Source organism: Pantherophis guttatus, chromosome 1 (genome assembly GCF_059756535.1).
Source record: "Pantherophis guttatus breed Tessera chromosome 1, ASM5975653v1, whole genome shotgun sequence".
In the NCBI taxonomy this organism is placed as follows: Eukaryota; Metazoa; Chordata; class Lepidosauria; order Squamata; family Colubridae; genus Pantherophis; species Pantherophis guttatus.
This window is the reverse complement of record NC_142063.1, coordinates 16,203,774-16,304,891: the sequence shown is the minus strand read 5'-3', so window position 1 is coordinate 16,304,891 and position 101,118 is coordinate 16,203,774. Positions and strand designations below refer to the sequence as shown.

Below are 101,118 nucleotides of genomic sequence, written 5' to 3'. Positions count from 1 at the left end.
TTCCAAAAAGCAACTTGACTTGTTTTTTTTCCCTTAAATTGAACTGGAGAAACTTCTTGGATGAAAAGTGAAATGTTTTCAAGAAAAAAACCCCAAGAAAGTCCAGTTGTCTTTTGGAAAAGCATCTTCGGGACAACCATGACCTGGATGATTAAGTATCTCTATAGACACCTGGTGCATCTTTAAAAGGAAACCCCTCCCCTCCCTCCCAAGGCCACAGATCTTAACAACTGGATAGGTCTGCGATAGAATAGAATAGAATAACAGAGTTGGAAGGGACCTTGGAGGTCTTCTAGTCCAAACCCCTGCGCAGGCAGAAAACCCTACACCACTTCAGACAAATGGTTATCCAACATCTTAAAAATTTCCAGTGTTGGAGCATTCACAACTTCTGGAGGCAAGTTATTCCACTGATTAATTGTTCTAACTGTCAGGAAATTTCTCCTTAATTCTAGGTTGCTTCTCTCCTTGATGAGTTTGCATCCATTGCTTCTTATCCTGCCTTCAGGTGCTTTGGAGAATAGCTTGACTCCCTCTTCTTTGTGGCAGGTGGAACACTGCTATCATGTATCCCCTAGTCCTTCTTTTCATTAAACTAGGAGAGGAAAATAGAAGAGGAAGTTTTCAATTTTGCACAGGGAAATTTTATAATCAGCATCGATGTTTTTCTTCAAGACTTGGTGAGGATAACTGGCAAGAAAACATCCATTCAATTTAGATACGGACAGTTAATCCTGTATTTATAGTTGGGGTTTCCGATTATTCAGGCGGTAATGAAATGGGAAATATTCGGCTTAACAAATCAAGCACTGGGAATTCCTACGTTCAGTCCCTGGGAAGGAATTCAAAAGCAGGCACAGAGCTGATTCAGAAACTCTTTTTCCCACTGGAGTGAGATTACCATCCTGCATTTCCACTTTAATTATATTACCCTATTCCTAAATTTGCAACAATTCAGCCTGGCCAAAATACACCAGTCTGCATCCTCTTTTCGAATGTGGATATCCTCAGGCCTGAGTATTCCACTATCCAGCTGATCCCAGCTTTGCCCTTTCCAATAACCTTCTTCCACCCCAGCACAGGAAGAAACCCAGACCCTTCAGTCAACACAAAAGCGCCCCTGGATGCCCATTCTGTCTCTTGCGTTGGTGGTAGAAGCTGGGTTTCTTCCACCCCAGGGAAATTGAGAAGCTAATTCTGAAAAAAAAATCATGTGCCCAAGTTGTCTTTGGCACATGATTCTGTCTGGGCTCTTCATACCAATCTGTCTCCTGGGGTTTGTACATCCTACAGTACCAGTCAGGGGAGTAATTGGCAGGTTTTTTTTACTATATGTTGTGCCACATGCCGTTCACCACTAGATGAAGCCAATTCAGGATACTAGCTGGAACTGGGTAATCATGAAGCTATAGTTCAGATCAGGAGCGAAATCTAGCAGGTTCTGACAGGTTCTGGAGAACTGGTAGCGGAAATTTTGAGTAGTTCGGAGAGCCGGCAAATACCACCTCTGGCTGGCCCCAGAGTGGGGTGGGAATGGTGATTTTGCAGTATCGTTCCCCCAGGAGTGGGGTGGGAATGGAGATTTTGCAGTATCCTTCCCTTGCCACACCCACCAAGCCACACCATGCCCACCAAGCCACGCCCACAGAACCGGTAGTAAAAAAAATTTGAATTCCGTGGTTCAGATCAGTGTTGAGAAACACTTAGCAACTTTTGAGAAACAACTTTTGAGAAACACTAAATTGAGAAAGACTTATCAACTTTAAGACATGTGTACTTCAACTCCCAGAATTCCTCATCCAGCCATACTGGCTGGAGAGTTCTGGGAGTTGAAGTACACACGTACGTTTTAAAGTTGCCAAGAGTGAGAAACACTGGCTTAGATAATTTGGACATACAATTTACCCTAGAACAGGTCGCCCTCGATTTACAACCAGGGGTCCCCAATCCCCGGTCTGTGGACCGGCACCGATCCACAACATACCAGCAACTGGGCCACGGCAAGCAAGTGAAACCTCATCCGCAGGATGCAGGCAGCATGCAAAACCACACCATCTCCAGACCACAAAAAAAACCACCCCAATCTCCACAGAACTGGTCTTTGGTGGCCAAAAGGACCCATTGCCTTAAGGCACGGGTGTCAAACTCAATTTCATTGAGGGCTGCATCAGGTTGTGTTTAACCTCGGGTGCCTGTGGCAGCCCAAGCATTCAGCCAATGAAAACGGGCTCCCGAGCTCAGTTTTCGGCCGCGAAGCCTCCTACAACCCTCTGCCAGGGAAAACGGAGCTCAGGAGGGTCACGTGCAGCCCTCCCGAGCTCTGTTTTGCCTTGCAGAGGGTTGCAGGAGGCCGTTCCGGCTGAAAATGAAGCTCAGGACCAGAAGGTCGAAAAAGGTGATCACATGACCCTGGGATAATGCGACCTTTTGATCACATGATCATGGAGATGCTGCAATGGTCATAAGGATGAAAAACGGTCATATGTCACTTTCAGTGCCCCAGCAAGAGGACGGGAAAAATGAGGGTTGTATTTTTATATTTGAGGTCACCCATAAAAACAACTCGTTTCCATAATCAGAACTAATCTCTTGGCTTTTAATCCTACGGCAGGAAATCTCATCCTGGATTTTGCTGAACGTAGGAACAGGAGAAGCAGCCTAAGACCTCTTAGCCTACCTGGGGGGCTCAAGAGAGGGGAGGGGGCCTGACCTCTGCTAGACTCTCATAGCCCTTCTGGTGCTTTGCCATCAACTCACATGTAACCTGAGGCTGGTGGTTGCATCAGTTTCCTTTCCAGCTCTTGTAAACACACATTTTTCTCCAGGGAATCTGGCTCTCTTGTTCTCCAAGGATAGTGGATCCGTCAGCCACCCAGGAATCTATCAGGGAGAGCAGGCGGCTGTGCGTAGCTGTGATCAAATTTGGAAAGGAGAGAAAACACCTCCACGGTGTTATTCATTCTGACAAGCTGCAAAAACTTAACAATTTGTAAGAGGAAACTTTGAAGAAGTCTGCTTATCAACTTGGAAACGTACACACACACACAGAGACACACTCGTTCTGCTTTATATACAAATAGTCCTTGACTTACCAACCAGGCGCTTAGCAATCATTCAAACTTATGACAGATTCCCCCCCAAAAGCTACTCATGATCCAGTTCCAAAGTTCCAATGGCCAGGCCCCTCTGCACAGTCATCTGACTGTATTTGGAAGGGGGGGGCTCAGCAACCATTTTCAGCATCCTGGGGTCATGTGAATGCGATTTATGATGTTTTTCATAGAAACCGGCGTTTATTTCTGGTTTTCAGTCAAAACTGGCTTGTAGTGAACATATGGGCTTCCTTAATGACAGTTGTGTTCGCTTTACGACTGCCACGTTCACTTAACACGTGCCGCCAAAAGGTCATAAAATCAAATCAGTCATATGATGACCTTCTTTACGACCGTCATGACTTACAACTACAATTAAACTCAACTACAGTCATAAGATGAGGACCAAATTTCAGTCTATGGATAAGAGGAAGGGAATTAACAAATATAAGGTTGCAAACGTAAAAAAGAGCTATTTTTACTGCTGTGTATTATACTATTCCTTGTAGATTGCCTAGATCCGTGATGGCGAACCTATGGCATGGGTGCCACAGGTGGCACACGGAGTCATATCAGTGGGCACGCAAGCTTTGCCATAGCTCAGCTCCAGCTTGCATATTTGTGCCGGCCAGCTGATTTTTGGGCCTTTCGGAAGTTGGGAAATGGGCTGTTTCCAGCCGCCGGAGGGCCTCTGCGGGGGTGGGGAAGGCAGTTTTCGCCCTCCCCAGGCTCCTAGAAAGCCTTTGGAGCCTGGGGAGGGTGAAAAACGGGCCTACCAGGCCCACTGTGCCATCACATGCTAAAAGCACATGCACAGGGGCGGGGCGCATTGAATTATGGGTGTGGGCACACATGTCGGCAACCTCCCCGTGCTCCCCCGCTTTTGGCACGCGACAGCAAAAAGTTTAGCCATCACTGGCCTAGATCTAGTGTCACCAACCCTCTGCTTAAGGGCCACCACAAAATCTATGCCACCACCATATCTTGGACACTTGCTGTTCTGGCTTTGCTGAGCTGGCTGGTGAAGCCGTGAGTGAGCCCTCTCTCCTTCTCTCGTGTGAGGTAAATACATTTCTGTTTGGGATTAGAGGCCAGATGATTTCAGGTGGTGGGCCACAACCAGCCCATGGGCCATAGGTTGCCAACCCCTGACTCAGAAACTCTGGATTGAGTCAGTTTATACCGTATATGCTCTGTAGGGCGACCTGGGGTCCATTAACTGAGGCGAGACTAGATTAAGATCAAACAGGAACTCTTTATTGCTAACAACAGCTGTAGAAGCTAATGAGAAACAGAGCAGTAACTTAGGCGTTTGACAGCTATTTATACTGTAGCTGTCAAACTAAGTAACCAATGGGAAGACAGTATTCTCCCGCCAGCAAATGCGTCTTGGCCTATCAGGGACGCGTGTTGTAAGTGTGAGAACTTAGTCGTAAGTGCGAGGACTCAACAGTATATACTCGAGTATAAGCCAAGTTTTTCAGCACATTTTTTTATGCTGAAAAAAGCCCCCCTCATCTTATACTCGAGTGAGGGAAAAATGCCTTTTTTCCTGCAACTGTTTTGGCTCCCAGGGGCTGCAGGGAGGCTTGCAGTATACTTCCCCTGCCACGCCCACCAAGCCACACCCACAGAACTGGTAGTAAAAAAAATTTGGATTTCACACTGGTTTGCATGATATGTGAGCCCAATGGCTTGGCTTAGGCAACATACTGAAGGCAGTCCCAACATACAATTCCTCTATTCTTGTAACAAAACCCAAACTCATGTCACTTGATACAATGGTCCGATTCACACAACCTTCTTAAGCCAGTAGCTGGGTTCCTCAGCACACCTTGATCAGCAAACAACACAACCACATTTTAGTTCGGCTTATATAAATTCAGCCCATTATGTACCACATATATATAAAGGTAAAGGTAAAGATTCCCCTCGCACATATGTGCTAGTCGTTTCCGACTCTAAGGGGTGGTGCTCATTTCCGTTTCAAAGCTGAAGAGCCAGCTCTGTCCGAAGACGTCTCCATGGTTACATGGCTGGCATGACTAAAAGCCGAAGGCGCACAGAACACTGTTACCTTCCCACCAAAGTGGTCCCTATTTTTCTACTTGCATTTTTTACAAGCTTTAGAACTGCTAGGTTGGCAGAAGCTGGGACAAGTAATGAGAGCTCACCCCATTACGCGGCACTAGGGATTCGAACCGCTGAACTGCCGACCTTTCGATCAACAAGCTCAGCATCTCAGCCACTGAGCCACCGCGTCCCCATACCACATATATATATGGAGGCTCAAAGAATATGAGGACTTTGGGGCTGAGTTGAAGAGCGAACCAGGATCAAAGTGCTTTAGTTCACACAGAGTTAAGATTTCCTGCGTTCCGGACTTCGCTTCATGTAATATTAAGGAATTGCCGAAGAATCCCAGTGAAAATTCTGAGATTTAAAAGAGATTCTTGACTTGTCGAAATCCTAATAGGGTATCTGCTTGGAAAGTGGGGGAAATGCAGTGTTCCACTCACACTGATGTGGATATGCGGGACTACATTCACACAACACAATTAGCCAGGTTAGGCAAAGACTGAGCAGATTTATTCCCACAACATATGAAGTTAATATTTACCTTGATTTTATTTTTATGCCACCTGGTGTTTTGAAGCCTCAACTATTTTTTTTAATTCCCAGTTAAACAAATTTTACAAACTCAGAAAATGAGAGAGTTAACTAAGTATTTATTTATTTATTTATTTATTTATTTATTTATTTATTTTATTTTATTTTATTTTATTCAATTTGTATACCGCCCTTCTCCTGGTGGACTCAGGGCGGTGCACAGCCAGAACTAAAAGACATACCAATACAAAATTTACAATTTTTAAAAGAATTACATGACTTTGGCCCAAAATTTAAAACATTCAAACTAAAACCCATTGACAATTTAAAAAGCTAAAAAAAGGGTGGGGGGGGTTTCACGCCAGCCCTGCTTGATGGAAAAGAAAAGATTTTAGGGCACGGCGAAAGGCCCGGAGATCCGATATCCTTCGTATCTCCGGGGGCAAATCATTCCAGAGGGCAGGAGCTGCCACAGAGAAGGCCCTCCCCCTGGGGGTCGCCAGCCAACATTGCCTGGCTGACGGCACCCTGAGGAGTCCCTCTCTGTGGGAGTGTACTGGTCGGTGGGAGGCTATCGACGGCAGAAAGCGGTCCCACAAATACTCAGGTCCCATGTCATGGAGCGCTTTAAAGGTGGTAACCAACACCTTGAAGCGCAACCAGAAGACCACTGGATGTTGTATGTTGTATGTTGTTTAAATGTTCTGTATATATCGATATGCTTTCTATGCTACTCCATTCCTCTAAGAAGGCAGACTGGATATGGATGCGTACATTTGCACATTGCCTAAAACTCTTTCTTATATTCTTCATTAAAGCTATTACTATTTATTATCTACTATGGCTAAAAGGATCCTCTCCAAATAGAAGCTGAACAGAAGGCTATGTCTCCTTTACTTTGATTTCCTAGTTTTGTGGGAAAGAAACAAAATCCTTTTATTTTTAATTAATAAGCACGATTGTGGCACCAGAGGGGAGAAATGCACTGATTATAAATACTATTAACTTTAATGGAACAAATTGTTGAAATTACAAGTAAAAGTAATCCTCGACTTACAACCATTCATTTAGTGACCGTTTGCCATTACAATGCCACTAAAAAAGTGAAATATGACTGTTTTTCACACTTATGACCATTGCAGCATCCCCATGGTCACATGATCAAAATTCAGATGTTTGGCCACAGTCACGTATTTATGACGGTTGCAGTGTCCCAAGATAAGGTGATCACCTTTTGAGACCTTCTGACAAGCAAAGTCAATGGGGAAGCCAGATTCGCTTAACAATCGTGTTATTAACTTTACAACTGCAGCGATCACTTAGCAACTGTGGCAAGAAAAGTCCTAATGTGGGACAAAACTCACTTAGCTACCTTATCAATGAAAATTTTGGGCTCGATTGTGGTTGTAAATCAAGTATGACTTGTAGTTCTTGTTTAACAACTGGTTGTTTAGTGACTGTTCGAAACTATGACGGACCTTCCAAAAGCTACTTACTGTTGTGGCCCCGCCCTCTGAGCCTATCTCATCGGAGGAAGAAAGCTCTGAACATGAGGAAGAGGAGTCAGCCAGGCCTCCCTCTCCAGGCCCCTCCCCTCTGGCACTGTCTCAGGTGCCGGCCGAGGGAGAGGAGATTAGCCAGGAGCCAGGTGTCTCGGATGAGAGCGAAGAAGGAGAGCCGTCATTCCTGGATGCACGCCAACGAAGGCGTGATAAACGGTTGCAGCAGTTAAGGAGGCATGCTAGGGATTAGAACTGAGTCACTGGACCACACCCCAGAGACTATATAAGAGAGGGTGGTGGCTGGTAAAACTCCGTGACGAACAAAAACGAACTTTGGCTAGTCACTTGAACAACGTCTGAAGCTGCCGAAAGGGATATTGTTTTTGCTGGACTATTTGCAATGCGAATGTAATTTATGTTATCTGTTGCAGTAAAAGCTCTTGGCAGACGGTGATTATATTGCTGCCAAGTTTGAGATAACGACCTGTGTGCGTGCCAAGTACTTTCTTAACCCTCGGCTGGCTGTGTTTGTGTGTGTGTGTGGACGGGGACAGATCACTTACAACCTGGTTCCAGATTTCAGACAACTGTACATATCGTACGGTCACATGACTGTATTTTGGGTGCCTGGCAACCAGATAACTTTTAGAGCTGATTGCAGCGTGCTATAGTCACATGACTGAAATTTACAACATTTTTTGCCAATTTCCGGACTTTTGGTGGATTGCCAGCAAAAAACACCCATAGGGATATATGAATTTACTTAAGAGCTGCTATGTTTGCTTAATAACCATCACAAAAAAGTCATAAAATCAAGTCTGGTCAGATGGGTGTCCCAATTTACAACTGTCATGACTTATCGCCGAAATTCTGGGCTGCATTAGAGTTGTAAGTCAAGGATTACTACCTGTATTGCAAATGGAGCAGCTGCAGGGGTGAAATCCAGCAGGTTCTGACAGGTTCTGGAGAACTGGTAGCAGAAATTTTGAGCAGTTCGGAGAACTGGTAGCGGAAATTTCGAGTAGTTCGGAGAACCGGCAAATGCCACCTCTGGCTGGCCCCAGAGTGCGGTGGGAATGAAGATTTTGCAATATCCTTCCCCCAGGAGTAGAGAGAGAATGGGGATTTTGCAGTATCCTTCCCCTGGAGTGGGGTGAGAATGGAGATTTTGCAGTATCCTTCTGCCATGCCCACCAAGCCATGCCCACCAAGCCACACCATGCCCACCAAGCCATACCCATAGAACTGGTAGTAAAAAAATTAGGATTTCACCACTGAGCAGCTGGTATTGTTGGATTAGGGCAGTGTTTCTCAAACATGACAACTTTAAGACATACAGATTTCAATATCCAGTATTTAACTCCCAGAAGTCCACATGTCTTAAAGTTGCCACATTTTAGAAATAGTGGATTAGGATGGTATTTTTTTTTAATCAGAGGGGATCATTAATAATAGAACACTAAATCAAGAGAAAACTCAGCATTTCTGAAACACCGTCTATAATCAAGCAATTTTACCCCCATTGATTTTACCTTGATATATTTAAATACATATTTGTAGTTGTATGTCCTATACTGTAAATTCCAGACTGTATGTTGAACCTTACTTTAACTTTATGGCTGTTTAAAGGGCTCTATAGATGGTGTGACCCTTGAATTTATACCCTGCTTTAATCAGTTATTTCCAATGTAGTTTACAGCAAATAAAGAATGGAATGGAATGGAATGGAATGGAATGGAATGGAATGGAATGGAATGGAATAGAATAGAATAGAATAGAATAGAATAGAATAGAATAGAATAGAATAGAATAGAATAGAATAGAATAGATTTTTTTATTGGCCAAGTATGATTGGACAGACAAGGAATTTGTCTTGGTGCATATGCTCTCAGTGTACATAAAAAAAAAGATACGTTCATCAAGAATCATAAGGTACAACACTTAATAAAGAATGAAAAGATAAATAACTCAAATAACCAATGGCAAACAAAACCACCCATGATTGTTTAAATTAATGTAAAAGACTTTAGCAAGTTTACATTAAAAATGGGATAAAATAAAGCACAATTGGACAGAAAACACCACAATGAGATTGTGGCACTCAGAAACTTGTGCTCTGAACATACTTTTTAAAAATTGATGATGTTAATCAGAATTGGATTTTTTTTTTTTCAGCATGCCTGGCATCAAAAAATCCAGGATATTCTGTTCCTGCCCCATATAAATACCCAACATTTTATGATATCTGTACACGTTCATGTTCTTTAAAATTATTATTACAGGTAATCCTTGATTTATGACCACAATCTGGACTAGAACTTCTATTGCTAAACAAGGCAGTTATTAAGTAAACTGTGCCCAATTTTACAACCTTCTTTGCCATGGTCATTAAACAAATCACTGTGATGATTAAGTGCAGCACGCAGTCATTAAGCGAATCTGGTTTCCCCCATTGATTTTGCTTATTGGAAGTTTGTTACGAAGATCGCAAATGGCATCACGTGACACTGAGACTCTCCAACCATCATATATCTCGGGCCAGGGGCCCAAATTTTGTGACTGCAGGGGTGCTACAATAGTTTTAAATCCAAGGACTGGTCGTAAATCAGTTTTTTTCACTGCCATCGTAACTTTGAAGAGTCAGTAAACCAATGGTTGTAAAATTGAGGACTTTCAAAGTACCTTCAAAGCTGGATTTTTAAAAGTTTATTTTCCTTTTAAACATTTTTCCCAAGATCTATGGTTAAAGAAATGTCTTTCACATTTCTCTGTCTTCCAATGTTTGTTACCACTCCCATCCCCTATGCCCGTGATGGCGAACCTATGACACATGTGCCATAGGTGGCACGCGGAGCCATATCAGTAGGCACGCGAGTATTGACCTAGCTCGGCTCCAGTATGCATGTGCACGCCGGCCAGCTGATATTCGGGCCTTCCGGGCCCACCGGAAGTCAGGAAACAGGCAGTTTCCAGCCTCCGGAGGGCCTCCAGGCGGATGGGGTAGGCAGTTTTCACCCTCCCCAGGCTTCTAGAAAGGCTCTGGAGCCTGGGGAGAGGGGAAAATAGGTCTTCCGGTCCCACCGGAAGTCGGCAAATGGGCCGTTTCTGGCCTCCGGAGGGCCTCTGGTGGGGGGAGGGCGAAAAACAGGCCTACTGGGCCCACCGTGCCACCGCGTGCCAAAAGTAGGGGGACTCGTGCGAGCATGCATGGGGGGGTGGGGCGCATTGAATTATGGGTGTGGGCACATGTGCGCGCGACCCCCCGCGCAACCCCCACTTTTGGCACGCGATGGCAAAAAGGTTAGCCATCACTGCCCTATGCATACAGGATGTCACCCAGCAAAATTCAGGTAGTCCTTGACTTACAACCATTCATTTAGTGACCATTCAAAGTTACAACAGCACTGAAAAAGTGACTGGTGACCATTTTTCACATTTATGACCCTTGCAGCATCCCCACGGTCACATGATCAAAATTCAAACGCTTGGCAACTGGTTCATATTTATGATGGTTGTAGGGTCCCAGGGTCATGTGATCAGCTTTTGGGACCTTCTGACAAGCAAAATCAATGGGGAAAACAGATTCGCTTAACAACCGTGTTACTAACTTAACACATGCAATGATTCACTTAACAACTGTGGCAAGAAAAGCTGTAAAACGGGGCAAACGCACTTAGCAACATAAATTTTGGGCTCAATTGTGGTCGTAACTTGAGGACTACATGCACAGATTAGTGAATTAATCCATTTCCTGCGTTTGTACTGTGTGCTAAAGCAGGTGTTAACCCTGCGGTCCTGATTCAGACAACATAATCAGCCACAAAAAGTAACTTCAAACCACACAAATTTACCACATTGTGCAAATGTAATTCTATTGTATCACTGTTGTGTCATGAAGGCTCCAAGAGTGGCTTTGGGACTCTATGTCCAACCGGGCTATTATGAGGAAAAATACAGCCAGTTTAGTGTAATGGTTAAGATACCAGGCTAGAACTGGGAGACTGTGAGTTCTAGTCCCACCTTGGCCACAAAAGCCAACTCCGTGATTTTGGGCCAATCACCAAGAGACTGAGTTTTAGTTCTGCCTTAGGCGTGAAAGCCAGCTGGGTGACTTTGAACAAGTCACTCTCTCTTAGCCCAAGGTTGTTAGCCCAAGGTTGTCACAGGGTTGTGGGGAAAACAGGAGGACGAAAGGAGTATTAGGCATTTTTGCCGCCTTGAGTTATTTATAAAAATGACAAACAAACAAATAAATAAGAGAAGAAATCTCTTGTTTGACACTTTGAGCTTCTGAATGTGATATAAATCTAACAAATAAATACCTTTATTCTAACAGAAATGTTAATAAAGTGTTTCTGGAAAAAAATGGCTCACCAGAAATTGTTGGAATAAGTTGATGCTCTGAAAGGCCACAGATCATCTCTGGGACAGAGATTCAGAAGACCTTTGGAGAAAACTGGGTTCAGCTGCTCCTCCATTTGGGATAGTTCGTGATGGCTTATTTCGCACGTCCTGCTAGGAGAAGTGGAATTTAGTTCCTTGCACGCACAAAGCCACAACTGGGTTAGAATAGAATAGAATAGAATAGAATAGAATAGAATAGAATAGAATAGAATAGAATAGAATAGAACAGATTTTTTTATTGGCCAAGTGTGATTGGACACACAAGGAATTTGTCTTGGTGCATACGCTCTCAGTGTACATAAAGAAAAGATATGTAAACCATGATCAGAGGTGGGTTTCAGCAGGTTTTGACCAGTTCTGGAGAACTGGTAGCGGAAATTTTGAGTAGTTCGGAGAACCGGTAATAAAAATTCTGACTGGTCCCACCCCTATCTATTCTCTGCCTCCCGAGTCCCAGATGATCGGGAGGAAATGGGAATTTTGCAGCAACCTTCCCCTGGATTGGAGTGGGAATGGAGATTTTACAGTATCCTTCCCCTGCCACGCCCACTAAGCCACACCCACCAAGCCATGCCACGCCCACCAAGCCACACCCACAGAACCGGTCGTAAAAAAATTTGAAACCCACCACTGACCATGATTATTAGTGATGATTATTAGCCAAGCCTACCTCACAGGGCTGTTGTACAGATAACATGTATACACCCACTCGTGACACCTAATTCAATCACTGACCAAATGCTAGAATTCAATTGCTACGGATTTAATAACGCTGCACTCATCTAATGAAATAAACACCATAACTCACAAGGGATTATTGTATTCTTCCATTATAATGAGCAATTTTATCACATTTTTTTCCCATACAGATGCTTTCCACGCAAGATAAAATGTTAACCTTTAGATTGAGCTGTTTTTATCAAAAGAGCTTTTAGAAACACCTCATTCCCGACACGTGCACGTGAGAATGAAACTCCAGGCTAACAAACCGACCACAAATGTCTTTTCCTTTAAAAAAAAGAAACACAAAACACAAAACACTTTGTGGGCGGGGCTAGAAAGCCATCCGGTTCGGGGCGGTCCGTAAAGTCTCTAGCTCACTTCATTTCCCCAATGTCATCCATTAATGCAAATTACCCGTCGTGGCAGAGCCAATGAGGAAGGAGTAGGAGGTGCCGTTTATGCAAAAGAGCATCCTTTCCAATCCGGCCCGTACTGTTTAACGCAAAAGTCCGGCGCTAAATTGCCTAGGCAGGAGCTTTAATGCGCTTTGCAAAAAATAATAATATAGTTTCGTTTCGTTTCTCTTAGCGCTTTGCGATTAACGCAATGCTGTTTGCAAAAAGAGAAGTTTATCCGGCACTGGCGACGGAGTTTCGGCAGAGCCTTTGCTGCTGAAGGAGGGAGTTTTGTGCTGAAACGCGAGCTGTAACTCACCTGAGCGCAGGTGTGCAAAAGGTAAACCATCCGCGAGGCTAATCCGTAAAGAATGAAGAGGGGGGCATGTTAGGGGAATTTGCTTTGGGGAGGGAAGGGGGTTTTGAAAGCTTGAGGTTCCCCTTCCTATCATTGCTTGACCCCCTCCTTAATTTTTGTTAAGTATTGGAGAGGTGGAAAAAAGTAGTGGATTACTCTGTTTTTGGTCAGCGACAAGTTGATCACAGTGGGGGGAAAAAAGGAAGGGATCCAAAAACCGGATAACGGTTTTTGACTTACCCAAGGTAAAAAAAATATCAGCACAGCAGAGAGAGAGAGAGAGAGGAAAAAAAAGGATAAACATGTAAACTTAAAGAATGCTGTCAAATATATATATATATATATATATATAAAAAAAGATAAAAAACCGGTCCAATCAAACGCCTGTCAAATATTATAGATTGTTTCAGCAGCATCTTTACAAATACAGTCTTGTTTAGGATCTGATGCAAACAGGGAAGTTATTGTGGGACGGGGATCCTGCAAATAAATCTTCAGGAGTTGGATCTTTAAAATGGTGCGGGAAAGTTTATTTTTGTTCACTAGCAAAAGGCCAGCTTCTGACCGCAAAGCACTTCTATAGAATATATATATATGATAATCAGTGTCTGCTAAATTTATAGGTCCAGTAAGAAAGGAATATGGGGGGGGGGGAGACAAGAAATCAGGAATGCTAGAAGTTTGTTGTTTATTTATAAAATTTATAAATAAATTCTCACTATCCGAAATGACTCTGTGTGGCTTATAATACAATAAAAGCAGAAATATATAAAAAAATAAAAGGCTGGCATTTTGCTAAACACAGTCAAAAGTTGCATGATTGCCTCTGCAATTTGGTTTTAGTCTTTCCCAGTGTCCCCTAATAATATGATAGTACTTACTCAGTGTGGAGGTGCATATATTTAATAAATAAGCAAATGAACAATGATCACAGCCACTAGTTGCAGTGAGGAATAATGGTATAGTACAAGTTAACTGTACTTGTTCAGTAAAGAAAGTTTATGATATATGAAAATGTTTTATCTTATTTTAATACAAACAATCCATCTTCCATTAAACAGTGTGTCATCTGGGTACAAATGTCTTGTGCCGTAACAATTGATATTTACAGCCGTATTAATTATTTATCTATTCTTAAACTTAATATTGATATACATACTGTCTCATACTGTAACAATCCTCTTCTTAACTTATTTAATTCTATCGTCTACTTTTATTTCTAACTTTCATATTTTCTAGCCATCGGTAGAATAGTTCCCATACATTATAATATTCAGTTTGTTCCTTCTCTTTCATTGCAAGTGTTAACTTATTAATTTCTGCACATTCTAATATTTTCCTAATCACATTCTCATCTTCATTATTCCAGTTTTGTGCATATACAATCCTAGCCGCAGTTTATGATATATGAAGTGATTTTGAGCAAGAGATAGCACCATCTTGTTTTTTGTTTTTTGTTTAGTCTCGCGACAAATTCAGTGAGATTTCTTGGGTGCAAATCACACTGTATATTTAAGAGTCTTGTATTAGTAACATACCTATTGATGATCAACAACAGAAGGCATAATTTTTACAAAAATCTAACCACATTCCCTCAATTATAGGCAATGTAACCTTCATACCCTTGAAATACAATATAGTTGCAATTATACTATTATTATTACCACCATTATTGGTATCTTCTTGAAGGGAATTCTCTGTTCGGGATCTAATTTTCAATAACCATATAAACAGCCTCAATATCCTAGAGGGGGAAATGAGGGCTTAATTGTTAAATTTTATAAGTATCATTCTTACCGTAGTTTCCCAGATTTGGGGCAAATTCTTCCTAGTTAAACAAGCATGGCTTAAATTCTTCGTTCTGGGCAAGACACGTGGAACTCATCAGGCAATGACAGTTTTAGATCACGAAGATCTGTACTGGATTCAACCCAAAAAAACCTATACCGGTACTTACCTATTTTTTTTCCCTTCATTACACAAAACCGCTTATTAGGAAGTCGTAGCGAACTTCGTTAAGTCCCTTTTTTTCAACACGGTTGTAATTTTGAATGGTCGCCGAAGGAATGGTTGTAACTTGAGGACTAATGGCATGATGAAAATAATATCATGGAATTATCTTTAGGTCATTTTAACAGTGACCTAACTAAAATTGATAGTTTAATCAATTTTCACCTTCATAGGAACACTTTTGGATATTTTCGAATGTATATTTAGTTCACGTGGCAATTTTAAAGTCAGTGTAAATATCCCTGCTGTGATGCCTAATTTGTTCATAGGTCGTTACCCCCCCCCAAAAAAAACTTTTCCCCAATTTTGGATAATTTACCCAGCTTTGGGAAGCACTGATCTCTATAGCAGGGGGCTAGGAAGAAAACCTTTTCTGCTGAATAATTTTCCCCCAGAGGTGAGGCAGGCCCCCATTCTCCTAGCCTTCCGAGAGTTAAAACATAGCTCTGTAGCGTTGTGTGGGGTGCCTAAAGAAGCACATGGGGTTGGTTGGTGCCATGCGAGCCCTCTCTTCACCTTCATCATCTAATTTTAACAGTGTTTAATTATTCTTGCCTCTTTAAAAACTGTTATAGTTTTTTTAAAATTTTAATTTAATTTTTTTTTAATTTAAAAAAAAAGATGTTGAGACTCTAGAAAGAATGCAGAGAAGAGCAACAAAGATGATTAGGGGACTGGAGGCTTAAACATATGAAGAACGGTTGTTGGAACTGGGTATGTCTAATTTGATGAAAAGAAGGACTAAGGGAGACATGATAGCAGTGTTCTAACATCTCAGGAGCTGCCACAAAGAAGAGGGAGTCAAGCTATTCTCTAATAATGCACCTGAAGGCAGGACAAGAAGCAGTGGGTGGAAACTAATCAAGGAGAGAAGCAACCTAGAACTAAGGAAAACAATTAAAACAATTAATCAGTGGAACAACTTGCCTCCAGAAGTTGTAAATGCTCCCACGCTGGAAGTTTTAAAAGAAGAGATTAGATAACCATTTGTCTGAAATGGTGTAGGGTTTCCTGCCTCAGCAGGAGGTTGGACTAGAAGACCTCCAAGGTCCCTTCCAACTTTGTTATTCTATTCTATTCTGATTGTAAAATTTGAATTATTAACATTTTAATTTTCATAGACTGTTTTATATTTTGATGTTTTATTCTATACCATCCAGAATCCCTCTTTGAGGCAGATAGGGAATTCAGATATATGAAATATAAAATGAATGAATGAATGAATGAGGGAGGGAGGGAGGGGAAAGAAGGAAAGAAGGAAGGAAGGAAGGAAGGAAGGAAGGAAGGAAGGAAGGAAGGAAGGACTGACTCGCATTCTGGCCCAGGGTGGTAGTTTTGAGAAGCCATAATTCCTTAACTAGGAATTGGGAGCAAAAGTATTCTTGGCCTCCACGTTGATGTAATTTCTAACCACGACGACTTGTAGCCATGATTTTTCTCTAATTTCCTTTTAGAGCTGTTCCGAGTTCGTACATCTTGTGCTGGTGAGTTCCATAGTTTTAGGTATGCACTGCATGGAGAAGTCCTGAGTCTCCCACCATTTAGCTCTCTAAATAATATTCTATCTCTACAAATCCTTTTGCAGTCACTGAAATGATATGGTCGTGTCCAGGTTATCATACTACTGTATTGGCAATTTTGTTTGATGTTCCTTTCGGGAACATGGGAAAGGATGAAGATTCTGTAATTCATCTCCTTTGCAAAGAGTTGGGAAATATTTTAAAATTGATTGGAGTGGGGGATGTTTATGGATAATTAATGTAAATAATAATTGGGTTTAATTTGGTACCATAAGATTTTAAAATTAAGAACTCCTCAAATATTTTTAGGCCCATAGCAAAATGCTTGTGTTCTGGAATACTGTGGTACAAAGTAGAACATTATATTTCATGATATTGATTTCAGCCATTTTAAGATTCGAGAAACTTTTTGCAATGTCTAGACAAATATGAGGCTTTAATTCTGAATTTGAAAACTGGGGTACATGTTTATTATACACATTTTAAAGGTTTTTTTTTATCCTGCTTTAATTATTTTTATAAATAAGGTGAGAAACATATCTAATACTCTTTCCTGATAGTTTTCCCATAAAAAGAACTCTTGGATTGAGAGAGAGAGTGATTGGTCCAAGCTTGTATCTGGAATATAAAGGATTTATATTTACAACAAATATTAGATTGTATAAAGCCACAAAGTATATTGACCTGAAAATAATTATACCAACGATCAAAATACTTGTGCTTGATAGGGAAAATGCAATGAACGTTTGCAGGTTATTTAGAAATGATGAAAAACAAGATCAAATAAATGAATTAAAGTACAGGTAGTCCTCGACTTAACGACAGCAACCAGGACCATATATTCACATCGCCAAGTGGTTTAGTGAGTAGTGCCTGATTTTATGACCTTTTTTGCCATAGATGTTAAGCAAATCAGTGCAGTTGTTGAGCAAATTGCATGGTCACAAAGTGACTCCAGCTTCTCCCATTGACTTTCGATGTCAGAAGCCGGCTGGGAAGGTTGCAAATAGCAATCACATGACTCTGGGACACTGCAACTGTCATAAATACATGCCAAGTTGCCAAGCAAATTTTGATCACATGCCTGTGGGGAAGCTGTGACAGTTATAAGTGCAAGGACTGGTTGTAAATCACTTGTTTCAGTGCTGTTACAACTTTGAACATCTGCTAGACGAATGGTTGTAAGTCGAGTGTCAAGGTTCCCACTGACAAACCCAAACAAGCAAGCACAATCGAGACGATCCAATCTCTGAATGCAAAACTTTATTGAGTACATCATTTCGGCACTGATGAAAGCAAAACCAGCTCTAGCTAATTCCCATGCAATTCACATAATTAAAGTACAGAGTTCCCCCCACCCACCCCCTATTAGTGCAGTCACATTGTCCAATTAAATGTCATGGTATTGTTATGAGAAAATGTCTTTGGGGTTTGGCAAACACCTGCTGGAGTGTCCTTGGTTCTCATGGCTCATCTTCTTGATGACTGGAGTCTACATTCCATTTCCCCCTTCCCTCCCCCCTAATTCGTTGACAAGCCCAGAAGCGATAACGGTTGCAACAGCACAAGCGTGCTTCTAACTTGACATTGAGGACTTTAGGTATCTTAGATTTTTTTTTTTTGTTAAAGATGGGGAAAATGGATGAAAAGAAATTCAGATGTGCAAATTTTGCTAGAAACTATATGGTCCATGGCAAGGAATGTATATTGAAAGAAATCAGAATGGCTGTATAGAAAAGAGAGTGTCTTCTTTCTTTTTTTTTTATGGAAGTAAGAACTGGGCACGATGGGAGAAGTCAAAATTAAATTGAATGCAGTGGCACTGGAATACTTAAGAAGTACGCACAATAAAGCAACAGCAGAGAGACCAAGAATTAATGGGTGCTGAATTTATTTTATTTATGTATCAAATTTATAAATTGTCCATCTAGAGTGACTCTGTGAGGATGTACAATTAAATGAGCATGGATTGGATATAGAGAGTACCAGTATAAATTATGTTTGAGTTGTTATAGAAAGAATGAAGGAGGATTGAAATAATAAAGGGAAAGCAAAAGGGACCAGAGGAAGGGACGGCCTCTGAATATCGTGGTTAGATCCTTAAAAAGAGAGAAGTGAGTATTTTAAACGAAAAGTATAAGGCCTGTAAGTAGAAGCAACGAAATATTGCAACAGAAGGAAGAAGTACATATGGATGGTGTTGGAGTGAACTGGATTTTGCCCTGTGTCTTTTTAATTATTTCGTCTTTAATTTCTTTGGCTTATTCTTTCTTATTCCTTTGGGGCACCAGGCATGCAATTGTTTACTCCAAAAGGGAATTGTGTGATGGGTATGTATATAAATATACGTCTGAGGTGTCACGGCAGACCGTTGGCGTTTGTGTCTTCCAGAAAACAGAGTTTTCAAACACGGATCTCTTTATTTTAAACTCCGTGTTTGCGTAAGTAAAGGGAGAGAAGTAACAATTCAGCGATGAGGAAATAACCTTTGCTCATTCTCCGAGGCAGAGTTCTCTGTTCTGATTTTCGTATCTTTCAGAGTTAAACCTGACACCGAAAAGAAATGCTAATATGCAGATTCAACAAGTTTGGACGGGTAGCAAGCCAGTTCTAAATTGCATTTTCATGGAGCGGGTATGTGCTCTCTGAACCAAGCAAAGAAATTCAGATGTATCTTGATAGGTTCTCTTCCAGGTGTCCTATTTTAAAAAGTAGAACGGGGTTTTTTTTTCCTCTTAGGATCTTTGAAATAGGAAATATAATCAGTGTTCAAGACGACTGTATATTTCAAGACCAACACTATATTGAAAGAGTGCAGAGAAGAGCAACAAAGATGATTAGGGGACTGGAGGCTAAAACATATGAAGAACGGTTACAGGAACTGGGTATGTCTAGTTTGATGAAAAGAAGGACTAGGGGAGACATGATAGTAATGTTCTAACATCTCAGGAGCTGCCACAAAGAAGAGGGAGTCAAGCTATTCTTCAAAGCACCTGAAGGTAGAACAAGAAGCAATGGAGGGAAACTAATCAAGGAGAGAAGCAAATTAGAACTAAGGAGAAATTTCCTGACAGTTAGAACAATTAATCAGTGGAACAATTTGCCTCCAGAAGTTGTGAATGCTCCAACACTGGAAGTTTTTAAGAAGATGTTGGATAACCATTTGTCTGAAGTGGTGTAGGGTTTCCTGCCTAAGCAGTGGGTTGGACTAGAAGAGATCCAAGGTCCCTTCCAACTCTGTTATTCTATTCTATTCTATTCTCAAATTTTTTCATTGAGAGAAGAAAGATTTTTTTGGGGGGAACGAAAGAATCTCACCTATTGGAAAACAACTGGGATAGACTAGGAAAGGAATTACATAGAATAGTGTCTCTCAGCCTTGTCAGGTTTAAGATGAACTACAATTCCCAGAATTCCTCAGTCAGCAAGGAAAATGATAAACTTTAACCAAAGCTTTAGGGCAGTGATGGCAAACCTTTTCCGGACCAAGGGCCCAAAGCGCGCGCCCAAACCCCCAAAATGCAATGTGTGCACAGCACCCGTGCATGTCCGCGTGGCTTCCACATACGCCCTGCCCCCCCACATGCACCCCACATGCACCCTGCCCCGTGCATTCTCATGCCCCCCCCGCACGTCCCCACATATGCGCAAGTGCCCCTGCATGCGTTCTGCCCCGCACATGCATACACATTCCCACACACACCCTGCTCCCCCATGCATGCACACACATCCCCCGCATGCATCCTACCCCCAGGTGGCAGAGAGCCAAAGACCAGCTGGCTAGTGGGAGGCACACGTGCATGCGCAGCGGGGCTGAACTGGGGCAATGGCTCGCATGCCATCAGAGAGGGCACTGTGCCACGCGTGCCATAGGTTCACCATCATGGCTTTAGGTACTTTCTAGTCTGAAGGGGTGATACTTATGTTGGGTGGGTGATAGAGAAGCTTTTATTCGACTTAAAATCACAAGAATTTGCGACCACAATTTCAGGCTCCATTGTGGTCGTAAGTGAATAACTAGCTGTATCTTTTATATAGTAAGTGTTGGAAGAAAAAAAAAATTGGAGCACACTTTAATAAGCACTATTTTAGCCAAATAGGTGCTGATGAGCAGGAAGGCTGGGGGTGGGTGGGTTGTGGAGTCATAATAAGGTTGACTCAGCCTTCCATCCTTCCGAGATCGGTAAAATGAGGACCCAGATTGTTGGGGGCAATATTCTGACTTTGTAAACAGGGCTGTAAAGCACTGTGAAGCAGTATATAAATCTAAGTGCCATTGCTATAATTTCAAGGATAGACTATAAGTAGCTTTTCTGAAGTCCATCATAATTTTGAAGGATTATTAAGTGACTGGTTATAAGTTGAGAACTACCTGTAGTATGGACATGGAGGATCGTGCAACTGCCTTAACATTCACTAGGAATGAATGGATCACCTTGGATTTGTCTAGGCCAGTGGTTCTCAACCTGTGGTCCGTGCACCCCTGGGGGGCTGCAGTGTCACAGGAGGATTACAAAGGTTTGAAAGAAATGTGATGATGTAAATCTTGAGTTATGTCTTGGGGAGGGGAGGGGTCTGTGGCCACGATCCGTGGCTACAAAGGGTATTTAAAGGGGATTCGTGGTGAAGAACCACTGGTCTAGACTATCAGTACAATTATTCAATAGAATTTTCTGTACATTTATTTTGACTTCTTTGAAGTCCTTTAATGTTATTGATTGATCCACTAAAATTGTCAGGACAGTCTTGAACATTATTTTTTGGCCAGTTTGTTTTCCCCAAAAAATCACAAATTCATTTTCTTCAACATCATACAAACCAACACCTTCTCCTAAAATTATTGTGAAATGCCCAAAGTATCAGAAACAATTGTTGTTGTTGTTAGTTGCGAAGTCGTGTCCGACCCATCACAACCCCATGGACAATGTTCCTCTAGGCCTTCCGGTCCTCTACCATCCTCTGGAGTTCATTTAAGCTCAGAAACAATTGTAGCCTTTAATAAATAAAGAGATATGAATATAGATTGAAAGTGATGCATTTTGCATCTGTATCATTTTCAAATTATTTTTTTTTAAATCCGGGCAAGCAAGTATATATATATATATTAAATGCACGCATGTATAAATATAAGTTCCAAAATAAAGAGTTGTAAGTGTTGAATAGACAGAAAGGAAGGGCATAAATTCAATAATAAATAAATTAAAATTAAAAGATTCATGCCAGGCCCTGGAGTAATATTAAAATTAAAGAAACCTCTAGGAGAATTTTTTACAATGAGGCCCACAGCCTTCAATTGTCTCTCCCTCAAAATCATGCTATATCTCAAATTTTGGGGCTGTTTGAAGAGAATTTGATATATGTACCCTGTTTCCCCCAAAATAAGACATCCCCTGATAATAAGCCCAATCGGGCTTTTGAGCGCATGGCAATAAGGCCAAGCGCTTATTTCAGGATTCAAAAAAATATAAGGTAGGGTCTTATTTTTGGGTAGTATTCAATTTACCACCGGTTGCTTAGCAACAGTACAAAGTTATAACGGGACCCCAAAAAGGTACTTATAACCCAGTTATGAAGTTCCGATGGCCAGCTGCTCCCCCCCCATCACATGACTGAACTTTGGGGACTTGGTAATCGGTCCACAATTATGGCCATTTATTATTATTATATGTTAAAGTTATTTGCCACCTATCTTGCCATGGAGCTACTCTTTAGTGGTTTAAAATAATAAAAAGAGAAATGAAAAGAATGTAAACACCGAAGTAAAATAATAGGACAATAAACAACAATGACAAATGAACACAATGAGAATAATACTGTACATTAATATGATAAGCAAAAAGATGGATGGGTGGAGAGCAGAGACCTGGAGGTGGGGAAGCAGAGTCTGCCATCAGTTCAGCAGCCACCTCCACCATGGAATTTCCTCATCTGATCCCCAGGCCATTTGCAATGTCCCATGGTCATATGACCACCATTTTTGATATTTTTACCAAAAAATCGTCATTTACTTCTCATTTTTGTAAAAAATGCCCCATAGCAAACAATGGGTTTGTTTAATGACATCACTAATGAGAGTCACTTTATCACTATGGTGTTCACTTAACGACCCTTCATAAAAATGTCAAAAAGTTAAGTTGGTCACCCAATGGCCTGTTTACAACCATCACAACTTATGACCATAATGGGCAGGCTCCATTATGGTCATAAATCGAAGACTACTTCTATCCTAGATTTTAGAGTCTAGCTAGCTCACACGTGATGTGCCTGGGATTTTTTCTCATTTAGATCTGTTGTTTGAACTGGGTTCAGTTCCTGCCTTTTCCCCCATGGACAGAGTTATGACTCTGAATTCTCCCCTGGCCTTGCTGCCTGAAATTAATTTCCAGAAAAACCTCAATCTCAAGAGAGTGACTTTTTCATTGATGGAAAGTTTCCCAGGGCTGCTAACTTTAGTCCTGGGTGTTTCAGCCATTGTAAGAATTAATTTAAAGATTAACAATTTTATTTTGGGGCTGGAGCCCTGGCTTTTTGGAACCTGAAATGGCATGATTGAATTAGAAAGCAAAGCCATGGCTGGCCCATGGCTTCCAGATTTTGCACCCCCCATATGTTCTTCAAATGTTTTTGTAATCAAATACCTTCCACTACTTTAAGGCATTTAGTTCTCCAAGACAGAAATATCCTATAATTAGGGCTGTCCCATTCATAAGACCAGGAGTAAGCAAGGCTTTAGGGCCGTGATGGCAAATCTATGGCACGCGTGCCCAAAGTGGCACATGAAGCCATGTCGCCTGGCACGCGCAACCTTGCCTGTTTGTCTTTTGGGTTTCTGGCGCACATGCGCACAACGATCAGCTGTCTTCGCCTATGGCAGTGCTGAAAACTGGTGTGCACATGCACGCCGGCCAGCTGATTGTTGGGTGCGCATGTGTGCCAGAACCGGAAAATTCGGCTTTTCCGGAGCGCGATCCCTTCGTGCACGCGGCAGTGCTGAAAACTGGCCTGCGCATGCACGGCAGCCAGCTGATCATCAGGTACGCATGCGCACTAGAACCCGGAAGTTTGGCTTTTTCAGAGCGCAGCCCTAACGAACATGCTTGCACGTGTACGATGTTTCTGCGCAACCTTTTCGGCACTCAGTGCTGAAAAGGTTCGCCATCACTGCTTTAGGGCTAAAAGAATCCTTGAAATGCTACACATATGTGCCAATTGTCCTCCAAAAATGAGCTTTGCTTGAAGCGACCTTACATTTCCCTTTGGTGATCTTATCTATTAACTAAGCTTTATATCTTCTCCAGAGTTTCATGCGATCCAACACTGTTTTATCCCCACAGCAACAACCCTGTAAGGTAGGCGGGATTGGAAGTCAGCCACATTGGCCAAGGACTTTCTGTGGCTGAAATGGGGACTCAAACCTGGGCCTATTTTGCATTTTTGAACTAATATATACAACCATGATTTGTAATTTTTAAAGATTTCCATTTTTGACTGATAAATAGAAACGCAGAGGCAGATACAATATGTACATGGAAAATAATATTAAAAATGTAGTCTTCAAGCATATTTACATTTAAAAATTCTTATGTTCAACAAATTGAATTGAACACATTCAGAAAATCAGAAACTGAGAAAAAAACTGGACGGATTTTCAATAGTGAAAAACTTTCAGAAACGGAACGAAGATATCCTGATCGCTTGTCCGCGCACACATGTGTATAACTCTCCTTGAAATGAATAATTATAGAGTTGTGTCTGCTTCAGCATTTTTCATTCATAATATTTGTACATATTCCTTTATTTATTCTTATGATTTATAGACCGCTCAGTTTTTAAAAAGTTCTAAGTGACTAAATTGGGAAAAATTAGAAGAGAGAGAGAGAGAGAAAAGATCAAATCTCCAAGCACAGTCATGGGATTTCCTGACCATTGACAAAGCAAGGAAAACATATTAATATAAATTTACAAATAGGACTAAGTGAGATATTGAATTATGGGGAAAGAAGTGTGCTCTATGGGTTTTCAAGTTCCAATTTTATATATCTTATTTTGCTACTAGCTACTTGTGAGAATACTGTCCATATTTGACACTTGGAGATAGACTGCCTTTGCAGCTGGAAGCTTCATCTAAATATCTTGACTGAGAGCTGTGGATATTGTACATCGCACTAAATCTGTCTTCTTTTTCAATTCATCTTAGCCATAACTACGTTATGTTTCAGCAAACACGGGGGCAAGATTAATGTTATCAAATCAAGATTATCTCAAGATTAGTGTGTACTTTAAGGGGGATTCCAGTGTTAAGTCTTCTAATAATAGAAACTTTACACCAGTGTTTCTCTTCTCAACATCTTAAGTGTGGACTTCAATTCCCAGAATTCCCCAACCAGCATGCTAGCCAAACATTTTTCAGGCTAACAAATTTATCAAATGGCACAATAAATTTTACATGCTGCCTCTAATGAGATGAATTAAAGCTCTTGATAGCTTTATAATAATATTTGTTAATCTGAAAAGGTACATCTAGATTCCTTCTGATTTTAAATAAATAAGGAAACATGATAAGCTAAAGGCCTTCAAATTTTCTTGGCCAAATTGAAATTTTCTAACTATGATTGTATTTATTTTTACTTTACTATTTATTTATATTTATTGGTCGTCCAACTTTAGTGGGCAGGATGGATGCTAGAATAGAATAGAATAGAATAGAATAGAATAGAATAGAATAGAATAGAATAGAATAGAATAGAATAGAATAGAATAGAATTCTTTTAATTTTTAATCTTTCTCTTAAAACTCTACTTGAGTTTTAAACGATATCATTGGGATTTTGTTTTAATATATTTTAATATTACATTCTTTTGGAAGGAGAGCTTTAATTAATATTCCCCTTTTTGGATCCATTTGGAGACTTAAGTGTGTAACACCTCTGAATTTTTGACAAGTTTTAAGGTCTAGATATATTAAATGTGGAGTCTTTAAATTGCTAGCTACTTTTTGTTCATAAATAGGTAAGTGGTGAGGTTTTGAACCTGAATCACATGAGAAATTTCATTATGGAATAATTCAGATTTAAAAACAGCAAACCAGATATTTTCCTTGAATGCCCGGGACTACAAAAGAAATAAATACATTTATATCAGTTGATTTTTAATGACTTTTGAATATGATTTACCTGCAATATTTGCTTAGCAATATATTACTATTCTAACATATATTAATTTTTAAAAATGCAGGCTGAGACACAGATATTAAGATACTTCGTGCAATTTTAGGATCCTTAAGAGATGTAGCACGTGAACAGAAAGGAACAATGCAATTTTATAAAGAATTGAAAAAGTAAAATGAAAATTAATTGTAATTATATATTTGAATTGTGGAATGAAAAATCGGAATATCCAATTTTAGATAATCAATGGATTTAGATGTTTTACAAACGAAGTAGATGTATGATTTAAAAATGAAATTAATTCATCAGAAAATATTTTTTCAACTTTTGTAGAACCCCTTAAATAATGTTTTAGACAGACATTAGATTTTTTTGTGCTGTCCTTGTATGAAATTTGAAAACTACTTCATGATGAGCTTTGGCATTACCAAACCAAGGGGCAGGGCAGTGAGGATAATTTTACGTAAATGGAAAGAAACTAACCTAATTTAAAGGAACGGATATAAGGTTTGGGTTTGTGAAACTTATTTTTTTGAAAAGTCTCTGTTTTGAAAATGAGGTGGTAAAGCAATATACTTATTCATCATCTAGATTTAATAAAGGTTTGAATACATTTTATATTACTGCCAATGGATGTTATATAGTTCTTTTCTCTTTCCATTAACACGGGGGTGGGTGTGTGGGTGGGTGTTGTGGTTCCTTTTTTTAATCTTTAGTTGTTAGATTGCATCTTGTGTACAAATGTAATCTTAGTCTGGGCAATTCCATGCAGTGGCCCAGCTGGCTTCATACTTAAATTAGATTAAAACTCAGTCCAGTGTCTGAAATTAGTTCTTTTAGTTTACTAGCGAAATTAGTTCTTTTAGTTTATTTTAGTCACGAGAAGAGAAGAGAAGAGAAGAGAAGAGAAGAGAAGAGAAGAGAAGAGAAGAGAAGAGAAGAAAATAACAGAGTTGGAAGGGACCTTGGAGGTCTTCTAGTCCAACCCCCTGCTTAGGCAGGAAACCCTACACTATTTCAGACAAATGGTTATCTAATCTCTTCTTAAAAGCTTCCAGTGTTGGAGCATTCACAACTTCTGGAGGCAACTTGTTCCACTAATTAATTGTTCTAACTGTCAGGAAATGTCTCCTTAGTTCTAAATTGCTTCTCTCTTTGATTAGCTTCCACCCATTGCTTCTTGTTCTATCCTCAGGTGCTTTGGAGAATAGTTTGACTCCCTCTTCTTTGTGGCAACCCCTGAGATATTGGAACACTGCTATCATGTCATCCCTAGTCCTTCTTTTCATAAGACTAGACGTATCCAGTTCCAGCAACCGTTCTTCATATGTTTCGTCGCGCAGTCAGCCAGATGTTCAGACTGGATTTGGCATTTTTGTCCGCCAATCGAGTCCTTCCCAAGGACCTGGGATAGGCAGATGTTGATGTGTGATGATGTTACAGATATCGTGGCAGGATGTAAGCTGTTCTGAGTAAAGCTGCCTTTTACAATTGATAGATGGTGAATTTATCAATGTCGATGGTGTTCAAGTGGTGCTCCAGTTGTTTTGGGATTGCACCTGTTGGTACTACCTTTGCTTTCTTTACTGTAGATTTACAATTTACAACTACACCTTTCCTTCCAGTAGTTCTGCAGCTGCTGGCCTGAGTTGTTCAGCCAACAATCCTGAGTCCTGTAGCCCATTTTTCACCAGATGTCCAGGAAGTCCAACATCTAGCGTAGTCCTTGTTAATCTGAGCGATGACCAAGCCAGTATGGATTTCTGTAATTTACATCTCACCATATTTTTTTGATGGGAGAGACACTCTTTGTCTGACTCCCCTGATGAGACCTGTCCAGTATGGTTGAACATCTGGCCTAGCTCCCATTTTCCTCAGAGCACACAAGCCCCATATTAACCATGTCAAAGTAGTGCCTCACTGGGAGTTGTTATTATGTGTGGAAAATTAGATTTGCAGTCTAAGACTGGTGGAAACTTAGTCATTCAAGCGCTAACAATGGACATAAGAATTATTAAGTCTAATAATATAGGCAGTACCAAGTAGGGTTTTTTTGTTTAAACAACTTTGCAACTACGTATACTTTGCAAAAAATAAAATATACTAGGATTTTAGGAAGGAAAAGGGGAAAAATCAGGGAAGGGGAAGACGGAAAGGAATACGGAAAAAACAAAAGAAGTAGAAAAAAAGGTAGTTTCCAACTTTCTTTGATATAGTTACAAATATAAAATACATCAACTTTTGATCTAAATTCATATTACACAGTATTTCTATAACCATAGAAAAATTAATCATCAGATCTCACAATTAATATAGCATTTGTTTCAGTTTAGTCCAAAAATAGGTTCCACTTAAAAACAAAATTTGACCAAATCTTTCCTTGAATCAGGATAGTTAATTTTGCGATCTCAGCCAGTTCCATTAAACTTCACCATCCATTCTTCCATTGTGAGAATCTGTAAGTCTTGTCTCGGTGCATACAAAAGTCTTGTTGCAGTTATATATAAAAACAAAATTCTTTATTTTTCCCCCCCCAACTATTTCCAAGCAGAGTGCGTTTTTTTAAAAATAAAATTAATCTGTTCAGGTCTAATAAATTCAGTATTTCCAGATATCTAGGGAGTCCTTTAGGTATTGCTTTGAGGACTCAAGTTGTGATTGGTATAACGGTTGGCTGGTAGGTCGTACAATCAGCCTGATGTTCAAAATAGATTTGGCATTTTTAGCCTCCTGTCATGATTATTATTTAGATTTAATACATAACCACCCCCTCTTCAGAGCTAGATAAACGAACAACTGGGGAATAAACTTATTGTTTGCAAACTTATCTAATTGTTAGGATATCAAATAAACAAACAGTTTATTATGGTCTAAGACCAGATCATAAAAAATACAGTAAACTCTCATTAATTAAGTAAATCACATACTGGACTTCTGATGTTGGGTCTTATGGTTGGGCAAGGAATTTACCAGCCCTGTAAGTGATTTCAAGATAGTTAACTTTTAGGAAAAATTCTCGGTACCGTTCATCTAAACAGCCAAAGTGTCCATCTATTACAGAGGTATCAAACTCGATTTCATTGAGGGCCGCATCAGGTTTGTCTTTGATCTTGGGGGGGGGGCAGGGTGGTTATGGCCATCTCGATGTCACTCCTGTCAGGGGCGCCTGTGGTGGCCCATGTGTTCTACCAGTGAAAACAGGCTCTTAAGCTCCATTTTCTGCTGCTATGGCCTCCTGCAACCCTCTGCCAGTGAAAACAGAGTTTGGGCCCTCCCGAGCTCCATTTTCACTGGCAGAGAGTTGCAGGAGACCTAGGCAGCTGAAAACGGAGCTCAGGAGCCCATTTTCGCTGGCCAAAGCACCACAGGCTGGTCCTTCGCTGTTTCCAGTGCAAACTCACAGGCCAGATCTAAGTGCCCTGTGGGCCACATCTGGCCCCCGGGCCTTGAGTTTGACACCCCTGATCTATTAAGTGTTAAATTACAGATAGTCCTCGACTTACAACCATTCATTTAGCCACTTGAAGTTACAAGGGCATTGAGAAAAGATGAGTGGTCCTAGCACTTACAACCATTGCAGCATCCCCATGGTCACGCAGTCAACGTTTGGCCACTTGTCAATTGGCATGTATTTATGGTGGTTGTAGCATCCCAGGATCAGATATCATGTGAGCATGGGGATGCTGCAATGGTCGTAAACCTGTAGTACAGTGGACTAACGCACTCTTATTAACATCAGCTGCCTGCAATTACTGCAAGTTCAAATCTCACCAGGCTCAAGGTTGACTCTGCCTTCCATCCTTTCAAAGGTGGGTAAAATGAGGACCCAGATTGTGGGGGCAATAAGCTGACTTTGTATAAATATACAAAAGTATGAAGGCTATTGCTTAACGCATTGTAAGCCGCCCTGAGTCTCCGGAAAAGGGCGGCATATAAATTAAGGCAAAAAAAAAAAAAGTGTGAAAAAGGGTCATGAGTCACTTTTTTTCAGTGCCATTGAACTGTCACTAAACCAACTGTTGTAAGTTGAGGACTATCTGTTCTTCATTCCTTATTAACCTTTCCCAGCATATCTTGAATTGGACAGTGGTCTCTTACAAAATAGCAGTTGCCCCTTTGTTGATTCTGATTTGGACTATGTAATTTCAGGCCTTACTTTAAAAAAAAAAAAAAAGCCAAAACATTGTTATTAAAAAAACCCTGCGGTCTGATATATTGTTTTGCTGTTTAATAATTGGAGGGTTGTGTTTTAAAATTGCTAGTGAGACAGTCTAAGATTTTATTTTATTTTATTTTATTTTATTTTATTTTATTTTATTTTATTTTATTTTATTTTATTTTATTTATTTTATTTCACTGAAGAGGTGAGATTTTTCAAATATTTTAAGTAAATGAGACTTGCTGGATCAGATCATAGATGCAGCCTGGCATCTTTGGATATTGAGATGGGCAGCGTATAAATTTAATAGATCAATATATTTTTTTCTGGCTCTTAATATTTTCGGGAAGCAAAGTATTTCCCCTTTGACTTTTTTTTTTTTAAAAGACAGACTGCTCCCTTCCAGGGAGGGTCTGTTTATTTATTTATTTATTTATTACTTCAATTTATATGCCGCCCCTCTCCGAAGACTCAGGGCGGCATAGAATTGAGATGAGATTTTGAGAGGTCTTTTGTTCTTTTGTGAAGGCAGAATGCAATTTTTCCCGCCTGTCTAAATTTGTTCCCCTGTCTGCTTTGCACAAAAGGCCTGTGACAGGAACTGCAAATGGGGAACTGTGGCACCCCCTTAAAATAAACTGTGACTTTCACTCTTTGTCACTCCAGAAATTAGCCAGAATTGAGGCAGACAATTCTGTTCTGCTTAATGTATGTTGCTCATTGACAAGGATGAGTGTGTATGTTAACATTTCTCAACTTTAACAGCTTGAAGATGTGTGGACTTCACCTCCCAGAATTCCCCAGCCAGCCTTGTTGGCTAGGGAATTCTGGGAGTTGAAATCCACACATTTTCAAATTACCAAGGTTGAGAAATACTTGTGTATATGAAGGAGTGAACAAACATATAAATATTGGGGCATTTCCTCCACTTCAAAGTACAGGATATTTTATAATATTAAATATTAAAATAATATTAAAATAATACTTTAATTAAAATATTTTAATTTAAAATATTAAAATAATAACCCATTTTTTGAACTATTACCATCTGTCAGACGGTACAATAAAAACAAGGACAAATTGGCTGAAAAACAGCTTCTATCTCAGAGCAGTAACTATATTGAATTCTACTGTATAGTGCAATATTAATGCAGTATCAGGGATTTTCAATTCAATTGTATAGAATAGAATAGAATAGAATAGAATAGAATAGAATAGAATAGAATAGAATAGAATAGAATAGAATAGAATAGAATAGAATTCTTTATTGGCCAAGTGTGATTGGACACACAAGGAATTTGTCTTGGTGCATATGCTCTCGGTGTACATAAAAGATACATTCGTCAAGAATCATAAGGTACAACACTTAATGATAGTCATAGGGAACAAATAAGCAATCAAATTATATTAGGAAACAGTCAATATAAATATTAAGGATACCAACAACAAGGTTACAGTCATAAGTGGGAGGAGGTGGGTGATAGGAACGATGAGAAGATTAATAGTAGTGCAGATTTAGTAAATAGTTTGACAGTGTTGAGGGAATTATTTGTTTAGCAGAGTGATGGCGTTTGGGAAAAAACTGTTCTGTGTCTAGTTGTTCTGGTGTGCAGTGCTCTATAGCATCGTTTTGAGGGTAGGAGTAGAAACAGTTTTTGTTTTATTTTTATAGTTTTCCTATGTATGATGTACACTGACTATGGCATTTAATTTCGTTGTGTGAGGTGCAATGACAGCAAAGTAAACTAAAGTACAGAATAAATTTAGAAAATGCTTGCAGTCTAAATCTTAAACCTGGCTTGAAAATGAGCTTGTGAATACACCGTTAAATGTGTTGCACCGAAAGACCAAGTATTAACTTGGAGTTAATGCAAGTTTAACAAAAATCCTAGTTTATTGAGTAAACCCAGTTGTACAACCAAAAGCTATGAATTGGCCAGCCAGATTTTATCCTATAGCAAGTCAAGTTATAGTCAATAAAACGAAGATAAATTTGAAACTGGATGTCCCTAGCATGGTTCTGAGGCACAAATCTGGAATAGGAAAATGGTGGTTACAGGTAGTCCTCAACTTACGACCACAATTGAGCCCAAAATTGATGTTGCTAAGAGAGAAATTTGTTAAGTGAGTTTTGCTCCATTTTACGACTTTCCTCGCCACATTTGTTAAGTGAATCAATGCAGTGTTTAAATTAGTAACACAGTTGTTAGGTGAATCTGGCTTCCCCATTGACTTAACTTTTCAGAAGGTCGCAAAAGAGGATCACATGACTCGGGGACACTGCAACCGCCATAAATGTGAGTCAGTTGTCAAGCATCCACATGTATATCACATGATCATAGAGATGGTGCAGCGGTCATAAGTGTGAAAAATGGTCATGTCACTTTTTTCAGTGCAGTTGTAACTTTGAGTGGTCACTATATGAACTGTTGTAAGTCAAGGACTACCTGTATTCAGATGTTATTCAGCAGCCCCAGGAAGACAGCTAGTTTATAGGAAGTATGGAAACAATAGCCAAGGAGGCTTTTTTTGAAAGGGGTCTTATATTATCAAATGTTCAATTATAATTCCTGTTGTAAGATACGTTTATCTCCAGCTGATCCTTTCAAAGCCAAAACATATCTCTACATGCAGAAGAGGCTGGGGTACCAGCAGGCTGCATCCTCAAAGTTTGTAGGAGTTGAAAAAATAATTTTAGTGGATGGAAAATTAAACTTTGATGGATAAAATTCCTCTTTAAAATAGCAATTCTGTACCAAGTCTCAGACGCAACAAAATAGAATGGAAAATTTTATTTGCTCTTTTCCTTCGTTGGTAGATCTAAATATCCAGAGAATTTACCCAGAGGGTCATGGCGAATTGATTGTCTTTCCAAAAAGGATTTTTTTTAAATCTGTTTACATTGCAAGACTCCAGTTGTGACACTGTGCCTTGCATCTTGCAATTTGCATAAACATACCCGGTACAATCCCCTTCTTGTCAAGAGGAATACAGGCAGTCCTCACTTAATGACTGCCCTGGTTTAGCAATCGTTCAAAGTTACAACAGCGCTGAAAAAGTAACTTTATGACCGGTCCTCTCACTTATGACCATCGCAGCATCTCACTGTCACATGTTCACCTTTTTCGGCAGTTGAAAACTGGCTTCTGACAAATTGGCAATAAATCCCAATTGTGGTCACAATAGTGGCCATTGTGTGAGGACTACCTGTAGAGCAGGGGTGTCAAACTCAAGGCCCCCAAGCTGGATCTGGTTCCCGAGGTGCTTAGACCTAGCCCACAGGGGCACCATGGAAACAGCGAAGGACTGCCCCACGGTGCCTCTGCCACAGGGGTGAAATCTAAAATATGTTACTACCGGTTCTGTGGGCGTGGCTTGATAGAGGGGTAATGTGACCGGGGTGTGTGGCCAACTTTTTTTTTTTTAACCTTTAAAAGCATTTTTTCTACAACCTTAAGAGGTTGCAGAAAAAAATGCTTTTAGAAGCCTCTGATGATCAGGCAACTCAGCTGGGATTGTCAGAGGCTTTTAAAGGCATTTTTTTCTGCAACCTCTTAAGGTTGTAGAAAAAATGCTTTTAAAAGCCTCTGACGATCTCAGCTGAGCCGCGCGATCATCAGAGGCTTTTTTTTTTTACTTTTAAAAGCATTTTTTTGGCCGAAGAGGTTGTAGAAAAAATGCTTTTAAAAGTTAAAAAAAACAGCCTCTGATGATCACGCGGCTCAGCTGGGTATGGGGGGGGCGCAAGGATTTTTGCTACCGGTTTTCCGAACCACCCGCCGCCATCGCTACCGGATCAGGCAATCCAGTCCGAACCGGGAACATTTCACCCCTGCTCTGCCAGTGAAAACGGAGCTTGGGAGGGCCGTGTGTGGGGCTCCATTTTCGCTGGCAGAGGGTTGCAGGAGGCGGTCGCAGCTGAAAATGGAACTTGGCTCGGGCCACAGGCGCCCCCAACATGAGTGATATCAAGCTGGCCATTCCCATCCTGGCCTCACCGTGGTCAAACACAACCCTGATGTGGCCCTCAATGAAATCGAATTTTGACACCTCTGTTGTAGAGTATTTTGCAATTAACGCCAAGATTAACACTCGACCAACAATCAAGTAAACAATACCCCTATCAAGGAGCTACCAAAGCAGACAAACAGGATGTTGCTGCATTCAGTCGTCTCTGACTCTTGGCGATTCTATGGGTCATGTCTCTCCTTATACTTTGATCTTGCACTATTTCTTTGAGTTTTTCTGTGCTCTAGCTGATGTCAGCTTTGATGTGTCCGGCCACCGTGTTCTTTGACAGCCTGGTTTCCTTTTACCGCTAACTCTTCCAAACATAATTGCTTTCTCCAGCAAATTCCCCCACGTGACAAGACCAAAATAAGTGAGACGCAGTTTCATGATTTTGCCTTCTAGTGGCGTGTCCGTTGTTATGTGTTCCAGTATTTAATTATTAGTCTCGTTTCCTGTTCAAGGAATATGCAGGAGCCTTCTCCAGCATCACAGCTCAAACAAGTCAATTGTCCTTCTGTATTACCTTTTTTAAGGTCCAACTGTCACAACTATAAGAAGCTATGGGGAACACAATAGAGCAGACTAACCTACACAGACAAGCAAGCTAAGAGTAAACAATAGTCTTCTCAAGACCCACCAAGACCGCTCCCACTAACAGTGACAGAGCAAGCCACTAGGACAGTGATGGTTAACCTTTTTGGTGCTGAGTGGCCAAAGTGCGCGCATGTGAATGCACGCACGCATGCCAGAGCCCCAAAAATTCAATGTGAGTGCCCCTCCCCGTGCATGCGCCCTCTGTGCATGCATGCATGTCCCCCCCCACTGCATGCGCCCCAGCACCCCCATGCATGCACCCTGTTGGTGCAGAAGGTTTCCAGGCCTAAAACGGCACCGGGAGCTCCCTGTGCCCTATTTTGGGCCTGGAAAGTCTCCTGCACCAACCTGGAAGCCAAAACGGGGCACAAGGGTTCCGTGCAATGCCCCCCCATGCCCCCTTTTGGGCCTGGAAAGCCTCCTGCACCAACCTGCATCCCCCGCATGCACGTCAGAGACCCGAAGACCAGCTGGCTGGCGGGAGGTGCAGACACATGCGTGGTGGAGCTGGGCTGGGGCGACAGATGGCATGCCCGCAGAGAGGTCTCTGCATGCCTCCTGTGGCACATTTGCCGTAGGTTCGCCATCACAGCACTAGTATATAAAAATAAGAGCAAACCAGGGTGAAATTCAAAAGTTTTCCCTACTGATTCTGTGGACGTGGCTTGGTGGGCGTGGCAGGGGAAGGATATTGCAAAATCTCCATTCCCACCCTACTCCAGGGGAAGGAAACTGCAAAATCCCCATTCCCTCCCCATGCCTGGGGGAAGGATATTGCAAAATCTCCATTCCCACCCCACTCTGGGGCCAGCCAGAGGTGGTATTGGCCGGTTCTCCGAACTACTCAAAATTTCCGCTACCGGTTCTCCAGAACCTGTTAGAACCTGCTGGATTTTTCACCCCTGGAGCAAACGCTATTCCATCCCTAGCACTGATGTTACTAGTTTGGTAATAAACCGTCTGCAAGAAAACCACCAAGCTCAGAAAACACCAAGGACCCCACTGAGGAAATGTTCCTGGGCTGAGCATGGAGAAAGGACTTTCTCTTTGGTGGCTCCCAAATCTTCTTTCCGTGTGTCAGAAGTTCTAAAGTCAGAAGTTGGACCAAGCAACAATCTCAGAGCTAACGCAGCCACAGACTCTCCAAAATGTCCACCCATCCTTGGGAAAAGGAATCCAAGCTTAGCTCCACTGGCTGCATCTTGGCTTCTAAGGGGAGAAAAAGAGAGAAATACCGAAGCTTGTGTGAAAGGAGATTATTATTATTATTATTATTATTATTTTTCTTTGCTCTGTTGTAAAACACAGGGAGCGTCTCTTTCCTGGCTACCTATTCTTGTGGTCACAACAGAGCCGGGGCTGGCAGTTTCCTGCTGTCTGTTCTATTTTGAACTTGGCTTGGTCTGACACTCTTATTTTCGGCTTTTGTTTCCACATTATTCTTCCCAGGATTAAATGTTTAGAAACTCAAACCAAACCAGGGAGAACGGTGGACTACAAGGCTCTGGGCAGTTTTCCAAGGACACATTTGGGGTTTCCAAATAGAGGGGCAGCAGTTTGTGTATGCCTATGTATTTGTGATACCAGCTTGGTTTTTTTATTTGCTTGCGAGTGCAAGGCAGTGGAGTTTGTTTGGGGTTGACGTTGCATTTTAAATACAGAGAAAAATGCCCTTTTTAAAAATCAAGTACTCGATTAACTGTTCAAAACTCAGAACTCTTTATTAGCTAGTTTACACTGATCTCAGTTATGGGTTTTTTTTTTCAGCACAAATCATACACGGTAAAGGAAACGAAATTGCATTCTAGTCCAGCCCAACATTTTTGGAGGAATGTATCAGGGGTGAAATGCTCCCGGTTTGGACCGGATCACCCGATCCGGTAGTGATGGCAGCGAGTGGTTCGGAGAACCGGTAGCAAAAATCCCTGCACCTCCCCACCATGCCCAGCTGAGTTGCATGATCATCAGAGGCTTTTTTTTTAATTTTTAAAAGCATTTTTTTACAATCTCTTCCGACAAAAAAATGCTTTTAAAAGTAAAAAAAAAGCCTCTGATGATCGCGCGGCTCAGCTGGGATCGTCAGAGGCTTTTCAAAGCATTTTTTTCTGCAACCTCTTGGTCGAAGAGGTACTAAAAAAATGCTTTGAAAAGTCTCTGACGATCCCAGCTGAGTTGCCTGATCGGCAGAGGCTTTTCAAAACATTAGAAAAAATGCTTTGAAAAGTTAAAAAAAAAAAAAAAAGTTGGCCACGCCCACCCAGTCACATTACCCCCCTTCCACCAAACCACGCCCACAGAACCGGTAGTAACAAATTTTACATTTCACCCCTGGAATGTATGTAGTGCGAATTCAAATCTTATAAAGAACTACTGATTTTGTTGAATAACAATAAAAGAGTTGAAAGGGAACTTGGAGGTCTTCTAGGGCAAAAATAGTATATATATATATATATATATATTTATGTAAGTTTTCACGGGTATGTATGTGTGTATAGTTAATATTTCGGGTTTCTTCCCGTGTAATTGTGGATATATCCCTAAAAGGGTAAAAGCGACGTTTCGGCAGAATCCCATCTGCCATCATCAGGCTTATGCCAGTAGTCATTTTGCACTAACTGTTAGTGCAAAATGACTACTGGCATAAGCCTGATGATGGCAGATGGGATTCTGCCGAAACGTTGCTTCTACCCTTTTAGGGATATATCCACAATTACACGGGAAGAAACCCGAAATATTAACTATACACACACACACACACACACACACACACACACACACATATATATATTGCATCGGGTAGTTTCAAATGGTGCTTCTGAAAGAAATTAATTTCATGGTCTTAAATGAAAATTACCAATTTGTAACAGCTGTCACATACAAGCAATTAGAACGTTGATTCTGCTTATGCCAGAATTGGAACCAACTTTCTCTTGCTAAGCAAGGTGGTTGTTAAGTGAATCGCACCCGATTTTACAACTTGTTTTGCCGTGCTGTAACAACTGCAGTTATTAACTGAATCGCACAAACTGCAAACTCATTACTATTATCCCCATGCAAATATCTACAGTATTTCTGCCAGTGGTTTTATCCAAATCGTTTCATGCTTTTAAAAATTTCCATTTATTCCGCTGAACCCTTCTTGTTTATCTGCTAAGAATGACTTTCAAAACAAGTTTTTGTTTTCTTCAGAATTTCTCTCCGTTTTCTGAACTTCTTGTAATCGTAACAGTCCTTGCCCTTTTTAAAACTACATTACATTCTTCTGCAATCGTGATTTTTCTTTGTACGCATTGCACGATATTTTTCGTCTCACTTTTTTTTTTTTGCAGTAATTTTTCTCTTCCATGTCTTAAATTTTTCTCTTTTTTTCTTTTCTTCTGTGATCTATTTTTTCTCTAGATTCAGTCCTGGAACCACCAAAAGTGGGTCTCTTCGACTTCTACAATCTCGTATCACTTGTGCAGCATCATAATTCACTCTTTCATAAACGATCTAATTAATTGCATCTTTAGATCAATATTTATTCATTTTTCTCTACAGGTAGTCCTCGACATACGACCACAATTGAGCTCAAAATTTTAATTGCTGAGCAAAACACTTGTTAAGTGACGCTTGCCCCATTTTATGTTCTTTCTTGCCACAGTTGTTAAGTGAATCACTGCAGTTGTTCAGTTAGTAACATGGTTGTTAAGGGAATCTGGCTTCTCCATTGACTTTGCTTGTCAGAAGGTCGCAAATGGGGATCACGTGACCCCGGGACATTGCAACCGTCATAAATACATGCCACTTGCCAAGCCTTCGAATTTTAATCACGTGACCATGGGGATCCTGCAATGGTTGTAAGTGTGGAAAATGGTCATAAGTCATTTTTTACAGTGCCATTGAAACTTTGAACAGTCACTAAATGAATGGTTGCAACTCAAGGACTCCCCGTATGAACATATTACTAGGCCTGGGTCTCTCAATGGTGCCATCTCTTTTTCTGTAGTCCCTCAGCTTGTATGTATCTGGTAGATTAATTTGATTGGGGTTTTTTGCACAAAATTACCACAAAATCCCCCAAAATGTATATCCGGTCCTCCTGTTCACCATTCATTGGAGCATAACATGCCATTAAACACCACCTTGTGGATTCCTACCAGTGGTGGAATTCAAATTTTTTACTACCGGTTTACTACCGGTTCTGTGGGCATAGCTTAATGGGCGTGGTGTGGCTTGGTGGGCGTGGCAGGGGAAGGATACTGCAAAATCTCCATTCCCACCCTACTCCAGGGGAAGGATACTGCAAAATCTCCATTCCCACCCCACTCCAGGGGAAGGATACTGCAAAATCTCCATTCCAGTGGTGGGTTTCAAAAATTTTTACTACCGGTTCTGTGGGTGTGGCTTGGTGGGCATGGCATGGCTTGGTGGGCATGGCAGGGGAAAGATACTGTAAAATCTCCATTCCCACCTCACTCCAGGGGAAGGATATTGTAAAATCCCCATTTCCTCTCGATCAGCTGGGACTTGGGAGGCAGAGAATAGATGGGAGCGGGGCCAGTCAGAATTTTTACTACCGGTTTTTTTTTTGTTTTTTTTTAATTTGATTTATATGCCACCCTTCTCCGGAGACTCAGGGCGGCTTACAATGCGTTAAGCAATAGCCTTCATTCTTTTGTATGTTTTATACAAAGTCAGCTTATTGTCCCCACAAACTGGGTCCTCATTTCACCTACCTTAGAAAGGATGGAAGGCTGAGTCAACCTTGAGCCTTGGAGAGATTCGAACCAGCAGAAATTGCAGGCAGCTGTGTTAATTACAGGATGCACTAAACCCCTGTACTATCAAGGTTCTCCGAACTACTCAAAATTTCTGCTACCGGTTCTCCAGAACTGGTCAGAACCTGTTGAAACCCACCTCTGCTCCATTCCCACCGCACTCTGGGGTCAGCCAGAAGTAGTATTTGCCAGTTTTCCCAACTACTCAAAATTTCCGCTACTGGTTCTCCAGAACCTGTCAAAACCTGCTGAATAGTGCCCCTGATTCCTACATTAATACTTACCCCTAATAACCCAAATGGCATCAATTCCGTTCTCCTGACCTACATTTTAGCCTCTTCATACACAATTAAGCCCACCCTCTGACTTCCTTGCATATCCTCATCCACTCCAGGCCAGCAGATTAGAGCATCTTCATTCAAACTCTAGATCAGGGATCTTTAAACTTGGCAACTTTAAGACAGAGGGATAGAATCAAGATCATGTGACGTGTTTATACCACTCTATCATGCCTTTATAAGGCCACACTTGGAATACGGCATCCAGATGTTGAGACTCTAGAAAGAGTGCAGAGAAGAGCACCAAAGACAAAAACATATGAAGAACGGTTGCAGGAATTGGTTATGTTTAGTTTAATGAAAAGAAGGACTAGGAGTGACATGATAGCAGTGTTACAATATTTGAGGGGCTGCCACAAGGAAAAGGGGGTCAATCTCTTCTCCAAAGCACCTGAAAGCAGAACAAGAAGTAATGGATGGAAATTGATCAAGAAGTGAATCAACCTAGTACTAAGGAGAAATTTCCTTTTCCAATTAATCAGTGGAACAACCTGCCTCCAGAAATTGGGGGCACTCCAACACTGGAGGCTTTTAACAAAAAATTGGACAGCATTTGTCTCAAATGATATAGGGCAGTGATGGCTAACCTTTTTGCCATCACGTGCCAGGAAGGGCAGGGCGGGGGAGGTTCGCGTACGTGTGTGCCCACACCCATAATTCTATGTGCCCTGCCCCACGCATGCGCATGCGACCCCTACTCCTGGCATGCGATGGCCCAGTAGGCCCATTTTTCTTTCTCACCTGGCTCCAGATCCTCTTTGTGCATCTGGGGAGGGCGAAAACAGCCTTCCCCACCCCCTCGGAGGTCCTCCGGAGGCCCGAAAGGGCCCGTTTTCCAACTTTCGGTTAGACAGGAAGTGACTTTTTTGCTGTCCCCAGCCTCCAGAGTCTCCTAGAGAGGCTGAGAGCTGAGCCGGCTTGCCAGGCGACATGGTTCCGCATGCCACCTATGGCACGCGTGCCATAGGTTCGCCATCACGGATATAGGGTTTCCTAGTTGAGCAAAGAGTTGGACTGGAAGACTTCCAAGGTCCATTCCAACTCTGTTATTCTGTTGTACTTATGGACTTCAACTTTATGACCACAGCAACAAGACTGGCTGAGGAATTCTGGGAGTTGAAGTCCACAAGTTTTAAAGTTGCCAAGTTTGGAGATTCCTTTCCCTTTTTCTTAGTGTCATGGTTGTCACCCACAGGTCCCATAGAGAGACTCCGCTACCCATCATCGCTTTTGTCAACTGCGGCTTTCACATCCTTTTTAGGAAGTCAGAAAAGGTGTCAACTAAATCAGGGGTTTTCAAACTTTTTCAAAAGGCCACCAATTCTGTTGTTTTAAAAAAATAAAATTCCCAGAACTGATCAAGAGGCAATTCTTTAGTGAAAGTACATTGGTTATGTTTGAGTAAACATGGCTGCCATTGTTGTCTTTAGTCTTTCCCAGAACTGATCAGGTCCATGATGTGGGGTGGGAATCCAGCCTCTGATTGACTGTCTCCAAAGCAGGAGTCTACCAATGACATATTATTCCACAACAAGTCGCCATTGACTTATGACGACAGTTGAGACTGGAACTTCCATCGCTAAGCACCAATTTTCCGATCTTGTTACTGCAGTCATTAAGTGAAGGTTAATCGCTTGAGCAAATCTAACTTCCCCCGTTGTCTCAAGAAGTTGTGAATGGTCCAACACTGGGTTTTTAAGGAGAGATTGGACAACCAGTCTGAAATGGTATAGGGCAGGGGTCTGCAACATTAAACACTCAAAGAGCCATTTGGGCCCGTTTCCCACAGAAAAGAAAACACCGGGAGCCACAAAACCTGGGTGGACATGGCCAACTCGACGTCACTTACTTCCACCAGTCACATGACTCCCTCTGTATCTGTATCTGTCTTTGTCTTTCTCTCTCTCTCTCTCTCTCCCCCTCTCTCTGTATTTCTCTGTCTCTGCCCCAGCCACTTCTCCATCACCTGCTGTCGCCTTTACCTTTTCAGGCCAGGCAAGGAGTGACTGGGAGGGGAGGGCAAGGGGCGGGCCCAGCCAGTGGTGGGATCACCCAACAGGGAGCCACAGCAGAGGGCCCAAAGAGCCGCATGCGGCTCTGGAGCCACAGATTGCTGGTATAGGGTTTCCTGCTTGAGCAGGGGGTTGGACTAGAAGACCTCCAAGGCCCCTTCTATCCCTGTTGTTTTGTTATTGACTTTGCTTGTTGGAATTCTTTGGGGAGTTTGTATGTGGTGATCACTTGACCCCTGGACACTGCAATCTTCTCATATAAGTGCTGGTTCCCAAACGCCTGAATTTTGATCACATGACCACAGGGGCACTGTGACATTCACTATCAGGTGCAAGAAATCAGGAAGTGCAGCTGTTCACATGAGTACAAGTTTATTCCATGCTAGTTCTCTAGAAGAATCTGAACTACTAACAGTCAAGCAAATGGGCGGTAGAAAGAGTCAATGGAATTCAAGGTGGACTTAGATCTCTTGCGGACCTGAAGGGACTCAAGACTGATGACATGCCTGACCCCTCCCTCGGGCTCAGCCCGGTCATCTCCTATAGTCATAAATGCAAGGACCAGTCACAAGCCACTTTTTTCAATGCTGTTGTAACTTTGAATGGTCTTTAAACGAATGGTCATAAATTGAAGACTACCTGTACTTCACAGCTCTAACCAACAGGAAGCTTCAATAAATGAGAATATTGGTAGCTCAGGATTGACATGAGGGGTACTTGGTGGTCTCTGAGCTTGCTTGTTTTCTTGCAGACATTTCATTACCCAGGTAGGTACCCTGTTTCCCCGAAAATAAGACATCCCCTGATAATAAGCCCAATCGGGCTTTTGAGCGCATGCGCTACAATAAGCCTCCCCCTGAAAATAAGCCCCCCCCCAAAAATATTTAAACACAGAGCTAGAAATCAGGTAAGATGGCAAGAGGAGTCCCATCTTGCTCCACGCGCCCCAAAATAATAAGACCTCCCCGAAAATAAGGCCAAGCGCTTATTTTGGAGTTCAAAAAAATATAAGACAGGGTCTTATTTTTGGGGAAACACGATAACATCATCAGTGCTACCTTGTTTTCCCGAAAATAAGACCTGACTGGAAAATACACCCTAGCATGATTTCTCAGTATGCTTGTAATATAAGCCCTACCCCCCAAAATAATCCCCAGTTAAGATCGCCAGCCATACGGACGCATATTTCCCCGAAAATAAGACCTAACCAGAAAATAAGACCTAATGCGTCTTTTGGAGCAAAAATTAATATAAGACCCGGTCTTATTTTCGGGGGAAACATGGTAGTAAGTAATTCACTGTATACCAATAAAGGAGAATATTTGTAGCTCAGGGTTGAAATGAGTGGTCCTTGATACTCTCTGAGTTTGCTTGTTTTCTTGCAGATGTTTCATTACCCAAACTAGGTAACATTGTCATGGCATTGATGATGTCTCTTAGTTTGTGGTAATGAACTTAGGGTCACCTAGGGTAATGAAACATCTGCAAGAAAAGAAGCAAGCTCAGAGAGCACCAAGGACCCTTCAACAGGAAGTCCCCCCTATTATTCAGCCTGGCTTAGCTTTCTAAACCAAAGTCGCAGTCTTGTTTTTTGTTTTAATGGAGAACGAATTATCCTCTTTTTTTTTTTTTATTTGATTTATATGCCGCCGTTCTCCGGAGACTCAGGGCAGCTTACAGTGCGTTAAGCAATAGCCTTCATACTTTTGTATATTTATACAAAATCAGCTTATTGCCCCCACAAACTGGGTCCTCAATTTACCTACCTTAGAAAGGATGGAAGGCTGAGTCAACCTTGAGCCTGGCGAGATTCGATCTTACTTTAATTTTTTTTTTTTTAATTTGATTTATATGCCGCCCTTCTCCGAAGACTCAGGGCGGCTTACAATGTGCTCAGCAATAGCCTTCATCCTTTTGTATATTTATACAAAGTCAGCTTATTGCCCCCACAACTGGGTCCTCAATTTACCTACCTTAGAAAGGATGGAAGGCTGAGTCAACCTTGAGCCTTGGCGAGATTCGAACCCTGCAGTAATTGCAGGCAGCTGGTCTTAATAACCAGCTTAATAACAGGGTGCTTTAAACCCCTGTACTACCAAGGCTCTGCTGGTAGTTAAATTACAGTGCTTCTGTCTGTTGAGCTAAACCAGGCTCCTTGGAACTGCTTTTTAGAAGTTTCTAGAGAGTGAATGGTTGCAGGACCTGGGAATGCCTAGTCTAATGAAGACTAGGGGTGATGATACATTTTTGGGGGGAAATACTTCTTTAAAAAAGTATTTTCCAAAGCACCAAAAGGCGAGAAACAATGGATGGAGACTAATCAAGGAGAGAAGCAACCTAAAACTAAAGGAGAAATTTCCTAACGGTGAGAGCAATCAAACAACGGAATAGCTTGCCTTCAGAAATTGTGGGTGCTCCATCACTGGAGGCTTTCAAAAAGACTGGGCAGCCATTTATCTGGGTCTCCTGCTCAAACAGGGCATTGGACTAGAAGATCTAGTCCCTTCCAGCTGTGTTATTATTCTGTGTTCTGTCTTCCATTTTGCAAGCTGAATTGAACAATCCAAGCTGAGTTGCCTGATCGGCAGAGGCTTTTTAAAAAACCTCTGCCGATCAGGCAACTCATCTTGGATTATCAGAGGCATTTAAAAGAAAAAAAAGAGTTTTTTTCTTTTAAATGCCTCTGACGATGTAAGCTGAGTTGCCTGATCGGCAGAGGCTTTTTAAAAAAGCCTCTGCCGATCAGGCAACTCAGCTGGGATCGTCAGAGCCTTTTGAAAGCATTTTTTTACAACCTCTTTGCTGAAGAGGTTGTAGAAAAAATGGTTTTAAAAGAAAAAGAAAAAAACAATTGGCCACGCCCACCCAGTCACATTATCCCCCCCCCCCACCAAGCCATGCCCACAGAACTGATAGTAACAAATTTTAGATTTCACCACTGCATAAGCGGTGCCAGAAACTGGAAGAGCAGCCACCCAGCGTGCATGCGCTCCCTGGGAAGATGATCTTCTGGTTTCCAGCATGCACATGCTCACCGGCTACCTGGTCTTTGGTTTCTGGTGCACATGCGTGTGCGAAGACCAGCTGGCCGGTGCACATATGCGTGCCGGAAACTGGAAGATCATCTTCCCGGTGCACTTATGCTCACCAGGGGGCTGCCCTTCCAGTTTCCTGCGCTCCCATGTGCGTGAAGACTAGCTGGCCGGCGCGCAGGAACCCGGAACAGCAACAGGCGACAGCTCACATACCCGGAAAGATGGCTCTGCGTGCCACTTCCGGCATGTGTGCCATAGATTCGTTGTCACGGGCCTAGTCCAAGGGTTTTCAAAGTTTTAAGGCTTCTAGTTAAAGAAGTATCTATTGTGACCCAGGCCCAAGTAGTTAGTATTAAATACAAAAAGTTCGAAAACAAACAGACTTTATTAGAACAGCTGAGAATTAACTCATTCTCAGCGTAGTCCAAACTAAATTAAAGCAAATTCTTCAAAACACCATTTCCACAGTTTATCACCTGACCTTGGGATAATTAGGCAAATTGCCAAAGGCTGTTCTTGGCAAAAGTTCAGAAGCAGAAGACGCCGACAAGAAATGAATACAGTGAAACGAGAACCAATTCTTTCAACGTTGTTTTCCGGCAAAGAGGCCAAGAGCCGTTGCTGGTCTTTTAAGCTTTATGGGAGGGGCCAATCATCTCTTGGCCCTACTCCCGAATTGTCCTCTCTGCTTTAGCTGCTCCTGCCTTCTGGCAGCTCTTCTCATACGTGCACTAGGAACAGGCTCCTCCTGTTCCTCTGCCTCTGTACTGTCAGCCTCTGGAGGGTCCGAAGTCCACACATCACTCCCCGATGGCCCTGGCCCCATCTCTGCCTCCGACGCAGAGCCCTCATCTGGGCCTTCCCCAGCCTCCAGGACTGGCCCATGTCCTTCCTCAGCCTCATTGCTGTCCGACTCTGCTGCCAGCTCCGCAGGCTGCGGGCGGACCACAACAGTATCCAGTTTTCTTGATGTGGGGGCCAAGCTCAAGAGACAGAAAATTGTCCGTGTTTGCGTGAATGTTACAAGTAGTCCTCGATTTACGAACACAACTGAGCCCAAAATTTCTGTTGTTAAGTGAGTTTTGCCCCGTTTTATGATCTTTCTTGCCATAGTTGATAAGTGAAACCATCCAGCTGATAAGTTAGAAAATCATTTTTAATTGAATCAGGCTTCCCCATTGACTTTGCTTGTCAAAAGATCACAAAAGGTGATCACATGATCCTGGGACACGGTCAAAAGTATCGCAAAAGGTGATCACATGATCTTGGGACATGGTCCAACGGTCAGAAGTATGAACCAGTGGCCAAGCATTCGAATTTTGATCACATTTTGATCATGGGGCTGCTACAGAGATTGTAACTGTGAAGAGTGCTCATAAGTCACTTTTTTTAGCGACGTCGTAACTTTGAATGGTCACTAAAGGAACTGTCGTAAGTGGAAGATTACCTGTATATCCCCTTAGTCTTAACCTCATCTTGTGGAATGCTGCTGATGATGTTATTCATTCAGTCGTGTCCGACCATTGACGATTCTGTGGGGCCAGATCTCTCCACATCTTTTGATCTTGTATTACTACTTTGAGTTGATCTATGCTTGTTCTGTCCCCGTCTCACACACGCACACAAACAGATAGCCAGGGGTTAAATAAAACTGGCAGACAACAAATTCTTTCAATAAGAGGATTGGCAGCAACCCAGTAGCTGCTTGCCAAGAACTTTACTCACAAAGGGAGGGGTTGTTCCTCCGTCAGATAAACCCAAACAAGATACACACAGTTCAAGAATTGTCAGGTCCAGTCCATATTAAATCCAAGGCAGATAATGTTGTTTCAAAGATACAATGTGACTCGCTAGTAGTTAGTTTTGTCCGTCACAGAGTCTGAATGGCCACCTCACCCCCTTTTATCCCCTGTGGGGTGTGGTCCAGTGGCTCAGCTTAATCTCTGGCATGCCTCCTTTTCTGCTGCGTGCGCTTGTCTCTCCGACGCTGGCGTGGATCCAGCCAAGACTTATCTCCGTCACTGTCCGACTGCGAGGAGATACCTGGCTCCTGGCCAATCTCTTCTCCTTCAGGAGACACCTGAGGCATTGCCAGAGAGGAGGGTCCTGGAGAGGGAGGCCCGGCCAACTCCTCTCCTTCATATTCGGAGCCTTCTCCCTCCGATAAGTCGGCCTCGGGGGTCGGAGTCACAACAATGGTCTGGCTGGTGTCAGCTTTGATGGTGTCCAGTCCAGGGGTGATATTCACTTACTTTCACTACCAGTTCGCAAATGTGAGTGCGCAGCCCTCCTGAGCTCCATTTTCACTGGCAGAGAGTTGCAGGAGGCCATGGCAGCCGAAAACGGAGCTCAGGAGCCCATTTTCACTGGCAGAAGTACCGTGGACTGGTCCTTGGCTGTTTCCAGGGCAGCCCCGCGGGCCAGATCTAAGTACCTCGCAGGCCACATCCAGCCCCCAGGCCTTGACTTTGACACCCTTTCACTATTCTATGCAAGCTGGCGTCTCTAATCAAGAGAACGCCTTGCAGGCCGACATATCGTACAGGTAGTCCTTGACTTACGACCAAGCATTTAGAGTTGATTCGAAGTTAAAACAGCATCGAAAAAAGTGACTTACCACCATTCCTCACACTTAACGACTGTCGCAGAATCCCCACAGTCAAAATTATTTTTGTCTGCAGTGTTTATTAATGCAGTGTATCTCGTGCAAAAGCACTTGATCAGAACCACAGTGGCGCAGTGGTTAGAGCGCAGTACTGCAGGCTATTTCTGCTGACTGCCGGCTGCCTACAATTTGGCAGTTTGAATCTCACCAGGCTCAAGGTTGACTCAGCCTTCCATCCTTCCGAGGTGGGTAAAATGAGGACCCAGATTGTTGGGGACAATAGGCTGACTCTATAAACCACTTAAAGAGGGCTATAAAAGCATTGTAAAGCAGTATATAAGTCTAAGTGCTATTGCTATTGCTATTGTATGTTGGCAACAGGCATGAATTTATGACAGCTGCACATAACCCGGGATTATGTGATCGCCATTTCCAATCTTCCCAACTGGCTTCCACCAAGCAAAGTGATTGGGGGAGGCTGTATTAGTTTATTGACTACATAATTCATTTAACAACTGTAGTGAGTCACTTAATAACTGTGGCAACAAGGTCGTAAAATTGGGTGTGGCTCACTTAACCACCTTGCTTAGCAAGAGAGATTCTGGTCTCAACTGTTGTTATAAAGCAAGGACTCCCTTTACAGGAAGTCCTTGACTTATAACAATTCAGTTAGTGACCGTTCAAAGTTACACCGGCACTGAAAAATGTGACATATGGCCATTTTTCATAGTTACGACCTTTGCAGCCTGCCCATGGTCATGTGATGAAAATTCAGATGCTTGGCAACTGGCTCATACTTATGACGGTTGCAGTGTCCCGGGGTCATGACATCTCCTTTTGCAACCGCCTGACAAGCAAAGTGAATGGGGAAACCAGATTCACTTCACAACCAGGCTACTAACTTATTAACTGCAGTGATTCACTTAACAGCTGTGGGGAGAAAAATCATAAAACGGGGCAAGACTCACTTAACAATGGAAATTTTGGGCTCCACTGTGGTTGCAATTCGAGGATTACCTGTACTGATGCTGCTCATATTATATCAACCAGGAGGGGTATGCGATGTATTGATACACACGGGATATTGGGATGCAAGTATGAATGATTTTAATAGGAATATTGAGGATCTCACCATACAAAATCAGCCTCACCAAAGGATAAGAACCTCCAGTTCCAAAATGGAGTCAAAAATTTGGAGAAAAATCAACTTTCCAAAGGCCATTCTTGATTCAGATTGCGCAGCTCTGTCTCAGCATCAGAAAGATGAGAAACCTAATAGTTTCATACCTCCCGTGTTTCCCTGAAAATATAGACCCTGTCTTACATTTTTTTGAACCCTGAAATAAGCGCTTGGCCTTATTGCCATGCACTCAAAAGCCCGATTAGGCTTATTATCAGGGGAGGTCTTATTTTTGGGGAACAGGGTATTATAAAAATTATTTCAAAGCCGAATTCTGTAGCTGAGAAAATACGGCATGCTCCCTGTTTGGAGCTGGGTCCATTAAAATCTATAATATTAATTTTTATTCCATAATTAGCCCTTGGCAGATGAGAAATCAGTGCTGCTTTCCGGTTTCCCTTAATGAGCTTTCTAGGGAAGACGTGGCTGATGAAACCTCTGGATTTTTTTACATAAGATTTGCCAACCAATCAGGTCTCTACCCGGTATTGTCTTCCTGGGGGTAGAATGGAGCTAAAGCTTTATTCTCACTATTGCTTTCTAAGCAGTGGCAAACGTTAAGTTCACCTTTTTGATACCTTCAATTGATTGGCTTATTCCTCGGCCTTTGTAAATATTTTGATGGAGCCCCCTCTGTTTTCAGACAGCCCTGCTTTAAAAGCATCAGAACAGCTGAGACTCCTTCTCTTCCTCCTTTTACAGAAGCTGCAGTGTGTAGGTAGATTCAGGGGTGGGGTTCAAAAATTTTAGCAAGGGGTTCTCTGCCCGGTTGCTGGGTGGGCGTGGCCATGGTGGGCGTGGCCTAGTTAGCTTCCTGCACCACGGCGGGGGGTGCGTTTTTGCCCTCCCCGAGCTCCGGAGGCTTTTCTTGAGCCTCCGGGAGGACGAAAATGGCCTCCCCAGGCTCCAGAGGCCCTTTGGAGGCTGAAAACGGGACTGTTTCCGGCCTTCCCGAACTTCCGGTAGGCCCGTTTTTCACCCTCCCTGAGCCTCTGTGCGCGCCCTGCACTTATCTGCATCCAAAACGGGCCGTGTGGGGACTCCTGGGAGGGGCAAGGTGGGGTGGGTGGGGCCAGCCAGGAGTGGGATTTGGGGGTTCTCTGAACTGTACAGAATCTTAGCTAGAGGTAACCCCCAGCAGCCCACCCCTAGGTTGGAGGCCACTGGTTTAAAGCAATTAGAGAGATGCCAAGTCTATTTTGATTTCCTTATGCCAGAAAGATAAAAAACAAACAAATGCCTTTTCCTAATATTGAGGTGAAATGTTTTCCATCTTTTTTCAGTTGTTTTTTTTTCCCAGTCTGGATATCATAACAACTCATTACTTTAGCTAAAGCTAAATGTAACAAATACAGGTAGTCCTCGACTTATGACCACAATTGAGCCCAAAATTTGTGTTAAGCGGGACATTTGTTAAGTGAGTTTTGCCCTGTTTTACGACCTTTCTTGCCATCGTTAAGTGAATCATCACAGTTGTTCAATTAGTAACACAGTTGTTAAGTGACACGGTTGTTAAGTGAATCCAGTTACCCCATTGATTTCTCTTGTCAGAAGATTATAAAAGGGGATCACATGACCCCGGGACATTGCAACCATCATAAATCTGAACCCATTGGATCCGAATTTTGATCACATGATCATGGGGATGCTACAACGGTTCTAAGTATGGAAAACGGTCGTAAATCACTTTTTTCAGCGCCATTGTAACTTCGAACGGTCACTAAACAAAATGTTGTAAGCTGAGGACTCCCTGTAGTTCATTTTTGCTGTCAACTTTTTATATTTATTCAAAAAGTTAAAATACAAAACTCCAAAAAGAAAAAAGAGGTGTTTTTTTTACTAAAACAAAAAAATAAGCAAGACATTGGGGGGGGAAAGTGCATTTAAAAAAAAAGACACAAACACATCTGCAGCATTTTCCGTCTCTGAGGCAGCGGAAAACTATTCCAGCATGAAATTGTTGGTCCTTGTTGCCAGTCTGCCTCAGTTTCCAGCCGGTGCCCTGTTGGTAAATTACTGTGACTGCTTCTAAACAACTGAGATGGTTGCCTTTTGCAAATTAAATGTTTTCTGTCTGGGAACAGGCTGGGGGGGAAGGGGCTTCCCCATGGGAATTTTTTTTTTTTCAATTTCCCCTTCCCATCACGGTTCTCGGACAACCATCTCTCTTGAATGCACCTTTTGGTGCCCTGCGTGGGTGATGACACATTGAACCCTCCGCGTTGGGGTCATGGGAAGTTGGTCACCGTTTCCTTCCATCTCTTTAAAATTAGTTCTGATCAGCTAAATATAATCTGAGATGCTTAAGAGGCAGAAGATAAGAGAGCAAAACAGCAGGGCAGGGAAATGAAAATACACCAGCGCTTGGAATTCACCAACGTGAATGGAAAAGTCCTTGAAAGCGACAAGAGCTGATTTCGGATTCTCCGTGGTCGTGCCGTTACGGGCTGGATTCTCAGAGGCTGAAAGTGTAATGCAGGCAGTCCTCGACTTACGGCCGCAATTGAGCCCAAGATACCTGTTGTAAACGGATACATTTGTTAAATGGGGTTTGTTCTGTTTTACGACCTTTCTTGCCTCAGTTGTTAAGTGAATCAACTGCAGTTGAAAATTTACTAAGCCGGTTGTTATGTGAATCTGGCTTCGCTATGGACTTGGCTTGTCAGAAAGTCATAAGAAGGGATCACAGGACCTTGGGAGACAGTCATAAATAGGTACCAGTTGCCAAGCATCCAAATTTTGATCACGTGATCGTGGGGGGCGCTGCAAATTGTGAAAAATGGACATACAGTATGTCACATTTTTCAGTGCTGTTGTAACTTCGAATGGTCACTAAACAAACTGTTGTAAGTCAAGGACTACCTGCATAGTAATAGTTATAGTATACAGGCAGTGGTGGGATTCAAGTAATTTGACAATCAGTTCTCTGCCCTAATGATTTCTGCCAACAACCAATTTGCCAAACTGTTCAGAAAGTTAACAACCGATTCTCCCGAAGTGGTGCGAACCGGCTGAATCCCACCACTGTATACAGGTAGTCCTCAACTTATGACCACAATTGAGCCCAAAATTTCCATTGCTAAACAAGACAGTTAAGTGAGTTTCGCCCCGTTTCACGACCTTGTTTGCCACCGTTGTTAAGTGAATCATTGCAGTCGGTAAGTGAATTGTTGTGGTTGTTAAGCGAATCTGGCTTCCGCCATTGACTTTACTTGTCAGTAGCCGGCTGGGAAGGTTACATGAGCCTGGGACAGTGCAATCGTCACTGCCAGTTGCCAGCTTCCTAAGGCAGTCCTTTTTTAAAAGTTTCTTTATGTACTCGCTTATTTTAATGCAGCCCATTGAAATCATGTTTTATTGATGGCAGAGGAATGGAAAAACTGACTGTTGCTGATTTTGAGGCTTGTTTGTGAGCAGCAGGTCAGAATGAGAAGACTTATTGGTCTGGTGCCTCCAGAGTTGGAGTAATCCCAGGTTACAGACTAATTTTGCAATCATGGTTTTAAAGTGATTTGAAATGGACTTCGTGGCTACGTGACTCCTTTCTCCCTCCTTTAGGATCAGCAGTTCATGCAACAGCTAAAAATATCCCTTGGACTTCCAGAAAATGTGAAAAATCTCCAGATTCACAGAGTAGGAGCCGTGATGATGAAGCTGATTTGGAACTAGATTCAACTCTGACTTCAAATCTGTTTTTTGCCCTTGTAAAAACTCCTGAATACACAAATAACTCCCCCCTTTTTTTTTCCATCTTAGGGAAGCTCTTTCACCCACCCACCCACCCACCCGGACTGCAATGGGCCGAAAAAAGATACAGATTAGCCGAATCTTGGACCAACGGAACCGGCAAGTAAGTGCCTCCTAAGCAGAAGGGGACTAGCAATCAGATGGCCCTCTGACCATCATCTGTAGCCAACTTGGGGAGACTTTTTAAATTGAAATAGCCATTGAAAAAGTCAAGTGGCTGTCAGAGGAGGACCATCTTAAAGAAGGGGAAGGGAAAAGGAGGAAGAAAGGAAAGGGAGGAAGGAAGGGGAGGGAGGGAGGGAAGGAAGGAAGAATGAAAGGGAAAGAAAGAAGAAAAAGAAAGGAAAAAGAAGGAAAGAAAGAAAAAGGAGGGAGGGAGGGAGGGAGAGATGAATGGAAAGAAGGAAAGAAGGGGGATGAAGGAAGAGAAAGAGGGAGGGAAAAGGGGAAGGAAGGAGAGAGGAAGGAAGGAAGGAGGAATAGAGGGGAAGGAAGGGGGAGAGATGGAGGAAGGAAGGAGGAAAAGAGAAGGAAAGGAAAGGGAGGGAGGGAGGAAAAGAAAGGAAGGGAAAAAAGGAAAGGGGAAAAGGAAAAAGGGAAGAGAGGAAAGATAAAGAAGAAGATAAAGAGCTTTATCAGAAAGGAAAAGGTTTTAAAAATTGCTGACTCATTATACTTGTTGCGTGCCACCCACTTAACCACAAACATTAAGTGACTTTGGGTAATACTTTTTTTCTTAGTCCAGCTTTCTCACAGGATTGTTTGGGGATAAAATGAGACATATCTCAATCTACACCCTTTTCAGTTCTCATTTTGTCCTCGGGAGTTAACTCGAGAACCAGAGTTTCTCAGGGGCAGAGATGACAGTTATGTCACAGCCATCAGCGGCCTGCCTTAGCTCCACGGCTGAGGAATGCAGGCCCAAAACTGCCTGAAGCAAAGGAAGAGCAGGAAAAAGAAGGACCTGAATGACATTACGGAGGGCTTAAGGAGGAAGTAGAGTAAGGGGTGTCAAACTCGATTTCATTGAGAGCTGTATCAGAATTGTGTTTGACGTCCGGGGGGGGGCAGGGGATGTGGGCAGGGGGGGCATGGCTCAGTTTTTGGCTGTGATGGCATCCTGCAACCGTCTGAGCTCTGTTTTCACCCGCAGAGGCACCGCGGGCCGGTCCTTTGCCGTTTCCAGGGTGGCCCCATGGGCCAAATCTAAGCACCTCACGGGCCGGATCCGGCCCTCAGGCCTTGAGTTTGACACCTCTGGACTAGAGCCTTTGAGTTGACAGAAACTGAGTGCCAGATGAGTCTATAGTTCCTGGCCCCAGTGGCAATTTGGCCAAATCTGCCCTTCTTCTTACAAGTAGTCCTCGACTTACAACAGTTCATTTAGTGACTGTTCAAAGTTACCAAGGGCACTGAAAAAAAGTGACGGTTACGTCTGTTTTTCACTGTTACGACCGTTGTAGCATCCCCATGGTCACGTGATCAAAGTTCAGACATTTGGCAACTAACTCATATTTATGACGGTTGCAGCGTCCCGGGGCTCATGCGATTCCCCTTTTGCGACCTTCAAAGCAGCAAAGCCACATTCACTCAGCAATTGTATTACTAACTTAAGAGCTGCAATGATTCACTTAACAGCCGTGGCAAGAAGGGTTGTAAAAGGCGGCCAACTTCACTTAACAAGCGTCTCGCTCAGCGACAGAAATTTGGGGCTCAGTTGTGGTTGCAAGTCGAGGACTTCCTGTATTTTGTTTCTCCTGCCGTTTTTAGGTCACTTTCACCAAGAGAAAATTCGGGTTGATGAAAAAGGCCTATGAGTTGAGCGTCCTTTGTGACTGTGAAATCGCCCTGATCATTTTCAACAGCACCAACAGGCTCTTCCAGTATGCCAGCACAGACATGGACAAGGTTCTGCTGAAGTACACGGAGTACAGCGAGCCCCACGAGAGCCGAACCAACTCGGATATTCTGGAGGTAAAACATGGGAGGGCTCTTGAAATTCACTCCCAAAGATGCTTTTTGCAGGAGGCAACTGGACTTTCTTGCTTTTTTCTTTTGAAGACGTTTCGTTTCTCATCCAAGAAGCTTCTTCAGCTCTGACAGGAATGGAAGGATTTGTATCAGGGGTGAAATGTTACTGGTTCAGACCGGTTCGGCGGAACCGGTAATGATGACGGCGGGTGGTTCGGAGAACCAGTTGCAATGGCAGCGCGAGGCTCCGCCCACCTGCTTGGTCGTCGTTACTTCCTGGTTTTAAGCAGGAAGTAACCTGTTTTTTATCCTCTGCACATGCACAGAAGGGTTTGAGCATGCGCAGAGCAGTGGTGGGTTGCCCCCGGTTTGGACCGGTTCTCAATAACCGGTAGTAAAACCGGCAGGAGGCTCCTCCCACCGACCCAGGTGCCATCATAGGTGATCTGCGCATGCGCTCCCGATGCGAACCGGTAGTAAAGGTAAGTAGAATCCACCCCTGGCGCAGAGGGTTTCCCACGTGCGCGTGCACTTCCGAACCGGTAGGGAAGATAAGTAGATTTCACCCCTGATTTGTATCCTGTCTGCAAGGAATATAAATCCTTCCATTCCCCACTATCCTGTCAGAGCTGAAGAAATTTCTTGGATGAAAAGCGAAATGTCTTCAAAAGAAAAAACAAGAAAGTCCAGTTGCCTCTTGGAGAAAAGCACATTTGGGACAACCATGACCTGGATGACTGAGAAGCTCTACAAACTCCTGAAATTCAGCTTCCTCAAAGTGCTCGTTGGATTTTGGGACATCAGAAACCATCTGTGGGGTTCTTGGTGCTCTCTAATCATAGTTATTTTCTTGTAGACGTTTCATTACCCAAATACGGTATCAGTGCTAGTAGGGAGTCATTAACCCCACCAGGTAAATGTCAAGAGCTGTGGTGGCACAGTGGTTAGAAAGCTAGTGGTTAGAAAGCTGGCTTGAGTTAAATTTTAAATTGATTTTAAATTGGGTTGTTTTAATTTACGGCCAAAATATTTAATTATTTTAATACTGTTTTTAAATTTTGTATGCTCCGTTTTTACCTTGGCTGTACACCGCCCTGAGTCCTATTTGGAGAAGGGCGGTATAGAAATTTAATTAATAATAATAATAATAATAATAATAGTATTGCAGGCTGACTCTGCTCACTGCCAGCAGTTCAATCCTCACCAGGCTCAAGGTTGGCTCAGCCTTCCATCCTTCCGAGGTTGGTAAAATGAGGACCCAGATTGTTGGGGGCAAGATGCTGACTCTGTAAACCACTTAGAGAGGGCTGTAAAAGCACTGGGAAGCGGTATATAAGTCTAAGTGCTATTGCTATTCCTTTCATCACTGACAAATAAGTGGCAACAACCAACCTTAGAGATTGTCAACAGCCCCACAGTCCAATCTTGAGCTAAAAATATTCTCTTCGTCAGGGGTGAAATGCTCCCGGTTTGGACCGGATCGCCCAATCCGGTATTGATGGAGGCGGGTGGTTCGGAGAACTGGTAGCAAAAATCCCTGCCCCCCCCCTTCTCAGCTGAGCCGCACAATCATCAGAGGCTTTTTTTTTACTTTTAGAAGCATTTTTTCTACAACCTCTTCGGCCGAAAAAGTGCTTTTAAAAGTAAAAAAAAAAAGCCTCTGATGATCGCGCTCCTCAGCTGGGATCCTCAAAGGCTTTTAAAAGAAAAAAAACCCTTTTTTTCTTTTAAATGCCTCTGATGAGCCAAGCTGAGTTGCCTGATCGGCAGAGGCTTTTTTTCTTTTAAATGCCTCTGCCAATCAAGCAATTCAGCTTGGATCGTCAGAGGTATTTAAAAGAAAAAAACCCTTTTTTTCTTTTAAATGCCTCTGACGATCCAAGCTGAGTTGCCTGATCGTTAGAAGCATTTAAAAGAAAAAAAGTCTCTGCTGATCAGGCAACGCAGCTGGGATCGTCAGAGCCTTTTGAAAGCCTTACAACCACTTCGCCGAAGAGGCTGTAGAAAAAATGGTTTTAAAAGTAAAAAAAAAAAAGGCCACGCCCACCCAGTCACATTACCCCACCACCACCAAGCCATGCCCACAGAACCGGTAGTAACAAATTTTAGATTTCACCACTGTTCTTCGTTCAATATCAAATCCATCTTTTTTTAAAATAATGAATTTCATGCATTAAGGTCTAAATTCTTAAAGTTGGCAAACTATACATGTGTGTTCGTGTATAATTTGCCCTACCATTTAGCTCCTCTGTGTTAGAAACACAGACATATTGAAGCCACTGTAATAGATGCTCCTCGCTTAATGACCATTAAAGTAGAATCTTTGTAGCTCAGGATTGAAAAGAGAGTGATCTCTGAGCTTGGTTATTTTCTGGCAGATGTTTCATTGCCCAAACTAGGTAACAGCATCAGTGCTAGTAAGGAGTGGGGTTTGCTCTCAGTTTATATTCTAGTGGCTTGCCCTGTCAGTGTATATGACAGACCGCTCCAAAACTACTCCCATCAAAACCAATGACATAGATTGGTCAGCCATTTGTCTGAAAGGGGATAGGACAGTGATGGCTTTTTGCCATCGCGTGCCAAAAGCTGGGGGAGTGCAGGATAGTTGCGCGCGCACGTGCCCACACCCATAATTCTATGTGCCCTGCCCCCCCACGCATGGGCGTAGACCCCCCCATGCTCCCCCCACTTTTGGCATATGATTGCACGGTGGGCACAGTAGGCCTGTTTTTTGCCCTGCCTAGGCTCCAGAGGCTTTCTAGGAGCCTGGGGAGGGCAAAAACAGCCTTCCCCACCCCACCGGTGGCCTTCTGGAGGCCGGAAACAGCCCGTTTACCGACTTCCGGTGGGCACAGAAGGCCCAAAAATCAGCTGGCCAGCGTGCACATGCATGCTGGAGCTGAGCTAGGGCAACTCTCGCGTGCCCACCAATATGGCTCCGTGTGCCACCTGTGGCACGCGTGCCATGGGTTCGCCATCACAGGTATAGGATTTCCTGCCTAAGCAGGGGGTTGGAGTAGAAGACCTCCAAGGTTCCTTCCAACTCTGTTATTCTGTTGAAATGAATGTTGTAAATCTTTAAAAGGCTTTCTATCTATTGGGGAATACAGGTAATGACAGAACAGAACAGAACAGAACAGAATAGAATAGAATTTTTATTGGCCAAGTGTGATTGTACACACAAGGAATTTGTCTTTGGTGCATATGTTCTCAGAGTACATAAAAGAAAAGATACATTCGTCAAGAATCATAAGATACAACACTTAATGATAGTCATAGGGTACAAATAAGCAACATTTATTTAACAACAACCACAGTTACTTCATGACCACTGCATAAAAAATAATAAAATCAGGTGTGGTCATATGGTGACCCACTTAATGACTACTATGAGTTACAACTATAATTCCTGGTTCAGTTGCAGTCATAAATCGAAGATTAAGTGTATAAGCCAAACACAAATTTGGCATGTAACTCAACTGCAGTTCAGATTGGCTTTATTTAATGGCATTATATTTGTTTGATTTCACATATATATATTATTAATGTATTTAAATCTGTGCAGACCCTGAAACGAAAAGGTTTGGGCTTCGAAGGTGCAGAAATGGATCTCGTAGATGCTTTGGACCCAGCTGAGAAACTGAGGCAGCTTGATGAAGGCATGGACCTTAGATTAGTCCGGCCAAAACTTAGTGTGAGTATTGCTTTGGATGAAAAAAACTGCCTCCAGTTGCAACAGTTCATTTAATGATTGTTTGAAGTTACAACAGCATTGAAAAAAGTGACTTATGACCGTGTTTCACACTTGTGACTGTTGCAGCATCCCCATGGTCACATGAGCAAAATTCAGATGTTTGCCACTGACCCATATTTATGACGGTTGCAGTGTCCCGAGGTCATATGATCACTTTTTGCGACCTTCTGACGAACCAAGTCAATGGGGAAGCCAGATTCACTTAATGACTGTGTAACCGGCTTGACAATTCCAGTGATTCAGTTAACAACTGTGGCAGGAACGGTCGTAAAATGGGGCAAAGTTCGCTATACTAGCAACAGAAATTTTGGGCTCAAATATGGTTGTAAGTTAAGAAATACCTGTACAGGTCTTGCTATGAATATTCCATTCATTTGCCCCTAAAGCATTCGAAATGCTTTTTTAAAAATATATAGTAGAGGTGGGCCAAATAGGTTGAATGCAAACTACTGTCAAACATTTGGAAAGGATTGTGTTTTTTTAAAAAGTTTTTTATTTTTTACAAACATATCAAATCAATGCATGAACAGTCTGTCACCCGGGTGTCCAACATTCTAATACAAATAAAACTAGTAAAATTAATCATAATTATTAGATTCAATCAACATATATATTTCTAATAATGATACACAATTATAATAAGTTGCAATCTGTCATTATTCGATTATTCCATGTTTTCTCTTAGTGTTACTTTTGTTTTATTATATAAAAGTATACACTAACATTCCCCCTTCTCTTATTTCTATCACTTATTCCAACTTTTAATCGTATCACCTTTTACTAAAAAACATTTTCTTTCTATCCTACCTAGCTTCTAATCATGTCACCTACCTAAAAAAAAAAGAAAATAAAATAGAGAGAGAGAAAAGGAAAAGCAAATCAAAACAACAACAGAGAAGAAAAATCATCTATCCATCGTCCCTTGCCCGCTTCAGTACTTTAATTGCTATGCTTTTTTTTTTTTTAACTTGCCCCCCAAATTCCTCTCCTGGATCTCTATCTCTGTCAGAATCTGCTTCTTGGCTGTTCAATCTGGGTATTTCTCCCACCTCTACCCTCTTCCACTGCCTAGTTCCCAAAATATCTGCCCAAGCCCTTATCTCCCAGAAAGGATTGTTTTGACTGAGTAGTAGAAGGATTCAGATACTATTTTGAGCATTTTGGATTGGAACGGTTCCAAACTCAGCTTGGAAAACTTCCGGAATTGTCATAAAAAAATGCTTCCAGCCAGATTGGAACAGACTTTCAATAGGCTGGCCAAGAAATGTGCTCACTTTTTATTTTTCTAAATGTGGCAACTGACTCACCAGTTTCAAAGTATAAATGGAACTGATGTTTTAAAATGCATATATTGGTAGCCATAAAGGATAGAACGCATTGTTGTGGGAGAAATTGCTTGCCAGAAAGTTGCAAGTCATATGAAAAATGTATATCGTGCACAGATGAGGAGAATTTTATACGTAAATCCCTGTAGGTTTTTCCATGTGAGCTCTTTGGATTGACCAATACACATTGAATTGAGTCCAGATTGAAAGTACACGTAGTCCCCAATTTACAACAGTTCATTTAGTGACCATTCAAACTTACATCGGCGCTGAAAAATGACCATTTTTCTCACTTTTCACACAACCGTCACAGCATCCCCATGATCACGTGATCAAAATTCAGATGTTTGGCAAGTGGTTCATATTTATGATGGTTGCAGTGTCCCGGGGGGGGGGGGTTGTCACATGATCCGCTTTTGCGACCTTCTGACGAGCAAAGTCAATAGGGAAATCCAGATTTGCTTAACAACCATGTTACTAACTTAACAACGGCAGTCATTCGCTTAACGACTGTGGGAAGAAGAGTTGTAAAATGGGGCAAACTCACTTAACAAGTGTTTCACTTAGCAACATAAATGCTGAGCTCAATTGTGGTCGTAACTCGAGGGCTTCCTGTGTTTATCCACGCTGCCAGTCCTTCCTCAACATGCACCTTCAAGTAAGAACCATCCTTGACTCCCATTTGTTGAGAAAGGTATCGTTTACTAAAGGTCAAGTGGATTACAGTACAGTAAAGCAGTGATATTAGCAGTGATAAAAGTCAATGATATACAGTAAAGCAAAGCCAGAACTGAGGTTCATGGGCCAAATCCCTAGGTATAACTTTTCCCTTCCAAACACTTCCCATTCCTGTCTTCCCCACCCCAATGTCCAATCAGTTTTAAAAGAGACGTTTTTGAAGCAGTCACTCCTGCGGCTGCATTCTTTCTTCTCCCAGAGAAACGGCCTTGAGGCATCTTTATCTTTATCTTTATTGGATTTGTATACCGCCCTACTCCCGAAGGACTCAGTGTGGTGAACAGCCAAACAGTAAAATACATAAATACAAAATTTAAAAACAGAATAAAATCAAATTAAACAATTTGGCCCAGACAAATTAAAACACCCCAGTCATTTAAAAAACAGATTAAAATTTGCATATTAAAAAGAAAAGAGGGAAAAGATTAGGCCAGGCCCGCCTGGTGGAATAAAAAGTTCTTCAAAGCGTGGCGGAAGGTGCGCAGATCCGGGATCCTCCGTATCTCTGGGGGGAGCTCATTCCAGACAGTAGGTGCCCCCACAGAGAAGGCTCTCGCCCTAGGGGCCGCCAGTCGACATTGTTTGGCTGACGGCACCCGGAGGAGTCCCTCTCTATGAGAGCGTACCGGCCGGTGGGAGGCTATTGGTGGTAGTAGGCGGTCCCGTAGGTAACCAGGTCCTAAGCCATGGAGTTCTCTAAAGGTGGTAACCAAAATCTTGAAGCCCACCCGGAAGCCCACCGGGAGCCAGTGCAGCTCGCGCAGGAGAGGTGTTACATGTTGCTCCCATTACCACCCACACGGCCACACTCTGCGCCAGTTGGAGCCTCCGGGTGCTCCTCAAGGGGAGCCCCATGTAGAGAGCATTACAATAGTCCAGGCGGGAAGTGACGAGACATGTTTATTTCCATCAGTTTCACTTTCCCCCTAGCGTCCACTCTCCCTTCCACCCTCCTTCGGGGTCCATGACTGGCTGGCATTGAACAATTGCAAAGCGCAGGAGCGAAGTTTCTGACACAGGCTTAATTTTGAATGTGCTATACTTCACTTTACAAACAACAAAAGGCTGGGGAATTCTGGGCCTTGAAGTCCACAACTCTTAAAGTTGCCAAGGTTGGACACCCCTTGTCAACTCTGAAGCGAAACTGGCTGAAGCCATCTTGTGCTGCCTCATAGTTGTCACGAAGCCAAAAAGGGGGAAGGGGGGAGGGAAGTAGATAGCCCGGCTCCAGTCGAAACAAAATGTTTTCTTGTGGGAACCAAGGTCATTGAAACAGGTGGCCGTTGAAAGAGGAGAGGAGCCTGCCTTCCATCTTCATTGGACAATGTGACCGGTGACACCTGGGAAGGGGGAGTTTGATTTATTTAATTAGGTGAAAACTGCGGGAACTGTCAGAGTTGGTTTTCACCGGCTGTGCCGATATGATGTATCCAATAAGCATATCCTTTCAGGAATCTACCTGCCTCGGAGTTGTGCTTTCAATGGGTGCGTTACTCGGAATGCTGACACCCCTGATATAGAAGGAGATTTTCAACAGGTTTTCCCAGGATGTCCTCAGCAAACAGGCTCATTCCATTCTAACCCAAAAGAGCCCAAATAATCAACTTTTTCCCTCATGATCATTTTTGATGTTCTCTTTTCCTTGCAGTCGGCCGCTTCCCTGTCTAGCCTCGAGGGGGCATCCATGGGAACTCCCCCATCCGGAGGTGAAGGTGGGGCAAGCAATTCAGGCGAATCTCCTGTTCAACAGAGCCGTCTTCAGCAGTTCAAGCCAACTCTTCCCAAGCCAGCCTTCCCTTCGGTGCGATCCCCAGCAACCCTTGGACCAGGTATGACATTCCAGTGGTGAAATCCAATTTTTTTTTTACTATCGGTTCTGTGGGCGTGACTTGGTGGGTGTGGCAGGGGAAGAATACTGCAAAATCTCCATTCCCTTCCCACTCCTGGGCGAAGGATATTGGAACATCTCCATTCCCACCCCACTCTGGAGCCAGCCAGAAGTGGTATTTGCTGGTTCTCCGAACTGCTCAAAATTTCCGCTACCGGTTCTCCAGAACCTGTCAGAACCTGCTGGATTTCACCCCTGTGTCATTCCCATAGGAGCCTGTAGGAAATCTTTGGGTTTCACCTCTCCGAGTACAGGTAATCCTGAACCTACGACCAGTGGTGGGTTCCTCCCGGTTCAGTCCGGTTCGGCTGAGTCGGTAGCGGTGACGATATGACGTCACCGAACCGGTTCTGCCCCCCCCGCACCCCTCCCACATTATTCTTACCTTTTATTTGGCCCCACCCCCAATCTATTGCTGCCTCCTGAGTCCCAGCTGATGGCTAGAGGGAAAAAAACTATTTAAACTCTTGTCGCGGGGCTTCAAAGGGCCGCCCTACAGCTGATCAGTGTTAAAAGAAAACAAATGAGTAGACCAGTGCCTGCAAAAATACATGAGTAGATCAGTGCCTGCAAAAATACATGAGTAGATCAGTGCCTGCAAAAATAAATGGGTAGACCAGTGCCTGCAAAAATAATTGGGTAGATTGGTACAGTTCTGCAAGCAGTTAAAAGCCTGGTAGACCAGCACCTCTGCTAAATCCTAAATAATTGTCACATGACCATCAAGCCACGCCCACAAAATAAGCCACGCCCACAGAACCGGTAGTAAAAAAATTTAGAACCCACCCCTGCCTAAGACCAAGTACAGGTGTCAGGGTTCCAAGTAACACCCCCAATGAAAGAAAACTCCAAGGCTTGAGCTTCCTCAAAGTTTCATTTTATTAGAGATGTCATATTGGCACAAAACCCGAATCTGAAAGTTTCCAGGTTTTCCCCATCCAAAGGAAAGTCCAAGTCCCTGCCCAACACCCACATGACCAGCACATGGTCCAATCAAAGCACCGTCCCAACTGGAGATGCCTCCCAGTCATATCCCTCCAGGTGCAGGGCAAGATGTCCTTGACTCTCTGAGAAAGGAATGTTATTATGACTATATATCACCCTGGCTCCATACAATCCCCCCTCCCAGTTTCCCACAGTAGGAAATGTGGCAGGCCTGAAGCTCCAACGAAAAAGATGGCTTCCAGGCCTGACAACAGGTCGCTCTCAACTTATGGCTTGGGCTGCATCAACAGAGGTACAGGTAGTCCTCGATTTACAACCACAATTGAGCCCAAAATTTCTGTTGTTAAATGAGACATTTGTTAAGTGAGTTTCGCCCCATTGTACAACCTTTCTTGCCACCGTTGTTAAGTGAATCCCTGCCATTGATAAGTTAGTAACCTGGTTGTTAAGTGAACCTGGCTTCCCCATTGGCTTTGCTTGTTAGAAGGTCACAAAAGGGGGATCACATGACCTCAGGACACAGCAAAGGTCATAAATACAAACCACTTGCCAAGCATCTGAATTTTGATCACGTGACCATGGGAGATGCCGCAAAGGTCGTAAGAGCCGAGGTGGCGCAGTGGTTAGAGTGCTGTACTGCAGCTACTTCAGCTGACTGCTAGTTCAGCAGATCAAATCTCACCAGGCTCAAGGTTGACTCAGCCTTCCATCCTTCCGAGGTGGGTAAAATGAGGACCCAGATAGCAATATGCTATTTAGTATACTGTCTTTGTTGTAAGCTGCCCAGAGTCCTCAGAGAGTGGGCAGCATAGAAATATGAAAAATAAATAAATAAATAAATAAATAAATAAATAAATAAATAAATAAATAAATAAATAAATAAATAAATGTGAAAAATGGTCCTAAGTCACTTTTTTCAGTGCCGTTGCAACTTTGAACGGTCACTAAATGAGCTGTTGTAAGTCAAGGACTACCTGCATAATGTTGAGATGATGGGAGGTGACAGTTTCCCTCTTACTAGTCAGACTGCAGCTGGAATCCTAGGTCCACATCTCCACAATGTAAGAATGACACTGAGAAACTGGAAAGCATGCAGAGAAAAAGAACAAAAATAGAGATAAATCCAGGGGTGGGGCTGCTGGGGGTTCGTAGGGGTTTGGGAGAACCTCTAGCTAAGATTCTGTGCAGTTCGGAGAACCCCCAAATCCCATTCCTGGCTGGCCCCGCCCCGACCACCCTGCCCCACCCCTCCCAGGAGTCCCCACACGGCCTGTTTTGGATGTAGGTAAGTGCAGAGCGCATGCGGAGGCTCAGGGAGGGTGAAAAACGGGCCTACTGGAAGTTCGGGAAGGCCAGAAACAGTCCTGTTTCCGGCCTCCAGAGGGCCTCCAGAGCTTGGGGAGGCTGTTTTTGCCTTTCCAGAGGCTCAAGGAAAGCCTCCGGAGCCCGGGGAGGGGAAAAACACCCCCTCCCCCATGTGCAGGAGGCCGACTAAGCCACACCCACCATGGCCACGCCTACCCAGCAACAGGGCAGAGAAGCCCTTGCTAAGATTTTCGAAGCCCACCCCTGGATAAATCCTATATTCTATGAATCTGAATCCTATGAAGAAGACCTAAAGGAACTGGGACTGCCCAGGGGTGTCCAATCTTGACAATTTTAGGACTTCTGGATTTTAACTCCCAGAATGTTAAATAATTATTTAAAAGGTGGTTTCCTGCCTTCTTGAGTGACAAGCCATACTACTGCATATCAGTATCGTGGTAAAGCAGGGGATCTAGGAATGGGGCTTTGGTGGTGGGCCACAGGCTGTAGCCCACCAGATGTTGAGACTCTAGAAAGAGTGCAGAGAAGAGCAACAAAGATGATGAGGGGACTGAAGGCTAAAACATATGAAGAACGGTTGCAGGAACTGGGCATGGCTAGTCTAGTGAAGAGAAAGGACCAAGGGAGACATGATAGCAGTCTTCCAATATTTGAGGGGCTGCCACAGAGAGGAGGGGGTCAAGCTATTTTCCAAGGCACCCAAAGGCCAGACAAGGAATAATGGATGAAAACTAATCAAGGAGAGATTCAACCTGGAAATAAGGAGACATTTTCTGACAGTAAGAACAATAAACCAATGGAACAGAAGTTGCCTTCGGAAGTTGTGGGAGCTTCATCACTGGAGGCTTTCAAGAAGAGACTGGAGTGCCATTTGTCAGAAATGGTGTAGGGTCTCCTGCTTGGGGGGGTTGGACTAGATGACCTACAAGGTCCCTTCGAAATCTGTTAATCTGTTAATCTGTAATCAGGAGCTGTGGGTCTTCTGGGCTGTCACCAGCCTGAATTTTATCTCTTTTCTGACTCTGCAGGTATCGGGTACTCAATCTTCTCCCATAGCAACCTCAGCCGGGTGTTGTCGAGCAAAACGCCTCCTCCGCTCTACCTGGGGTCTGACTCCCGTCGGGTGGAAGGACAGCTTTCTGCAAGCAGGAACAATCTAGCATCCACTGTGAGTAACTCAACAATATCCTTCTGCTTTTGGGAGGGGTAGATGGCAATAGCACTTAGACTTACCTGATCTGTCCCCGTCCACACACACACACAAACACAGCCAGCCGAGGGTTAAGGAAGCACTTGGCACACACCCAGGTCTTTATCTCCAACTTGGCAGCGATATACACACCGTCTGCCAAGTGCTTTATTTCCACAGAAACAGAAAGATAATATACTCAGCGTACAAGAGTCCAACAAAAATAAATATTCCTCTCAGCAGTTTCGGATGAGGCTTTAGTGACTATCCAAGGTTTATTTTTGTTCGTCACAGGGATCACTGGCCACCACCCTCTATTATATAGTCTCTGGGGTGTGGTCCAGTGACTCAGTTCTAATCCCTAGCACGCCTCCTGAGCTGCTACAATCGTTTATCACGCCTTCGGAGGCGTGCGTCCAGGAATGATGTCTCTCCTTCACTCTCATCCGAGACACCTGTCTCCCTGCTAATCTCCTCTCCCTCGGCCGGCACCTGAGACAGTGCCAGAGGGGAGGGGCCTGGAGAGGGAGGCCTGGCTGACTCCTCTTCCTCATGCTCGGAGCTTTCTTCCTCCGATGGGATAGGCTCAGAGGGCGGGGCCACAACATTACCGTATTTTTCAGAGTATAAGACGCACCTTAGTTTTGGGGAAGGAAAAATAAGAAAAAAGCTGATTGGCAGGTGGATCTGCCTCCTGGAATACCCCCAATCAGCTGTTCCCAGAGGTGAATTTTAGTGACAGGTTCCTTGGTTGTGAGCTCTGTGCCTTGGTTTTTTTTCAGCCTCTGAAACTCTGTTTCAGAAGTTTTCTGAAACTCAGAAAAAACTTTTTTTCCTGCTTCTGAAAGCCTCTGAAACAGAGCTTCAGAAAAAAAGCCTCTGAAGCTCTGTTTGGGGGCTTCTTTTCTGAAGCTTCCTTTCTGATTCTTTTTTCAGCCTCTGAAACCTCCGTTTGAGAAGCTGGGCATTCAGAATATAAGACGCACCCAGATTCTCACCCTCTTTTTTGGGGGGGGGAAAGGTGCGTCTTATACTCCGAAAAATACGGTATATACCGCTTCACAGTGCTTTTACAGCCCCCTCTAAGCGTTTTAGAGTCCGCCTATTGCCCCCAATAATCTGGGTCCTCATTTGACTGACCTCGGAAGGATGGAAGGCTGGAGTCAACCTTGAGCCAATGAGAATCAGATGATCCAAACAAGTCTTTGTCCTCGATTTACAGCCATTCATTTAGTGACCTTTCGAAATTGCAATGGCACTGAAAGAAGTGACTTACGATTACCGTTTTTCACATGACTGTTGCAGCATCCCCAGGGCCACGTGATCAAAATTTGGACGCTTGGCAATCATTCCCGTTTCCTTTCTTACAGGATATACCAGGGGTGAAATCCAGCAGGTTCTGACAGGTTCTGGAGAACCGGTAGCGGAAATTTTGAGTAGTTCAGAGAACCAGCAAATACCACCTCTGGCTGGCCCCAGAGTGGGGTGGGAATGGGGATTTTGCAGTATCCTTCCCCTGCCATGCCCACCAAGCCACACCACGCCCACAGAACCGGTAGGGAAAAATTTTAGATTTCACCCTTAGGATATATCCTGGATATAGGATATATCTCTTCTGCATTAGAGGTAGTCCTCGTTGAACAACTGGTTGCTTAGCAGGCATTCCAAATCATAGTGCCCCCTCACCCTCACCCCAACTACCTATATGACCTGTTTTTGAAGTTCTGGCAGCCACACACACACCTGCAGTCCTGTGATTGCATTTTTTGGTGCTTGGCAACTGGTTTGTATTTATGACTGTTTGTAGTGTCCCGTGGTCATGTAAATGCAATTTTTGCCCTTTTTTTTTTTTTTTGCTGGTTTCTCATTTCTGGCAAAAATAATACCCCTTGGGTATAAAGGATTTGTTTAGAGACAGCAGCCTTTGCTTAACAACCACTTAATGTTCGCTTAATAGGTAAAGGTAAAGGTTCCCCTCGCACATATGTGCTAGTCTTTCCCGATTCTAGGGGGCGGTGCTCATCTCCGTTTCAAAGCTGAAGAGCCAGAGCTGTCTCAAGACGTCTCCGTGGTCATGTGGCCAGCATGACTCTCTCTCTCTCCCCCCCCCCCACTCTCTCTCTCTCCAACGATACTGTCCTTTATTGCAGAGGTCTCCAACCTTGGCAACTTTACGCAGCCATGCTGCGCTGGCTGAGGAATTCTGGGAGTTGAAGTCCACAAGTCGTAAAGTTGCCAAGGTTGGAGACCCCTGCACTATTGAAAAGAACATTCGATGGGTTAGTAGATGAGAAACATTACAGGAGGTGATTTCAACCTGATTTTCTTTCCCCACAGCGCCCGTTGTATCCTGGGCTTCAGAACCTGGCTCCCGTATTGCCCGCTGGAAGTCTCCCTGGACGTGGGCTACCAGGATACCCCTTCCTCTCCTCCACCCCATCAGGTATGGTCCACCCAGGGTTTCTAGTTGTGGATAAAGTACCTCCTCTCATCATGTCCAAGGCCAAGCCTAATGATCTTTGGCCCCTATGTTTCCTTAAGTTTCTAAGTCCTTTGAAAATTTTCCTCACCCTGGTAGCACCAGCACTTAGATTTATATACCGCTTTCACAGTGCTTTACAGCCCTTTATAGAGTCAGCATATTGGCGCCAACAATTCGTCTTCTTGTTTTTCCATTGTTTGACTTTCAGAATATACTTTGGGGGAAAGCACCCCACACCCCTTCGGCTTCCAAGGAAACACCACGGCGGCTTGGCATCACCGAGAATATCCAATGCCGGGGTAAGAATTGGCATGTTGCAAAGAGTGACCAACAACTGCATGGAAACCCCTTTGTGCCTAATGTTCCATACAACATGCTCAACTGACACGTCAGTCTGTTTGGTTTCTTAACCTGGGTTCGGCTCAGGGGTGAAATGCTCCCGGTTTGGACCGGATCGCCTGATCTGGTAGCGACGGAGGCGGGTGGTTCAGAGAACCGGTAGCAAAAATCCCTGTCCCCCCACATTGCCCAGCTGAGACGCGCAATCATCAGAGGCTTTTTTTAAAATTATTTTTAAAAGCATTTTTTCTACAACCTCTTTGGCCGAAAAAATGCTTTTAAAAGTAAAAAAAAAAGCCTCTGATGATCACCCGGCTCAGCTGGGATCATCAGAGGCTTTAAAAAAAAAAAAGAAAAGTCTCTGCCAATCAGGCAAGTCAGCTGGGATCGTCAGAGGCTTTAAAAGCATTTTTTTTTACAACCTCTTCAGCCGAAGAGATTGTAGAAAAAATGGTTTTAAAAGTTAAATAAAAAAAAAAGTTGGCCATGCCCACTCAGTCATATTAACCCCCCCACCCCCATCAAGTCATGCCTACAGAACCGGTAGTAACAAATTTTACATTTCACCACTGGTTCAGCTGTTGTGTGAATTCAGAGTATGAGCTGTCATTCCGGGTATCTCTCAGAACAAATATGACAGTTCTGCGATCCATCTAAAATCAAACCAGAAAAGCTTGTGGACAGGGGGCAACAGTCTGTGCCATCTATTGTATTACAACCAGGCAAAGAGTTAAGTTGCAAAACTGCCCCAATATTCAGATCTGTACGGTTAGTAGATAGACAGTTGCGTGGCTAAATTCAACCATCTGCATTCTCCGTCTTATCCTTCACAGATAAACAGCTCATCAACTTTGGTACAGTTCAATTTAGTAGATTGGGGGTATGCTGTACGTTCTGGTTGCCTTCAACGGCAGATTCAAGGCAGATTCAGTGCTGAATGTTGCCCAGGAATAGAAGCAATGGCTCTGAAGCAGGGGTGAAATCCAGCAGATTCTGACAGATTCTGGATTACCGGTAGCGGAAATTTTGAGTAGTTTTGAGAATTGGTAGCGGAAATTTTGAGTAGTTCAGAGAACCAGCAAATACCACCTCTGGCTGGCCCCAGAGTGGGGAGGGAATGGAGATTTTGCAGTATCCTTCCCCTGCCATGCCCACCAAACAGGGTGGATAAAAATCAATGATTTTTTAAAAAAAATAAAAAAAAAACAGATTTTTTTTATTTAAATCGGATTTTTTTTATTTAAATCAGATTTTTTTTATTTTTATTGAATTTATTTTAATAAAAAACTTTTGGGGTAAAAATCTATCGTAAGATAGTTTTCTATTTAAGATACATAAATAATTTAGTTTATTCAGCGTGAAATGGAGCTTAGTTATGTAGCACAAGGCTGTATATTCTGCAACACTGGGACTATCGGTGAGTCAACAGCGGGTCAAAGGAGTAGCAGAGATGACAGTTGCTCTTTAAAAATTATGATTTAAATCGAGTTGATTTAAATCAAGTCTTTTTACTAGTGATTTAAATCATGATTTAAATCAACTCGATTTAAATCAAATCCACCCTGCCACCAAACTACACCCATAGAACCGGTAGTAAAAAAAATTTGAATTTCACCATTGCTCTGAAGCGTTTGCTACTTGTGCTGTGTTCTAATCCAACCCTCCTCTTATAATGCCTGGCTAATTCCAAGACTGTGATTAGTAGATAATCTGAAATCCAGGTGTTCCTGTTTAGATGAGGAGAATCTTGGACACTTCCTGAGGCTAAAGGCACGCGCTGTTGTGTGTGCCATGAGAAGTTCTAAAAAAAAACATCCACGATTTATTTCTCCAATCAATTGGATGCAAAGCCAGATATCATTAGCAAGATCTTGCTGCCATCTTGTGGCCACATTCAGTATCCACAATGAGCAATTCCTGCATCCCAAAAAGCTGGAATCCGATTGTGATGCAAAACTGAAAAGGCAGTGTAGAGATTCTCAGTCATCCAGGTCATGGTTGTCCCAAAGGTGCTTTTTCAGGAGGCAACAGAACTTTTTGGTTTTTCTTTGAAGACGTTTCGCTTCTCATCCAAGAAGCTTCTTCAGCTCTGACAGGATAGTGGGGAATGGAAGGATTTATACTCCTGGCAGACAGCTGGTCATTTGCATCCTTTTAGCGTGTCCTTGAAGCACTTGGAGGTTTATCTGTGTCCTCAGGGTCACCTACAGAAACCACAAGCACTATTCGGGTGATCTTGAGGACATAGTGCTTCAATGACCCTCTAAAAGGATGCAAATGACCAGCTGTCTGCAAGGAGTATAAATCCTTCCATTCCCCACTATTGTTGTGGCTCCGATACCTGAGCCTGTGTCATCGGCAGGAGAGGACTCCGAGAGTGAAGGAGAGGAGTTGGCAAGGCCTCCCTCTCCAGGACCCTCCTCTCTGGCAATGCCTTCGGTGTCCACCGAAGGGCAAGAGATAGGGCCGGGGCCAAGCACGTCCACGCAGCCACAGATGGACAGTGATGAGGGTAATGAGTCTTGGCTGGATCCACGCCAGCGTCGCAGAGATAAACGGGCGCAACAGAAGAAAAGGCGTGCCCGAGATTAGACTGAGTCACTGGACCACACCCCACAGGATATAAAAGGGAGCATGGTGGCCAGTCAAACCTTGTGACGAACAAAGCTGAAAGCTTCCACGCCATTCTGTGTTGCTGGACTTTTGCTATAGACTTTGCTGGAATTATCTCTGGATTTGATTGTAATTATTGAGCTGTTTCTTTTGATGTATCAGAAGTGGGGAGAAATTATCTCTCCTCTTCGTAAGTAATAAACTCTTGGCAGGCAGCCACTAAGTTGTTGCCAAGTTCTGTTATCATAAGGAAAAGGATTTTGCCGGCTGGTTTGGTCTTTAACTCTTGAACATCTGTTGGTGTGTGTGCGTGTGGTTGGGGACAGAACAACTATCCTGTCAGAGTTGAAGAAGCTTCTTGGATGAGAAGCGAAACGTCTTCAAAGAAAAATCAAGAAACTCCAACTGCCTCCTGAAAAAAAGCACCTTTGGGACAAAACTGAAAAGAGTGATTTTTGCAAGCTAGTCAACACCAGGACTTGACATTAATAAAGGAACAATGGTTTGTGTGAAGGGGTGGGGGATTTTTTAAGAGCTAATTCACTTAGACTAGCTTGATTCATCTCATGCTTTAAAAGAAAAGTGCATCTTTTCCCGGAAAATTCAGAATATAAACAGATTTCTCTGAAGTTTTATACTTTATACAAGTAATTGTTGACTTACGTCCATCTGTTTAGTGATCGTTCAATATTACAACGTTGCTGAAAAAAAAAATCTGGTCCTCACATTTGCGACCAGTTCTTGCACTTATGACCATAGCAGCACCGCCGTGATCATGTGATCACAATTTGGGTGCTTGGTAACTATCTTGTGTTTGCAACCAGTTGCAGGGTCCTGATCATGATTCGTGAACTTTTTTGCTAACTTTCAGCAAACGGGGTCCATTTGGAAGAATGGGTTCATACTTAAAAACCATGGCATTCACTGAACAAATTCGCTTAACAGCCATGATGATTCTCTTGATCACTGTCTTAAAAATGGTTATAAAATTGGATCTGACTCAAATTACGACGACTTACAATGGAAATTCTGCTCCCAATTGTGGTTGGAAATCGAGGGCTACCTGTACACACACTATACTTTTTGGAGTATAAGACGCACTTCCCTCCCCCCCAAAAGAGGGTGGAAATGTTGGTGCATTTTTGTGGAATTGGGATCGTAGAAACACCCAGGAGCATAGAAGAGTTCAGAGGCAGATGCATGAATAAATGTCTTAAACGTATTTATTCATATGATAAATCATATTAACTATGTACAACAGAGATCAAGTCTCATGAGGAACAAACATGAAAAGAGAGAGATGGAGAGAGCGAGGTGGAAAAGGTTGGAGGGGGTTTTATACTCAGGGTAAGCCCCTCCTTTCTACATAGGGGTGGAGACACTCTGCCTCCATTGGTGTCTATATGACACATGTGCCAATGGCTTGCAAATACTTGACAGTTTTATACACCGAATGCAGCCATTTTTGGCCTCCTGAAACCTTGCCCCGCGCATCCCATTTTTGCAAAAAACGGGCCTGTTCTTTGCAAAAATGGGACTCGCATAGGGTTTGGGAGGCCTGCAGAGTGCTCCTGGGGGCTGGGGAGGGCAAAAACTTTTTTTTTCTTGTTTTCCTCTTCGAAATCTTGATGTGTCTTATACTCCGGTGCGTCTTATAGTCCGAAAAATACGGTAATCTATTTCTTCTTTCCTTACAGAACAGCAAGTCGGATTTGTGACCAGGCTTCCCTAGTCCCCAGCTCACCCTCCTTGCACACCCAAATCAGTGTGAAGTCGGAGCGGGCCTCCCCCACAGCCAGCTGTTCCTCAGCTGTCCCCCAGCTCTCCACATCTGTGCGTTCCAACCTCTGCAATGTCCCCACGGACCTCCCCTCTCAGGAAGATTATATCAAGGGCTATCATTACTCGTTCCTTCTTTCCCGGCCTCCGTCAGAAGAACCGAAGCAATCCAGTGTTCCCTCCCATCGCCTGCCGGTGTCTGCCGCAGAGGAGTGGCAGAAGTAACCTGGAGGCTCGGCTTGTTCACGCATGTGCTCAGTGGAGGTGGCTGTATGTAGGTGTACGGGCAAGAGGGAAGGAGTGAATGCCAATCACCTGCGTTCACCTATCGATCATAATAGGGCCAAAGTAGGGAAACGACTGATTGCAGAATCGTACATGCAGGAAAAGCCTCCCCAGAAAAGAAAAATTCAGTTGGTAGAACAGAGAACAGGTTATTGGCAGCAGATTTGAAAGTCCTCAACTTACAACCATTCATTTACAGGTAGTCCTCGACTTGCAGCCATTTGTTTAGCGACGCACTGAAAAAAGTGACTTATGACGGGTCCTTGCCCTTATAACCATTGCAGCATTCCCCACAGTCATGGGGAAGGAGCCTTGGTAGTACAGTGGTCTAAAGCACCCTGATATTAACATTCAGCTGCCTGCAATTACTGCAAGTTCGAATCTCCCCAGGCTCAAGGTTGACTCAGCCTTCCATCCTTTCTAAGGTAGGTAAATTGAGGACCCAGTTGTGGGGGCAATAAGCTGACTTTGTATAAATATACAAAAGGATGAAGGCTATTGCTTAGCACATTGTAAGCTGCCCTGAATCTCCAGAGAAGGGCGGCATATAAATCAAATTTAAAAAAAAAAAGTGATCAAAATTTGAGTGCCCAGCAACTAGCATGCATTTATGATGGTTGCAGAATCCTGAAGTCTCAGAATCACTATTCGTGATCTTCCCAGCCCGGCTTCCAACAAGCAAAGACAATGAGGGAAGCCAAATTCACTTCATGATTGCATGGTTCACTTCAATGTGATTTGCTTAACAACCATGGTACAAAAGGTCATAAAGTTGGGTATGACTCACTTATACCAACTGCCTAGCTTAGCAATGGAAATTCTAGTCTCGGATGTGGCCATAAATTGGGGACTATCTCTATATGAAGTAGAATTAAGCTGTTGAAGTATCTTATCAATTTAAAAAGAGCTGCACAACTTCTCAAATCCCTATCTCTGTCCACAGGTAACTCCTACCGTGTTTCCCCGAAAATAAGACCCGGTTTTATACTGGGGGGGGGCTGCAAAATAAGCAGTAGGTCTTATTTTCAGGGGGTGTCTTCTTTCCCCCCCCCCATATTTAGAAGGTCCACTTCTTCTGCTTGCTCGCGGCCGCAATGGGGCAGGAGGCTGTGCGGTGTGCCAGTGTCACCGCCACAATGCAGGGGGAGGTGGAGTGCCCCATGCGCCCCACACCGACTTACCACAGGGCCCCGCAACCAGGCCATCCAAGTCCCAACAACTGCCTCGTGGTGGCAGCTCCATCCAGCAGGATGCCACATAGCCACCGGCCCACTTCTTCTGCTTGTTCACAGTCGCAACAGAGCAGGCAAGGCAAGAGACGGTGGGATAGAGTGGGCAGGTGGCCGCGGGAGGCTAGTCTTCGTATCACTTGGCTTTCATGCAGCTCACGCAGCACTGCCTTTCCCCCGCACCTCTGCCTTCATCTGCTGTCATGCGAAGATGAGCTTCCGGCAGGCACCCGGCCTCTCCAGCCTACCGACTCTTGGCTTTCCCACATGCTGTGTGGCGCATCCGGATCGCATGCCTCTCCCTTGCCTCTGCATCGTGCTTGGACAGGTAATCAACTCACCTGCATTGTGCAGGCTGCGGCTGCTGTCGGACACCATTGGCCCCCATGCTCTCACCACCTCCAGTGCTGGTCGCAACCCTCCGCTGATGACCTTAACTAGAGCTTACTTTTTGGGGTAGGGTTTATATTATGAGCACGCTAAAAATCAGGCTAGGGCTTATTTTGCGGGTAGGTCTTATTTTTGGGGAAATACGGTACCTGTTTTTTCAACCTTACTACAGCATTGTGACCCTAGTTACAATGTAAGGCTTTGCCAGACCCCAGGAGGTTGCCAACCCCTGTAATTAGACAAGGCACTTTGTTCATGATCAGAAGCAATCTTGCCATTTAAAAAAAAAAAAGCATTTCTAAGGATTCACGCAGACCTCTTGACAAGAGGGTCAAAGACGCTTTTGAGAGATCTTTCAGGCTCATTTTCCTGCTTTTTCACTGACAGTTTTGTGCGTTAGGGAACTTTGGTGGATGGCGACAAATGTCTGCAGATCCCAAACGTGTCACTTTTTATGCTTCTCTGATAAATAGCTTGAGGGATGGATTTGCAGTGTCGGAGCCAATGCAAAATGGACGTTTTTGGTGCCCGAGCGATTGAGAACGTGGCATCTGCATATGGAGAGGTAGACCATTTTTAAAGGTTTGCATTCCAGTTGGAAATAAAAATAAACGCCTTTCAAATAATTCTGGTCTCTCAGTTCTTGTGTTGTGGTTTTCTTTTTTCTGTTTGTTTTGGAGAAATTGCTTTCTGTCTTTTGACTTCCTGGCTACATTCCTACATGTTGCATTCCTACGACATGCTTCACCATGTCAATAATAAACTTAGCATTCATACCACATGCTAAACTCTGCTGGTTTTAAGTCTTCATGGGTTTTGGGGCTGCGTTTAGTCAGTATATTCTTTAAATGGGTTAATCTGGTAACCGCTAACCAGATTGAATTTTGAAGACCCTTTATCTCAATTTTGTGTGATGGTGGTGGCTAGTTCAGCCCTTACCACTAGATGGCGATGTTTGCTATTTATTTTTAATTATCTCCCAAATAGTTCCTGCTTCTCCAGATTAATTGGATTTATTTTGATAGTTGAATGCATTATAAGCCTGTGACGGAACCACAATCCATTAAGCCCCTTGCAACGCAGATTTTAAAAGCTACAAGGATGTTACATTCATTCCTTCCATTTATATCCCAATATTTCTCCAGTAGTTAAAAAGCTCACCCTCCGTCAATGTTTCTCCAGAATACAGCTAGTCCTTGATTTACAACCACAATGGAGCTTTGGTCGTAAATCATGGAGTAGCTACATTCTGGAGAAATATTGACGGAGGGTGAGCTTTTTAACTCCAGGAGGAAAATTGGGATATTGTTGCTCAGCGGGAAAAAAATGGTTAAATGAGTTTTGCCCCATTTTATGACCTTTCTTGCCACAATTGTAAAGTGAGTCAGTACTTAGTCACTTTACTTTACTTTACTTTTATTATATTTATATGCTGCCCTGCTCCCGAAGGATTCAGGGTGGTAAACAGCCATGGTAAAAACAGTATACAAGACAAAAATTTAAAAACTTATTAAAATAATTCAATCACTGGCCAAATTTAAAACCCCCAGCTAAAATCGTTGTTTAAAACCCCTATCAAAACCCAGTTAAAATCCTTTATCCTGTCAGACTGGCTTGCTGGAATAATAGAGTCTTCAGAGCACGATGGAAGGCGCGGAGGTCGGGGATCCTTCGTATGTCACATGGTTGTTAAGTGAATCCGGTTTCCCCAATGACTTTGCTTGTCAGAAGGTCATCACGTGACCCTGGGACATTGCAACGGTCGTAAATATGAGTCAGTTGCCAAACATCCGACTTTTGAGCATATGACCATGGGGATGCTGCAATGGTCATAAGTGTGAAGAAATGGTCATAAGTCACTTTTTTCAGTGCTCTTGTAACTAAGCGGTCACTTGTAAATTGTATTTTGAGATACATTCGGTGTAACTGGTTCTCTAAGTCAGCCAGGGAGCTTCTGTAGCTGAAGGAGGACTAGAATCTAGGTCTCCCTGCACCCAGTCCGGCACCTACAACTTCCACCCTGATGTGGCCCTTGGGCTAAGGAGGAGAAACTGGCCCAAAGTCCCCTAAGGAGCTTCTGTGGCTGGCAAGGACTTAAAAGTCTGGCTAGGTGGCTCAGTGGCTTAGACGCTGAGCTTGTCGATCAGAAAGGTCGGCAGGTCGGCGGTTCGAATCCCTAGTATAGGTTTCCTGCGTGAGCAGGGGGTTGGAGTAGATGACCTCCAAGGTCCCAACTCTGTGACTGTTATAAAATGCTGGTAGTTTTTGACTTGCAACCACTTGCGTATCCATCATTCAATGCTACAACAGCGCTGAAAAGAAGTGACTTACGATTGGTCTTCACACTTCAAATTTGCAGTGTTCGTCACAGTCATGTGATCAAAATTCAGGCGCTTGGCAACTGCCCTATATTTACAACAGTTGCAGTGTCCCGGGGTCATGTGATCCCCTTTTGCGGCCTTCTGACAAGCGAAATCAATGGAGAAATCAGTTTCACTTAACCACTGTGCCGTGGTGGCACAGTGGTTAGAATGCAGTATTGCAGGCTAATTCTGCTGACTGCCAGCAGTTCGACAGTTCGATTCTAACCGGCTCGAGGTTGACTTGGCCTTCCATCCTTCTGAGGTCGGTAAAATGAGGACCCACATTGTCGGGGACAATATGCTGACTCGGTAAAACCATTTAGAGAGGACTGCAAAGCACTGTGAAGCGGTATATAAGTCTAAATGCTGTTGTTATTGCTAAGAAGAGGATTAGGGGGACAAAAGGCGCGGTGGCGCAGTGGTTAGAATGCAGTATTGCAAGGCTAATTCTGCTGACTGCCAGCAGTTCGACAGTTCAATTCTGACCAGCTCAAGGTTGACTCGACCTTCCATCCTTCTAAGGTCGGTAAAATAAGAATAGACTGACTATAAACCGCTTAGAGAGGGCTGTACAGCACTATGAAGCAATATACAAGTCTAAGTGCTATTGCCATCATTTACATGATTGCGTTAAAATTCTTCATACACAACCATAAAATCCTGCATGTTGATAACAGATCAGGCGTGAAGGCTGACAACACATAGTCGCATCAAAATTATTTTGCCTTCTTGTGGTGTTTTTAATCTACATGCTAGCATGCAGGTAGTCCTCGATTTACGACTGCAATTGAGACCAGAACTTCCATCGGTAAGCAAGGCAGTTGTTAAGTGAATTGTGCCTGGTTTTTATGAACTTTTTTTCTCATGGTTGTTAAGCAAATCTTCCGGTTGTTAAGCGAATCTGGTTTTCCCCATTTGACTTTGCTTGATGGGACTGGGTGGTAAGGGACGCTAATGAGGATCACCTGACCTGCAACCCATTGTAAACGCAGGTCGATTGCCAGGTGCCTTGATTTTGATCATGTGACCAGGTCGACGCAGCAACAGTTGTAAGTTTGAAGACTGGTCATTAGTCACTTTTTGAGGTATAAGAATGGGATTCAGCCAGTTTGGACCGGTTTGGGAGAATCGGATGTTAATTTTAATCTGGTTCGGCGAACCGGTTGTTGTAAGGACTGGCTGATCCCGCCCACCCCGCCTCACCCCTCCCAGGAGTCTCCACACAGCCCATTTTGGATGCCAGTTAAGTGCAGGGCCCACGCGGAGGCTCTGGGAGGGCGGAAAACGGGCCTATTGGTAGTACCGGAAGTCCAAAAACAGGCCCATTTCCGGCCTCCAGAAGGCCTCCGTAGCCCAGGGGAGGCCGTTTTCGCCCTCCCAGAGGCTCAACAAAGCCTCCGGAGTCTGGGGAGGGCAAATCCCGCACCCCATGGTGAAGGAGGCCAAGTAGGCCACGCCCACCATAGCCACGCCCACCCAGCAACCGGGCAAAGAACCGGTTGCTAAAATTTCTGAATCCCACCCCTGGGTATAAGACACAGATAAACGGGATAGGACTGAAAAATGAGTCAGGTTTTCTCCTCAGCGTGAGGGGCTGTGGACAATATTTGGGAGCTAAAACATTTGGGAGCTGGGCAGAGTCCAAACATCACAATCACACAATTTCGGAAACAAGTTCTAACATCCACAGATCAATTCAAAAAGGGAGGATTTAGGAAGGATGCCTAATTCGGAAGAATTAGACGTGACCCAGAAAATAACGTTGCCACATTTGAACAGCCCTGTCAGCTACGTCAGGTAATACATTTGCACATTTTCTCATCCAGTATGTTGTGCAAACTCAGCCTCTGGTGAGTTTATGGTTCAGTGCATTCTGCGGATCCAGAAAACAGCATAGTTCAGTAACCAGATTAAGTTTGTGTGAACGCAGCCGACAAGTTTAACCTTTGAAATGCCACGAAACAATGGGATGTTCTGTAAATCTACAACCGCCACGGGAAACCAAGGGGACAGTTGTCTGCCAAGGATGCAATCTAGCATTTCTTTCCAAAATGTGTTGCTTCGTCCCAGCAAAAATTAATAGAGGGCTAGATCAAAAAAGAATTAGAAGGAATAATAGTTTTCCCCCACTCCCTTGCTTCTTGCTTCTAAATACTTTCTTTTCCTCTATTTAATAAATGGGAAGACCTTTGATAAATAAATAAATAAATAAAAAGGATCTTTCAAGGATCGGCATAGATACTTAAGATTAAATCCATGCCCTAAATCTCATGTAAATTTATCTGTCTTGTGAGATTTGGGCCATTTAAGTTGTAATTCATATTCCTTCCGTTTTGAACCTCTGCTGATCGTCCTTGATGCAATCTGGGGTTGTCCTTACTAGATATCCCCTTTTAGGGCCCTGTAATCCCTTAATTCGGGGTAGAATCAGGACGACTGGATGGAATTGAGCATTTACCAGCCAGATGCCCTTCCTGACACCTTACATAGAGTTCACAGCAAATATTTCTTCCTTGTGCCCTAGGAGAGAAATATCTACTATTTAGGATTGAACTCTCAACTTTTCAAGTGGGAGGCGAGCATCTTCACCACTTGGCCACCACGCCACTCTTTCCAGATATACACATAGTAACCCCCAAATCTTTCAATGCTCATCTTTGTCATCCACATAAAAGAAGAGACTGACTTAGAATCCAGCCTGATCTTGTACACTTAATCCTACGAGTTCCCTTTGCTTTAGGGGCACACAAGATTGCAACCCCAAATGCTTGGAATGATGTTTGTTAGAACCATAGGTATAAGTAGTCCTTGACTTACAACCATTCATTTAGTGACTGTTCAAAGTTACAACAGCACTGAAAAAAGTGACTCCTGACCGTTTTTCACACAACCGACCGTTGCAGGAAGAAAGGAGGGAGGGAGGGAAAGAGATGGAAGGAAGGAAGGAAAGATGAAAGAAAGGGAAAGAATTTAATTAATTTAATTAATTCAATTTATATGCTGCCCCTCTCCGAAGACTCAGGGCGGCATATAAAGAAGAAAGAAAGAAAGGGAGGGAGGAATGAAGGAAGGAAGAAAGGGGGACAGAAGAAGAGAGATAGGGAAAGAGAAGGAAGGTAGGAAGGAAGAATGAAAGGGAAAGAAAGAAGAAAAAGAAAAAGAAAGAAAAAAAAGGGAGGGAGGGAGGGAAAGAGGGATGGAAGGAAGTAAGTAAGTAAAGAAGGGGGACGAAGAGAAGGAGGGAAAGAAGGGAGGAAGGAAGGAAGGGGGATGGAGGAAGAGAGGGAGGGAAAGAGAAGGAAGGAAGGTAGAAAGAAAAGAAAGGAAGAAAGAATGAAAGAAAAGAAAGGAAGGAAGGAAGGAAGGAAGGAAGGTATTTTGCCCATTGTGTGCCTGTTTTAAAAGAAAGCTTGGCTTTCCTTATGCCAGTCCCATCCTCCCAAGGCCAGGAGGGTCTCACATGAGAGCATCTCTGCAGACAACCTTGCATTCCCCTCCCTCCCTGGCAGCCTTGCCCACCTCCCACGGGCTCTTTGTAAGAACAAAACGTCCGTCGTGAGAAAACCCCGCCGTGAGTTCTGAGGCCGCATCCTCCATCAATAAGCAGCCCAAGAGCCTCGCCTGCTAACATTGCCCTCCCTGCCCTCGCCCTCTTCCCTTGGAAAACCATCCTGGCAGTTTTGAATGGGGGGAGACAAACAGCCCAGTGCAAGGAGGGGGGGTGGGATATGAATGCCACCTATGATGGGTGATGATGCCATCCAGACGGCTTTCTGATTATCACTGTGGGCTTTGGGGAGGGGAGGGGCAGAGACGGAGGGGGCTGTTTTTGTGCAAATGCCCGCCTGGCATTCTGTTTGATCTCAACCTGGCAGGGAGGGGGTGCAAGGGGGGTTCCAAAGGGCAGAAGGGAAAGGGGGGGCCCCGCTGGCGGCCAATCTGCTCCTCACTAACTGAATAAGGGTTGCCTCTGCTGATTGATGGCCTCCCCCCCCTCCATTTGCATGCCTGTCATTAGCATATATTCAAATCAGGCCTTTTCCCACACTCCCCCTCGGGTGCGTGCTGTTGTTTGCGCTGGGAAGCCCGGCTTTGCCATGGCAACGGGGCAGGCACTAAATAAAGCCAAGGTTGGCAAGGGAGGTGAAGGCCCCGAAGGGCAACTAACGCGCCTTGTCTGGTCGGGGATGCTCACGCGGGGGGGACTGTGAGAAGAAACGGTCTTGAAAAGGGGGAAGGTAGCCTCCATGCCTCTAAAACAATGGCAGGGAAGCACATCCAATGCGCCCCTTCTTCGTCCTCTGTCTCGGAGGCCTTTTTCGCACGTTGTGGACTCTCCGCTTTCTTTCGCAGAGCGGTTTTCACTTTGATCGTTTTGTAAACGGTCCTTGAGAAAAAGGGGATCTCATGGAAATGATGCTCAATAGGATTTATTATTATTTGTAAGCCACAGGAGTTCTCAAGATTAATTTGGCTTTGAAATTTTTTTGTTGAAGTGGAACCAAGTATATGCAGGTAGTCCTCGACTTACGCCCACAATGGAGTCCAAAATGCCTGTTGTTAAGTGAGATCGTTGTTAAGCGGGTTTTTTGCCCCATTTTACGACCTTTTTTGCCGTAGCTGTTAAGTGAATCACCGCAGTGGATAAGTTAGAAACCCGGTTGTTAAGTGAACCTGGCTTCCCCATTGATTTTGCTTGTCAAAAGGTGGCAAAAAGTGATCACGTGATCTTAGGACACATCAATGGCTGTAAGTATGAGTCAGTTTGCCAAGTGTCTTAATTTTAATCACGTGACCATGGGGATGCTACAAAAGCAGGGCCACCTGCTGCGGCCCTTTCTTGATCGGGATTCCCTGTGCACAGTCACTCATGCCCTCGTAACCTCTCGCCTTGATTACTGCAATGCTCTCTACATGGGGCTCCCCTTGAAGAGCACCCGGAGGCTCCAACTGGTCCAGAACGCAGCAGCGCGGGTAGTGACGGGAGCAGCGTGGCGCTCCCATGTAACACCACTCCTGCGTGAACTGCACTGGCTCCCGGTGGTCTTCCGGGTGCGCTTCAAGGTGTTGGTTATCACCTTTAAAGCGCTCCATGGCTTTAGGGCCTAGCTATCTTCGAGACCGCCTACTGCCACTGACGACCTCCCACTGACCCGTGCACTCCCACAGAGAGGGCCTCCTCGGGGTGCCATCAGCCAAACAATGCAGGCTGGTGACCCCCAGGGGGAGGGCCTTCTCTGTGGGGGCACCCACCCTCTGGAATCAGTTGCCCCCTGAGATAAGGAGAATCCATGACCTCAGTGCCTTCCGCCGGGCCCTTAAAACTTTCTTTTTTCAATAAGCCGGGCTGCCTTAATTTCTTCTTAAGGGTTTTTTAATTGTTTTGTTTTGTTTATCGTTTTAATTAATGGGGCCAAATCTATATATATTTTTTAAATGTGTTTTAATATTTGTATTTGATGTTTTTATTTGGCTGTTCACCGCCCTGAGTCCTCAGGGAGAAGGGCGGTATACAAATTCAAAAATAAAATAAAAATAAAATAAAATAAAAAGTCATAAGGGTGAAAAATGGCCACAGGCCACTTTTCCAGTGCTGTTGTAACTTTGAACGGTCACTAAATGAATTTTTTAAAGTCGAGAATTACCTGTACAATAGTATCTATGGGGCTGGCCAGAATACAGGGAGTCCTTGACTTACAACAGTTTGCTTAGTGACCAGCTCAAAGTTACAACGGCACTGAAACAAGGGATTTATGACCACTATTCACACTTACGACCGTTGCAGCAGCACCCCGTGATCAAAATTCAGACTCCCCATGATCAAAAGTCAGACACCTGGCAACTGGCTCATATTTATGACGGTTGCAGTGTCCCAGACTCATGTGATCCCCTTTTGTGACCTCCTGACAGATAAAGACAATGGGGAAGCCAGATTCACTTAACAACCGGGTGACTAAGTTAACAACTGCAGTGATTCACTTAACAACCATGTTACTAATTGAACAACTGTGATGATTCACTTAACAACTGTGGCAAGAAAGGTCATAAAATGGGGCAAAGCTCACTTCACAAATGTCTCACTGAGCAACAGAAATTTGGGGCTCAGTTGTGGTCGTAAGTTGAGGACTACCTTAAGGTAAAATGGAAGTATAAGATGGCGGCTGTAACTACACCATAACATTGACATGTTTTTACGCACGTGGCACATAAATGACACACTGTATAGAAAATGGCAGTTATTTTTATTTATTTGTTAAATTTATTGGACGCCTATCTTTCTCTGGGGCTCTTCTAGGTGGCATTTTATGTGGTCACAACTGCCATCTTGATTTTGTTTTTGACCCCTATGACATCTCTGACTACAGAGTCTATCGGCCTGCTTGTATCTTCCATATATGACCCCAAATTCATCCCTAGATGCTATCCTTGGATTGGGTGGGAATGTTTAGATTGATTAAAACATAAATCTGATTGATGACAGACGACCGTAGTGTGAGTAGCTCTCTTATTAACTGCTCTTCATACGTTTATAAACCGGCTGAGGCAGAGACCCTCAAGCTCTGTTTTTCAACCTTGGCAACTTTAAGACGTGTGGACTTCAATTCCCAGAATTCCCCAGCTGGGAACTGGGGGTTGAAATCCAATTGGGAGTTGCTGAGTTTGAGAAACATTGCTCTAATAATGCAGGGGGGCTATTTAGCAGGTTCTGACAGGTTCTAGCAAACTGGTAGTGGAAATTTTGAGTAGTTCGGAGAACCAGCAAATACCACCTCTGGCTGGTCCCAGAGTGGGGTGGGAATGGAGATTTTGCAATATCCTTCCCCTGGAGTGGGGAGGGAATGGGGATTTTGCAGTATCCTCCCCCTGCCATGCCCACCAAGCCACACCCACCAAGCCACACCAAGCCACGCCCACAAAACCGGTAGTATAAAAAATTGAATTTCACCACTGGATATATGCCAACCTCAGCCAGCAACGCCCCTCTAGATTCTGCAGTGAAGTTCAAGCCCACATACGTCTTAAAGTTGCCAAGGTTCAACAATATTGTTTTATATTGTGTATAGGGTTTACTGGATGTCAGGCAAAAGAAGGACAAGTCTTCCTTTTTGTCCTCATGTCCTTTATCCAGCAGACATAGCATTAAAAAAAAAATCAAATATTATCTGGCGTTTTGAGCATCTCTTCCTGAGCAGCTTTTCTCTGCTTCAAAGCAGTCGCTAAAAAGTGTTAATTGCACGTTAGCAAGCTGTGCTTTCTGACCTGAATTTAGTCGATTAGTAGCCTCGGATGGCTTCTCCAGCTGCCTGAAAGTGACAAGATCTTAATCAGTTACTGGCGGAAGGTTTCTTATATATATATATATAAGAAATATATATATATATTTATATATATATTTATATAAATATATATATATATTTATCAGCAAATATAAATTTGGTATAAAATGGTTTGTCGTGAATGCGACTGCTTGAGGGCTCCTGGATTGGAGCTGAAAGGCGAAAGGGAAGCAGTATGCTCCCTGCCACATATTGGGATAGACCAGATGCTTTGACAGAAAAACACTTTATATATGTGTGTGGTTTTTTTTTCTGTATATATATTCAAGTTTTATTTGTTTACTTATCTATTTGTTTGTTTATTTTTATATATTTATTATGTTTGTTTGTTTGTTTGTTTATATTTTGTATTTCTAGACCTCCCATTTTATTTTATTTTTTAATTTGATTTATATGCCTCCCTTCTCCGGAGACTCAGGGTGGCTTACAATGCGTTAAGCAATAGCCTTCATACTTTTGTATATTTATACAAAGTCAGCTTATTGCCCCCACAAACTGGGTCCTCAATTTACCTACCTTAGAAAGGATGGAAGGCTGAGTCAACCTTGAGCCTTGGCGAGATTCGAACCTGCAGTAATTGCCGGCAGCTGGTCTTAATAACCAGCTTAATAACAGGGTGCCTTAGACCACTGTACTACCAAGGCTCAAGGAGGGGCTTTTGTCTTTTAAGAACATCTGAAAAAAACTATCTAATGCTTAAAAATACACATTTAGCCTAAGTATTTTTTTTCTACAGTTTTTTTACTGTAATGTTTGTCACCGATGCGAAGTAAGTTAACCAACTTGTGTGTACCCTCCTTCCCAATTGTCCATGTCCTCTTTTGTTAGTTCAGGTATCTGATTGGGCAGGACAACTACATAAACCATCATCTAATTAAACAATTCCAGGGATAGAGAACCCATAAGCCCCCTGAGTTGAAGTTTTACTATTGAACGGATTTTTCAGTTAGGAAGGTTTTTTCCTTATATTTAAACAAAAGCTCAGTACAGCGAGTCCCTCGACTTATGAGCATTTGTTTAACAACGGGTCAAAGTCACAATGGCAGTTAAAATAGGAATTTACAACTGGTTCTCACATTTATGACAATTGCAGCCATCCCCACAGCTGCCTGATCAAAATTGAGGTGCTTGATAACTGGGATGTATTTACAACAACGGCAATATCCAGGGAAGTCAATGGGGGAAGCCAGATTCATTTAATGACTAAGTGATTCACTTAACAACTGCAGTGATTTGCTTAACAACTGTGGCAAAAAGGTCATAAAATCGGGCAAAACTCACTTAACGACCACCTTGCTTAGCAGTGGAAATTCTGGTCTGGTGGTTAGTTCTAGTTTCTGTGATCAGAAAAAAAACTGTCTTTATATCCAATGAGGTCCTTTTCTTAAGCTGGAAACTTTTCATTGGCCTTAACTGTTGAACTAAAAAGTGTTCGCCTTTACACACGCACCTCAAAATACCATCTCTGCTCTGGAATTTTTGTCTGGGCTCAATACAGTGGTGAAATCTAAAATTGCTTACTACCGGTTCTGTGGGCGTGGCTTGGGGGGGTAATGTGACTGGGTGGGCGTGGCCTTTTTTTTTTTTTTTACTTTTAAAACTATTTTTTCAAAAAATGCTTTCAAAAGGCTCTGACGATCCCAGCTGAGTTGCCTGATCAGCAGAGGCTTTTTTAAAAAGCCTCTGCCGAGCAGGCAACTCAGCTGGGATCGTCAGAGGCATTTAAAAGAAAAAAAGGGGTCTTTTTTTTAAAAAAAAGCCTTTGACGATCCCAGCTGAGCCACGCGATCATCAGAGGCTTTTTTTTTTTTTTTTACTTTTAAAAGCATTTTTTCGGCCGAAGAGGTTGTAGAAAAAATGCTTTTAAAAGTAAAAAAAAAGCCTCTGATGATTGTGCAGCTCAGCTGGGCATGGGGGAAGGGGGCAGGGATTTTTGCTACCGGTTCTCTGAACCACCAGCCTCCATCGCTATCAGATCGGGCGATCTGTTCCGAACCGGGAGCATTTCACCCCTGGCTCAGTAGTGTATGGCAAGTCATAAGGTGATTTCCTTCAATCTGGTGCAATGTGAATCCAACTACTACAGGTAATCTGCAATTTACGACTTCAATTGAGCCCAACATTTCTGTTGTTAAGTGAGACCTCTGTTAAGTGAGTTTTTTTGCCCCATTTTACAACCTTTCTTTTCACAGTTGTTAAGTGAACCACTGCAGTTGCTAAGTTAGTAACAAGGTCGTTAAGTCAATCTGGCTTCCCCGGTGACTTTGATTATCAGACGGTCACAAAAGGGGATCACATGACCTTGGGACACAGCAACGGTCATACGTATGAACCAGTTGCCAAGCGTCTGAATTTTGATCACCTGTTCATGGGGATGCAGTGAAGGTCATAAGTGTGAAGAACGGTCGTAACTCACTTTTTTCATTGCCGTTAGTAACGAGCTCGCAATTTGGGTGTCCTCCTAGACTCACAGCTAAGATTAGAGCAACATCTTGCAGCTATAGCTAGGGGGGCCTTTGCACAGGTTCACCTGGTCCACCAATTGCGACCCTACTTGGATCAGGAGGCTCTCCTCACAGTCATTCATGCCCTTGTCACCTCACGGTTAGATTATTGCAACACGCTCTACATGGGGCTACCCTTGAAGAGTGTTCGGAGACTACAGTTGGTCCAGAATGCAGCCACGCGAGCTATCGTGCGTGCCTTTAGATGCACCCACATTACACCAATTCTCCGCGAGCTGCACTGGCTCCCTATTGGTCTCCGGGCACAATTCAAGGTGTTGGTTATTACCTTTAAAGCCCTACATGGCTCAGGGCCAGGTTATCTTCGAGACCGCCTTCTACCGCATAGCTCCCACCGACCGGTAAGATCCCACAGAGTTGGTCTCCTCTGGGTCCCGTCAGCTAAACAATGCCGGCTGGTGAGCCCGCGGGGAAGAGCCTTCTCTGTGGCTGCCCCAGCTCTCTGGAACCAGTTACCTCCTGAGATCCGGACCACCCCCCACCCCTATTGGCCTTCCGGAAAGCAGTGAAGACCTGGCTTTTCCGGCAGGCCTGGGGCCGTTGATCTCGCTGTTGCAATCTTGCGAGATCCGGCCATGAATGGTGTGCATGGGTTTTTAATGTTTTTAAAATGTTTTAAAAATGTTTTTTAATAATTTTCCTATGTTCTTTGTTGTATTATGTTGTATGTTTAATCCTAAATTCAGTTTAAGATTTCAGGGTTTAACTTTATATGCTGCATTGTATCTTGATTATATTGTATACCGCATAGGACCCCTTTCTTGAGGGAGATGGGCAGTCTAGAAACATGAAAATTTGATAGATAGATAGATAGATAGATAGATAGATAGATAGATAGATGATAGATAGATAGATAGATAGATAGATAGATAGATAGATAGATAGATATGCAGGCAGCCCAAGTTCGAATCCAAGTAAGGGTATGGCTAGCTGATGAGAGCTAAATAGTTTGAAATAGATCTATACTAGTCTCCCTTTATTTCTTTATCAGCGAAATATAAATGTTATATATAGAGATAGAGATAGATAGATAGATAGATAGATAGATAGATAGGAGAGAGAGAGAGATAGACAGACAGAAAGACATGATAGATAGATAGATAGATAGATAGATAGATAGATAGGAGAGAGAGATAGACAGACAGAAAGACATGATAGATAGATAGATAGATGATAGATAGATAGATAGATTGATTGATAGATGATAGATAGAGATAAATAGATAGATAGATAGATAGATAGATAGAGATAGATAGATAGATAGATAGATAGATAGAGATAGATAGATAGATAGATAGATAGATAGATAGATAGATAGAGATAGATAGATAGATAGATAGATAGATAGATAGATAGATAGATAGATAGATAGATAGATAGATAGATGATGGAGCGATTATTAAATAGTTAAATAGGGGCGGGGCTGTCTGTGACCCAGGCCTTGTCTTGGCAGCCACCCCGATGATAAACTGGCCTCTTTTGCTAACTGCAGCTTCAGAGAGCAGCCGTTATTCCTCATTAGCATACATTTCAGCCGGTCTGTAATTAGAACAAGGGGCGAGAAGAGGGGGGGAGGGGAGGGAAAGACCCCTGGCAGCCCCACTGTCACCAGGATGAATAACCCCCTACCCAGGCACAAAAACCCACCAACCCCATAATTCCTTCTCCCACAGGACAGAAGAACAGAGACCCTGGTGCAAGGCAAAAAGCTTGCTGGAAAATCTTCAGCAGCTCCCATATTAGAGGCTAGTGAGATCCAAAGGCATTAATTGGGAAGGTTGATTAATTAGGGACGTTGAGGGAGCCTTCCTTCCTTCCTTCCTTCCTTCCTTCCTTCCTTCCTTCCTTCCTTCCTTCCTTCTCTCTCTTTCTTCTTTCCTTCCTTCTCTCCCTCTTTCTTCTTTCCTTCCTTCCTTCCTTCTCTCCCTCTTTCTTCTTTCCTTCCTACCTACCTTCCTTCCCTTCCTTCCCTTCCTTCCCTTCCTTCCTTCCTTCCTTCCATCCATCCATCCATCCATCCCTTCCTTCCCTTCCTTTCCTTCCTTCCTTCCTACCTACCTTCCTCCTTCTTTCTTTTTTCTTCCTTCCTTCCTTCATTAGCTCCCACCTCCTTCCTTCCTTCCTTCTCTCCCTCTTTCTTCTTTCCTTCCTTCCTACCTACCTTCCTCCTCCTTTCTTTTTTCTTTCTTCCTTCCTTCCTTCCTTCCTTTCTTCCTTCTCTCCCTCTTTCTTCCTTTCTTCCTTCTCCCCCTCTTCCTTCCTTTCTTTTCTCCCTATTTCTTCCTTCCTTTCTTCCTCTCTCTCTCCCTCCCTCCCTCTCTCTCTCTCTCTCTCTCTCTCCCTCTCCTCTCTGTTTATTTGTTAAACAAATCCTGCCCGAGGGTGGGGGAGGAATCACAGCACAGCTTCCCTCCAAGGGCTCCCAAAGGCCTTTATTTATATAGGTAGTCCTTGACTTATGACCATAACCAAAACCCCCATTGCTAAGCAAGACACAGACCAGTTGCCAAGCTTCTCTGAAGATTGATCACCTGACACGGAGATGCTGCACCAGTTGTAAGGGTGAAAGACAGTCGTACGTCACTTTTTCCAGTGTTGTTGTCACTCTGAATGGTCACTAAGTGAATGGTTGTAAGTGCGAGGACTGCCTGTATCCTGTTTTTCATTCAGCGGCTCGTGATGGCACGCAGGGAAATCTAGGCAATGATGTGATCAACCTTATTTTATGACCTTTTTGGGCAGCAGTCAATAAGCAACAGAGCAACTGTAAAATGGAAGCCATGGCCATTAAGCAAACCCAGCCTTCACTCTGGCGCAGCAACATCCAGTTTTCATTTTTCATTTTTCAGCAAAATCATTGTAAAATGTGGTCAAGTGAGTGCAGGATCCTTCCAACAGCCATAAATGTGTTGGACTGCGTTGCTGGACACCCGAAAGCTTTTTCTCAACTTACAACCACATTTGAGCCCAAAATTTCTGTTGCTGTGCGAGACATTTGCCCAGGGGTGAAATGTAAAATTTGTTACTACCAGTTCTGTGGGCGTGGCTTGGTGGTGGGGGGTAATGTGACTGGGTGGGCATGGCCAACTTTTTTTTTTTTTAACTTTTCAAAGCATTTTTTCTAATGCTTTGAAAAGCCTCTGCCGATCAGGCAACTCAGCTGGGATCATCAGAGACTTTTCAAAGCATTTTTTTTACCACCTCTTCTGCCAAGAGGTTGCAGAAAAAAATGCTTTGAAAAGCCTCTGACGATCCCAGCTGAGCCACACGATCATCAGAGGCTTTTATTTTGTTACTTTTAAAAGCATTTTTTCGTCGGAAGAGGTTGTAGAAAAAATGCTTTTAAAAGTAAAAAAAAAAAAGCCTCTGATGATCCTGCGGCTCAGCTGGGCATGGGGGGGGGGCAGGGATTTTTGCTACGGGTTCTCCGAACCACCCGCTGCCATCGCTACCGGATCAGGTGATCCGGTCCGAACCGGGAGCATTTCACCCCTGCATTTGCCCCATTTTACAACCTTTCCTGCCACAGTTGTTAAGTGAATCACTGGAGTTGTTAAGCTAGTTACACAGTTGTTAAGCGAGTCTGGCTTGCCTGTTGACTTTGTTTCTCAGACGGTCACAAAAGGGGATCACGTGACCCCGAGATGTTAAAACCGTCATAAATGCGAGTCAGTTGCCAAGTCTCTGAATTTGGATCACATGACCATGGGGATGCTACAATCGTCATAAGTGTGAAAAACGGTCTTACGTCACTTTCCTTGGTGACATTGTAACTTTGAATGGTCATTAAATGAACTGTTGTAAGTTGAGGACTACCTGTACAATTACAACCACAGCGTTCTTCTCTCTGACTGCCCTTCTAGTACTGAAAGACAGCTGTCATTCAACCCTAACACTGAATTAATCAATTCAGGAAACTTTAATTACAGTAGTGGCCAAAATTGTGGAAACCTTTTGGGAAAAAGGTATCGTATCTAGATCCGTTCCAGTCGGGCTTCAGGCCTGGGTACAGCACGGAAACGGCATTGGTCGCGTTGGTTGATGATCTCTGGAGGGCTCGGGACAGGGGTTGTTCCTCTGTCCTGGTCCTGTTAGACCTCTCAGCGGCTTTTGATACCATCGACCATGGTATCATGCTGCACCGGCTGGAAGGGTTGGGGGTGGGAGGCACCGTTTTACGGTGGTTCTCCTCCTTTCTCTCTGACCGGTCGCAGTCTGTGTTGACAGGGGGGCAGAGATCGACCCCGAGGCCCCTTATATGTGGGGTGCCGCAGGGATCGGTTCTCTCGCCCCTTCTGTTCAACATTTATGTAAAGCCGCTGGGCGAGATCATCCGTGGTTTCGGGGTGAAGTACCATCTGTACGCTGATGACACCCAGCTGTACATCTCCACCCCGGACCACCCCAACGATGCCCTTGAAGTGATGTCCCAGTGCCTGGAGGCCGTGCGGATCTGGATGGGGAGAAACGGGCTCAGGCTCAACCCATCCAAGACCGAGTGGCTGTGGTTTCCGACGTCCCGACATAGTCAGCTGGCGCCATCGCTGGCTATTGGGGGCGAATCATTGGCCCCCACGGAAAGGGCTCGTAACTTGGGCGTCCTCCTGGACTCACGGCTGTCTTTAGAAGAGCACTTGACGGCCGTGACCGGGAGGATTTTTCATCAGGTTCGCCTGATCCGCCAGTTGCGTCCCTTTCTAGATCGGGACTCGTTATGCACAGTCACTCATGCCCTCGTCACCTCTCGTCTGGACTATTGTAATGCTCTCTACATGGGGCTCCCCTTGAGGTGCACCCGGAGGCTCCAACTGGCGCAGAGTGCGGCCGCGCAGGTGGTTATGGGAGCAACATGGAGCTCCCATGTAACACCTCTCCTGCGCGAGCTGCACTGGCTCCCGGTGGTCTTCCGGGTGCGCTTCAAGGTTCTGGTCACCACCTTTAAAGCGCTCCATGGCTTGGGACCTGGTTACTTACGGGACCGCCTACTACCATCAACAGCCTCCCACCGACCAGTACGCTCCCACAGAGAGGGGCTCCTCCAGGTGCCGTCGGCCAAACAATGTCGGCTCTCGGCCCCTAGGGGGAGAGCCTTCTCTGTGGGGGCACCGACGATCTGGAATGAGCTCCCCCCAGAGATACGGAGGATTCCGGATCTGCGCACCTTCCGCCGCGAGTTGAAGACGCTTTTGTTTCATCAAGCTGGCCTCGCCTAAATCTTCTCCCTTTTAAGTGTAAATTCTAAATTTTTAATGGATTTTAAAATATGGGTATTTTAAATTGGGTATTAATTCAGCCAAATTATTTAATTCATTTTATTCGATTTTAAATTTTGTATATCTATGTGTTTTATTTCATGGCTGTGCACCGCCCTGAGTCCTTCGGGAGTAGGGCGGTATAGAAATTCAATAAATAATAAATAATAATAATAAAAGTGTATTTTCTAAAACTAGCTAATAACACCACTTTTTTTTTTGGAGTAGTACCATAAAATTATATATCAATGGAAAGATAATTTAATCAAGAATGTAATGCGATAACTTTTATGAAGGATTTGCTATTAGAATAGCAGTTACAGTATAAAGAAGAAAAGTGAAAAAATGAGATATACAAAAATTATCACCATAGAAAAAACGAGATATACAAAAATTATCACCATGTCAGTTAATCCTTAGTTGGGTAACCTTTAGCATGAATTATGGCCTTACAACGTCTTCCCATGGAGTGAACCAAGCCTTTTAGTTCTGCAGCTGTTAAAATGTGAAACCAGGATTGAATGATGGCTTCTATTAACTGGGTTTTATTGCTGGGTCGCATCTGACTAACAAGTTTTTTTAGTCAGCTCCGTAGATTTTCCATTGGGTTAAGGTCTGGGCTATTCCCAGGCCATTCCAGCAGTGGAATAGGATTATCTTGAAACTCCCCCCCCCAAAAAAGTGGTGTTATTAGCCATCAAACCTCAAAAATACACTTTTCCCAAAAGGTTTCCACAATTTTGGTCTCTACTGTAGTCAAGAACCCTAATTAAAATGCTCCATCAGCACTATTATTAGCATTTTTCATTCCCAGGAAGGATCTAAGTCATTTCATATGGAAAAATCATCTGTGAGAAACTAGGAGGAAGGGGAAAGGCCCCACAGAATCAGAGGGAGTTCCTTTCTAGTTGATACAACAACACCTGTCACAAACTAAAATAAGAATACAGAGTATTGAGTATCACTTCAAGGTTCATCCGTCCTCTGGGTTTAATCTTCCTATCCCCAAAGGGCATTCAGGAAACTTTATTTTTTATTTATTTATTTATTTTTAATTTGATTTATATGCCGCCCTTCTCCGGAGACTCAGGGCGGCTTACAATGCGTTAAGCAATAGCCTTCATACTTTTGTATATTTATACAAAGTCAGCTTATTGCCCCCACAAACTGGGTCCTCATTTCACCTACCTTAGAAAGGATGGAAGGCTGAGTCAACCTTGAGCCTGGTGAGATTCGAACTTACAGTAATTGCAGACAGCTGGTGTTAATCACAATGCTTTTAGTCTGCTGAGCTACCAGGCCCCTTTTTTATCAAATTTTGCAAATTTGACTAAATTCCGTGTGACCTGAAGGCCATTGATAGATTTCTTTCAGGATAAAAATTAAATCAATCTTTGACTTTGGGTTCTTAAGGTTAGATTGGATCTGATTAGAGAAATATTGTAGCTCTTTAAATATAATATATTTAAATATAAGGGCATTTGCACTTGGTAACTTACTGTCCTTTAGATGAAATTAACACAAGATTTTATGAATAATGGTTTTTAGCATGATGACTGTTAGTATTTTAAGGTGTTTTATAAATTGGTGTTATTTCTTTAAACTTAAAGAGAAATGGCTGTGTTGTTAATATTTTTGTACTAAAAGATACTCAGAGGTCACTTTTGCTATGTTTGTTTGATGTATGTTTTTGTCACTTTTAATTAGTCTTGTCATTCCTTTTCCCTTTTATGTGAGTTTGCATTTTTAATGTATGATGTATAAACTTAATAAAGTTATTATTATAAACAATCTTTATTTTGTAGTCACTTTCACTCAACCACCCCCTTTTGAAAACTTAGACAGACATTTGCCACCTAATTTTTAAAAATCATTCAGTAATCTCTACCATCATTGCACAAGTCCCAAAGACAGCAATCAGGACCTTGGAAAGCTCCTGTTTGCTGGATTGGCAGGACCTCAGATGGGAAGTTTATTTATTTATTTATTTATTTATTAAATTTATATACCGCCCTATTCCTGAGGGACTCAGGGCGGTGAACAGCGAACGATAAAAATACATGTAATACAAACGTTAAAAAACCAATTAAAATATACTAAACACTCTGGTCCTAGATAATTCAAGACATCCCAGTTTAAAACAAAATCAAAAAGCAATATAAAGGGAAAGTTAGGCCAGGCCAGCCTGCTGAAACAGGAATGTTTTGAGGGCACGGCGGAAAGTGCGCAGATCCGGAATCCTCTGTATCTCTGGGGGGAGCTCGTTCCAGATGGTGGGTGCCCCCACAGAAAAGGGTCTCCCCCTGGGGGCCGCCAGTCGACACTGTTTGGCTGACGGCACCCTGAGAAGCCCCTCTCTATGGGAGCGTACTGGGCGGTGAGAGGCTATTGGTGGCAGAAGGCGGTCTCGTAAGTACCCCGGTCCTAAGCCATGGAGTGCTCTAAAGGTGGTAACTAAGACCTTGAAGCGCACCCGGAAGACCACAGGGAGCCAGTGCAGCTCGCGCAGGAGGGGAGCCACATGGGAGCACCATGCTGCTCCCATAACTACCCGCGTGGCCACATTCTGGACCAGCTGGAAGTTGCTTCAACTTTGGGCCAATCATTAGGAGACAGTGAGTTCTAGTCCCGCCTTAGGCCCAAAGTCACCAGGGCAGCTTTCATACCTAAGGCGGGACAAGACCCATGGTCTCCTGGTGATTGTCCAAAGTCACCCAGCCAGCTTTCATGCCTAAGGCAGGGTTAGAACTCACAGTCTCCTGGTTTCTAGCCTGGTGCCTTAACCACTAGAGTCGACCAAACTGGCCCTGTCTGAAATATCTTGAGGATCAAACACCTAGATCCAATTTGAGGTGGAAAGTTGTCTTTGCCACAAGACATGTGTTAGCTTTGACTGTTGCCCAACCCAACTTGTGTGGTTCACTGATGAGGCTGTGTGTCCTCAACGCCAAGAAAAAGGGGTTAATTTAAGAAACTATGGTCCAGATAATTGTGAGTACTGAAATTCAGTTTGACGTAGAGGTTAAGGCATCAGGTAGAAGCCAGGAAATGGTGAATTCTAGTCTTGAGCGCCAAAGAATTGAGGCCTTTGAACGATGGTGCTGGAGAAGACTCCTGCGAGTCCCTTGGACTGCAAGGCGATCAAACCGGTCAGTCCTAGAGGAGATCAACCCTGACTGCTCTTTAGAAGGCCAGATCCTGAAGATGAAACTCAAATACTGTGGCCACCTAATGAGAAGGAAGGACTCCCTGGAGAAGAGCCTAATGCTGGGAACGATTGGGGGCAAAAGGAGAAGGGGACGACAGAGAACGAGGTGGCTGGCTGGAGTCACTGAAGCAGTCAGCGTGAGCTTAAATGGACTCCAGAGGATGGTAGAGGACAGGAAAGCTTGAAGGAACATTATCCATGGGATCGCAATGGGTCGGACACGACTTCGCAATTAACAACAACAACAAAAAAATAACAAAAGCTTACTCACCAAGCAGTGGTGCGATTCAAAACTTTTTACTACTGGTTCTGTTGGTGTGACTTGGTGGGCGTGGCATGGCTTGGTGGGCATGGCTTGGTGGGCATGGCAGGGGAAGGATACTGTAAAATCTCCATTCCCACACCACTCCAGGGGAAGGATACTGTAAAATCTCCATTCCCACACCACTCCAGGGGAAGGTTATGCAAAATCCCCATTTCCTCCCGATCAGCTGGGACTCGGGAGGCAGAGAATAGATGGGGGCAGGGCCAGTCAGAGGTGGTATTTACTGGTTCTCCAAACTACTCAAAATTTCTGCTACTGGTTCTCCAGAACCTGTCAGAACCTGCTGAAACCCACCTCTCTCACAAAGCCAGCTGGGTGACTTTAGACCGATCCCGCCCTCTCTCTCTCAATCCTAGAAAGTGGGCAATGGCAAACCCCTTCTGAAAAAGTTTCCCCAAAAAATGAAGGATTTGTCCAAGCAGCTAGGAGTCAACACTGACTCAAAGCCTCCACACCATCACTAAATTGTGAGTACTGGTGTTATGGAAATATAAGATACAAATCTGTTTGTCTTAGGCATTATTTATCTTTTGGTGAAGTTCCTTTCTTCCTCCCTTTCTTCCTAATGTAGGTTTAATATTTCCAGGTATGGTTGCTGTTTTTTTCCTGGAAACCATTATCTTCCTCTTTCTCTCAATCCACAGGCAGGAGTTGGGCTCATGCAACTCACAAGGCTTTCTTTAATCAGGCACAAACCTGCAAATGGCTGAGTGAAAACAATACAGCGAGTAGGCCATGAATCATGGTTCTCAAACCATAATGGCCCTGTTCCCACAAGCAGGTCTTCAGAACTCAACTCTTGGGTGTCGGGAGCAAAAGAGAAGGGAGGAGAGACAAGGAGAAGACAAACTTCTCTGCCAGACAAACCTAACTAAGTCAGGGCTTGCTGAAGAAATCGAAGATTTCACAAACCACAGTTCAATATGCTGTGTAAGCATATCTAATGTGAAGAAAACCAGATCATACTGGGCATGGCTAGTCTAGTGAAGAGAAGGACCAGGGGAGACATGATCGCAGTCTTCCAATATTGGAGAAGCTGTCAACAGAGAGGAAGGAGTCAAGCTATTTTCCAAGGCACCTGAAGGCCAGACAAGGAATAATGGATGGAAACTGTTCAAGGAGAGATTCAACCTAGAAATAAGGAGACATTTTCTGACAGTGAGAACAATCAGCCCATGGAACAGAAGTTGCCTTCGGAGGTTGTGGGAGCCTCATCACTGGAGGCTTTCAAGAAGAGACTGGACTGCCACTTGTCTGAAATGGTGTAGGTCTCCTGCTTGTGGGGAAGGGGGTGGTTGGACTAGATGATCTATAAGGTCCCTTCCAACTCTTATTAATCTGTTAATACTGTGAGACTGAAATCATAGGTACACACTTACCAGGTTGACAACACATGCTAAACCACATACCCTACTTTTGAAATCTCACCAGCATTAAATAAGTGATATTAATCGCATCATGTCAGAGAAACCAGGCCATCCCTTGAAAACCACAATAACAGCTCTTTGATTTATGGAATTGGGAGTTATTGCCAACACTGTCGTTGCAGCTTATTACTCACGGTTTAGCATGTTGGGTCACCAAGCAGGAGTGAAATGCTCCCGGTTCGGACCGGCTCAGGCGAGTAGGTAGCGATGGTGGCGGGCAGTTCGGAGAACCGGTAGCAAAAATCCCTGCCCCCGCCCCCCCATGCCCAGCTGAGCCGCGCGATCATCAGAGCCTTTTTTTTCTTTAAAATGGCTCTAAGGAACCAAGCTCTGACGATCCCAGCTGAGTTGCCTGCTAATCAGGCAACTCAGCTTGGATCGCCAGAGCCATGTAAAAGAAAAAAAACTTTTTTCCTTTTAAATGGCTCTGACGATCTGCTAATGGTAGCAAAAATCCCTTCCCCTCCCCCCCCCTCAGCTTGCTTACCTTAGCTGCTGGTCGCAACGCCTTGCTGTAATCCCTGGAATCCATTGCATCAGCAAGCAACTGAATCTCCCTGCCTGCAATCAAGCAGGCAGGGAGTTGTGGACTTCAATTCTGGGAGTTGAAGTCTACAAGTCTTAAAGTTGCCAAGGTTGGAGACCCCTGTTCTATTGGGTAAGTTTTTTTCCCCTTTGGGAGCTTTTAAAAAAAAATAGTTAATTGGGTTTTTTTTTAGTTGTTCTTTTTTTAGACCTAGCCATTTAAAGTTTAGGAAGTTTTAAATTTAGCTGCTTTTATATAAAAATAAAAATAAAATAAAATAATATTTGTGCAGCTTTCTGAGATTTAGTGTGTTTCTGTAGTGTTTCACTCTAACTACACAAACACACAAAATCTCACAAAGCTGTATGTGGAATTTTGTGTGTGTAAAGTGTGAAAGTTGGTTTTTTGGGCTTTTTGTGGCTGTGTGAGGTTCCTGCTTGTTGCAGGGGCCATTTTGGGTCTAGCACAGCTGCTTTTACATTGTGGGTGAGCCAGTTGTGTTGTGTTGTGTGTGTGTAAAGTGTGAAAGTTGTTTTTTTTGGGCTTTTTGTAGCTGTGTGAGGTTCCTGCTTGTTGCAAGGGCCATTTTGGGTCTAGCACAGCTGCTTTTATATTGTGGGTGAGACAGTTGTGTTGTGTTGTGTTGTGTTTTGTAGGTTAAAAAAGGGCAACGGAGTGACATTGACTTGGCCACGCCCACCTTACCACCCAGCCACGCCCTCCCAGTCACCTTACCACCAAGCCATGCCCACTAATTAAGCCACGCCCACAGAACCGGTAGCAAAAAAAAATTAGATTTCACCCCTGTCACCAAGCCATACGCGAGGGGAACTTGCATTGAATGCAGTGATCCTTACTTCATGCCCAAGGGTATGGGATTTCCTGCTTGAGCCCCAGAGGGTTGGACTAGAAGACCTCCAAAGTCCCTTCCAACTCTGTCCTTCTGTCATTTTGTTCTGTTTGGTCTCTCTCGGTTCTGAATCACTTGGGGCTGGATCAGATCGCATCTCCGCAAACTTCCTGGGGTTTCCAGCTGTTTTGCTAGCTTCTACAAGCTCTTGAGATCAGTTGGGGCTTACTCTAAAATTAGAATCTGCCACCTCCTTGGTCTAAAATTGCAACTGGAAAATTTCTCAGCAAGACTTTTTTGCTGAGAAAAACCCACCTTTGGCCAAACCTGCCTGGCAGCTGCTAAGTTAAAAAAAAGAAAGAAAGAAAGAAAATAATTTGGAGAAGCAGAGATTTTATTTAATTAAATGATTGTGCCCGGCCCCCTGACCCCCATCTCAGGGATAAAGGGACTATGTATTTGCTGTGGAGGGGATGGGAGGAATCTCAAAATACATGATTGATGCATCAATTGGGAGCAAACAAGGCTTTGCCTTGAACGAACTTACTTTTGTAACCAAACGGATTTAAATCTTCTCCCAAACTTCTCAGGTCGAAGGAGGAAGAGCCCTGTTTCTTTAAATCAGGTAGGCAGGCTGGTGTCTGGGAAGAAAATTAAATGTGGGGTGGGGAGAGGAGGGGGGGTATGTCTGTCGGTGTTCTTACACACCCGCTTATTCATAGTTAACTCAACTCTGGCTCGGTCATTAACTCAATTTTCTGGATTGGCAGGACACACGTTCAACCACAGGGACAATGGCGCAGTCTGAGCTGGCTGGCAGAGCAGTTGGTCACGTTCTCGCCACACTTTAGCCCAGTGGTGAAATCCAAATTTTTTTACTACCCGTTCTGTGGGTGTGGCTAAGTGGGCATGGCAGGGGAAGGATACTGCAAAATTTCCATTCTCTGCTCACACCTGGGAGAAGGATATTGCAAAATCTCCATTCCCACCCCACTCCTGGGGGAAGGATATTGCAAAATCACCTTCCCTCCCCAGTCCAGGGGGAAGGATATTGCAAAATCCCCATTCTCTCCCCACTCCTGGGGGAAGGATACTGCAAAATCCCCATTCCCTTCCCCACCAGGGGAAGGATAATGCAAAATCCTCATTACCTCCCCACTCCTGAGGGAAGGATATTTGCAAAACCTCCATTCCCACTCCACTCCTGGGGGAAGAGAATATTGCAAAATCTCCATTCCCACCCCACTCCAGGGGGAAGGATATTGCAAAATCTCCATTCCCACCCCACTCCAGGGGGAAGGATATTGCAAAATCTCCATTCCCACCCCACTCCTGGGGGAAGGATAATGCAAAATCCCCATTCCCTCCCCACCAGGGGAAGGATAATGCAAAATCCCCATTCCCTCCCCACTCCTGGGAGAAGGATATTGCAAAATCTCCAATCCCACCCCACTCTGGGGCCAGCCAGAGGTGGTATTTGCTGATTCTCCGAACTACTCAAAATTTCCGCTACCGGTTCTCCAGAACCTGTCAGAACCTGCTGGATTTCACCCCTGCTTTAACCCTCCAATCGCACTTTACTAGCTATAATGTCTGGATTTTACTCCCCACGCTAAAATAATCATACTCAAGATCAAGCAAAGGAAACGGGCGGGTCTGTAAAGCTCAGAGAGCACTAGAGACCCTCTCATTAAGAAGAGAACAGAATAGAATTCTTTATTGGCCAAGTGGGACTGGACACCCAAAGGAATCTGTCTCCGGTCCATTAAGATCTCAGGCTGTAGAGATTCTCGGTCATCCAGGTCATGGTTGTCCCCAAAGCTGTTTTTTCAGGAGGCAACTGGACTTTCTGTTTTTTTCTTTTGAAGAGGTTTCGCTTCTCATCCAAGAAGCTTCTTCAGCTCTGACTGGAGGACGGTGGGGAATGGAAGGATTTATATTCCTTGCAGACAGCTGGTCATTTGCATCCTTTTAGAGCATGGGTCTCCAACCTTGGCAACTTTAAGCCTGGCGGACTTCAACTCCCAGAATTCCCCAGCCAGCAAAGCTTTGCTGGCTGGGGAATTCTGGGAGTTGAAGTCCGCCAGGCTTAAAGTTGCCAAGGTTGGAGACCCCTGTTTTAGAAGATCCTTGAAGCCCTTGGAGGTTTATCTGTGTCCTCAGGGTCACCTGAGTAGTGCTCCTGGTTCCTGTAGTCTACAATTTTTTTTCCCCTCTGGAAATCCATTCCTATTCCTCTCCCACCATTCGAAGGGTGTTCATCCCAAATTGTATAAGCGAAAAGTCTGTAGAGATTCTCAAGCCATCCAAGTCATGGTTGTCCCAAAGGTGCTTTTTCAGGAGGCAACTGGATTTTTCTTGGGTTTTTTTTTTCTTTTTCTTTTTCCTTTTGAAGACGTTTGGCTTCTCATAAGCTCTGTTGTTTGTGTACACCCAAACAACAAAGCGATAAGTCATAGATCATAAGATATAATCATAAATCATAAACTGCAACAATTGATATGTCATAATACACCAATAGGAGAAGGTGGTAGGAAAAACGGGAAGATGACAAGGATAATAGCAATACAGCTATTACACTACATGGAAAAATCTCTTCCTAGTATCTATCTCTTCCCACTTACTATTAATCTTCTCATCTTCTCATCGTTCTCATCACCCATCTCCTCCTACTTATGACTGTATGACTGTAACCTTGTTGCTGGTATCCTTACGATTTATATTGATATTGTTTCCTGATTGCTTATTTGTAACCTATGACTATCATTGAGTGTTGGACCTTATGATTCTTGATGAACGTATCTTTTCTTTTATGTACACTGAGAGCGTAT

The 101,118-nt window shown here is 43.5% G+C and overlaps 1 protein-coding gene across 1 annotated transcript; it reads left to right on the top strand.

The window, feature by feature from the left end:
• Positions 1-12,749: 12,749 nt before the first annotated feature.
• MEF2B (myocyte enhancer factor 2B) lies at positions 12,750-75,100 on the top strand. The gene is made up of 9 exons (XM_034442513.3): positions 12,750-13,066; positions 52,231-52,324; positions 53,992-54,195; positions 57,758-57,886; positions 61,658-61,838; positions 65,197-65,336; positions 67,695-67,800; positions 68,048-68,138; positions 72,489-75,100. Exons 2-9 carry the CDS (start codon positions 52,271-52,273, stop codon positions 72,793-72,795), a joined length of 1,212 nt encoding a protein of 403 aa, XP_034298404.1. The 5' UTR covers positions 12,750-13,066; positions 52,231-52,270; the 3' UTR covers positions 72,796-75,100.
• The last annotated feature ends 26,018 nt before the right edge of the window (positions 75,101-101,118 follow it).

Excerpts from the sequence above, each read along its gene's own strand:
- MEF2B (XM_034442513.3), top strand. The coding sequence starts at position 52,271 with ATGGGCCGAAAAAAGATACAGATTAGCCGAATCTTGGACCAACGGAAC. Across the intron at positions 54,196-57,757 it reads CCAACTCGGATATTCTGGAG|ACCCTGAAACGAAAAGGTTT; the intron begins GTAAAACATGGG and ends AAATCTGTGCAG. Across the intron at positions 61,839-65,196 it reads CCCAGCAACCCTTGGACCAG|GTATCGGGTACTCAATCTTC; the intron begins GTATGACATTCC and ends CTGACTCTGCAG.